Consider the following 102,038-nt stretch of genomic DNA (forward strand, 5'->3'; position numbering starts at 1 on the left):
GCAATATTCATTTTATTGTAATGGTCTGGAACCAAACCCACAGTGCCTCCAAGGTATGCCTGGGTGTGATCTTTGCACACAGTGAAGTGTTTATGGAAGAAATGGTATGAGTGGGGGTTCTGCTCTAATATAATATGGGAGGGGAGGAGGGTGCCTAAAAGGAGACTCATCCTGAGCTGGTGACTGTGGAGCTGGGAATGGGAATACCAACCTTCATCACAGGATTCTCTATATTAATAAAAACCCAATGTTTGTACACTCTAAATCTGTAGCTTATCTGAGAGTTCCCATTCTTGTACCTCCCAAGGTTAATTTCAAGTTTGGTGTCTGTGCCTTTAGACTTTCTCTGTGCAAATGCTGTGTGTGGATATATTTTCTATCTCTATCTATCTATCTATATACACTTAAGGCAGGAATCAGCACAACACACACCATTTTCCCATCAGCTTTTTTTTTAAAAGGTTTATTTGAGATGACATTGACTCCTTTATTAAATTTTTCTTTTCTTTTTAAATAATTAATTTATTTTTGACTGCATTGGGTCTTCGTTGCTATACGAGGGCTTTCTCTAGTTATGATGCGTGGGTTTCTCATAGCGGTGGCTTCTTTTGTTGTGCCGTACAAGCTCTATAGAGTTCGGGCTCTGCAGTTGTGGCCCACATGCTTAGTTACTCCATAGAACGTGGGATCTTCCCAAACCAGGGCTGGAACCTGCGTCTCCTGCATTGGGAATGGGGCATCTGGACCATCAAGGAAGTCCCTCCCACCAGCTCTTTTATTTTCAAGTAAAAACATAACATTTTTTAATAACTGACTGCATGACATACCCCTACGCTTTCTTCCTACATTTACTTTTTTTTTTTTAATTGGAGGATACTTGCTTTACAATGCTATGTTGGTTTCTGCTGTACAACAATGGGAATCAGTCATAACTATATATATCCTCTCCCTCTTGAGCCTCCCTCCCACCTCACCCCCCAACCAGTTTTTAGACTTCACCTTACATTGCAGAAGGCTGACCACTCTGACCCTCTCACTCCTTACTGGCTTCATGGCACTCCCCTATATCAAAAAACTATCATTTATTTATCAGATCTCCCAGAGGTGGCCAGCTGGAGCGTTTCCATGTTTCTATTCTCGAGAACAATGATGCCTTGAGCATCCTTGTCCATGACATACCTTTGTGCACCAGTGTGAGCAGTTCCACACCTGTCTTCCCAGAGGACTCACTAGGTCAGAGGGTGTGCATGCTGAAAATTTTAATAGAACAGCTAAATTTCCCTCCTGCTGGACTTTATCTGCCCAGGTCCTGTTGTATCTGAGGACTGTGGTCATTTGGTGCCTGTGGGAATCAGGTTAGAAGGAGCCTACACGCTCCTCTGACCTCCTCCGAGGGCAGCGCACCTGAGCCCCAGGGAAGGTCGGGGCCCACCTGCCCACAGCACCCTTGGCTGCATAGTGTAAAGCACTGGTTATAAATGGACTGCACACGTCTGAGTTCAGCCTCACTATTTACTGGTTCTACCACCTTGAATGAGGTCCTTGACCTCCCTGTGCCTCAGTTTCCTCATCTGTAAACTGGAAGTAATACTAACCCCACGCGGCAAGCAGGGAGGGGCCAGCAAGATGGGTTTGCAACATTTGAAGTATAGGTCATTTGGGGTGGCTTTGGAGGGGACTACTGGAAGATGAGGGGGTACCAAGAAGTCCCACCAGGCACCACTTGGTGCTGTGGGAACTGATTTGCGTTTAGTGAGATTATATGTGAGAGAACACAGAACCCAGCATGGAGCACCCTGACAGCGTTCCATGGCCACAGAACCATATGATTCGACATGATGGCTGACAGGGGCTAGTCCAGGACCAGGGAGACCCACCTTCCTGAGAGACTGGCCACGACAGGGAGGCTCGACCGATAGGAAAAGAGGGGACTCAAGGGAGAGGGCAAACTTGGCCCTCTACTTGTTAGTGTAAATAAAGTTTTATTGGAACCCCACCTCACTCATGCATTTATGTATTGCCTATGAAGCCTCCCTGGAACAACAGTTGAGTGGGTGCTTGTGTCAGAGACCATGTGGTCTGTAAAACCTAAAACATTTACTAGCTGGCTGTCTAGAGAAGAAGCTTGCCAATCCCAGCACAGGGGTTCTAGGCACAACAGTAAAAGCAGAAAGCTTCTAAGCAACTACTGTCACAAGTATCAAACTAGACACGTCCTGTGTATTAATATATTTCATCCTCACAGTAACCTATGAAGCAGACACTGTTTGTGGCAGCCAGTCTCAGGGGCCCAAGGAAGCACTCCCGGGGATGCAGGCCCTGGGGCGGTGCTGGGGCTGGGCAGTGACACTGACTCGGAAGATGGAGGGATGGTGGACCTGGAGCCAGGGTGGGAGATCCCTGCTGGTTCTGCCTCCTCCCTTCCGGACTTTGGGGATCCCTGAGCTGTGGGGAGAGGCCATGGGACAGAGGTGGAAAAGGAAGGCCTCAGCCTGAACACTGTCTCAACTGTGCTCTTGTGAGACCTAGCAGAGCCAGGCCCAGTCAGCTCACAGAACCGCAAGAGGCAGTAAAGCAGAGTCGGTCATGAGCTGGGTCAGATGGGTGTTTTCATGCAGCCATATGACCTCCTGGGCCCTCCTAGGCTGGCAACCTCTTGGCTTGTTACTCCCATTCTGCCTGAACCAGTGGGCCGCACCCCCCTGCCCTGACAGCAACCCCTCAAGGAGTTTTTCCAGAGGCTAATTAAATAAGAATATGTGGGTGTAGGGGCCCAGAGTAGGTGTTTTTTAAATCCCTTAAGATTGAAGAACCCCAGCTCCACCACTGTTTCAAAAATTTTCCCAAAGATCAGGCAGGCCCAGCACAGCACCTACAGCATAGCTTCCTGAGTGCTGCTGGGCCCAGGTCCAGCATCTCCGAGGGGGCCCATGAGCTGGAGGGGCAGCGTGGTCCTTGGTGAATCTCATTACCAAGTTTAAAGCAAAGGGGAGAGGATAACCAGCCCCCAGGTTGGAGAACTGTTTGTCAGTTTCCTGTTACCTGAGATACACTCTCACCAAACTAACTCTTCTTGGGTGGATCCTACAAAGCAAGTGCTTTCCTCGGCCAGAGTCAGGCCAAGGATGTTCCTATGAGAGTTACTCACCATGAACCAGACCGAGAGCATTTTCAGGGCAATCCAATCAGCGGACTCTGAGGCAGCGTTGAGAACACACGAGGCACTGACATGCATGACAACGCGGGATCCGCAGACCCACAGCTGAGTGAGGAAAGCCAGACACAGTGCAGATTCCACTCACATGCGGTTCAGGGCAAAAGAGACTCATCCACGGTGAGCCGAGATCAAAGGGTGGTTTCCCTCTAGGTGTGTCTCTACCCTGAGCTTCTGTCACTGAATCTGAGAGTGGGTACATGCACATGTGTGTGTGTGTGCGTGTGCGTGTATGCACGTGTGTGTACATACATGCATGTGTATATGTGTACATACATGCACGTGTGTATGTGTGCACATGTGTATATGTATTCGTGTGTGCATTTGTGTATGTGCTTGTGTATGTACGTGTGTTTGTGTGTATATGTGTGTACATGTATACGCATGTGTGTGTGATGTGTATGTATGTGTATGTATGTGTGTGTGTGCATGTCCATGAGTCCTGCTCCCTTATAGGATGGTGTTGGGGCGCAGAGCAGGGAGATGCCCCTGTCTGCATTTGGAGCCCACGTGAAGAGCACTGCCTCGTCATTGCCTGTCTGAGCTTTACATCATCCATAGAGATGTCTGCAGTGGACAGATTGTGAGTGGACAGCCCAAAGAGCATTCACGCGCAGTATTTGGTGTGGTCCCAGGTGCTGTTCTAGGATCCCAGAAACAAGCCAAGGTGATAAGATGCCCTGTGTGCATGGGTATTATACTCTGGTGTGGGAGACACAACAGTGAGATGGGACAGACACTTTTCGTCCATTCACTTCGTAAGTGCCTACTCTGTGCCAGGCAGGGAAGCTCCGGGGAAATGGAGCAGGACTCCTAACCCAGTGCTGCTCGCATGGTGCCATGGTCTGGTCCTGTCTGGAGGACAGCACTTAGAGGGTTAAGTATACCTGATTCCCTCTTGAATATTCCCGAATTCATTCTGATCATCTCCCCCTGACTCTGTCCTAGTTCAGGCCACTACCTGGGCTGTGGCAGTAGTTTCCGATCGGTTATGTTTCCAGTCTCCTCCTCTGCTTCATTCTCAGGCCAGCAGCCCTTCTTAAGTGTTCAGTCTAACAACATCACTTACTGGTTCCCAGCTGCCCAGGAAGCTCTGGGGTCGTTTGAAGCCTGTGTGCGTTTGAATCCTCTCTTAGAGGGTATGTGTTGTAACCACAGGCAAGTTCTTTAAATGCCCCGAGTCTCATGTGTGTTTTCTGTAAAATGGAGATAAAATGATGATAATAAACATCAACAACCATCTCCCTGAAGAGGCCAGGCTATAACCTATGGTAACAGGTGTCCATTCTGCAAGGGCTGAAGCTCTGTGAGCACGGTCTGCTCGCTCTTTCCAGATCACTCTTGACTCTGCCCTACTTCTGTCTGGAATGCTCGCCTTCTGCCTCATCCTGGTTGGTTCTTACTCAGCTCATGTCTCAGCCCTGGCACTGCCTCCTCCAAGCAGCCCTCCCAGAAGCCGCACGCACACAGCTGGGTCCCCTTGTCTGGACCCTCACAACAGCCCAGGTTGACTGTCTCTGTGCCCTCTGCTCTTATCTGTCTCTGCTTGCTCAGTGTGAGCTCCTCCCAGGTGGCTTGAATCACACGTCATCTTCTGCCCAGCTGCAGACCCTTTCCATTCAAGGCAGGTGCCACATGTGTGTGCCAACTAGAGCTGAACATGCCAGGCATTTTCTTTTTCACTTTTTTAAATTTTTTGGTCACCCCACGTAGCATGCAGGATCTTAGTTCCCAATCCAGAGATGGAACAGTGCCTACTGAAGTGGAAGTGTGGAGTCTTAACCCCTGGACCATCAGCAGAGTCCCCCAAGCATTTTCTTAAGGGCAGGAGCCTTTGAGTTGGCCTTCAGGCATGGGTAAGACTTTAAAAATTACTTTAAAACAAGTTGTGAAGCGAAAGTTAGTCGCTCAGTCGTGTTCGACTCTGTGACCCCACGGACTATAACCCGCCAGGCTCCTCTGTCCATGGAATTCTCCGGGCAAGAATACTGGGGTGGGTAGCCATTCCCTTCTCTGGGGGATCTTCCCAACCCAGGGATACCACATAATACCAAATCCAAAGAAACAAAAGGGCTCACAGTGAAAATTAAAAGTAGGTCACCTCTCACCACCCAGCTCTCTCCCCAGAGGCCAGCATTGGTGTCAGTTTCTGAGGATTCTGTGCACCTCTCTCTGTCCCCCGCCACACACACATTATTTTACTTTGCAAAAATGTAAACCAACAGAAATATTACAAGGATAGGACAATAAACACCCTTTGCCTAGATTCACCAATTAACATTTTGACACATTATGCTAAATATTTTATAAGGATTGTGTCATGTAATGCTCACAACAAGCACACCATCATGCCAGTTTTGTAGATGAGGTAATTGAGGCAGCCGGCAGGTGACGGCACTTGCCCAAGGTCAAGAGCTGGCCTTTCCCCTCAGGTGGCCACAGGATGTGGATCGTGGATCCACCTTTCTTCAGCTCCCTTTGGAGGGAAGTATTGTCTTACACTGACTTGAAATCCACCTCCCTGCGATGTTCATCGGATGCTCAGTGGAAAAGTACACAGCCCTGGAAGCATCTGCTGCTTCTGAAACCTTCCATTCCCTAAGCAACAGCTGCTGTCCCCGCCACTAACACATGCTTCGGTGTCACCTCCTCTGTGAGGCGAGTTGGCTCACCCCCCTGTTTGAAAACTCCGGTGGTGGACTCCTGACTGCCAGCAGAATGACCTTTACCCGTCGGAGCTTGAAACCCGAGGTCCAGGCTGCCAGCCCCATCCCGTCCGGCTCCTTCCTCCCTTACCCCATGCCCTCCCAACCTCTCACCTTCTGCTTGGATTTTCCCTCTTCCCTGAAGCCACCCCTGATCTCCCCGAGGAGCCCCCTCTCTGGGCTGCTGAGCCTTCGCCTGCGCCCCCTTTACAGTCTTCGCCAAGCGGTCTTTTGGTTAGGAGGCTGGAGAGTGGACGACTGGAGAGGGAGTTGGCCCGCCTAGCACAGCGACCCCTCCCTCCCCCAGTGACTTCGGGCCTTAATTTCCTCCAGCACGTCATGGGGGCAGGAATGCCTGGCTCAGTAGCTGGCATCGCGTCAGCCCTCACTAATCTCCCGCAATAGAACTGACAGCTCTTCCAGGCTGACGCCTCTTAGTCACCCCCTCGAAACCCTACCTCCCTCTCGTTAACTTCTCCGCTCCTTAGTATCCGCCCACGTAAAATGTGGATGGGGAGGCTGTGAGTCTCGCGCATATCAAGTACTTGGAACTGTATGGAGCCTTACTGACCGCCACGCGGGGCCCGCGCCCAGTGGGTGTCAAACTAATCCTCTCCGCGTGGGCGCGCGACCGCGAGGTTGCAGGAGCTGTTTGTGGAGCCGGCCGGTAGGCCCCTCTCTTCCCCGCCCCTCCCACAGGCCCCGCCCCGCCTTCAGGCTCCGCCCCCGCAGCTGTCAGGCCCGGCGGCCGCGCGCCCGTCCACCAAGCCTGAACGCCCCACCACTCCCCGCCTTCCTCCGCCTACACACAAGTTACCTTGCGCCAGGCCGCCTGCTGTCCCTCCCCCGACTCCCATTGGCTAGAGGGTTTCTTTGTTAGCCGGGAGGTGGAGCTGCCATTGGTCCGACGAGGCGCCGATCGCGCCGGGACGCGGGCCCGCCCCGCGCGCTGCCCCGCCCCGCGCGCTGGCCCGTCGCCTCCTCGCGCGCGCCCGCCGCCCTGGAGTGCGCCCGGCGCTCCGCTCCCCTTCGCTACGGCTGCGGGCGCCGAGGGCTGCGCGGGCACCAAGCGCGGGGACCGGCGGGGCAGTGGGAGCGGGAGCGGGCGCGCGAGGCCGCGTCCATGGGCCCGGGGTCGGCGGGCGGCGGCGGCGGCGGCGGCGCGGGCGGGCGGCTAGGGCCGCGCGCTCTCTGAGGCTCTGGCCTGCGTGCGCGGCTGGAGGCGGCGGCCGGGGATGCGGCGGCGCCCGGCCTGAGCCCGCGCCCGGCCATGTCGGCGGCCAAGGAGAACCCGTGCAGGAAATTCCAGGCCAACATCTTCAACAAGAGCAAGTGTCAGAACTGCTTCAAGCCCCGCGAGTCGCATCTGCTTAACGACGAAGACCTGACGCAGGTGAGCGGGCGGGGCGGACAAAGCGGCGCCCGCGGGACGAGCGGCGCCCTCCGCTCGCTGCCCGGTGACTCATGCGTTTCGGCGGCTCGGGGCGCCCGGCCGAGCGCGGGGAACAAAGCGCGGGGCCGCTTGCGGCCGTCCGGCTCCGCGCCCCCCCATCTCTCGCCGGTGGCTCCGGGCGGGGGCGGCCTGGGTCCGGGTCTCGCTCCGGACGCGACCCCGGGCCGCCGGCAGGAGGGGCTCGCGGCCTCCCCGCCCCCAGAGTCGCAGCTCCCGGCCGCGTCCCTCGTCCCCGGGGGGCTTCGCAGGCTTCGGCGGCGGAAACCCGCCCACAGCGCGGCGCCGGGCCGTCCCGCGTGCCCGGGCGGGGTTACTGGGACGGCCGGCCTCCGGAGCTGGGCTCTGCGGCCCGGCGCGAGCACTCCCGCTTCCTGGGCCGTCGTGCCCCCACGCGGCCTCTCCCCGGCCCCCATCTCCTCGAGGTCTCCCTGGTCTCTCTGCGCGGGGTTGGGAGCTGACCTCGTCGCGGCGGCTCCTTCCACCGGCTCACCGCTTTCCAGTGGCCGGGGTGGGCCGTTTCTCTCGCTGCGGAGTGGGTGGCCTGGCAGGGATGACGGCACGGGACCCGCCGCCGTCCCCAGCGGCCAGGAAAAGACTCCCGTTACCGAGACTCCACACCCGGGGCGGCAGAGTCAGAGCGTCAGGACCTCAGGGCCCACTCCCGGTGGTGAGTGGGCTTCTAAGGGACATGCCCTTCTCTCCACCGGACTCCTCGCCCGGGGAAGCAGTTCCTGTGACGATGAGGGTCCTGGACCAGGACTCAGGAGACCGAGCTTCTTAGGCTTGCTGTCACTGGCAAGTGTGTGACCTTGAACAAGTCCGTTTGCTCGGTATAGTTTCATTTCCTTCTCCATAAATTGGGAGCAGGAATCTTACCTCACCAGGCTGTTATGAAAAGCGGCGTGATACCTTAGTAAACTTTTTCCTTTTACAGCTTAAAAAACAAACAAGAATCACCTGCAGAACAGTAAACTTGAATTTAGAAAGTTTCTGGTCTTGGCAAGGGTTATTCTGAGAGTTTTCTAGTTATTCTAGACAGCTGCTTAAATTGAGTGTTTACACCTGAAAGGGCTTGTTTTCTGATTCTTAAGCTTAGTTGAACTGGAATGAAATCTGCATATTTGAAATGTATCTGTTTAAAAAATGCTGATTATTAATTGGATTCGTGGGTGGATGTTGCAAATTTAAAAGTACCTTAATCTTGCAGTGTATTCACAGTTGAACTGTAGGTTTTGAAATAGGCCTGGGCCCTCCCAGGCACAAGTGGAATGGTAGTTTCTGAAATGATTGGGTTATTTGTGCCTGGAGGGATTACGCCAGGCTTCTACCTCCTGGGATCTTTCAGGAAGAAACTGCTCTTGAAAAGAGGAGGGAGACTTAGGGCGGTTGCCAACAGCCTTAGCTGCTGCTCCCTGCATCCGGCCCCCCCCCCCCCCCCCCATCCTCATGGCTCCATTAGGAAACCTCAGCCAATCGGTTCCCATCAGTCTTCCCCAAGTCCTTGCTTCCTGTTGCCCCTCCCGCCCCGGGCTTATTTTAGACCGTCAAGGCTGGAAGATAGATTAGGGATCATCGAGGCTACCTCCTCTTTAAGGCGTTTATCCGTTAGTTGTTCTCCTGTGCATTTCTCTGCATACACACGGAGTCAAGTACAGTGAAAAAATCTTTTTTAACCTAAACTGTGTGCATTTTTGCTCTGCCACATAATTTTTTTTCTCTCTTCTTGATGATGTCTTGTAGCCATTTTCATGGTCATACATATCAGTATACCAAACTTGTTTTGCATTTTATATCGTCAGGGATGTACCATAGTTTAACCATTACCTTATTGCTGGGCAGCAAGGTTCCTTACTGGTTTTGTTGTTATAGATAGTGAATGCTTCAATGAACAATGCTTCAATGCTTTCTAACTGCTTTTGGGTATGTGTGTGCGCACCTGCACACGCACAAGTGCAGGTATTTCTCTGGGGGAAGATCTGTAAAAATAGAATGAGTGAATTGATATAAAATATATTAAATACATACATATATTTTTTCCAGGTAATCATCAAATTGTCTTCCGGAAAAGACTGTATATCTTATCATTGCCACGACTGGGTATTATCAAATGATTTAGTTCTATAATAATTTCCCAAGTTACCAGTGAGGTTAAGCCTCTTTTAATAATATTTGTTGGGTATATTTTGTTTCTTTTGTGGATTTTCATATTATTTCCCCATTTCTCTATCAGGTTAGTGCCCCCCAACCCCTCATCCCATTGAGTTGTGGGAGTTTTCTGTATATATTCTAGGTCAGGAGTCCACAAACTTTCTGTAAAAGGTCAGATAGTAAATATTTCAGCCTTGTGGGCCATAGACCTCTGTGGCTACTATGGAGCTCTGCCACTGTACAACAAAAGCCGCTGTGTGAAGCTGCTATAGACAAGATGTAACCTAAGGGGTATGGCTGTTTCCAGTAAAACTTCATTTACAAAAACAGGCAGTTGGGAGGATTGGCCTGGAGCCATGGTTTGCTGACTCCCACTCTAGGTACTAATTTGGTACCTGGGTCGTCTTGTGGCGTGCAGGCTTCTACAGCCCGCAGGCTCAGCGGTTGCAGTACCTGTTATATACTGTGTTTAAGTGAATGTAAGGTGTTTTCCTCTTTTTACATGTGTGTGTTAGTCGCTCAGTTGTGTCTGACTCTGTGACCTCATGGACTGTATGTAGCCTGCCAGGCTTCTCTGTCCATGGAACTCTCCAGGCAAGAATACTAGAATGGGTTGCCATATCTTTCTCCAGGGGATCTTCCGGGACAGGGATTGAACCGGGGTCTCCCACACTGTGGGCAGATTCTTTACCTTCTGAGCCACCTGGGAAGCCTTTATATGGTAGTTTTAAATATGAATGCAGTTAGGTTTCCATGTTTTCCTTTATAGTTTGTAGTTTTAATGTCATGCTTATAAAGGTTTTATTTCCAGCATTATAGAATAGCCTCTAATATTTTCTCTAATATAAGTAAGCAAATATTATTTTTATGCTTAACTTTGTTTGTGTTTTTTGGCCACACTGTGTGGCTTGTGGGAATCTTAGTTCTCTGACGGGGGGATCGAACCTGGGCCCTTGGCAGTGAAAGGAGCATGGTGTCCTAACCACTGGACCTCCAGAGAATTACCTGTGCTTAGCTTTTTAACCCATTGGGTTTGTGTTGTAGGAAGATAATAATTCTGGCTAAAGGCAGAAGCTGTAATAGATGCTCTTGAAGAAGTCCAGGTAAATGTCTGTAAAGGTCTTCTCCAGGTCAGTGCTGACACTGGGAACAAGACATTGGTAGTCGATCAGAGGTGGGAATTGAGGAAACCTGATTGGGTAAAAGTACCTTTAACGGCAGTTGAGAATAGCAGATTTGGAGTAGATTTGGGGGAGTAGGGAATTCCCGAGTAAAAAAAGCAGTACATTTGACTTCAAGGAGGTGGAGGTCCAATATGGTCCTTAGGTGGAATCACCTACTTAGGTAGTTGTTTAGAGCTGGAGGAGGGGTTGAGGCCCGGTGGGAATTCTGATGTCATAGAAGTGAATGGAGTTGCTCATGAGGCTGTGTAGAGTGAAACGAGAGGGGGGAGGCTTGTTGGTCAGTGGGAGCAGCAGGTCTGGAACTGAGGGGTCTTGGCTTCCGGGTCCTCGTGCCAGCCTGGGTTCCTGGGGCTGTTGGCTGGATGTCTCCCTCTCCAGCTGACTTGTGCACCATTAAGCACGGCTGTTTGTGAAAGAAATCACCAAACTTCAGTTCTGGTCCCTGGTCTAGCACTGTTTTGGGACCTTGGCTGGGTTGTCTCTCTCCAGGAGAAAGAGGAGGTTGGTCTTGGTCTTTCCTAGCTCTTCAGCCCTCCTGTGTCTTCCCTCAGCCCTCTAGTCTAATTCTGCCCCTTGCTGCGCTCGTACTCCAGTGCTGGGGCCGCTGGGGCCTCTGGGGCATTGGGGTAGCAATCCCAGACATGGAGGTGGGTAGACCAGGCCTTGCTGTCCTTGTGAATCATTTCACCAGTCAGTTCATCATTTCTCTTCTGTGACTTTCTTAGATGTTCCAGGGTATGGAACTTCTTTATTTGACTTAACATTTATCTCAGAAACAACGGAAAGATTTCATGCCCACCCATTTTAGAAGATTTGTGATTATTCAGCTTGGTAGATAGTTTGGTAAAGGGTGTGTCAGAAGTCCCAGACCTTACAAATGACCAAACAAGCACATGAAAAGTGGTTAATATCATTAGTCATTAGGGAAATGCAAATTGAAACCACAATGAGGTACCACTTCATACCCACCAGGATGGCTGTAGAAGAAAAAGGGAAAGTGTTAAGTGTGGTGAAGATGTGGCGAAGTTGGAGCCCTCGTGCGTTGTTTCTGGGAGTGTAAAATGGTACAGTTGCTGTGGGAATCAGCTTGGCACTTCCTCAAAAGAATCAGCACGTGACTCAGTGATTCCATTCCTAGCATATACCCAAAAGAATTGGAAACAGGTATTCAAACAAATAGTTTTATGCCTATGTTTCTAACAGCACTATTTACAATAGCTGAAAGTAGCACCAACCCAAGTATTCATCAGTGGACGAACAGAGAAATTATTGTCTGTCCATACACTACAGTATCATTCAGTTATAAAAAAGGGATGAAGTAATGAGACGTGCTACAACATGATTGACCCTCAAAAACTGATATTAAGTGAAAGAGTCAGACACAAAAGGTCAAATACTGTATGATTGCGTTGATATGAAATGTCCACAACAGGTAAATCTGTAGAGACAGAAAGCAGATTAGTGGTTGCAAGCGTTCTGGTTAGAGGGGAACAGGGCATACCTGCTGATGGGATCAAGGTTCTGTTTTGGAGTGATCTTAGACAGAGAAGCTGTTTGCCCAACACTATGTACTAAATGCCACTGAACTGTTCTGTTGAAAGTGGTTAATTTTATGTGATGTGAATTTTGTCTCAATAAAAAAAGTTCAAGAATCACACACACACACAAATCCTAAACCTGCCCTCTGCTTCTAGTGTCTCTGGAGTGAGTATCTGATTGTTTTGTTTCTAGAGTCTAGGGATTGGCAAATACTTTCTTAAAGGGCCAGATAATATTTTCAGCTTTGTAGGACCACAGGCAAAATTGAGGCATTTAGGTACGTACTTATATAACCATTTTAAAATGTAAAAACCATTCTTGGTCTCGGGACCTTAAGAAAAAGTAACCAGTGGGCTAGACTTGGCCTCTGGAGTGAGCATACATAGCTTTCCAACCCCCAACCCACTGCCCCTCACCCTCTGCCCCGCCCCCCCCCCCCCCCCCCCCCCCCCCGTTAGACCAGCCCTGTCCAGTAGAACTGTAATGCAAGCCAGATAGGTAATTTAAAATTTTCTGGTTGCCACAAAGTAAAAAGAAACAGGTGAGATTAATTTTAATTATATTTAACCTAATGTATCTAAAACATTAATTACTGTTTCAACATGTAAACATGCTGTTACCTGCACTTTACCTTACAGCACCTGGTCCAGACTAGCCTCATTCCAAGTGCTCAGTGTCCACGTGTGGCTGGCTGTTGTCTACAGTGATGAATGGGGCGGCTCTGGCTGCAGTGGCCTGGCCCACAGCTGGGTTCTTGAGACCCTCCGGGGAAGCCCAGGGTGGGAAGGCTGTGCCTGTGGATTTTTCCTCCTCAGCTCGCGTTCAGAGTCCTGGAGCTACAAAAAGAGTATCAGCTGGGACTGACGCTCTTACCTGCATCCCCTCATGGTGTGTTTTTGCCAACTTCAGGGGTTCTTTCTTTGAAAGTCACTTTTCTTTTGGTGACTCCTTTTACTGTACTTGAGAGCTCTGGGCTCTGGTTCCTACTGCCCAGCAGGGCAGAGGAGAGCAGGGTGCTGGCTGGCCCGGGCTTAGTAGACACCTGCTGTGGGGAGTGAGTGGGAGCCCAGGGTGGGTGGTGGGGGCACGTGGAGGTGGGGTGCCTGCGCCGGGCACCACCCTCTGTGTTTGCTCAGTGCTCTGCGGCTGCCTCCTCGTTGCTTCCCCAGCCTTCTAGCCTGCTGCTTGACCCTTCTTTCTGAGTTCTTGTTCCCTTGCCATGCAGAAGGGCTGCAGTGGAAGACCTGTGTTCTGTTCTTGGCACAGACCTTGCAGGGTGACCCAGAAAGGTCACCTGTGTTCTCCTGGCCTCAGCTTCCCACCTCTAAAGCCATTGCCCACATTTTGTTCTCAGGAGTGGTCTAGTTCTCTAACGGAATGGATGGAGAGTACTGACCAGGCCTGTGAAGGCCACCATCTCCCTTTGTGGTAATTAATATTCCAGAAAGGATGCCAAGGGCCTCTCCTGTGGGGAACAGCCTTTGTTTGGGCTCTCTCCAGATCACTGGCACCCTGATGCTGTTTAGCTGAAATAAATTTGACTTGGAATACTTATCTTTAAGTTGTTACCAAGTTGCCATCTAGACGTGAAAAAAGAGCCTTGAGCCAGGGAGGAGAGGCTGGAGGGAACTGCGCTTCTGCTGCCTTCACCCTCGTGCTGTGGGCGGCGGGCAGGACACGGGGAGGAGGGGGAGCGCTGGGGGCTGGTTTCGAAGCAATTAATCTGAGAAAACAGGCTTCCTTTATCCTTGAAAACTTACTCTCTGAGCATCACTTTCCCATCTGAGACAACATGGTTGAACCAGGTCAGCAGTTTTCAAACTTTAAATTGCAGCACCTTTTACTCAAAGGAGTCTCGTACAGAAGCATGTATGAAGCCGGAGAAGTGACATGGTTCTGGGCGACAGGCGGTTGGCACGTGGCCTCTCAGCCGTTTGTTTCTCACACATGGGCCCTCCAGTTGTTTCTGAGAGTACGAGGGGCAGGTTTGAAGCCTCTGCCTGAGATTTTGTGGTCCCTTTGATTTTAGCAGTGAGGGCTCTGTGAAGCGGTCTGGGCTCTTTCACAGCTGCCCTGTGGCTGGGACCCCCAAACGCCCAGCTCCACTGATCTTATGTTCTCACTTCCTTTGGGGGCAGGAGAGCCAGAGGCTTGGCATTTTGTCTCTGGAGACTGGACTAGACTCTTCCAAACCACTTGCTGGTTTCCTCAGGGTCATCCCAGTTCACATGAAACCATAGCCTGATTCTTGCCTGAAACCTGTAACCCTTCTGGCTCCTTCCTCCCCTCGCTCAGCTTGGTGTGTGTGCTGTGCTGAATGGTGTCCTGCCCCCAGGCTTGGGGTCAGCTTGCACTGAGGGTGAATGGACAGGCCTGTGCAGTCCTCCTGAGCCTGCATTGCCCTGGATCCGGTGTTGTGAGTACCATGACCTCCTTCCACTGTCTTCAGCTGGGGAGGCGAGCAGGGCTGGGGGCAGCATGGCCGCCTATGGAGTAGGGACATGGAGAACCGGTCAGGGTTAGGTTAGATCAGCCTGAGGTCACTGAGCTGCCTAGGGATGGGCTGTGTTCCACCTGGTTCCCATGCCAGCTTATATGCGGCCAGGAGCCCGGCCTCCCTTCTCCTGGGAAGGCCACTGTGACTTGTTAACCTGTTAAGGTTTCAGTAGGAGGCCGAGGTCTGCAAACTAAGTTGAAGCTGTTTAATGGACTTCTAATTCCTACCCCAAGGAGAAGGGGCCTGAGGGGCTGGTTGATCCCCCCACCCTTAAGCAGGTGAAGGATTGTCCCCGTTAGCAGATGGAGCCACTGAGACCCAGAGAGGTTCAGCCTAGGTCACAGGAAGGCCAGTGTGGAGTTTTCAGAGTTCTGTTTGCCCACTCTGTCAGAAAGCAAATGTTAACCTTTCTGTCAGAGACAGGGCCTTGCCCTGACTTGGATTCCTTAGTTGGTGGGGGGCATAGGAAGGGCAGAGCATTTCGCAGGTCCTAACATCTCAGCTTTGGGGTATTGCACATCTCCTGGACAGGCTGCTGGCCTGTTGGAGTGACCACACCTTTGGTGAGCCTTGAACGGGAAGCACTGTTTTCCCCTGAGGATTCCGAATCAGGAAGTAGTTGTGTCCTTGATCTCCAGATCCTAAAGCCCTAGTTGGAACAGGGAGACTCCATGTTCTCTCCCCTCCCAGTGTCCTGGTGTGCAGCTCAAGGGGCCAGGCAGGGGAGCAGCTGCTGAGAGTCCCAGGAGAACCAGAGAAAGAGTCCAGGTCCCCCGGGTGCTACTCTCAGAGCCTCTCTACCTTAGCTGGCGGGTCTTCTGCTTGGGGACCGCTCTGACCTACAAATCTGACACAGTCCCACTTTTAGTTCACACGTGCTCGGGTAAGGGAATGGGAGGGTTGAGGACGGGGGCTTTCAGCTCGGATTTGGGTCTTATGCTGCTTAAGCAACTTAGCAACTTACTCAGACTCTAAGTGTCTGCATCCTCCCTCTGAAAATGGGGGCTGCAACAAGACCCACGTCTGGGTGCCTGTGAGGATGGGGTTGCAGGAAAGAGCAAGCCTCAGCTCTGTAAACGCCTGAGTGTGTGGTGGGCACATGGTGACCCCGAGAGGGGACCTGCCTCTGTGATGAGATTCTGCGGCATGGCTGCCCTCAAACTCTGTCTGTCTACCTGGTGCCCACACAACAGAAGCCCAGGCTGCCCCTCTCTTGTGAGCTGCTTGGCACCACTTAGCAGCTGCCCTACATCAGCCCCTAGGGATTGGAAGGACCATAGTCCGTTTGCTTGTGTGGGTTTGATTTTCAGAACATGTTTAAGTGTGAAGAGTGAACCAGTTTTAAGAATTTTTAGAGTATAAGAAGCGAAGAGGCAGGGCTCCCCTGGTGGTTGGTGGCTAAGACTCTGTGCTTCCATTGCACGAGGCACAGGTTCTGTCCCTTTAGTCAAGGACCTAAGATCCCACATGCTGCTCTGTGTGGCAAAAACAACAATGACAAAACTGGAGAGGCCAGGTACGTTGGACTAAGACCTACCACTGGAGGGTGTGGGCTGCTCCAGAGGCCAGCAGCCGGGACAGTAGGCACCCCTGAGCACCTGCCGAGCCCAGAGAAATGCACACTGTCAGTCCCAGGAAGGGCAGTTGTTTAGTCGAATGGCAGTGGCACGCCCCAATTTCAGAAGTCACTTCGTGTGGAACTGTCTCAGTTGCCGTGAGCAAGGTGGCAGAGGGTTAAGAGAAGCTGCTTATCCTTCAGGTGCCCCTGGGAACAGTTGTCTGGGAATCCAAGCTTGTGCAGTGGGCCTGGGTGAAAGGGCCGGAGGAGCATAGAGAGCAGCAGCCGGGCCTGGTACTGAGTCGCTGGGCAGTGAGCAGGAGATTGGCCCAGGCCCTTGGGTCACCAGCTTCGATAACTCGCCTCAGCTGGCAGGTGGGTCCTCTGGCTTTCTCCCCCACTGCCCCACATCCTTTAGGGATCACACACTCTTTCGGGGCGTGGAGCCTTCTGCCAAGGGCACCCTTCTGTGGGGTCTAAATGAGCAGACGTGGCTCCCTGTGAGAGTTTGCAGTCTAGCTTGTCAACAGGCAGGTGCCATCTCGGCAGACAGCCCGTTGACTCTCATCCCTACATCTCCCTTCCCTCCTGGAAACCTGTGAGCTTAGGGTTTTCTTCCTGGGAATGGAGCCAGCGTACCGGCCACATAGGCGTCTCTGGTGTGGTTTTCTATACTTAGGTGGAGGAGTAGTTGATGTGCTCTGGGATTATTTTCTGTGGCAGTGGTGGGATTCAGAGCTGACAGTAATTGCTGTGTGCCCAGCCACTGCTAACTCATTTACATTCACGGCAGCCTTATGAATTAGACAGATAAGAAAACTAAGATGGAACGAGGTCCTGGAACTTGCGCAGACAGTCTGACCTGGACCCTCCTCCCAGGGTTCCCAAACGGACCTGAGTGGGTTCAGGCCAGCCTTCTGGACCTTAGGTCTCTGGCCCTGTGTGGCCTCTGGCCCCTCACGTCTGGGACCTGCCCTGCCGGAGTGTGTGTGTGCTGGGAAGGGCGGAGTGGAGGCGAGGCTTGGGCTGAACTTGTTACATTTCCTGTCTCTCTCTTACTTCCTTTCATCAGACTCTCCTGTCCTACCTGTCACTTTATAGGAAGCACTGCTTTTTGAGGGACAGGGTGTGACTTTTTCCTGCAAAACCATTGGCTCCAAAATTTGTCCCATGCATTCCTCCCTTTGCCACAAATGGCGTCATGTTCCAAAAATCCTGTGGCCACGGGCTCCTAGTCAAGCCCAAACAGGGAAGGGGTTTTTTAAAGTGTTCCTTTCCCCTCTTCCTCCAGCTGCTGCAGTCCAGGGAGGAGGCCTGGGCACGGACTGGACTTGTAGGGCATGTGTGTGGGCAGAGGGGTGAGCAGGAAGCTGAGCTGGGGAATGAGGGGTGGTGGCCAGCAGGCTGGTGGCTGCGTGCCCTCCCATCTTGGGGCCTGGGATCCAGTGAGCTCTGTATGTGAGTTTTTGGTTTTTTTTTGTGGTAAAATTCATGAAATGTAAAACTAATAATTTTAAAGGGTACAGTTCACTTGGATTTAGCACATTCACAATATGCTAAATTCACCAGTACTCTGTAATGTAAACATCTCATCACGATATGCTAAAGTCACCAGCACTCTGTAATGTAAACATCTCATCACACCAAAAGAACATCCATTACTACTGAGCAGCTTTATCCCACTTCCCACCCCCATCCTCAACAGCCACCAGTCTGCTTTCTGTCCCTACAGATTTACCTATTCTGGATATTTCATCAAAATGGAATTGTAGAAATTGTCACCTTTTGTTGGGCTTTTTGCACCGAGCATGTTTTCAGAGTTCACGCGGTAACACGAAATCAGTGTGTACTGCTTGTTTCTGGATGAATATTGCATTCTATGGCATAGAACATTTTGTTTATGTCTGTCTGTAGATGGACACTTGGGCTGTTCTGCCTCTGGCTGTTGTGAATCGTGCTGCTGTGAACACACATCTGTCTGACTCCTCAGCTTTTCAGGGTGGAGACTGGCTTGTGGGGGTATTGCTGGGTCCCGTGGAGATCTGCTGTGAGCTACACTGGGAAGCACCTCATCGGGCACGGGCCAGACCTCAGCACTGTGGACAGTGGGGTGCAGGGGCAGAGATGGCATGGGCGGGCGGAGGAGTCCAGGATGAGGACCTGGAGGGGCTGTGCCTGTGTGCAGGAGCAGCCAAGGCCACCCCCTGCCCCAACCTCCGTTCCCTCCTGAAGATCCTGTTGAGCAGGAGCTAAGCTGGGGCTTCAATGTCCTGGGGTCGGGGGCCATGGGAGCTGAAGGCCAGGCGATGCAGGGAGATGCTGGTGCACCCCTGAATGGCGAGGTGTTGGGAAGCTGCTGGGAGCTAGTCGCCAAGGGACTTGGGGTCAGTTAGACAGCTGTTGTTTACTTCTTTGATCTCTCTTAAAGGATTTTTAACAACGGTCACCAAAAAGGGGAAACAACCCCAGTGTCATCAGTAAACAAATGTGGTCCATCCACACAACGGAATGTTATTTGGGCATGAAAAGGAGTGAGACAAGCACCCATTATAGCACAGCTGAGCTTAGAAAGCATACACTCAGTGAGTGAAGTCAGGCACAGAAGACCATGTGTTACCCGATTCCGTTCGTGTGAAACGTCCCTATTAGGCAACTTTGTGAAGACGTAAAGCAGGTTAGTGGCTGCTGGGGACCCTGGGGGAGGGTGTGTGGGAATGACAGCTAAAGTGCACAGGGCTGCTTTTCCAGGGTGACGAGCTGTTCTAGACTTGGTGGTGATGGATGCAATACAAACCTGAATTTGTATTGAATTTTACACCTGTTGTACAACAGAGGAGTTGTATGGTACGTGAATTATGCCTCAAAAAAGTATGTTGTTACAAAAATAACCCAAAGCCATTATTATCCCCATCTCAGTTTTGGTTTCTGCTTGTTGTTTGGTCAATAAGTCGTGTCTGACTCTTTTGCCACCCCGTGGACTATATATAGCCTGCCAGGCTCCTCTGTCCATGGGATTTTTCCAGGCAAGAAGACTGGAGTGGGAAGCCATTCCCTTCTCCAGGGAATCTTCCCAACCCAGGGATCAAACCCACATCTCCTGCTTGGCAGGCGGGGTTTTTGCCAGGAAAGAGCCACCAGGGAAGCCCAGCCCACATTTTGCCAAGCCATTATTTGACATCTTTGTTTCCTGTATTTTTGTCATTTTTGGCTTGGCATTTGCTGCCCCATGTGTAGCTAACGCTGCAGATTCCACCTCCGTCCTCTGCTCCATCCTAGTTACCCCAGGTCCCCAGGAGCGTGTTGGACTGCCACGGCATTGGCCTTGCTGTGTCGCACCCACGTGTGCACATCTGCACACACAGCTTGGGGCTCGGCTGTGGTCAGGTGTGTGGCAGCAGTGTGGATGTGTTCTGTGCTGAGAGCAGTTGGCGTTCGGGTGATTGTTTCATCAGGTATTTATTGTCTCTGCCTCTGTCCTGTGCTACTTCTGATTTGGCCGCAGGGTAGGCCTGTCAGAGGATTCTCGGGCGTAGAGCTCTGAGGAGGGCCCCAAAGGCTCCAGCCGCCTGGCCGTTTAGGATGCGCCCCCCACCCCCCGGGAACCCCACTCTGTAACGTGCTCCCAGGGAGGGGGTGGCACTGTGTGAGAGGCTCTGCTGCTGCTGGGAGGAGCGTGGGGCTCCTCACATGCCAGCTGGCCTCCCTGACCTCCATCTCTGCCATTGGCCTGTGCTTGCTCCTCACGGAGGTCTCTTCCACATCCTTCCTCGCTGCTCCCTGCTGCCGAGGTCCTTACCCTTAGCTCCACGATTTGTGTCTTTGTCTCATTGTAGGTATTCTCTGTGGCTCTGTTGTCTTTGCAACCTGACTTTTAGCAGCAGAGATGTGTAAACTGCGTTTCTTGTAAGTTTCTTTCTTTAGGGCCATGTGTCCTGGTGTAATTAGTAGGCTCCCTGCTCATTTCCCAGAGTGTCCCAATTTGGATGCTAAATGGATGGAGTTGCTCTACTTATGAGGCTCTGCTTTTTCTGGGCGGAGGTGGGAGCCTGTGCTTGCACTTCTGTCTTTGTGTGCACAGATAGGAAAGACTCCTTCTGAGGAAGAGCCTCATGGCCTCTGTCCGCTCCCTAAACCCCTTCACAGCCCTTGGTGCCTGGCCATGCCAGGTGGACAGCTCCATGGAGGGTGGCTTGTGGTCCATCCTGTGGTGAGCTCCTTACAGGGACCACGAATCAGGACTCCACGCAGATCCCAGGCCTCAGGTGGAGGGATGTCTGGGGAGGCCCTAGTGACAGGGTCAGGACTAGACCCCCAAGGAGAATACCCACTGGGTTCGTGCATCCTGCTGGGGTGGCGCCAGCTTTACTCCTGGGAGTGGCTCACTGATGTGGCCTCGGCCTCGCCTTGTCCCGCCCTCGCCTCTGTGCGTCCAGAGGTTAGAGGCACGATACGGGAGGTGGCCTTGACTCACACTTGTTGAGACACTGCGGTTTCCTTGTATGTGAGATGAGGAAGAGTGGTACAGAGTGCGTGAGTGAAGTGGCTGGTGCAGTGACCTGCCTTGCAAGTCGTGGGTGTTGACTGTTGGCACTGGGGAGTAGGACGGCTGGGTAGCAGAGCAGACTGAAGGGCATCTCGGAAAGCCTGCCCACGCGCCCACTCGATGCAGCGTGCATCCTTAGGGCCACTCACCTCGTGGCTCCCTTTTCTCAGAAGCCACACTTTCTTTCACCCTAGGTCCTGATGGTGTTGAATCGGGTGCAGGGGCTGCCCCGCGATTGTGCTCGTCTTGGCAGTGGCCAATGATCCTCTGCTGGCTTTCAGAGGCAGATGACATGCCCGGGAAGCTCATGCCGGCAGGTGTGCCCACGTGGAGGAGTGTAGTTTGGGTCTGGAACTGAATGGCCGTAAAGCAGCAGGACAGTGTTCTCTGCTGAGGGCTTGAGACCCTTGGACGTGTCTTAGAGACGAGTCCCAGCACAGTGGCCCACGATGTGTTGGGAGGAGAAGCCTGAGGTGGGATCTGCAGGGATGGCTGACCCGGTTGCCCTGGTAGGTTTGCTCTAAGTGAGAAGCCCACGCGCCTGGGGTCTTGCTCTAGTGGCTTGTGGGGGGGTGTGCTGACCCAGGTGTGGGTCAGGCAGGTGGGACAGGCCTCCCGCTGCGGTCTGCCTAGATGGAGTGTTCTTTCTCAGGTGGCCGGGACAAGGTGAGGGCGAGGCTTCAGGCTGACCTGGACGTGTGCCCACATTTTGTGTTACTGATTTACCTCCACATGTCCCAGAAAAGACAGGCGACCTCAAAATCTCCTGTGATTTACATGCTCATAAAGATAGCCAGACAGCTGCTACCCAGGCATCATTTCTCCTTTTGGAATAGAAATGCAGAAGATATCGAAAAACCTGTTTGCTATGAGCGCATGGAAGCGTTTCCACAAAAACTTGGGGAAAAGAAGAGCAGGGAGCCAACCTCAGAAGCACTTGGCTTCAGTCTACAAACATCCCATCCTCGGAGCATTCGCTAGATCCTCACCTCAGGCCTCTGTGCAGCTCCTCATCCTCCAGCTTGGCCCAGGAATGCCCCTGAGCTGGGACGCTGGCCCCCACAGTATGGGTCTGTCTTCAAGGCTGTGTGGGACCGCTATCCTTGAAGAACTTTCATGAGGCTGGTGCTTGGAGCTGACATGTCCAGCCTTGTGTGAGGGTGCCTGTGTGGGGTTCGCATGCTTTGCCCCGCCTGACTCAGGCATCCTGGGGTCCCCTCTGGGCTGGCCTTGGATGCTCTACAGCCCTCCCTTCCACGCTGTTCTGGGGCCGTCTCGCGTGCCAGGTCCACTCGGGCTCATTCCCCTGAGCACTGCTGGCCCTAAGCCCCGCCCCGGTTTGGTTTGAGCTCCAAACCCATGCCGAGTTGCTGCTCTGTGCTGTCTCTTTAGGCGCCGTGTCTGGCTGTGGGATTGCCAGGGAGGAGCAGGGAGACGAGTTCTCTCCACGTGTGGCCGCCTGGCTGCTCCTAGAGTGCCGGCTTTCCTTTGTCGTCTCTGCTTTCTGTCAGGGCCACCATGGCGCACGTGGTGGTGGTGGGGATTGGATTCAGGAAAGGGAGGACATTTGGAGGCCAGCCTGTCCACGTGCTCCTCAGCTCTCAGCTTGTCCCTTGGTGTCGGGGATGGACAGGTTCCTCCTGGTGACTGGGCTCCGTGTGTGGAAGGTAGAGGTGTGGCCTGGGCTCACCCTGTCCTGGCTCGGAGGCCTTGCAGCAGCACCTGGAGGACAAGTGGGGAGCACCTGAGTGCTGCCTCAGTGTGTCCACTGACTCACGTGTCAGGTGGCCCTGCTTTGCACTGGGCACCTTGCTGAACAAAGGTGGGATGTGAAAGCAGAAGGGCTGGAGATGGCGGGGGGGCTTGGAGAAGGGCCTGGGGGTAAGCAGGGCTTTGCTGCAGGGTGGGGTTCCCTCTCTGCAGAGGCCTGTGTATGCAGAGCCCCGAGGCCAGAAGACAGTTTTCTGTTCATGGGAGGTGTGAGTATGGGCACAGCTTGGAGGAGGGGAGCCCCAGTAAGTTCTCGGTGAGCAGCTGGCTCTGGGTCGGTTACTCTACTTGAAGGGACCTGCGTAGAGACGAGGGGTTACTCCTGCCCATGGAGGAGAGGTACTTGTGTGGGGGGCCTTTAGGATGACAGGGGTGGGAAGGTGGTACCCGCATTTCTGCATGGATGGTTGTGGGTGCCACACTGTGGGATGTGTCTGCTTTTCTTAGGGCCCCTTGTGCTCTGGGACAGGTGAAGCTGAGGGGGACAGAAGAGCGAGCTTTGTAGCCTGTCAGAAGTCTCTAACAAACGTCTCCTTTCTTTGAGCCTCAGATGGGCCCTGTGAAGCTGAGAGCCCAGCACGTAATGCCTGGACGCCGTAGGGCTGGTTGTGATTGGACAGCTGTGTCCAGAGGCCTGGATGTGTCCCACTTGGCCTGATGGAACCCAGGCCTGCCCCGGGAGGGTGGTGCAGGGGGAGGGGGATGAAGAAGCTCGCATGGTCCGGTCGATAGCCTTCAGAAATTGCGTGTGCCTGTGGCCTCAGGAGACGCTGAGGCCATGGCAGGCTGCTTGGCCTGGGGCTGGCCCCTGTGGACTGCAGAAGCCTTCGTGGCTAAACCTCTTTGCTCTTGGGTTGCAGTGGGTCCTCTTCTGGGGGGCATATGCCTGTGTGTGTGGAGCAAGTATCCGAAAGTAATAGGTTTTTGGTTTTTATTTTTAATTAAAATTTTTATTTTGAGACCATTGTAGTTTTGCATGCAGATGTAAGATACAATCCAGAGAGATCCTCTGTATTCTTTACCCAGTTTCCCTCAGTGGCTGCATCTTATGTTAATAAAACTACAGGGCATTTCACAGTCCTCCTGTCCTCTTACCTCTGCTGCCTCCTTAACTCCTAGCAGCTGCAAGTCTGTCTCCATGTCTAGAAATTCCATATTTCAGACATGTTGTGTCAGTGGGATCGTACATCACGTAACCTCAGGGTTAACTTTTCCACTCACCCTAATTCTCTGGAGACTCATCCAAGTTGAGTATATCACCAATTGTTTCCTTTTAATTGCTGAGTAGTATTCCGCAGTGTGCATGGATTAACCACCCATTCGCTGAAGGACATCTACATTGCTTCCAGGTTTTTGTTGGCCTTTACAAATAAAAGAGACAGTAACCACTGACATACAGTTTTTGTGAAGTGTAAGCTTTTGTTTCTCTGGAATGTGTCCAGGAATGCAGTTCCTGGGTTATGTTGTAGTTGGGTGTTTGTTTGCTTATCTATGGCTGCTCTGGGTCTTGGTTGCTGTGCCCCAGCTTTCTCTAGCTGCTGTCAGCGGGGCTCCTCTTCCTTGCAGTGCTTGGGCTTCCCATTACTGTGGCTTCTCTTGTTGTAGAGCACCGGCTCTGGGTGTGCAGTTGTAGCACGTGGGCTCAGTAGTTGTGGAACGTGGTCTTCGTTGCCCTGTGGCATCCAGAATCTTCCCAGACTAGGTATCAAACCCATGTTTCCTGCATTGGCAGATGGATTCTTATCTATTGAACCAGCAGGGAGGTCCAGTATTTCATTTTTTTTTTATGATTATAAGTAGTACTTTTAGAAAATACTTGTTTTGCTGTGCTGAGTCTTCGTTGCACCACGTGGGATCTTCGATCTTCGTTGCAGCATGGTAGCTCTTGGTGCGGCAAGTGGGATCTAGTTCCCTGACCAGGGATCGAACCTGGGCCCCCTGCATTGGGAGCTCAGAATCTTAGCCACTGGACCACCGGGGAAGTCCTAGTATTTTAACCCTTTTCTCCTTCCAGGATTCTGGCGACACAGATGTTAGGTCTTTTGTTACAGTCCCACAGGTCTCTAAGACTCTGTTCTCTTATTTTTCAGTCTGTTTTCTCTGTGTTGTCTGTGCAATTTCTGTTCTTTTGTTTTCCAGCTCACTGATTCATTCCATTGTTCCCATCTTTCTGCTTTTTGATCCCATCCATTGAGCTTTTGATTTAGTTATTGTATTTTACAGTTTCAGAATTTTCACCTGGCTCTTACAGCTTCTATTTCTTTGCTCAGGCTCTCTGTGTTTTCATTTATTCCAAGCATGTTCATAATTTCTTGTTGAACCATGTAGCATGGTTGCTTTAAACCTCCATTAGATAATTCTGACATGCCTGACGCCCTGGTGTTGGCATCGACCTTCCTGGTTCTTGGTATCATGGTGATTTTTCAACCTGGACAGTTTTGTGTCACGCCAGGTGACTTTGGGCTGTGTTTGACCTTTCTCTTTCAGTCGGGTTTTTCTAGCACTGCCCAGCAGGGGAAGCAGGGCTGCTGCCTCCTGCCTCCTCACTGGGCTCCGTGGACACTTGAGGCAGGAGGTGCGTGGTTGCTGCCGCAGGGGGCGGGGTGCAGCCCCTCAGGTGTCCTCCTCGGATAGCAGGGAGAGGGAGGGGACCTTTACTGCTGGGGGAGCAGGGCAGTCCCAGGCCCCTGCCTGTTGTCCCAATACCTCACCCTACTGAGTAGGAAGTCTCTGGAAGTCTGGCCTCTGCTGGGGGAGGGTAGGAGTGTGGTGGTGTCTCTTCTGTCCGACTGGGGTAGGCTGGTTACTCTGGAAGAGTTCTCTGTTTTTCCAAGTTGTCCCTTCCCTGGTTCTTCGACTAGGGAGAGCCTTTCCTGAGGCTTTTTCTGTCTGTGCCTGTTGGGGCTTCCGTGTGGCCTCTCCTCCAGACCCTGATCTGGGACAGTGAGGCCGGAAGAAACCCAGGCTGCACACTCCCGGCGGTGCCTCGGCTCCTGAGCGCCCAGCCCCTCTGCAGCCTTCTCTCCCGCTTTTCAAGTCTCCTTAGGTTTGTCTAACATACAGTATCCAGGCTTTTATTTGTGCTTAGTGGGAGGCATAGGGACGTTACATTCACCCCATCTTGAAGCAGAAATGTCAAGTGAGCATTTTCGAAAGGGCTTTGGGCTGAGGAGGATGCCACAGCCACCAGCAAGCAGCCTCTTCCCAGAGGTCAGCGGAAGTGCAGCCTCTGGTTTATTGGTGTGTGAGGCGGGGCTGAGTTTAATGGAAGGGAGAGAGGCCCAGCGGGTGGTCCCAAATGGTGACTTTTGCACAGGGACTGGACCAGTGGGCTTCCTCCCTGTGGCCTGCTTGAAACAGAACTCCCAAAGTCCCATCCTTGGGGCCCTCAGTATCAAGAAGTTACCTGCTTCTCCTGTCCTCCTGCCCCTTAAAGTAAACCCCAGTCACCCAGGCAGAAAACAGCAACAAAACTACAGGCCACTAGGAGTTTCTAGAGCCCACTTCCTGTGCCAGCTGCCTTTGGGGTCACCAGAGTCTGTATGTCAGGTCACTGGGGGCTCCCAGGGGAGGTAGGCAAGAACAGGAGGGATACTGCCCTACAAAGCTCTGGCTTGTGGCTTGTAAACCTCTCCTGTGGGGACAGAGGCTGTGCGGGGCGCTTCTGGACTCGCCGGCACAGCCAGGCCAGCTGTTGCCATTTTTAGACCCTCTGAGAAACATTGAGGGCGGCAGCTGCAGGCTGGGGCACCCTTCTTGTGGACCGAGGGCAGGTGGGCATGTCTAGCTTGAGGTTCCCTGAGGAGCAGGAGGCTCAGAGCGCGTCCCCGGGTGCGGCTCTCCAGGCTTGTGGAAGGGGTTCCGGGTCTGGAGGCCTCCCTGAGAGGCGCTGACGAGTTGAGGGCGGGTGGCAGCTGAAGCAGCCCTGCTGGTGGACGGGCTCCTGCCTCTGCCTTCGCTCCAGCCGTGCCCGTGATCGCCAGTGCTCCCCTCCCCAACCGCTGCCTCCTCACAGGCCATTTGTTCCCGGTTCGCTTGCTGTGGACTGTGAACCCATGGAGGGGGAGCAGTTTCTTATTTATTTCTGCTTCCCCACTGCCTCACGTAGGCCTTGGTAAATGATTTTTTTTTTAATAGCTTTATTGAGATGAAACTCACATACCATATATAGTTGACTTATTTAAACTGTGCAGTTCAGTGATTTAATGTATTCCCAGAGATGTGCAGCTATTATCACAGTCAGTTTGAGAATGCTGTCATCCTCCCAAAAGGAACCCTGTTAGCTGTAGCCGTCACCCCCGACAGCCCGTCTGTCCCCTCTGTCCTGGGCAGCCCCGGCTGCCCTTTGTCAGTAGGGTTTGCCTTGGTAAACGCTCCTGCATAACACTGCCCACTTACTGGGCTGCTGGAGCCCTTGTCTCTTGCCTCATGCCCTCCTCTGGCCCAGCCTTCCCACCTTTCAGGACGCCCTACTCACCCAGGTGGGGTCTGCTTTGGGGTGATTCGTATAAGGAAGTCACACCAGATGAGGTGGTGCTGGTAGGCTCGCTGAGGAGATGTTCGTTGAGTGAATAATGATGCTGCTTGCAGGCCAGGTTCTGAGGGCCCTGGCCAAGCCCATGTCTCTCACTGCCCCTTTGAGGAGAGGACAGGTAGGTGTAGCTGACAATGTGGTCACCCCAAAGCCCTGGAGCCAGAAAAGGGGAGGGTAGTATGTGATGGAAGCCAGACAGAAACTGAGGAGACATGGCCTTGGGCTCTAACCTCCTGATGTCACAGGCCAGAGACCTGCACCCATGGCCATGGTGGGGAGTCACCTGGCTGGGGTACAAGGGGTCAGCCCCCAGCGCCAACCCGTCTGTCCTGTGTGTGCATCTCCCAGTGGGGCAGAGAGGCCGAGTGTGCTTGTCTGCCTAGGGGACGGCTGGGTGCCTCTGGTGCTTGCTGAGAAAACAGACCTCTGTTCTCTTTGCTTCTGCTTTCCCAGGCAGTATTTCATCCCACATACTCCACAGTCCTTCTGGGCCATGTCCCTCTAACTCCTGGTTCCCTGCCAGCACCCACTTCCATGTTTCATCAAAGCCCGTCTTGCTTCCTTCCTTCAGCCTACTCCATACCCCATGCCCGAAACCCCTCTTTCTGTTCACAGGGAGAAGCCAGTGCTTTCCCTGGGTTTCAGGGCCCTGCAGGAGCCTAGACATGCTCACCCCCACGCTCTGTGACCTCTGGCAATTGACCTCCCCTCTGCGAGTCACAGATTCTACAGCTTTTCAAAATGAGTTGATGTGACAAGGCCTCCCAATATGGAAATGTTGAGTAAAGCGCATGCTAAAGTAAAGCAGGCGGAAGGTTTGGGTTTTGATTTGTTTTGCTGTTTGTGCCTCAGCTGCCGGTTCTCAGGTCTGGTGTGGCCACACAGGGAGGTGGAGTCTGGTGTCTTCATCCTTTAACCCCTGTTGAACGCCTACTGCCGGGGTCTCGGGGGAGGGGGCACTCTTTGGATGTAAGAAATACAAAACTAGCCATCATTTATTAAGGCTTTTTAGGCCAGACTCTGTACTCGGGTTGTTTTTTCCCCTCTCTTATACAATTTTTCAGATAATTGACATACCATAAAATTAAATTCAGTCTTTTAAAGCATTTGTTGTTCAGTCCCTAAGTCGTATCCAACTCTTTCGTGACCCCCCGGACTGCAGCTGCCAGGCTCCTCTGTCCATGGGGTTCTCCAGGCAAGAATAGGGAGTGGGTTGCCGTTTCCTTCTCTAAAGGACCTTCCCAGACCAGGAATCAAACCTGGATCTCCTGCATTGACAGAGTTCTCCTGTCAAGAATTCTCGACAGGAGAATTCTCTGTCAATTCATTGATAGGGCCATCAGGGAAGCCCTTTTAAAGCATACAATTTAGTAATTTTTAGCATAATCACCAGTTCATGCAAATAACTCCACTGTCTAATTCCAGAGCATTTTCATCACCCCCAAAGAAACCCCACACCTGTTATCAGCCTCTCCCCATTTCCTGCTCCCTCGACATCCTGGTAGCCACTCACCTGCCTCCTCTTTCTGTGATTTCCTTATTCTGGTCCTTTCATGTAAGTGGAATCATGTAATTTGCGGTCATTTGTGTCTGTCTTCTTGACTTAGCATAAGGTCTTTAAGGTTCAGCTGTGTCGCAGCGAGCGTGTCAGCACTTCATGCCTTTGTATCGCTGGATGCCGTTTCAGTGAATGGATGGGCCGCATTTTCCATCTGCTGATGGACACTGGGGTTGTCTCTGCTCTTTGGCAATTGTGAATGGTGCTGCTGTGAACATTCACATCCAGGTTTTTATTTGAGCACTTGCTCCCAGTTTTCTTGGGTTTGTGTACACCTAGGAGTGGGATTCTGGGCCATAGGGATTTTAAGTGTAACCTTAAAGTGAGTGAGGAACTACCAGACTGTTCCCAGCGGCCTTGCCGTTTTCTTCCTGTGCTGGGCTGTGTTTCACCAGTCCTCACGTGAGATTCATGAGGTGCAGATGCACCTGTTGTCATACTTACTTTCGCATGTGAAGATGAAACTGGAAAGGTTTTCAGCAAGGTCATGCAGCTGGCGAGTTGGCAATTCTCTGGCCATGCTCGTGGCGATGGCTGAAGCAGTGTCTCTGCTCCCAGGCTTTGTGCCCTCAGGACGAGGGCCTTTGGCCGTGCTGGTCACAGGCTCTCCCTGGTGCCGGGAGCTCACGTGGTGATGAAGAATGTGACCCTGGTGGCTTGATCAGGAACTTGCGGGGCAGTGTCTACTCCTAGGAGCCTTGTGTTCTCCATTTGTCTGGACTCCTGCTGGGTTTCATGCTCCTGTCTCCATAGCGGGCGCTCCCGGCCTGCTGGAGCCTCTTGCTCCCCAGTGCGTGTCCTGCTGGGAGTGGGTGCATGTGTGGAGGGCCTGGAGCAGAGGTGGATTCTCTTCCAGGGGACACTTGTCAGCTTGGCATCAGCTTGCCCGTCGAACCTGTCCAAGGTCACTGATGACCGGCCCTCCTTCTCTCCTCTAGGCAAAGCCCATTTATGGCGGCTGGCTGCTCCTGGCTCCAGACGGGACGGACTTCGACAACCCAGTGCACCGGTCTCGGGTAAGGACTTCAGAGTGAATTCTTGGGGGAGGACTCACCAGAGAGGGTGTTCCGAGGCAGATGGACTATGGGAGGAGGGAAGTGAGCTGTGGGTCCTAGGATGGTAGGATCCACAGGAAACCCTTACTCAGTGAGCTTGCAGAGCCCACAGGAACAGCCTCAGTTACACATAGTTGTACCTCGCCTTTCATTCAAAAGAATGCTACCTGTTCTGTGAGTCAGCTCTAGAAACAGTTAAATGGAAAAGGTCAGAGGGCAGTTCAGCACATGTTTGCATTGTGCTCTTTAGGTTCCCTGTTGCTTCAGTGCTGGGGTCCTGCTTCTGCAGCCCATCTCTTCTCCTCCTTTCCTCCCCAGCTGGGGGCTCAGCAGATGAACACAAGTGAAGGGAGGTGGCCTCCAGGGCCCACTTGGCTTCTGTCCCATCTCTGCTGGGCACCCAGCCCCTGGGGGCCGGGTTCTGCTGAACACAGGCTGCTGCTCAAGCAGGTGAGAGAGGAGCAGGGAGATGTCAGACCAGCAGCAGCCCAGTCAGTGCTTATTCCTCTGTCAGAGGTCCCCTTGGATTTGGCTCCAGTTAGAGTTGGCTTTCCTCTTCCACGTATCCTCCTCCGGGAACTGCTGCCCACCCCTGCCATCCCCTGATTCCGGAGGGCTTCTTCCCCGCTCTGGGTCTCTGCTGCCCCAGCCTGAGTGTCACACTCTGGGATGGGGCCGTGGTACCCGTAGAACATGCCTTGTATCTGGGGTCTTCAGGCTTCCTCTGGAATGGGTTTTAATTTTAAAAACAACTCACAGGAGCCTTCGGAGAAGGCAGTGGCACCCCACTCCAGCACTCTTGCCTGGAAAATCCATGGATGGAGGAGCCTGGTAGGCTGCAGTCCATGGGGTCGCTAAGAGTCGGACACGACTGAGCAACTTCACTTTCACTTTTCACTTTCACGCATTGGAGAAGGAAATGGCAACCCACTCCAGTATTCTTGCCTGGAGAATCCCAGGGACGGGGGAGCCTGGTGGGCTGCCGTCTATCGGGTCGCACAGAGTCTGACACGACTGAAGCGACTTAGCAGCAGCAGCAGCACAGGAGCCTTGGGAATATTTCTCGGGAAGGGCCCAGGTGGCCCAGCCTTCTGCAGGCCCTCTTGCAAGGCCACATGAGTGCCCTGTGCCTGCCACCTGGGTGTGAAGACCACGGGGGCTACTGTGTTCAGTGGCTGCAGTAACTGGGGGGCAGCTCTTTCTCCTATTTTGTATTTAGGTCACTAAATGGCAATAGAATTGCCATTTCCAGCTTCTGATGGGAAAATCATTATTATAAATGATATAATTCTGGTGCAAACTAAAGAGCCATGATATTTTAGTTCATTCTTTTTTTTTTTTAGTTCATTCTTGTGGCCTTATTGCCAGTAGAAATATGAATTTTGCTGGACTTGTTGAAGATAGATTATGGGTCTTCGTGACGAGCTCTGAGATCTGGGGCCCAACAGTCTCATGTTCTAGACACGCCCCCTGCCCCCACACATTCAAAGGGAGGGCCTTTCTATCCCCATGTCAGTGCCATTGGGCTTCCATCAGCCCCGGTGGCCTGGCCTTTGGGTAGAGGGCAGGGAGAGGCCCCTTTTTCTGGTCAGTCCCTCCCTGGATATCAGAACCATTCCCACTGGTTGCCCCTCCTCAGTTTTGATTTTTGTTACTTCTCTCCTCCTCAGTGAATCTTGGAGCCTGGCTCACTTTCCCCTTTCTTACACTCCCTGTGGCTCACTGGAACAACCCTTTTATATCACTTTTCCAGATGTTCCCAGAAGTGGGGAATCAGTGCCTAGCAATTCACAGGTTATCCCATAATCAGGTCAGGTAATTCAACAAATTATGAACGCACACGTATTGTAATAAGCTCTGTGCTTGGTACATGAGGAATAGAGAAAGTTGATCCGGGCATGGCTCCTGCTCAGGAGAGCTCGCAGATTGAAACAGACCAGGCAGCTTTTTCAGCCTCAGTAACTGGAGACATGCTGGGTTTGGGCCTCTTGCTGGCCCAGTCCTGACTGACGAGGCCCTGCTCTTCCACCCCGGGGCCCCGGAAGTGGAAGCTGTGCTGCCCGCAGGCCTCAGCGGCAGGCCTGTCACTGAGGTGACAGCCTCAGGTGCAGGGGCTCCGCGTGAGGAGGCAGCCAGAACCCTCCCAACTCCTCTGTGTTCTGTTGCAGAAATGGCAGCGCCGGTTCTTCATCCTCTACGAGCACGGCCTCTTGCGCTACGCCCTGGACGAGATGGTAAGTGAGCTCTCCCATCCCACTCTGCCCCAGCCTTTGCCAGGCCTCTTCAGCTCTGTGCTCTCACTGCGGCTTCTGCTCCGAAGCCTGGAGTTTTGAAGCACGTGTGGCAGCTAGTTGCAGTGGCCCTTAACAGCCCTGACCTTTGCTTTGAGGTACCTTCTATGGCCATGGGTGAGAGTCAGTGGGAGGGAGGAGGTCCTTTCTGTTTAGGGAGAAGGAGCCCCTCAGTAAGAAGTGGAGGGGCTGCAGGGCAGGTGGGTGGGGTGGCCCTGCGTGGGCCTGTGCCCGCCGGGCTCTGCAGACCCCCTTACCCTGGCCCAGGGCTCCTCTCAGGTCTGTGGCTGTAATTGGTATCGCTTATCCGATTCATTGTTCAGAGGCCTCCTGGCTACGGGGTTGGTGTTCCTGTCGCTAAGTTGGGTGTACAGGCCCCGTCCTGTCCTGCCATCTGCCTAGTTTGCTTCCTGGGCTGGAGGGATATTTACCAACCTGGTGCAATATTCTGGCTTTTCTTTTCCACTCATTTTGTCTCCTGGCCTTTTCTCTAAAGGAGATGGTCTGTCCTGACTAATCTGAAGTATGACTGAATTCCAAAACTGAGTACCTTTTCCTGTCCATTGGAACGTGTGAGTGTGTGTGCGCTCAGCGTTTTTAATTGGGACGGTTCGGGAACGTCCATTCACACATGTAGCACGGTGGACCCCACCCTTTCAGAGTGCATCTGCTTGCTGCAGGGGTGTGAGCAGAGGACGCCGCAGTCCGGTGGACACGTGGATTTTTGGTGGTTGTCACCACGGGTGCATTAGCAGGTCATCAATGCTGTTTCCACTTGGGGGGTCCTCATCATTGTGATGCCACGTGGTCACCGTTTTGTTTACAGGACACGTTAACGGGTCTGATATCTAAGGATGCAGTTGATAGGTATGGCACTTTGTTCTGTGTCGACTAGTGCCTCGTTTCCTTCTAAAAGAGAATTTTCTTTTTCTTCTTTCTTTCTGATAAAGATGTTTGTCAACAAGGATGGGCTGCAGGGGCTTTGCTGTGGCCCCATCTGTGTCCAGAGCAGCAGGAGGTACTGGGGTGGTGGCACTGTGGGGGTTGGGGTAGAGTAGAATTTGCTGGTGGCAGGAGCAGGCGAGTAGATTCACCTGGACACACACGTCCTTTGGTGACCGCACTGCCTCGTGTGTTCTCCCAACCTGGCCATCACCCCCGCAGGCACCCTGAGATGGGAGCTGGGCCCGATGCATGGGGGTTTACTTTGTCCTCCTTGTGCCTGGCTAACTGCTCTGAAGTCCTGCGAAGACTGACCATGGGGAAGGGGCCTCGGAGTTCGCTGGATGACTTCCAGGCAGGACTGCACCATGAACCATCCTGAAAAACAGTTCCTGGACTTGGCTTGGAGACTGATGATTTTGATCAGGAAATCTTTCTTTAGGTCCAGCTGGGGTTTGGTACAGGCTGTGGTCTCTTCAGCTCAGCTGCACAGCATGAGGGCGGCCGCTGGGTAGACACGCAGCGCACACTGGTCTGAGAGCTGGTCCTGCATGGCCCCACGTGCCCTCTACACTCGCTGCCGCCTGCCCGTCCTGAGATGCTTGGGCAGAGGTGGGGCGTGCTGCACTCAAGAAGAAGGAAACCCTGGAAAAGCAGGGCTGTGGGGAAGGTGGTGGGTGCCAAGTGGAGGAGTTGGCCCTGCTCATGGGTGAAGGGATTGGCTGGTGCTGCTCTCAGTGCAGGCGTACGGCCCCTCCAGGGGTAAAGGAGCGTCATTTCTCCGTGTGCCAGGGAGCGGTAGCCGTTGTGTTGAAGCACCTGTAAAGTGACATGTTTCCTTGTTGCCTTAGGAAAGCCCCCATGGTGGATGTTCTGAGAAAGCCTCCGGAGGCTGGCATTGTGGGGCTTGCAGGGCTGGAACGGTCTCTCCAACCCTGTGGTCTGTGTCAGGCCCTTTCTTCACAGCTGACTCCTGCCTCCACCTGGAGTGGGTGGCCACGGCGCCGAAGTTGCTGTGCGAGGCCTCCAGGGCCGCACGGCAGAGCTGCTGTCCTGAGGCTCAGCGGCGCCAGGTCGCACAGGCGCTGCTAGACCTCATGGAGGCCATGTGCCGCCAGACAGTGTGCAGTGCCCAGGACGGCCCTACAACCAGTGCCAGCCCAGAGACCCTGTGTGGCCTGGTCAGTGGCTGGCTTATGTCTTTTTAAGAGATTTAAGCATGTTTGACTTGCTGTCATCTCTGTTCTTACAAGGTTCAGAAGGACTTCCCATGAGATTTCCTGGGAGTGGGGGAGGTGGTGGGGCGGGGTAGCCTGCTGGCTGGGATGCTGTGTGCCAGTGGAGTAGTCCTGGGCTTGTTCTTGCTGTGGGGGGGTGGGGGGCGGTTTCTGTGGGGTGTCCTGCACATCAGGCAGCTGCAGGGCCAGCAGAGCTGCTCGTGTGGCTCACAGCCAGGGAGCAAACGGGCACCTCTTCTCATGGCTGCTCAGGGCAGTCAGACCTCATCCCCACCCCGGCCCGTGTAACAGCCATCTGGTTGTTGGTCTCCAAGAGCAGCAGCTCCACATCCAAGCACTAGCTAGGCCTCCAAGATGAGAGGAGCAGGGCCCTGGCGAGAGCAGCAGCTCTGAGCCACCCCCAGCCACTACTAATGTGCCACCGTTTCAGAGTTTAGTTTTGCCCCATCCCTTTCCAACTAATCTACTGCATGTAATAAGTTGTAGCATTTTATGGCTAGGCCCTTAACACTTAGTCACAGTTTGTTTCAAATTGTTATTTGGGCTTCTACATTTACAGTATTACTGTTTGTTTTCATTTGCTTAAGTGTGGTCTAACAAACTGGCTTTTTTCCCTGTGTCCCTAGGCCCCCGATAGTTCTTGGTCCCCCTCTCTGCGCTGTCTGACCTGGGGTCTGGGAAGCACAGGTCCTGTCAAAATTGTTGAGTTGAAATCATCAACTTTTTAAGTGCTTTGCTACAGGACTTCTGTTAAGCACGGGGAGGAGGTGGGATCTGGGTACTCCTGGGGGAAGGATTAGGTGTGTACTGCCTTGAAGCTCTTAGTGGCTCCTCGGCAGAGAGAGAGAACACACTCCAGAGGGCTCAGAGCACAGGTGGGGACTCCGAGTGAGAGGGGACTTTGGTCCCTGGAGGGCTGCTTGGAGACACCTTTCTGTGTGGGGTCTCCTGCTGGGTCTGGGGCCTCAGGCTAGTTTGACTCCAGAGGTGACTGTTGCCTTTCTCTTCCAGGCAGCTCTGAGATGGGACTAACCTTCGGGATCACTTTTCCTTTTTTGGGAAATTTCTTTCTTGATACACCCACATACCCTGTAACTGGTGGGTGTGGAGGAGAGGCAAATTGCCCAAAAAAGGAAAAAAAATTTCCCAAACGCAAGCAGAGGTGAGGTGGGCTCAGGGCAGTCTCACGGACAAGTGGGAGCCTCAGCAGTTGGGCTGGGCCTCTGGTTCTTATGGAGAGGACAGAGGGAAGAGTCTGGAAGCCCAGCCGGCTCCCCCTCTCCTCTGCCTTTGTTTCTGCCCCTGTGCTCTGCTGTTTCTGCGTCTCTGCCCTTGAGCGGTGGTGCTGGGGTCACTAGAAGGCTTTCCTGGGGGAGCTCCCCATCCAGAGGGGAAGCAGCCCCCAGTCTCAGGTGAGGTTGCTGGGCAGTGAGACTCGGGGCGAGGGGAGCCTGTGGCCAATGGGCTCTGGGAGCCTGTCTCTTGATTTCATTTTCTCTTCCTTTTCCTCCTGGAAGCCAGGCAAAAACATTTGTTGTTGTTGTTTGCTTTTAAACTATGGTAAAATATATGCAACAAAACATACCAGTTTAACAACTACAGTTGGGCAGCATTAAGCACACTCACACTGGTGTGTACCCACCACCACCACCCCTCCACCCCTCTCTGGAGCTCTTCCCATCTTCCTGGGCCAAAGCTCTGTCCCCATTAAACCCTTACCACACACCCTTCTACTTCCTGTGCCTTTGGATTTGAGGACTCCAGGGACCTCCTGTAAGTGGGGTCATGGTACTTGTCCTTGTGTGTCTGGCTTGTTTCACTTAGCATATGTCCTCAAGGTTCATTCATGTCGGAGCACATGATAGAATCTTCTTATCTGGAAGGTCTGATGCAGTTAACTCTGCTCTGAAGCGAACTGGCCATGGGTCTCTCCTCTGTGATACCTGTGGAGAGGCTGTGCCCACGCTTCCCCGGCAGGTGTGTGGAGTCCTCCCACTGTGTGCCCTGAGATTCCTGGAAAGGCAGCCCAGACCACAGCTATGCTGAGCTGCCTTCACGGGGGCCGTGCTGCTGGCTCCTCAGTGTGTGTCACACCCCAGTCGTGTAGTGGGGAGAGCTCTGGCAGCCCTCATGTGTCTTGCTGGAGGGCAGCTGTGGGCTCATCAGTCCCCTGGGCAAGGCGCTCCAGCCAGAAGAGTCACCTCAGGGTCTGTGCTCACGGGCGAGGCGGTGGCTTGGTCTGAGCACTCCTCAGAGGAACTGAGAGCTGCTGGGCTGTGGTTCTGCCTCCTTTACAGTTTTCTTCCTTAGGACAGTCCTGGAGGATGCTTGATCCCGGGACCTTTGCCTACTGGGTTTTCCATGCGTTTGGGCCCCAGGGCAGAATGGGGAGGGACTCAGCTTGGCCCGCTGCCTGTGGGGACGCTCCCCTGCAGCCCAGTCTCCATCACACCCCTGCATCAGAGCCTCCAGATTGCAGGGCCCAGGGACCACAGTTTCAGTAGCCACCCCTGCGACATGAAGAGGCACAGGCACCAGAGCAGCCCTGCTCTAAGTGCTGGCCCTCCCTCCCACACCTCCCCCGCTCCTGGAGCTTTCCCAGGCAGACTGATTATTCTGATTCACTGGGAGCCATGGTGGCCATCATGTCCACAGCCATGGTAGGAGGCCATGTGGCCACAGGAAGGCCCCTTTCATGGTGAAGCACACAATTCGTTGGGACCCATGTGAATACAAAGCTGAACCACAGTGCACACCTTCTTCAGGGCAGTGGGTGGATTGTGGAGTCAGAGAAGCTTTCTGGAAGGAGTGGGGGCCCTGGCCACCACCCTCCTGGTCACAGGGGTTGCCGGGGTGCCATGTGCTCAGCCTGGTGCTCTGTCTGGCTGCTCTTCAGGCACCTCCTCTATTGTGATGTTCGCTCCAGTTACTGCTTGACAGGTACTGCCCTTCCTTTCAAAGAAGAAACCGAAGTCCCAAGAGATGGTGGCATCACTCAACTTGCGGGTGTCAGAACTGGGAGTTTGCGAGCTGGTGAGATGCCTTCTGGGAGAAGGACGGGTCCTTTCCCCGGTGGCCCCACCCCCCTGCCCGCCACTGCTGCTGCTGTGTCTAGTGGTGGGCCGCTCGGCCGCACCTGGCCACTGCGTGTGGTGTGGGGAGGGGAGCTGGGTGCAGGATGGCTGGGCTCTTGGCCTCTGGCCCACCCTTGGGTTTGTCTGTGGCCACAGATGGGAGCTCTGTTGGTTTTCCGTGAGCCTTCCAGCTCCTTGAACTAGACTCACTTCAGGCTTGCAGTCGGGTGTGTGAATGTACCTTCAGAGGTGTGTGGAAATTGCAGTAAAGAGTTCACCCTGTGCCTCCAAGAGGCAGAGAAGCTTTCTGTGACCCCCGTCTGATGCCTTATGAATCAGTCTCACGTCTTTAGATTTATTTGTAAACCTTTCATGCATTTGGCCTGGCTTTGACCTCTGTACTTTTCCACTTGGGTTCAGCTTCCACGGCACGGAGGCAGACGTACTGTGTCAGGGCCGGGGGCCCGAGGGGTGCAGGGAGAGGGCACTGGTGTGGAGTCTGTACCTGGAGGGTTTCCTCCAGTGTCCCCTCTCTGAGGAAGTGGCCGGTTTGCCCTCCACATGACCTCAGAGGCTGTTGGACCCACAGTGACCCCTAACTGTTTTCCTTCCCTCCTCTGCTCAGGTGTCCCTCCTCAGTCCTGTGGTTGCTGTGGTAAAAATGGCAGTTCGAAAAGTAACTTTAAACTTGGAAGTGTTTTCATCCTTATGTCAGCCTGTGAACAAGATGGGGGCTGTGAAAGAGCAGGGGCTGCCCTAGCCCTATGGGTGCTCCACGTCCCGCAGGGCTCTCTGGGTGCTGTCACAGGCAGGCTGGTGACCTCTGTCTTCTCCATGGAATTCTGCACAGAAACGTAACGGGAGCTTTAAACTGACGCAGTCTGGTGCTACTTCCGTTGAAGCTGTGCATGATCCCACCCTTCCTTCACCACCCACCACCCCAGCAGCCCTGGCTGGACTGGGCAGACCTCCCCAGACAAAATCACCCTGGTGCCTCAAGGCCAAGCCCGCAGGCTGCATGAGCAAGCCTGTACCACCTCTTCCGTGTCCGCCAGTTAATTATTTTTCCAAAATAATGAACTTAAAAAACATTTGCCAAAGTCTGAGTGCTTTACCAGTGTGAACAGCCACCTTCCCTCCCCCTCACTGCCCCCTGCCCCCCCCCCCCCCCCCCCCGCCCAATTCTGTGAGCTCTGAGGCCTCTGCAGGGGCTGGGTGAAGGGGAGAGCAGCCGGGCGGCGGGGAGGGTCTGCTGCAGGACAGCTCAGCAGGAGTGCTCGGGAGCCAGGCCCCAGCCAGATGTCAAGAAGGTGACTCCAGGCTTGAGGCATTGCACCCCTGCCTGCTTTCATTTTTAGACTTGAGGGCTGCAGCTGAATTCCTTGTCCTGTCTTTACTTAATCATGTACTACACGTCATTTTCACCTCTCTGGGAGGGATGTTGTCACAGTTAATTCCTTAATGACTCTTAAGTATAAGTGCATTGGGGTTGAAATATAATCTGTAAAGGGCTCTGCCTCTGGGCTTTCTGCGGGCTGCCTTGCCCTGGAGCATCCTTGGGTCAATTTCAGGTTACTTGGAAATATTACGGTGGGTGACAGGAAAGGGCATGATGAACCCAGCTGGGACTGGGAACTCCTCCCAACCGAGCTCTGTTGTCCAAAGATCAGGGGTCAGCGGTGGCACTCAGAAGTGTCACGCACCTTCCTTCCTTAAGTATGACTCCCTGGGACGCAGAAGGCTGCACCCATTAGAGTGAAGCATTCTTTGGTACAGGTGTTCCCTGGAGACTGGTGGCCAGACTGTAGGCCCTTCTCACGGAGTGGAGGAAGTAGCCTGGGACACAGGCTTGTTAAGATGTCTGAGCCTGGTGTCTACTGGAAAGTACAGCATTCTGCCTCTGGTAGCTTTTTGTTGTCATTTACCACTCTACCTGCTGGCCTGGGTGACATTTCTCAGTGTGGAACAGCTAGGGGGTGGAGGCCACCAGTGGTTACTTATGGGGCTGTTTGGAATGAAGAACAGAGCAGACTCCTGGGAGTTACAGCAGAGGGGTTTCAAGAGTGACCAGGTCCAGAAGTCCGTTTGTGGTTGGGGAAATCCACCAGTAGGTATGGGGTTACCTGGTCCTGAAGGGAAGGGCTTGCTGCTTCCATGGGGCCTGAATCTGGGGCAGGATGGATGCTCTGTGCTGCCAGTGCCTCAGAGAGCAAAGAAGTTAGAGGAGAACATGCAGGAGTGAGTGGGTGCAGAGGCTCAGATAGAAAGGAGCACGTGCATACCTGCCAGGTGGGGTGGGAAGGCTCTGCAGGTAACCCTGAATTATTCAAAGAACCAAGAGAGGACACAGGCACCACTCCCGGGGGGGCTCCTTCCTCTGTCCCTGGTCCCCGGGACGCAGATTTCCGTATGAGTCTTCCTGCACAGGGCAGTGAGTGCTTCAGGGAGAGCCTGCTATTTGCCTGCATAGACGGAACCTTAAACTGTGCATGTGGGTGTGGGAGAAGCCCGGCACCTGTCAGCTGACCCAAGGGTGGAGATCAGTCTGCCATCCCCTTTGATTCTGGCATGTCTGTCGTACGCGTTTAATAAGCCTCTCCCTGCCCCGGAATCCTCCCTCTCTGACTTTGAGGCTCTAGTGAGAGGACCTGGGGCCTGGGGGCCCAGCGAGTGCCTTTCCGTGTCCCTGTGCCATCCTGTGCGCCTTCATCCCGTCCCAGTTACCACGTGCTCAGTCATAGGCAGCAGGGGGAGACGCGCTCTCGACTGTGTCTGGTGCCCTCAAGCCCAGTGAGAACCACGGTCCTCTTTCGGACTCCCCTGCTGTCCCACAGCTGTTGTGGGACACCCGTGGCTTGTGAACAGAGGTGCTGCAGGTGGTTTTACGTCCTTCTGCCCGCTTGGGGCCCCTGCCAGCCCTCTGCACGTGCATGGCTCTTACTCACAGAGATAGAGGGGGTCATGGGATGGTTGGAGCAGCAGTTCTGTGAGCTGATGGAGGGATTTCTGGGGGTCTCACCCTCTGCAGGGGTAGCAGCTGAGACTGGGCTGTGGTGGGCATTCTTGGTGGAGGTCCTTAGAGCTGTGGGTAGACTTCTGTGGCGCTGCGACTCTGGTCTGGAGGGTGAGCATCTGCGTTAATGGGCTGGGTGGGTCTGGCCCTCCTGCAGGGACAGGTATGACTTTGGGTTTTAGGAAAGGGAGCAGCTTGGGATAATTGGTTAGGGAGCAAATTAAGTAGCAGTAGGGAGAGAACTGTCAAAAAAGAGTCATTTTATGAGCATCAGCAACAGGAAACATTTGGGGTCCAAGAAACAAAGCCAAGTGACTGGTATTGGTGTGTGCGTGTGTGCACCCATGGTACCCCCACACATGCCTGTGCAGGGCCGAGTGGCTCAAGGCCAGGCTGCAGAGTCCTCCAGGGCACAGCCCTGCACCCTGACTTCTTGGGACCCCGTCATGAGCCCAGCCCTCCCTGCCTGACCGTTTTTTTTTTTTTTTTAACTTTCCTGGGAAACAGGCAATACAAACAGTCTGATAAGCCAACCCATGTAAGGTATTAAATGGAGGACTAGATCAGTAATGTTTATGTTATTCTGACCCTGTGAAAACTGCCACTTAAGCCACGTAATGACCATGGCTGTGTTTCCTTCCACACTTGGTTTCTCTTGACGTTTATGGTTGCCCTCCCCCATTTGTTTTGATTTATATTTAACTAACCTTAATTGAACTTTACACTTCTGACAGAACTACAAAGTTCTCCTGAGTGTGGGCAAGTCCTTCGGTCAGAGAGTCGTCGTTTTTTCGTATTCACATCCCTCATGGAGACCTCTCTCTGCTTGTCCCATCTGGCCTGGCTCTTCTCCAGGCCTGCTGCTTAGCTCTTGACCTGGGCTTCCTTCAGCTTCCTCCTGAGGGTTTTAGATTGATCTCTTATTTTTGGTTTGCTTCTCTACTTGGTAAAGCCTCTTGAGAATGGCACAAGGGAAAGAGTTTTGAGACTTTGCATGTCTAAAAATGCCTTTTTTGCCTATACTCTCGATTGGCAGCTGGACTAGTTATGGAATGTCAGGCTGGGAACAGTTTCCCCTTGGAGTTTTGAAGGCACCATTGTCTCTCATTTCTACCATTACCGTGGAGAAGTTCACATACGGTTCCTGACCCCATGCTGAACGAAGGGAGTTTTCTCTCTGGAAACTCTGAGGAGCTGCTCGTGAGCCCCTGGGCTCTAGAAATGCATGGGCTGTGCTTTGCTGTGGGCCTGTTTTCTCTCGTTGAACCAGAAGCCTGTGTGCTTTTCAATGAGGAAAGTTCAGTTCTTCTGGTCCAGGAGTTTTCTTGTATTTTTTTTTTCTTCTGGTAATTTTTTGTTTCATCTTCCCTGGTCTTTACTCTCAGAGCTCCTGTTATTTGGCTCTTGGTTCCTTTGCACAGTCTCTAATTTTATTATCTTTTTGCATGGCTTTGTTGTTCCTGAGACCTCATTAACCTTGCTGTAAACCCTTCTATTTCTGATCCCAGTGATCCTGTTTTGTTCTATTCTGGTTCTTATGTCAGCTGTGATACTTATAGTTTCTTGGGGCTCATTTCTTGTTCTCTGTGTATCCCTTTTTATAGCATCTTATTCCAGTTTCATGGACGCAGTACTGTCTCTCATAATTCCAGTTATTTTGAAATTCCATTCTGTCTCTGGTCTGACTTAGTTCCCTCCCTGCCTGTTTTGTCTTGGGCTTTCTCAAATGACTGTGACCCATAGCTGTACATTTGTATTCAAGAACGAGGTTATGTGTGTGCAGGGCTTATGTGGTGATTGGCTGGCCTTGTCTTAGAAGGACAGTCAGGCTGGGAACTGGAGAGCCCCCAGATCCAGGTCCTCCCCTCTCCTGTCTGGGGCGGCCTCAGCTTTCAGGATGATGACTTTCATGGAATCTTCCACCTCCTGCTCCCCGCCCCTACCCCGCCATGCACACACACCCCCACCACGCCCCCCGACACACGCCCACCCTGCCATGGTGCTTCCTGCCCTGAGTCCAGAACCTCTTCAGAGAGGTCCTGTGGGTGCTGCCCATGGGAGCCTGCCCTGTGGGCTGGTGCTCCTTGAATGGGGACTGCCCAGCTTTCCTGCCCGTCTCGCCTCTGAGGTTGGCGGAGGTGCTGGGCCAGCCCTGAGTGTGAGGAATTCTGGGACCGCTTGAGTCTGCTCCCCCGGGTCCCTCTTCAGGTGTGCACAATTTATTTACTATCCCACATCTGCTGCTCTCTCCTGTTTTTTGTCTTTGAGAGTTATACCTTTTAAAAATCTGTGGTCATTTTTTATCGGAGTTTTATCAGCAACTTGAATGCGTCTCTGTGTGATTTTGGCCGTGCTTGACTGGAGGCCCCTCATGCGTTTCAGGAGTCAGTGTCCACCCTGGGCATCCCCCTCGTGAGCCCTGCTCCTCTGTCCTCTCCTAGATCGTCTGTGGGGCAGGTTGTTGCCCTGGGTCTGCACAACTCGTGTGCCTGGTGTGGTGTCTTTGAGAGTGAGCGTAAATGTGCCTGCTCTGGGTGTGTGTTCACCTCCTGAATTAAGGCTGCAGTGCCTTTTATGAGAAAGAGATACTTTTCATCTCTTAGGAAACAGTTCTTCTGGTCCAGGAGTTTTTGGATCAAGATGAAATTCTTGATTCTCTGGTTGGAAACCCCAGGGTTAACGATGACCACTGTTCCAGAAAAGTTAGATGGAGACTCCGTCTAATCTCCCTTTGGTGAATAAGGCCCTTGACTGACTGGGCCCAGGCCCCTACTTGCACCAACAATAAGACGCTTGTTGGCAGGGGCTGGGCAGCTCCTGTAACCGAAACTCTGGCCGCTGTGAGAATGGCCATGGGGGTGTGTGGCGCGGGCCTGTCCTCCCTCTGGGTTGCGCGTGCTTGTTCCCTCTCCCACACCGTTTGTTTTCCTCACGGTGCTCCCTGCGACCTGAAGGAGCCAGGAGAGGTTGATGCGTTCATCCACTTGCTGTGTGCCGTGGGCAGGCTGGGAGTTGGAAAAATGAAGATGAGGAAGAGTCCTGCCGTCCAGAACCTCACAGCCGATATCAGACAGGAGGGTTAATGAAGATGAGGAAGAGTCCTGCCGTCCAGAACCTCACAGCCGATATCAGACAGGAGGGTTAGCCAGCACGGGGGCACGGCGCTGAGAGACACATGCCCTGCCTGGCCCCAGAAGTGCTCCCTGCAAGCTCCGGATTGCCCTCGGGAGGGACAAACTCAGAGCATTCCAGAGGTGGGCGTTCAGAATTGGTCAAAGCACACAGATGGTGGTAGAAGATGGGACTAAAGAAAGAGGGATTTCTGCCCGCCAAAGCCAGAAATAAATATTTCATGGCAAAAAAAGATTGTTGTGTTTAATGAAACTATTCTAACGGTTCCCTATGTCACCCTTTGCAGCACAGTCTTGAACAGCTACCTGTTAGGTCACCAGGTAGCTGTGCTTACTCTGTTCCATACTGCAGGCATTCAAGTCGCTTTGAAGTGTTTTCTTTCTTTTTTTTCTTTCTTTCTTTCTTCCCTACTCTCTTCCTTTCCTTCTCTCTCAGTATAATGGTTCAGGCGACGATCCCAGAAGCAGAGTTGCTGGGTCCAGGCTGTGAACCGTCTTGAGGCAGTTGATAGTTACTGCCAGATTGTGCTCTGGAAACTCCGTGCTCCTCGGCTGGGAGGAGGGTGTCCTCTCCATTTTCCTCCCTCCATGTCCGGATCCCCTAGATTTGTGTGGTTGTCCTGGAGGTTGTAGAGGGGTACTTTCTGAGCGAGGCACCCCACAGACGGTTAGACCGTATTTGTAGTCTTAAAGAACTGATACGTCCTGAAGCATTGGAGCCCTGATGATAGCTGAAAAGCCTCATTTTAGCTTCCATTTCATTCCTCCACAGTCAGACCAGAACCAGCAGCAAAAGGAAGTTGGAGTGGTTGGCATCACACCTCGGCCTCTTGCACCTCCCCATGCTTCTGAGAGCTAGGGGACTGGAGCAGACAATTGAGGGGTGGCCCTGCCAGGAGCCGGGCACCACTGTTCCTTGCCACAAAGCTGCTGTGTGGCCATGACATCTGCCCGGCTTACAAAGCGTGGCAACAGCCTGGAGGGGTGGGGTGGGGTGGGGTGGGAGGGGGCTGCAGAGCCCTCTGCTCCTGCTTGCTTCCTTTTCCCTGGAGTCTGATGCACCCTCCCTGCCTGCCGCACGTTGCCCCAGGCCCTTCTCTCTGTCACCCACTGGCCTTTCAGAGTTGGACCGAGACAAAGGTTTCCGGCCCCAGAATGTCCCTGCTTGCTTAATTCCCATGCTCTAAAAATATCCGTACAGAGCTTCTTCCTGCCCAGTCTCCAGTCTCCTCCCTACAGAATCCGCCTGGCTCTCCCTACCCCTCCCCCAGGGAAGAAATAAGATCCCCGTTTCATTGCTCTTTCTAGGCTCAGAGTGGAATAAATAAGAAACGCTGGGTTTCCACAGTTAAAAGGGGAAAACTGCCTTTGTTCGGCCTGGAGGGCTGCCACCCGCCTGGGTCTGGGTCCACACTCTGAAGGTCCTGCCTCCTGCTCTGGGAAGGGCACCAGAGAGGAAGAAAGGTGGTGGGGACAGGAGCCCACGTGGGGTGGCGGAGGGAGGCCAGCCTTCTGCAGCCGACGGGCCTCCTGCAGTGAGTTGCTGTGGGAGTGAGGCCGGGCTCCCAGGCCCCTGCCTGCCTGGTCAGCGTGGACCAAAAAGGAGTCTGTGGGAAGCCTCCACCCTGGGAGGCTGCGGAGGCTCCTGCAGCTTTCTCAGGCATTCCTGGATTGGGCTGGAGCCTCAGCCCCTCCCCCCCACCCCCAAACCCTGGATGCATGCCTAATTGAGGCTTCATTTATTCCCCCATTTTCTCAGCTCCGTAGAAAGAGACAGGCAAGTGGGTGAGGCCTCCCGATCCTCCTCAGAGCATGGGGGTAGTAAGGGGTGGCTGGGGGAGAGAAGTACTCCAGGGTGGGCCTCCTCCATCCCAGAGGGGCTGTGGAGCGGGGAGGGGCAGGGAGGGGAGCCAGGGCAAAGGGGCTGCCAAGCTCGGCAGTGGTGGGAAGAATTTCTTTTTTTCTCCCCACTCAGAAACCCAAAAATAGCCATGTCAAAGGCACAAGCCTTGCAAGCTTGAAGCCAGCTGAAAGCCATTTGCTTCTGAGCCCTCGCTCTTTTCCCTCCTCTTCCTCCCAGGCCCTTTCTTTCCAAACTCCTGCCCAGTCACGGGAGGATGGGCCCCCAACACACACCACTAGCCGCAGGAAGAATGGACATCCTCTCTTCCATTGCTGCCCCAGACTGCGCCTTCCCCGGTTCCCACAGGGAAGTCTAAACCCACTGCCCTGTACCCTAGTGTAAAAGGTCGCCCCTGCATTTGCTTTTCTTGTAACTTTGAATTTGCTGATTAAGATTTCTTAAAATGAAGCAAATCTGTGGCTAAAATGTAGACAATTAAAAATATGTAAAGACTGGATTGGATCTTGAAACCAAGGGGAGTGGTCATATGCAGGGGCACAAATGCCACAAAAACTGTTTGCTGTTACATCTGTTTTCCCCAATCATAAAAGTAACATACTCATTGCACAGATTTTGTGAGAACAGGACAGCACAAAGATGAGGTGATAATCCGACAATTTAGAAAATTCTCTGATGTGAACTTCTGGGGTTTATATGATGCGATGCCTTTTCTGGTTTCCTTGCTCAGAGTTACTCCTGCTGGGTATCACATCTCTGCTGCCAGCCTGTTGCTCAGCCCTCTGCAGAGAGCAGAGTGGATGTCCTTCTGCAGGGGCACCCGTTTTCAGGGGTGCTGCAGTGGGGGCTGACCTCCATCTGGGCAGCTGTGGCTTGACAAACAACACGGTTTATTTCTCAAGTCCAAGATATGCGTGCAGCATGGCCGGGTTTTGGTGAGAGCTGTCTGGTGAGAGCTGTCTTCCAGGTCCCCGACTGCTCCTGTGTCCTCACGTGGCGGAGAGCAGAGTGGACCTCACAGAGGCCCCACCTCCTGGCACCGTCTCATTGAGGGGTAGGGCTTTAGCGAAGGAGTTTTGAGGAGACGCTAAAGTTCAGTTCATAAAGAGGCCCTTCAGTGACGCTGGCCAGGCTCTGCCAGTGCCCTGCAGTGTCCTGGGTGTAGGGTAATGGCCAGTTAGCCTGGAGACCTGGGTCCCTGCATTCTGGAGGGACTCTGCCTCGAGGTCCAGGTTGTCCGAAGCGTCATCAGTCTGGCCAGGGAGAGCACAGCACCAGCACAGGCCGCCCAGGCTCATGGCTTGTTTTAGGCTGCACTTTTCTCCTCTTGGACGGAGGAGGCGATGGCAGCCCACTGCAGTGGTCTTGCCTGGAGAATCCCAGGGATGGAGGAGCCTGGTGGGCTGCCGTCTATGGGGTCGCACAGAGTCGGACATGACTGAAGAGACTTAGCGGCAGCAACAGTTCCCCTCTCGGAACTCGTCAAAATGAAATGAAACTGAATTGGCCCGTCCTCGAGCAGCTTGTCAGAAAACACCTGGGTGGTTGTGTGTGGGCTGACTTCCAGCTCCGCCTGCTAGCTGACTGGTCACTTCTGTAGCCTCAACGACATCTCTGTGTTCTCAGTGGTGTGGGGAGAGGAGCAGTGCTTTTCAGGATGAGCGTGGATGCTGGATGCTCTGGACGAGACTGCAGCTTCGTGGCCTGTCTTCCCACCACCCTCCTGTCTCGCTGCAGGGGCGAGGTCGGGGAGGGTCTGGCTTTGTTGTCAAACAAAGGCCTGCTTCCCCAAAGGAGCCCCTTCTTCTCAGGTTTAGGGACATCTGTTGCCTAATTAAGAGATGAACGTTTTGAGATAGTACATCTAGATTTTTTTAAGTGTGTATTTTCTGTGTTTTGTTTTTTTTTAAAGAAACACACTTGAGAACCATTTTGACAGTAGCATGGACAACAGCAGGGACTCCAGTTGTGTATGTTTACTTGTTTTTGAAGTTATTTTCTGCAGTGGTGACAGCCACCGCAGGGCCCTGATGGGTCCAGGAGACCCGGGAGGGCAGGGCGGTGCAGAACACACGTCTCCAGGGTGCACACCTTTGTGGCTGGGCGGCGTCTGTAGGTAGCACCTCTCCCTCCCCATCCTCTGTGTCCCGAGGCCGCTGATGGGTCCAGAGAACTCGGGTGCTCCCAGGCCTCCATGAGAGGCTTCTTTGAGGTTTCGCTGGGGGCAGACATCTGCTGTCAAGAACCAGGTGTGGGTGCCAGGAGAGCCAGCAGCAGTGGCGGGGCTCCAGGGGTGGGGGTGGGGCAGGAGAACTGGACCTAGAGGAGGTGAGGCGGGAGCAGATTGTAAGGTGGACGTTAAAACATCACCGGGTCAGCGCAGGGCCCAGGAAATGCACACCTCCAAGCCCTTGGTTGGGAGTTTCCAGGAGGAGAGAGAAGTGAGAGCGTCCTTTCTTAGACAAGGCCCCATCAGCCTGCCAGGCCTCAGCTTCTCACAGCCCTTGTTGGGCAGGGAAGTCTTTGCACTTCCCTGAGGCAGAGAGCCTTGCTGTCAAGCCCTTCTCTCTGGAGGTTTTCCTCCTTCTCCCGCTGTTGGGAAGTTTAAGCAGGAGGACATCGGCACTCCAGGCTTCCTACCTTGGGAGGGAGAGGGTCTGTACCTGTGGGTTCTCTTGTGGACTGCAGAGAAGCATTTGAGTCTGGGAAGAACAGGGTGCTTGTTCCAGGGCCCTGGACTCACTCCAGGAGGCTCCAACCCCTCTGCTGATGAGCCCCATGGATCCCTGGGAAGGAGCCTAGGAGCCTGTACAGGACGGGATTTCAGTCCTGTGGCCGGGTTTTGTGGGTCAGAGACGGGAGGGCGGGATGCGTTGCTGAGCACCATGGCATTTGGGCACAGGCCTGTTCTGAGACAGGTTGGGGATGTCAGCCCTGGGCTCACAGCATGTGTGCCCTGGACCTGCACTCTTGCTGCAGGTAGATGCCTGTGGGCACCCGAGTGTCCCTGGAGCCTGCGGTCCCTGAGGGGCGTGGGGAGGGTTGGGGGGCCGTGGCCGTGCCTGGCCTGTGTCCAGGCTGGGAGTCCCCTTCTGGACACTCTCGTTACTGCTCTGCTCCCCTGTGTTCTAAAACTTGGACAGCAGAGGAGGCCCAGTGACTTCTGATGTGGTGTGGGCTCAGAGCAGACTTTCTCGATTGTGTGAATTCTCAGAATAAATCAGAGAATTTCTCCATAAAAAGGTTATTTGAAGTCCTTTGGGCACCCACCTTGGATGGGTTCTGCCTAGCCATATTCTGTAGTAGCACCAGCCCCACTTGGTTTCAAGGCTCAGCAGCGTGGTTGACAGGAGGGTGTGTGTGTCTGTGTGTGTGTGTGTGCGCGCGTGCGTGAGCAGCGTGGTTGACAGGAGGGGTGTGTGTGTCTGTGTGTGTCAGCAGTGTGGTTGATAGGAGGGGTGTGTGTGTGCGTGCCCATGTGACCCGCCTGCATGCTCTATGTGGCAACAAGCTCCCCCGATTCTGTGTTCCACCTGGACGCTTACACTGGGTAGGAGCCAGAGGAGCTGGACCTGGCGCTCAGGGCCGGGGGATGGAGGCGGGAGCCTGTGCCTGTGTGGGGTTACCTGGGGTCCACTGGGGACAGGGACTCTCCTCTCATCACAGGAAGTGTGGCAGCCCCACCATGGCCCTCACCTTCCCGTGGGTGGTAGGGTTGCCTGGCGTGGTCTTCACCTTCTCAGTTGGTCGAGGGCCTCCCAGGGTCACCCGAGGAGAGGACCCATGTCCCTCCTCCTCCCCTCAGGAGGTTGCCTGAGGTTTCGTTTTCTTTCTCACTGTGGCTGGCAGGGCCTTTGTGGGTGCTAACCCGAGCCTTGGGTGCTGGGGCCTGACGATACCACGTCTCCAGTCGTGCCCCCTCTCTGTGAACCCTGCTGGTGCTCACCCGCAGCGGGCTCGCAGCAGCTGTGTTTTCTCTCTGTCCCTTCTGTTCTGCTTTCATCAGGTCCTTCCTGGCCCACCACAAGCTGCCTAGTGACCTGGTGCAGCCGGCCAGGGCCTGGGCATCCAGCCCGCGGTGCTGGGCCTGCTGCGGCTGTGAGCAGACTGGCCTCCTCTCCAGGCAGTTGTTCCCAGCCTCGGCGCTAGAAGCATGAAGGGGCTTTTTGGTAATTCTGATTTTAAAAAGCCCCACCCCCAGAGAGTTTAAATCTGGGCATGGAACCTCCATTTAGTTATCTTTCCAGGTCATTCCATTATTCAGCAAAAGTTGAAAACCATCGCGTTAAGCACTCAGGCCTTACAGTTTAGGACCTTTTGCCTTCTCTCCAGCCTCTCTCATGGTTCCTGGTCCCCAAGAGTCTCTTCTGGCTGCTTCAGACCTCAGCATCGGGGGTCTTTCAGCACCAGGGTGAGCAGGGGCCCCTGCAGGAGGGCTTGCTGAGTGCCACGGCCCCAGCAGCTGCGTGGCTTCCAGCCCACCCATAGCAGACGATGGTGTGTTCTCTCCCAATCTGCCTGGAGCCGCTGGGCAGACCAGCACTGCCTTCCACCCGGGCACGGCACCCTGCAGACCAGAGCTGGGGCGTGCATCTCCACAGCAGGGCCTGCTGCCTGTGTGCCAGTGCCCCCCGCCCTCTGTGAGCAGCCCCGGTCTCCATCTCGGCTGGAAGAATGGCTTCTGCTAGGAGGTGCCTTGAGCCCCTAACCTTTCCCCTCTGTGCCCGCCCGCCCTCCCTCTTCACCCAGCATGCCCTGGAAGAGAGGGCTCCGAAACTTGTGCTGGAGGCAGAAGGTGTAGAACTAGTGTCTGCTCCCCGACAGGGCTCTCAGATATACAAGGAGCTGTGATGGGTTCTTCTCCAGGGCTTCCCTGAAGAGTCCAGGTACGGGTGTGTAAGGTGGTGTGTGCCCTTGGACATGAGTGGAGTCTGTACAACTGAAGGAGAAGGAATCGTGCTGGGTGCCTTGTGCACAGCGGTGGAGTTGCCTTTGGAGCACTGGTTCACAGTCTGGGCCACCTGGTGTGCTGGGGCCCAGGCGGGCGAGGGGAGAGGCTGGAATGATCCACATGGTCCTGGATTCAAGTGGAGGACACATGTGTGTTTAGCTTCAGAGACACACACTCAGGAGAGAGACCCCGCAATTGATAGATGGGAGTAGGTGGGGGTTGGGGAAGTCAGTGTAGATGTGACTCTGCACAGGTTATACGCACCTGTGTTTCCTGGCCCATCATCTGAGAAGGCCTGGAGGCAGCAACGCCCCCAAAGCAGTGAGCATACCTAGTTCCTCAGTATTGATTTCTAATTCTGTTCTCCAGTGAAAGGAACCAGGGATCCTTGGAGAAATGGCTGATTCTAGGATCAGGGTAGGTACATAGAAGCTGAGCCTGGGGCACCTTGCCCTGCAAACAGTGGGACGTGTGCATGCTGGTAGGCCACACGGGCGAGGCCAGGACAGTTTGAGCCACAGACCCATCGTGTAGTACTGGGTTATAGTCTGTACTATATGGGAGGCACATTGAAGTCGAAGGGGCCTGTGTGGCTGTTCCTGTGCTGCTGCTTCCCGGGCTTGGTGGGGCGGGCGCTGTTGAGACCAGAAGGGCTGGCCCCTGTGAGCCTGGACAGGTTTCCCAGGTTTCCTGTCTCTCGTTCCCTCGTCTCTGTGTGTGACAGGATGAGGTCACGCCTGCCTCATGGGAGGTCATATTTAAGGAAGGATGAGAGAGACTATAATTGGGTGATCCTGGCTTAGAGGTGGTGGAGAGAGGCTCGTGCCCTTCAGCCCTCACCTGTCACATCTCTGCCTTTCGTGGCCCTTCTGCAAACTTTGTGGAGGAGGTAGCACCTTCTTATCATGGAGAGGTTGCCAAAAGTCTCAGGGTACATTTGGTGCCTGAGTCCCGAGACCACACGGAGCTGCGGGGCGACAGGGAGCACTCGCTATGCAGAGGGACCAGGGAGCAGCTTGGCCCCCGAGCCCTGGAGCAGTGGCCTCTGAAGAGGAGCGTGTGTCGCCCAGGGCCCTCTAGGTGGTCCAGTGAGGAGAAAATGCTAGAACTTCTGATGATGTACTTTATGGCCCTTGCTGAACTTACCTGTGTGTGTTGCGTGTGTGTAACACAGGGTGACTCATCAGGGCCGTGTACCTGCCCCAGCGGCACGAGGGACAAGGGAGGAAGTGCGGGATGGGAGGAGAGCAGAGCAGGGTGCTGGGCCTGCCTGCTCTTACGCTCCTGCCTCACTCCACCTTCCTGAGGCCCCGCCTCCGAGAGGCCGTGTGTTTTGTCGGGGCCAGTGGGGATCAAATGTCCTGCCTGAGGGAGTCTGCCTTTGGAGAGGGCAGAGACCACCACCCAGGGAGGGTTCTGCTGGGCACTGGCACGATGTGGGGGAAGGAAGCAGGGCCTGGAGCTGAGGCAGGAAGGTGGGAAGACAGCGCTCATCCTGAGGGAGGTGGGGGCCCTGGGCCACTTCCCTCGTCAGCTGCTTGGTTGAGGACCACCCACCAGACCCCCTGCTCCAGCTTAAGGGCTGGTCAGGGGCCTCCAGGAGAGGCGCTGCGAGGTTGTACTTCACTTGGGACGCGCTCAGCTTGGCGTGGGTGTGGCCCCTCTCTCATGCCCACCTGGGAGCACTTCTGAGACAGGACACACTTTGAAGACACAGTGAAGGTGCATGCTGTTCTGTGGGCACATGGCTGCCCTCCTACCCTGCCGCCTCTGTCCTAAGCTGGGCCTCAGGAGGACGGGCAGATCCCAGAGGCTCCACGGAAAGGCTTCTTGGAGTGGGGAACTTACTCCCTGCCTTGCAGTAACCCCGCGAGCTGGCGGCTGTGTCAGGGCGAGGACTCCGGAAAGCCACCACCTCTGGGGTCTGGCTCCTGGGTGGGGCCCCAGTGGACAAAAAGGGAGCTGGCTGGTGGTGGGTCAGCAGAGCTCGGCATCTCATCTTCAGACCAGATCCCCTTCCTCTGTGTTGCAGCAGGGGACTGGCAGGTGGAAGGGAACCCAGGCACCACTGTGGGCCTTTTTTGCCCCTGCTGCTGCTCCAGGACCAGCCGGGAAGCGCTGGGCCCTTGGAATGGGCCCCTGGTGGAGGTGGAGGTGGGGTGGGAGTTGGAGCTTGGGCTCCCCTCCCTTCACGGAGTCTTCACGCCTGGTGTGGTGGCTGCCACAGCCCCCTGCTTCCTTCCCCAAAGCCTCCTTGCATTCCAGGAGGGTCCTCACTCATCCGCTCAGTATCTTGTTTTTGGATTTCTCTCCCTAATGTCAGTGTCTCATAGCTTTGACTGAGAAAAGGGGGGAAGTGCTATAATTTGTCCCAGCCCTGGCCAGGCAGCCCTGAAGGAGGCCTACCTCTGACGACCCCAGGTGCGAGGCTCCGGGCTGCCTGCCCCAGTCCGCCTTCAAGGTGTGCTTCTCTCTGGCCCCTCCTAGCCTTTAAAAATAGCCTTGCAATTTCAAAACCACCTCCTGTAGCTTTTCTCACTGTTTTCTGGATCAGCCAACCTCTGAGACCAGGCTCCTGGCTGCCTCTGTCACCCCCGCTGTCCTCGAGAGGGTCTGCTGCCTGTTCCCCCCACACACAGCCCCTGTCCTCCCCCAGCACTCCTGGGCTGTTCTTCAGTGGGAAGGAACATGCAGCTGGTTGTCCTCTGAGAAGAGCAGGCCTGTCACCTCTCTCCCCCGGGGTGGGTCAGTAGGACGCGGGGCTGTGAGGGCCAGACTAAGGCAGCCCGCCCCCATGCTCCGCGTGGCAGGGGGATCTGCACAGCTGTGAGGCCCCAGTGCTTGTGGAGAAGCCAGGAGGGTCTGGAAGGACCTGGGGAGACAGGGATGTTCCCTCTGCCCCTACAGTGACTCCTGCTCTGTCTTCCTCTTGCAGCCCACAACCCTCCCACAGGGCACCATCAACATGAACCAGTGCACGGACGTGGTGGATGGGGAGGGCCGGACGGGCCAGAAGTTCTCCCTGTGCATTCTGACCCCTGAGAAAGAGCACTTCATCCGGGCTGAGACCAAGGAGATCATCAGCGGGTGAGTTTGCTACACGTGTGTTGAGCCGAGCCGCCCCACCTGCCGGGGTCCTCGGACTGCCTGCGCCCCTGTCTGCTGAGTTCTTCTCTCCACCCACCTTTGCTTCATCCCCACCCTCAGTTGCCCAGCTGCCCCTGCACGCCTCGCTCCCCTGCCGCCTCCCTCTGCTGGCGTCAGCACATCTTCCAGGCCTCTCTCTGGTCTCCCAGTCCATTCTCACCTCACTCTGGCCTCTTCTCACTCAGACAGGAGGGTCTTGGTCTCCAGAGCTCATCCAGCCTCACCGGCCTCCTGCCTGAAAGGCCCTGGGGCCCTTCCCAGCCCCCACCCGCAGCCCATGCACTGCAGCTCTGAGCTGCTGGCCACGCACGCCCCCTGCTGCCTCTCCCCTGCCCTCCCTTCCGTCCTCCAGGCTGTGCGGCCCCCAGGAGGCCTTCCCCACGAGGTGTATGGCTCTGTCAGCTGGCGCCTGTGAAGGCTGGGGTTTGCCCAAGTGTGTTGTCCTCCTCAGCCAGCGGTCAGCCCTGGAGCAGAGGCCATGTCTCCCTCATGACCCCCGTGTCTGCACTCAGGAGTCACCACAGGGTGACCACATGCACTGCTTTTCTTGTCTGCATGACAGAACAGAGTTCTGGGCCACCCCACCCCCAGCATGCCCTGGGTGGAGGCTGGGAGAAGCCCTGGAAAGTAGAGGGACCCAGATTTCCAGGCAGCTGCCAGCGCAGGGGGCTGAGCTCCGTGCTCTGAGCCCTGTCACATCTGCCTCCTGGGGGCCCTGCTCTTCTGTGCACGCAGCTGCACAGGTATGTGACATGGTGCGTGACAGCGAGCAGGTGCCCCTTGGCCCAGCCAGGAGCTCGGGCGCTGGGTCGTGGAGAAGCTTGTCATTCCTAAGGTGCAAAGGAGAAAATAAACTCTCTGGGTTGAGGGGCTGGGCTGATTACTGCACAAGGAGAAGGAATTAGGACATCAGGCATCTTGTGTTCGGGAAACGGAGGTGGCTTTGAGGGATGGGCTGGGCTTTGGGGCCCCATCAGCTGCAGCTGGCCAAGACTGCCGTGGGAGGAAGTGAGATCTCGTTTTCACTGAGGTGGGTGTGGAGCGGGGGCCAGACCCATGCTCCTGAGGGGTGGGTGGCTTCTTCCTGGGGTGCCAGCTCCCTGCTAGTCATCCTCCTGTGGGGAGAGGCAGGATTTCGTTTCTAACACCAGGGGCAGACGGGAGGACCAGTTTCACTGTCTTGCCTTAATCCTCCTCTTAGAATGTCATGGATTTTAAGAGAGCAAAGCATTTTTGTTGTTGTTCAGTCTCTCAGTCATGTCCAACTCTTTAGACCCCACGGTCTGCAGCACGCCAGACTTCCCTGTCCATCACAAACTCCCTGAGCCTACTCAGACTCATGTCCATTGCGTCAGTGATGCCACCCAACCATCTCATCCTCTGTTGTCCCCTTCTCCTCCCGCCTTTAGTCTTCTCAGCATCAGGATCTTTTCCAGTGAGTCAGTTCTTTGCATCAGGTGACCAAAGTATTGGAGTTTCAGCTTCAGCATCAGTCCTTACAATGAATATTCAGGACTGATTTCCTTTAGGGTGGACTGGTTTGATCTCCTTGCAGTCCAAAGGACTCTCAAGAGTCTTCTCCAACACCAAAGTTTTAAAGTATTAATTCTTCAGCGCTCAGCCTTCTTTATGGTCCAACTCTCACATCCATACATGACTACTGGAAAAACCATAGCTCTGACTATATGGACCTTTGTCAGCAGAGTAATGTCTCTGATTTTTAATATGCTGTCTAGGTTGGTCATAGCTTTTCTTCTAAGGAGCAAGCATCTTTTAATTTCATGGCTGCAGTCATTGTCCGCAGGGATTTTGGAGCCAAAGAAAATAAAGTCTGTCACTGTTTCCATTGTTCCCCTGTCTATTTGCCATGAAGTGATGGGACAGGATGCCCTGATCTTCGTGTTTTGAATGTTATTTTAAGCCAGCTTTTTCACTCTTTCACCTTCGTCAAGAGGCTCTTTAGTTCCTCTTCACTTTCTGCCATAAGGGTGGTGTCATCTGCATATCTGAGGTTGTTGATGTTTCTCCCGGCAGTCTTGATTCCAGCTTATGCTTCATCTAGTATGGCATTTCACATGATGTACTCTGCATATAAGTTAAATAAGCAGGGTGACAGTATACAGCCTTGACGTACTCCTTTCCTGATTTGGAACAGGTCTGTTGTTCCATGTCCAGTTCGAGCTGTTGCTTCTTGTCCTGCATACAGGTTTCTCAGGAGGCAGGTCAGGTGGTCTGGTATTCTCATCTCATTAAGAATATTCCAGTTTGTTGTGATCCACACAGTCAAAGGCTTTAGTGAAGTCAGTAAAGCAGAAGTAGATGTTTTCCTGGTATTCTCTTGCTTTTTTGGTGATCCAACAGATGTTGGCAATTTGATCTCTGGTTCCTCTGCCTTTTCTAAATCCAGCTTGTACATCTGGAATTTTTCGGTTCACGTACTGTTGAAGCCTAGCTTGAAGGATTTTGAGCAAGACCTTGCTAGCATGTGAAATGAATGCAGTTGTGCAGTAGTTTGAACATTCTTTGGCATTGCCCTTCTTTGGGATTGGAATGAAAACTGACCTTTTCCAGTCCTGTGGCCACTGCTGAGTTTTCCAAATTTGTTGGCACATTGAGTACAGCACTTTCACTGCATCATCTTTTAGGATTTGAAATAGTTCAGCTAGAATTCTATCACCTCCACTAGCCTTGTTCATAGTGATGCTTCCTAAGGTCCACTTGACTTCGCACTCCAAGATGTCTGGCTCTAGGTGAGTGATCACACCACTGTGGTTGTCTGGGTCATTAAGGTCTTTTTTGTAATAGTTCTTCTGTGTATTCTCAGCTTCTCAGGTGGTGCCAGTGGTAAAGAACATGCTTGCCAATGCAGGAGACATAAGAGATGTGGGTTCAATCCCTGGGTCCGGAAGATCTCCTGGAGGAGGGAACGGCAACCCACTCCAGTATTCTTGCCTGGAGAATTCCATGGACAGTGGAGCCTGGTGGGCTACAATTCGTGGAGTCAAAAAGAGTTGGACGTGACCAAGCGACTAACACTTTCACTTTTCTGTGTATTCTTGCCACCTCTTCTTAATATCTTCTGTTTCTGTTAGGTTTGTTCCATTTTTGTCCTTTATTGTGCTTATCTTCGCATGAAATGTTCCCTTGGTATCTCTGATTTTTTTGAAGAGGTCTCTAGTCTTTCCTATTCTGTTGTTTTCCTGTATTTGTTTGCATTGTTCACTTAGGAAGGCTTTCTTCTCTCTCCTTGTTATTCTTTGGAACTCTGCATTCAGATAGGTATATTTTTCCTTTTCTTCTTTGCCTTTCACTTCTCTTCTTTTCTCAGCTATTTTTAAGCCCTCCTCAGAGAATCAGTTTGCCTTTTTGCATTTCTTTTTCTTGGAAATGATTTTGATCACTACAGTGTTACGAACCTCTGTCCTTAGTTCTTCAGACACTCTATCAAATCTAATCCCTGAATCTATTTGTCACTTACACTGTATAATCGTAAGGGATTTGATTTATACCTGAATGGTGTAGTGGTTTTCCCTACTTTGTTCAATTTAAGTCTAAATTTTGCAATAGGGAGTTCATGATCTGAGCCACAGTCAGCTCCCGGTCTTGTTTTTGCTGATTGTATAGAGCTTTTCCATCTTTGTCTGCAAAGAATATAATCAGTCTGATTTTGGTATTGACCATCTGGTCATGTCCATACATAGAGTCGTCTTGTGTGTTACTGGAAGAGGATGTTTGCTATGACCAGTGCGTTCTCTTGGCAAAACTCTGTTGGCCTTTTCCCTGCTTCATTTTGTACTCCAAGGTCAAACTTAGCTTTTATTCCAGGTGTCTCTTGATTTCATACTTTTGCATTCCAGTCCCCTATGATGAAAAGGACATCTTTTTTGGTGTTAGTTCTAGAAGATCTTCTGGGTCTTCATATAACCATTCAGCATCAGCTTCTTCAGCATTACTGGTTGGGGCATATACTTGGATTAGTATGATATTGAATGGTTTGCTTTGGAAATGAATTGAGATCATTCTGTCATTTTTGAGATTGCACCAGCATATTGCATTTCAGACTCTCTTGTTGCCTCTGAGTGCTAGTCCTTTTCTTCTAAGGGATTCTTGGCCACAGTAGTAGATCATCTGAGCTAAATCTGCCCATTGCTGTCTATTTTAGTTCCCTGATTCCTAAGGTGTCAGTGTTCACTCTTGCCATTTCCTGTTTGACCACTTCCAGTGTACCTTGATGGACCTAACATTCCAGGTTCCTATGCAGTATTGTTCTTTACAGCATCGGAGTTTACTTTCACCACCAGTCACAACCACAACTGAGGGCTGTTTCTGCTTTGGCGTAGCCTTTTCATTCCTTCTGGAACTTTCTCTCCTCTTCTCCAGTAGCATATTGGGCACCTACCGACCTGGGGAGTTCATCTTTCGTTGTCATGTCTCTTTGCCTTTTCATACAGTTCATGCGGTTCTCATGGCAAGAATGCTGACGTGGTTTGCCATTCCCTCCTCCAGTGTCAGTGGTTCTGCAGCTGGAGACGGACGGCCAGAGATGAAGGGAACCTGATCTCCCCAGGCACGAGTGGCAGCAGAGCCACTCGTGGGTCCTGGTTCCCACCTGCTGCCATGGCCTGTCTGGCAGGCACCCTTGGCTGAGGTTCCACTGCCCAACCAGACTCCTCAAGGAGATTTAGGCATCACACACAGAAGCACACACCTGAGTTGGGAGGGGTCTGGGTGACGTAGGACAGGAGGGGTGTCCGAGGTCCCAGGGCACTAGGAGTATGGGAGCTGGGGCCCAGGTCAGCCCTACACAGCCTGGCCTCTGACGGGACCTCCCTCTGGTGCTTGGCAGGGGCTTCAGGGGCTCTCTCCAGTCAACTGTGTGGCCATGGTGCAGGTCTTCTCTCCTTTCCCCTCAAGGCCCTGTCGTGTGAGGCGCACAGGTTTACCCAGCTCGGTAGCATTACTAGTCGAGAGCGACAGGGCCAGTGTTCATGGGTTCAGGGCTCCCTGACTGCTTTGCACATGCCTGCCGCAGCCCTGTTCCCAGGCCCTGGAGGATGACGTGACTTCACAAGCAGTCTCTTTTCCCCTCCCAGGTAGAGCCTGGAGAGGGGCCCTCTGCAGGCGGGGTCCTTGGTGTGAACTTTGCAAAGGAAATGTGTTCCCTTTGGCAAGCTAGAAAGCAAGTCTGTTAACCCACAAGCGCTCGAACTCCTCAGGGCAAATGGGTGAGCCCTTGGAGCCTGCTCGTCTGCTCTTGTGCAGAGTGAGCCGTCGTCTCCTCTTGGCTTCGGGGCTCTGGGAGCAGAGCCTGTGCTCAGATCTCTTCATGCAGTGCACTTGCTCGTGCGCTCTCAGGCCAAGAAACCCTGCTCTCATCTGACTGGGCCTCAGCTCCACTGCTGGAGGGGTGCACTCCACATGCAACCCCTCTCCCAGCTGCTGGCAGCATAGCCACCCCAGTGGCATCCCACACACAAACACATTAAAGGAGCACCTCTGAGAACTAAAGACAAGCCCTTCTTCCTGCCCTGTGCTTGGGTGCTGGTCTTCGCTGCGGCCTCAACCAGTATGCTGGCGCTGCAGACCCTGCCTCCCTCAGCAGTTCAGCCGTTGCTGCCAGGCTCTTGTCACAGGCTGGCCGCAAGCCCACGCAGACCCTTGTATCTGGGCAGAGTTGGCCCAGCATCCCCTGCAGTACTGTCCCCTGTGGAGAGAGCACCACCCTTCCACCCCACCACACCTCCTCCTCCCACCACACCTTCTCCTTCCCCTCGCTCCGACCTTCCCAGCTCCCACGGAGCTCCAGAAAGGCAAGCAGTACCCCCCTGGTTCCAGAGATGAGAGGCCAGAGCCCCGAGGGCTAGGAGCTGCCTGGGTCTTGGTTTGAGGGAAGCAGAGCCAGATCTAAGTCCATGCTCCTGCCTGCTTTCCCTGCTGCTGGTCCAGAGTGAACCTTCCAGTGTGTGGGCCTTGGTGTTGGTCCCTGGGAAGTTCCGCTAGGCCTTCCCCAAAGGTGTTTCCGAGGTGCCCCCAAGGGCGCCCTCATTGTGCAGTTGGGGCCCAGAGGTGAGCCTCTCCAGAGTGTGGGAGGTCAGCTGCACAGTGCCCAGAAGTGACCACTGTCGGAAAGTTTGGCAACGACTCCTAGGTTCTTGCCCCAGTGGTCCTCGGGGCTTCCCAGTCGCAGCGTGTCTGTGCTGGCCAGCCGCACTCCAGGAGGGCAATTTTAGAGTGGAGTGTCAGCCCCAGAGGAAGGCTGGTAGCAAAAACAGTGCCAAGTCCTTACCAGGCCAGTGGTCAGCCTGTCCGTGTTCCAGCTGTGCAGCTGGCACTTCCTGCCCTGGAGTGGCAGCTCTGGTCTGACTGGTGCCATACCCTCCTCTCTTCCAGGTGGCTGGAGATGCTCACAGTCTATCCCAGGACCAATAAGCAGAACCAGAAGAAGAAGCGGAAGGTGGAGCCCCCCACACCACAGGTGAGGCATCCCCTCAGTGGAGCTGGGGCAAAGAAAAAGCACCCTGGGAGACTGGGGGATTCAGGACCCAGCCTAGAATTGGGGGCAAGGGAAGGAAGGGGTGATGCTAGGGCTGAGGCAGCCCTCAGCTCAGGGGTCTTCACCTGCCTTCTCCGAGTCTGTGGGCTGCCTTCTGCATGCTCCTCTGTAGGCCCCAGGGCAAGACCCCCACTTGGAGAGGTTGGCCTGCTGTGGGGCTGCCCCAAGAAGCGTCATTGCACAGTGCCCATCCCTCCCCTGACCATCCCGCCAATTGCTGGGAGCCAAGAGCATGCTGGGAGGAGAGGCTCAGTTCAGCTCCACCTTCCGCACAGACAATTCTACAGACAGCAGGCTGGGCAGGGGGCCAGGAGGAGTGGTCCTGCAGTGCCTGGCCGTGAGGGGCTCTCAGGGTAACCATCAATGGAAAGCACTGGCACAGCCTTGATTCTGTGCTCCTACCAGCTCCCACGAGGCCAGAGTGGGAGGTGGCTGGGGCAGTCCCCCGGGTCCAGGGCTTCCCTCCCCTGGCTGGTCTGCAGGGGCTCAGGGTACCAGGAGGGCTCAGGGCCTCAGCGGGCTGATTTGTGAAACGGGCCTGTTGAAGTCGAGTTCTCAGCTTACTATGAGCAGTGGCAAAAGCGCCAGGCCCCTCCTGGGTGCTCAGTACAATGACCCTGGAGCTACACAGGTTTGCACTCTGGGAGTCCACTTTGTGTGGATTGTTTTCAATAGTAAATCCCGCAGGACTGCACGCTCCTCAGCTGGTGGAATTCATGGGTATGGAACAGTGGGCACAGTGGGCCAACTGACTGTGTGCCTTAGGGGCCCCTATAGAGAGAAGAACCCAAGACCCAAATCTAGCCTTTTTCTTATTGCCCCAGAGTTTTGGGTCAGACTAACAGGGCTGGGGGTGTCCCTTTGCTGTACCCTGCCCTCCAGGAACTCAGGCAGGCAGGGGGCCCAGGGTCCTGCTTCAAGGAGGGTGTTCAGGCATCTGGGAGTTGGGGCCATGGAGTGTGCAGGTACCCCTCAGGCCAGAGGGAGGTCAAGAATGGGGCTGTGGGGGAGAGCACACACCCCCTCGACCGGGGGCTGGGTTGCAGCAGAGCTCAGGGCAGTGGGGAGACAGGCTGGCCCAGACCTGTAGAGCTGGAGCCTAAGAGGCATGGGTTCCCAAGAGCCTCTTCCTGCTCTGGCTATTTGAGGAAGGGCGTCCTGGTACCCAGATGCCTAGAGAGGAGTGGTCATCCACTCAGGATGTGACCAGGGGTTCCCCACTCCATCTCCCTAGACCCCAGAGCTGGGACTTGGGTAAGGCCAGGGGCTGTGTGTTCACCCAGCCCAGTGTGCAGGCTAGGGGCACACATCCTTGGGTGGAGCTGTGGGAGGCTGGCTCCTCCGTCTGCTCACCCGCTTGGGCTCTTGGCCCCTGCTTCTTGGTCTTTTTCAGGGATGTATAAAACAGCAGGCCTCTTGCTGTGATTGAGGCTCCTGTCAGGCCCTGGTCCGACCCACTACAGGCCCACACGTTTGCTCTGAGCTGCCACCTCTTCTCAGGCATCTTGTTTACCCGTTGGGACCTGCTGCCATGCCCACTCTGGGTCAGAACCCTCCTTCTTACTGGCCCTCTGCTCAGCTCCCATGCCCCAGGGGTAGAAAAGGTGGCTTTCTGTGGGAAACTTGCTCACAAGGGGCCTGCTTAGCATGTGGAGGCTGCAGAAGCCCTTTGACTGGGCCTCCCTTCCTGCCCCATTTTCTCTTTGCTCTCAGCTGACTTCTTTATGGTACTGACAGCCCTGGGCCTGCAGCAGTCCTGGCCACACAGAGAGGAGCACCCTGGGGCCCTGGGCCTTTCCCCCGCCTTACACAGGCACCAGGACTCTGTTGGTGTGAGTGGCAACACCCCCCAGCACGGTGCTGACATTGTGGGGAATGGGCGTGTTGCCATGTGCCCTGGCCCCGCCCCTGCCAAGTCTGCTTTCCACCCATGTGCTCTGGAGGAGAGAAGTGACTACCCAGAAACCAGCCCCTGCCCTGCCCCTCTGCCCCTGCTGACGCAGTGAGGCTGGGCACACAGGCAGGAGACAGCATGGCTACCACGGGAGACTCACCATGGACCTTGGCGCCTCCAGGGCCCTTTTCCTCTGGGCTGAGTCTTAGGACAGTCAGGGGCCCAGGAGGCAGGCCTGGAACTGCCTGGTGCTAGGAAGCCCTGTCACTGACCCTCACATCTCAGGCCTGGAATTTCCTCTTGGAGAGCCTCACCAGCACCCTGCCCCATGCTGGGTTCACCCCAGCATCAGGAAAGTGTGCATGTGCCAGGACCCTACTCTCCCGGGCACAGCGCTGCCCTTCCTCCACAGCCCATGTTGGCAGCCTCTGTGTCCCTTGGTCCAGCCCCCCTCCACAGAGGGGACGGACTTGTCAAGCATGGTCTCCAGGTAACGCCCACACGGCTCCACTCTGAGCCCTGCAGAGCCATGCCTGGCCTCAGAGTGTGGGCCCCAGGTTATTGTGGGGGCACAGCAGGCCACCCAGAGAGACCTCTGCTCAGGGCAGCATGGCTGATGGGTGTGGAGCCAGGGCGCCGCTGACCACAGGCTCAGGGCCTCAGGGCTGGTGTCCTCGGGTCGTTGGAGCTGGTTCTGTTGGAGCCTTGGGGAACCGTCAGAAGCCACGTTCTTCCAGCCACCTCTTCTCGGTGGCTCAGGTCACTCAGGAGCCTCCAGCCAGGGAGGCAGGGCTACTGATGGCTGTGACAGAAGGGGTAGTGGGCGTTCCCAGGCCTGCGGGAGAGCCATCCCAGCTTCATCTGTCCCAGGAGGCCCAAGCCCCTTGTGGAACTGAGGAAGCTCTGGACTAGGCAAAGTGCTGGCTGTCTCACTGTGGACGCAGGTGCCCACCCAACAGGCAGCCCCCGTCCTGGGCCCGCCTCCTCTCCCAGGGGCCCCTGGGGGTGCCAAATGCTTAGAGCCCCACTCTGCCTCTTACTGGCCATGCGAACGTGGGTTGCCACCTCCTCTCAGCCGAGGTGAGCTCCCCTTGTAGGAGCTTTTGGGGTGGCTGGTGAGGACTGGAAGGTGTGGTGCTAGTCAGAGCCCAGCAGGCAGTCTGTTTTTGGGAAGGACCGCCAAGATGTGCCTCACTTTGAGGGGTGCCCAGAGCCATCCTGCTGGTGGCAGGTCAGGAGCAGGCACCCCAGTGCCTGGCTGGGCAGGAGCTTGGGCCCGGGGCATGAGCAGGTGCCATAGGCTTACAGTGTGGGGTTACAGTTCTCTGTATGCTCTGGCTAAGTACCTCGTACACAAATGCTGTCCCTTGGGGCAGCACCAGCTCCAGCTTGGGCTCCCACCTGGGCTCCAGGCTCCCATTCTGCATGCCTAGAGGCTTTGGGTGCTGGCTGGGGCTGCAGAAGAAAGAAGGCTTCCAGCCCAGCCGGGACATCTCTGTGCTGAACCTTGCTTTCTGGCATCTGGGCCTCTGACACTGCAGCTGACCTTGGTAGCCAGGTACTCGGGCAGCCCAGACCCGTGCGCTGGCTCGGGCAGGGTGTTCCCAGGCTTGCATGGACACCACTCTCCCCTGCAGGAGCCAGGGCCGGCCAAGATGGCTGTCACCAGCAGCAGCAGCAGCATCCCCAGTGCTGAGAAAGTCCCCACCACCAAGTCCACACTTTGGCAGGAAGAAATGAGGGCCAAGGACCAGCCAGATGGGAGCAGCCCGAGTCCAGCTCAGAGTCCCAGCCAGGGCCAGCCTCCTGCGGCCAGCACCCTGAGGGAGCCAGGGCTTGAGGGCAGAGATGGTAAGTGGTAGCCAGGGTGGCCACAGTGCCTGCCTGTCTTGGTGCCCCACCTCCCAGCACTAGTTCTGGCCTCCTGACAGAGCGAGCTGGTGCTGGGGCTCAGGTGCCCTTGTGTGTCTGCTGGCCTACCAGCCTTCAGTCGCTCCCGTGCCCCAGCCTGGTGTCAGGAGAATCTGGATGCTCTGTAGTGAGCTCTGTGTCCAGAGGAGCCTCTGCTCCCCGTGGCTGCTTTGTGTTCAAGGCCTGGTTATCTGAAGCCCACTGTGTCCTGTGAGTGGCATCAAGGGTTGTCGAGTCCTTCTCCCACTGATGCACCCTGCCCAGGTGCTGGCTGAAGCAGGGGAACATCTGGCAGGAACAGCTGGCATGACCGCATGTCTCCTTCCAGGACTTGTAGTTGTCTGAGCAGAGTGGGGCAGCACTTGGTCTCTGTTGTCCAGGCCTAGAGGGCTCTGCATGAAGGCCAGCTTCCCTGTTTCCACTAAAGACACATGGACAGCTGAGACTGTGCCCACTCAGGCAAGATGCAGCTTGTTCAGGCTCTGGGCAAAAGGCCGCTCGGTACTCCCCAGCTGTGGGTGCCCACCACATCCAGGACTTGCTCTTCCTCTGCTCCTCCCGGGTGTGCCTCCCTACCCCTTAACAATGCACTGAGAGGCTGCACGGCCTCTCATGATGTACTCTGTGTCATGATGTACTTGGTTTCCAGCTTGGCTGTGTGGTACTGGGGATCTCAGTTCCCCAACCAGGGAATTGAACCGCACCCCCTGCAGTGCAGCTTGGAGTGTTAACCACGTTCCCTGGGTTCTCCTTGGTGTTCAATGGGAAGTGGTTGTTGGTGGGATGTCCCTTCTTGGGGATCCTGTTGTCCCAGCTGAGCCTCCAGACTAGAGCTTAGGGACCCCTGGCCATCTGGCATAGAGGTACCCATTACGGAGAGGCAGGTAAGGATGCCCCATTCCTTTCCTGGGAAAGGGCTCTGCCCTAGGGTGGCCTTGGACCTGCGTGCCTTCTCCAAAGCTTGTAGAACCAGAGGTGGCAGCAGGCCGAGCACGTCTCTTGTCCCTCGTCTTCCAGAGGAGAGCACCACAAGTGGTGACCGCGTGGACTGTGGCCGCAAAGTCCGGGTGGAGAGCGGCTACTTCTCCCTGGAGAAAACCAAGCAGGACGTGAAGGCCGAGGAGCAACAGCTGCCCCCACCGCTCTCCCCGCCCAGCCCGGGCGCCCCCACCAACAGGTACAGCGACTCCGGCCCACCCTCCCACAAGCCTGGCCATCCCCTTCCTCCCCCAGGTCCTCAGCTCCCTGCCCGAACCGTCTGCAGCAGCTCCTTCAACTCCTTGGATGTGGCCAGCCATCCCCCTGCCCATGTGGACTCCGGCAGTGCTGGGGGGCGGGGAGCAGAGAGACCGGGGCGTGCCTATGCCTTTAAAGCCAGCAGGCAGTATGCCACCCTGGCCGACGTCCCTAAGGCCATCAGGATCAGCCACCGAGAAGCCTTCCAGGTGGAGAGAAGGCGACTGGAGCGCAGGACTCGGGCCCGGAGCCCTGGCAGGGAAGAGGTGGCCCGTCTGTTTGGCAACGAGCGGAGGTAAGGGCCGGGGGGACTGGAGCACCAGGGGCTTGCACACATTCTGCCCATTCCTGCAGCCCCTACTGTGCACACTCAACATGCTCTCTCATACAGGTACCCACATGTGCACTCACAAACTCGTACATTTTGTGACATTCTGTCACGGATTTGGAGATGGGCCAAGGCCAGGTGGAACTGTGGTCTGAGGCGGGGAGGGCCCTGCACTTGCGGAGAACGAGGGAAAGAGCATGGTTCCATCTCTGAAGCCTCCCAAGTCCAGGCCTGGACCAGAGTGCCCCAGTGCCCCTTCCAGTAGAAGCTTCCAGCCCCACATGTAAACAGAGCCTCTGTCCAGTAGCAGGGCTCGCACCCTCGCATGCAGTGGGTCATGCAGGGGTTCAAACCTCCCAAAATGATTCCAGAGCCTGTAACATGCTCTGGGAAGAGAAAATCGAGGTTTTCATTCATTTCCAAAGAAGCTGCTTTCTGAGGAGATTCAGACCCACTGTTAGTGCAGTGTCCTCGGCCCCACCCCCAGACCCAGCTCAGAATTGGAGCGAGTGGGCACATTGGATGACCCTTTGCAGAGCTCCGGTTACTTTGCTCCCCTGCTCCTTCCACCCACCTGCCCTCCAAGCATCTCCTCCAGCACTAGGAAAACACACTTAAAGAGAGAAGCAAACAGGAGGTGCCTCAGTCCTGGAGGGGTAGGGGACACACCCTCCAAACAGCCTCTCCACCTGGTTTACTAGTAACCCTTTGAGGCGTGTGAGCACTCCATACTCAGGGCAGAATCGGGATGCAGGAGCAGGGCTCCTCCTCACGGGAACAGCCTGGGACGGCAGAGCTGGGGCAGGGCCGAGGTTGTCCTTAGTGTACCAGGTGTAAGTGAAGGGACTTGCTAGATGTAGGAGGCAGTGGCCTGGGCAAGGGGGCTTCTCACCGCGTCCTGGAGGCCCCCAAGCAGGCAGCCACACCTTGGTTTGGCAGGGACCAAAGAATTAACATTCAGCACACCTGCTTGGCTTGGAGTTCCCTCCCGGCTATGGCTGGGACAGATGGCACCTCTGGGGCTTTGCTTCGCCTGCTCTGCAACCATGGGGAGGGGCTTTGCCTGGTGCGGCTCCCCTGGGGCCCTCTCCTCTGCATCCTAACCCTGCCACATTACTTCTCACTGCCCTCGTGTCCTCTGACTGGCTGCTGTCCTGTCCAAGGCCTGCTCTCTGATCCTGAGCCGCTCCTGGTGCTGGACTGGATCCCTGTCTTGTGGTGCAGAACAGAGCCCCAGATGGGCAGGACACCAGCCACCATACCCAGGGGGCGGCTGCCGGAAGCCTGGCTGAGAGGCCTTAGGGTGGGTGTCCTGACCAGTCCTGGCCCTGAAGTGGTCTTTGGACTGGCCACAGAGCCTCCCCAGTGTTTCTCAAATGGTGAGCTGTGCCGAGCAAGTGTGGAGGGGGTGGCTGGTTGAACCGCTGGTGACTGAAACCAGGCCCAGCTGCCAAGGTCCTACCTGCCGCTTGGCTGGGAGTCTGGACCAGGCTCACTGGGATGCCTTTGCTGTCCCAGCTGTAGGACTATAGGGACCTGAGCTGAAAAGGCCCCACTTTACAGACGCCTGAGGTGGACTCCCCCAGATCCCTGGCAGGTGGCACTTCCCTCCCTCTTCTGACCTCTCGTGGCTGGCCCGGCCCGCAGCATGCAACTGGCCTGACTCACTGGCCCCTACACCTCGAGGCCATCGTGGGGCTTTCTGGTCCTGAGGTCGGTTGGAAGAGCTCTCGTTCTACATGTGAGCGGGTCTGTCCTCTAAACCTAGCAGGACACTTGGGACAGGCCACCTCGGGTCTGCAGCCAGCCCGAGCACTGGCAAGAACTCCCCGTGGTTCCCAGGCGCTCCCACGCCGCCTGGCTTCCTGCGCTCGCTCGCTCGCTCCCCCGCTGCAGCTGCTGCTGGCCTGCAGGAGACTCCACGGGAGCAGAGATGGCTCCACAGGGAGCTGGTCCCTGGGAGTCTGCCTTCCTGAGGAAGGACCCTGAGAGCCCCTTCCGCTGGTCCCCTCCCAAGGACGAGCTGGCCTCCGGGTTCCCCTCCCCTTCCTCGTGAAGTTAGGCTTCAGGCTACTGGGCCCAGTGGCCCTTCACTTGCTGCCCTCGACTCTGCTGCTAGTCCGATGCAAGGACAGCCCTCCCTGTGAGATATCTCAAGGGGAACAGGGCTCTGGCCTGGGCACACGTGGGCAGCTCATGAGGGTGCATCCACCAGGCGGATGCTCATGACGCGGGGACAAGATAGTCTCCCTCCTCAGTAATCGCCTTGGGTTTTTGCTTTAATTCTTGGGATGATTTTGATTTACCATATTTGATTTTTATCAGCAGTTCTTTCTGTTTATTCATTCTCCAGCCTTGTTTTCTTCCAGGTCTTGCCCCTCTCCACTCCTCCTGCTGTGTCGCTGTGACGTTACTCGCCCCTCCTCCGCCTGCTTCGCTCCCATCTCAGCTCCGTCTCCAGCCGTAGATGGCCTGATGATGCCGCCCGCCCTTTCACACGAAATCAACTTGCTTTGTTTTTAATTTGGGTTTTGATTCTTTTTACTGTTGGCAGAAACAATGTTAATTCATGGGTCTTTTTCTTGCTAAATTTTGGACGCCCTGGGGTGGGGGCTGCATCCGGTCTGCTGAGGCACGTGGTGAGGCCAGGGCGCCTGAGGTGCTGGCTGCCTTCCACCAGTCTGTGGCTCAGGAGGGGGCCGCTGGCGTGTGAGAGCCGACTGTGTCAGCCCGACAGCCTGTGCGGCGTCTGCAGTGCGGGGCTGGGAGGCAGAGAGCAGGGCCATGTCCAAGAGCTGCCCCGTGTGGAGGTGGGAGAGGAAGTGGGGGCATCAGGCGAGCTGGCCGAACCAGGGGTGTATGCGGCTAGCACCCACGCGAGGGTGGCCCAGGAGCTGGGGTGAGCTGGCTTGGGGTGCTGGCTGCAGGAGCCCCTCAGACTCCGGACCACGTCCCCTTAGGCTCCAGGGAACCCTGTCTCCCCGCTCAGTGGCCTCGTGCCCTCTCTTGCAGGAGGTCCCAGGTAATAGAGAAGTTTGAGGCCCTGGACACAGAGAAGGCAGAGCACATGGAGACCAACTTGTCCACCGGGCCCTCAGCCTCAAGTGACACTCGACAAGGCCGCAGCGAGAAGAGGGCGTTCCCTAGGAAGCGGGTGAGCGTCTGGGCTCTGGGCAATACTGGGGCGGTGCAGGCGGTGGGGACGGGTGGCATATGGCCCCCCATACAGCCCATTCACATGTGGGTCCACTTCTGCCCAGCTTCCTGCTCTTGTTTCCTGGTCGTTTCTTGCGTCTCTCACCTTCTTCCCTGAGTGAACTTCTTGAGGGTGAGGCCCATCTTCCGCATTTTCCTCTTGGAAGTCCATCCATCTCTACTCAGAGCTGCTCTCATGCGCCTTGGGTCCCAGGTCCTAACTAGAGCCACTCTCTTCCTCTCTGAGGCCGTTTGGTCTCCTTCCTTCTTGTCTTTTCTGGCCATGGCCAGAGCCCTCGTTTCTCTCTGCTGAATCTCCAAGGTGGATTCTGCTTCTGAAACTCCTCTCCAGGGCCCCTACTTCTTGAGGCTCCGCTAAGTCCACCCTCTGTCTTCCTCCAGTTCTCTCTGGGCTCTCCTGCTCGCTGCACAGAGCCCAGCTTCTTCCCTCTGTGAACCCACGAGGCCCAGAGAGAATGGGGACCCGGAGAGCCGAGTGGCTGGTACGTCTGCAAGAAAAGGCTGCCCTGTCCACCAGAGTGGCTCAAGCCCCGGCAGGCAGTTGGAGGCTCAGGACCAGGAGTCTGGGCGTGGGTCCCATCTGCACGCAGGTCCTGTCCGCGGGGGCAGAGGTGCCGAGGCACCAGACAGCAAAGCCCCACTCCTTGCCCGCAACACGGCCCTGAAGCCCACCCTCCTGCGGCTCTAGCGGATGAGGGACTGGCTGGTGCTGACGGGACTGCTCTCTGCCACAGGACCTCCCCAGCGAAGCTCCTCTCCCAGACGCCTCGGCCTCCCCCCTGTCTCCACACCGAAGAGCCAAGTCACTGGACAGGAGGTCCACGGAGTCCTCCCTGACGGTGAGCCCGGGCGCCTGTGCTCTGAGGCCTGGAGACGTCGCCCCTGCTGCTTGTCATGGGGCTCTGTCTGCTGGTGTCCGTGCTGACTGCCCCCTGTGCATGGGCCGTCGTGTCTGTGTGAGAAGCAGATGCTGTGTTTCTGCCCCTTCTCTGGGCTACATGGGCATCCTGAGCTCTGAGATCTCCGGCAGAGGAGGCCGCCAGGACCGCAGAATTTTGGCTCTGGGGGCTGGGGCCACAGCACGAACCTCTATTCTTCTCGTTTTGAGTGTTTGTCTCTGTAACGTCTTGGAGGCAGGAGCCCCCTTCCCACTGGGCACGTCTCTTGTTCATGGGGTCACCACGGAGGGGGCCTGGCCTTCGTTCCAGGGCATGAGAGCTGTGGCCGTTGAGTGGAGGTAGGGAGTGATCAGGCAGGTCTGGCGGGACCACCGCCCCCTCAGGGAGCCCTGAAAGGCAGATTAGAGCCCCAGGAGTGAAGACAGCGGCTCACATGGGTCCTTCATGCCTTCGTCCTCGGCCTCCTGAGGAACCAGGGCTGGTCCCAACCCCCCCAGGCGTGGGGACCCCAGCGACTCCCAAGCTGGGCCAGGGCACATGCTCTCTCACCTGGAGTCTGGACTTTGCAGCAGAGGCTCCAGGGCACCCATGGCTGATGTGTGTCCCGCCCCGGGGCCTGTGTTCTCTTAGCTCTCCTTCGGTCCTTGGACGTTGCAGTGCTGCATCTCTGTGCACCTGGCCTTGCCACACCCACACAAGACACCAGCCAGGCCCAGGGCTGCGAGAGCCCTATGGGTGCTCTCAGGTGCTGTTAGCACCTGCTGTCCTGGCTCTGCTGCTTGTAGGGAAGCAGGGGCTCAGGATCATCCTGGCAGGCCAGTGGCTGGAGGGTCCTGGCAGCTCACTGCTGCGTCGTGCTCACACCAGATGCTGTCAGTCTTCCCGTGGCCTTTATGAGACTCTCAGTCTCAGCCATCACTGCTCATCTTCCCTCCAGTGAGATGCCGGATGGCTCTGTCTGGACTGTTCTTTGCTTCCCGGCAGCCCTGCTGTGTTACTTATGGGCCGAGGGGGCCGCACCTGTTCCCGGTGCGCAACCTTACCCTCCTTGGAGATGCACACCCTGGGAGTGGCTTGGGCAGCCCCTGCCAGGGCAAGGAGCCACATGTGCTCATCTGGCACGTGGAAAAGCCCCCTTTCCTAGGGCCCCTCACTGGGAGAGAAATGCCTGCCTCATCAGTCTGCTTCTGCACAGATCCAGACACCAGGCTGCTTTTCTCTGAGCTGTTCTTTATTCCTCTCTCTTAGCCCGACCTGCTGAATTTCAAAAAAGGCTGGCTGACCAAGCAGTATGAGGATGGCCAGGTGAGTGGCTGGAACTGCCGTGGCCCCAGGCACTGGGGAGCGGGTGCAAGGTCCAGCTGGCCTTGTCCCCATGGGTGTGGGAGCGCTGGCCCTTGTCTACCACCTCCAGGACTGTGACCACGACCCCGTCTCCTCAGAAGTGGGGGTGTGGTGGGCAGTGGGTGCACCAGCCTGCCTGCTGCCAGCATGTGGACTGCTTCCCCGCTCCTGGTGGGCATCAGCCTCAGGCCTAGGGATGCCCTTCAACCTGAGCTTCCCGCCTGGCCACATTCTGCAGAGGTTTCCTGAGAGCCCAGGTTCCCCAAGAACAGGCTCCCTGGTTGTGAGGTGGTAGGCAGCAGCTGAGATGCAGCCACAGGTCTGGGAGGAGCTGGCGGACTTGAGCAGAAAGAGCGAGCCACTAGTGGCTGCTGGGGTGGAGATCAGGCCTCCAGGAGGCAGGAGAAGCCTCCGGTCCCTCTGCGAGACCCCCGGATGCCCCTCCCCGCCCTCCTTCTCTCTCTCTCTCTCTCCCCCTGCTCCATATCCACCCCCTTGGCTCTGCCTGCAGACTCAGCACCCCTGTCGATCCTCACAGTGAAGACTGGGAAGTCTGGCTGGTTGTGATTGGGTCACCCCTGCTGGCAGCAGGTGGCCGCAACTCACAGGCTGCCTCCTTGGGCTTGGGGGGCCTGGCTCCCCTCTGCAGCCACACCCCTATGGGTGGAGTGCCCACACCGCCTTATCACAGGGGAGAAGGCGTGTGCATGTGGCTGCCTGTGGCCTGAGCAGAGTCCTGTGTGTGTGCCCCAGCCAGAGGGGCCACCTACTGTCTGCGTTCCCTGTGCTCAGGGAGGTCCCCCAGGACCCTGGCTGTGGAGCGCCGTGGAGCAGGAGTGTGGAGTTCAGGCTTGACTTTTCCCCTTCTTTTTTAGTGGAAGAAGCACTGGTTTGTCCTTGCTGATCAAAGCCTGAGGTTCTACAGGGACTCGGTGGCTGAAGAGGTGAGTGTCTCAGGTCCATGCTGTGTGCTGACGGGTGGCCCAGTCCAGCCCTGGGGCAGACTCTGATGTTCTGGGACTGGCTTCTGCTAGAAGTAGGCTCTCCAAGCCCTGCTTCAGCACCTGGGATGGGGGGGCTTCAGCAGCTTTTCTTGTCTGTGTTCTGTGAAAAACACTGAAAGATGTCTCATTTTAAAACTCAGGATGAGCAGTTTTCTTCTTTCTGCACGGAAATATTGTGGTGAATTGTCTTGCAAAGAACCAAACTAATTCATCTTGTCCCTTGTTTTCTGGACAAGGATGGGATGTGGCAGGTGAACTTGGCAGCCTGGTTGAGAGCCCTGGTTCTGTGGTTGAACACCAAACAGAAGGGCTTTTTCTTCACCTACAGAAAAACCTCTTCTGCGTTTGGCATTCTGTTCCTGTACCTTTTCCCTTGCTTCCCACTCCAGGAATCTCCTTTGGGAGATACACTCCCAAATGTGAATGACGTTAGTGGTTCTTGTGCCTCTGTACGCCCAGGCGACAGAGGCTGGTGGGCAAGCAGATGGGGAGTAGCGTGGGTGCCAGGGGCCGCAGGGGCACGCGCAGGTGCTGGGCTGTTCTCACAGTGTACTTTATGGACCCCTGGAGGCCCGTCCAGGGTTTTATAACAAAAATAGTGCTGGAAGGCTGCGATGCCGTTGACCTCTTCCCTTGTGCTGGCCTTTGTGCTGATGGTGGGTGCCTTAGCCAGCCAGGCTACGGGAGCAGATAGCCAGTGTGTCCTTCACTGCCACACGTTTACAGCCTTACAGAAAGCGCCTTCACAGGACAGGAAAGTGCTGATTCACTAGGCTCAGCCTTCAGCACCCACCGGAAGCTGGCGAAGTCCCTTGTGCTGCTTGTCCAGGCGTGACGCCACCTCGTGGGGAGCACCCACTGCGACCACGCTGCCCTCTGCCATCCCCCCTCCTCGCGGCCCACCATCTCTGCTTAAACGCCAACGCACAGATGCTCACTCGATTAAATAAACCGAGTCTCTTCCTCCAAGGAAAACGACCGAAAGAACTGTTATCAATGATTCAATTTGAGATTTTAAGAAAAACTGGAACTTTGGAAAACTTGTGTTCGTCGTCTCTCACCTGACAGCGTCCCTGAGCCTAGATTCCCTGATGAAATAGGCAGGGATGACAGTGGATGGCGTTCGCTCTGCAACAAGGAGCACGCCAGTGTCTGGGGACTCTCCCAGGAGCGGCACGTAGTGCCACCAGGTCACGCGTGGGTCAGAGGTCCATGCACGGAGCAGGGTAGAACCATGGATTTTAACATAACAGCAAGGACAGAAAGATTCCACTATGCAGTTCATCTTTAGGAAACTACCACTTTTCAAAGAAGAACAGCCGCAACTGTCTGAAAAGACTTTTCCAGCCTGAGTCTGTGTGAGGCCAGGCCCTCCTTATACACTTCAGCCAAAAGCTGCCAGCAGACTAAGTTCAGAGACCCATGTGAGAATCTAGCTGTCCTCAGAAGTTAGGCATTAAAGGCAGGTGCAAAAATCTCTCTGATTTTTTTCCAAAATTTTTTTGATGTGGATCATTTTTAAAGTCTTTACTGGATTTGTTACAATATTGCTTCTGTTTCATGTTTTGGTTTTGACCACAAGATCTTAGCTCTGCAACCAAGGATTGAACAAACACCCCCTGCATTGGAAGGCAAAGTTTTAACCACTGGACTGCCAGGGAAGTCCTGCAGGTTTTTTAAAATAATACTTTTTATTTATGAAATGGGTTTGTGCTCTTAAATGACTAAAAATTTTTATTTTTCATTTTTTTTCAGTTTCTAATATGGCAAATATCAATAGATAAAACCCCCATGAGCAAAAGCTCCTTGGGGCCCTCAGTTTTTAAGAGGGTAAGGGAGGTCTGAGAGCCCCAGCCTGGGTGTCCCGGCAGGATGGGGGTGGGGGCGGCACGGATGCTTCTAGATGGTGTGTGGTCGGCAGTGCCTGCGAAAACACCTGTCCAGTAGCCATAAAGCTCGCGGGACCCTGACCTTTACCTTCTAAATCTCTCATCTCCTCTGCAGGCAGCCGACTTGGATGGGGAAATTGACTTGTCTACGTGCTGCGATGTCACAGAGTACCCAGTGCAGAGAAACTATGGCTTCCAGATCCACGTGAGCGGGGTGGGGCTGGGCAGCAGGCTGGGCGTGAGGGGAGGACCGTGGGCCTGACGGGCGGGCATCTCATCCTCTCCTTTTCTCTGCCCTGTAGCTCCCCACCCCATCCCCACTCTGATCTCAGCAGAAAGCAGACGCCAGCATCGCTCCCTCGAGGCTGTCTAGAGCCTTTGTAGTAATAGGGTCTTTCAGTAGAACAGGGACAGTTGCAAAGAGGTGAGGTATGGGGAGTAAGAGCGAAGGTGTTGCTTCTTCAGCTCTCAGGGCACTAGCTTCCCATGCACCTACTCTTTGCTCGATGTAGCCACTCACCAGAGTCTTTTCTGCCCCACAATCTTGTGAAGGACTCCAATGTGCAAGGTGCTGTCCCATTCTCAAAAAAATTACTTGACTGGACAGATGGAGCAGTTCTCACTGGCCACTTTATCAGAGATGGAGGTTCAAGGACTATTCAGGGGTAGCCAGATGAGGTGAGGGCACAGACCCCTGGCTATGCCAGCTGGCTGATGCCCACTGCAAGTCTAAGGGTGCCCCAGACCCCCCACATGTCATATAACTAGCCGGGAGGACTCAGAGCACAGGGAACACTCTACTTAGAACTGTAGACACACTCTAGCAAAGGGTACAGACTGGGATCAGCCTGAGGAAGCACCTTGTGGAGAACTGTACTGAACACGAAGTTTTCACATCCTCGGGGACAGTCTCCCTGTTGGTGCTGACGTTTGGTAATACACAGAGCTTCCAGCCTGGGGAGCTTGCTCAGGCTTAGGCCTGGCACCAGGCCCAAGTGTGTCCAGAGTGTTCATAGCAGCTTCATAACCCATCAACTGGATCATTGTCCATGTGGTCAGGCAAGCTCCAGCAAGCTCCAGCCCTTCCCCCAGAGGCCAGCTGACATCACACAGCCAGGCGTCTCCCTCCCACACGCCTGGTCCTTCTGGCCTGGCTAGCCCCACTCTGAACCACAGTGGTGCAGGGCAAAGGCCAGGCCTGTCCCTGTGTGCTGTGCTGTGTTTAGTTGCTAGGTTTCCTGAATTGCACGTGGATTCTTTACTGACTAAACCACGAGGGAAGTCCAGACCTGTCTTTGGGAAAAGCTAATTCTTCCCTCCTGAGAGCGTGAGGTGTGTGACGGGCACCCAGCAGCCTACCAGCTGCCAGCCTGGGCTCCCGGGCTGGGACTCCTCTCCTGACCTTTGGGCCTAGATCCAGCATGTGGCAGTGACCAAGGTTAACCAAACTCAGAGAAGACCGAGTTCCGACCTGAAAGCCAGTGAATTCATTAGAAGGAGAAATCCATCCCCCAGTCCATTGGGCTGCAGGGCATCTGGCAGGGCACTCCAGCTGTGACTTGGGGGCTCCGATGATTCCCTGTGCCCATGTCCTGCAGGAGGGAGAGGCATACTCAGTGAGCTAGACCCCTAGCCGCCTCTGCGGACGGTGCTGGGGATGGTGCTAAGTTCCTGCTCTCTGGGCCTCGTGCTGAGACCCCCTTCCCTCAGCTCCTCCCATCAAGAGCAGCTCCTCTGGGAGGGGCATCCTGGGGGTGAGTCCTTCCTGCGAGCCCTTCGGGGTCAGTGAGGGGCACTCATGGCTAACGCCTTGTCTTCCATGCAGACGAAGGAAGGTGCCTTCACCCTCTCTGCCATGACGTCCGGAATCCGGAGGAACTGGATCCAGACCATCATGAAGCACGTCCACCCGACCTCTGCCCCGGATGTGACGAGGTGAGCCAGTCAGGTGCCCAGGAGGCTCAGCGCAGCCGCCCTGTCCCTCTGTCCGTTACTTGCACTGCCCCCACCCCCTGCCAGCCCTGCCCAATGCATGAACTCCCTGGGGCCTGGGTGTAAGGCATCTCTGGCCGCTGAGCCCTGGGTGGTCAAAGGCAGCACCAGATGCTGTGTCCACAGGGCACCTCAGCGTTGCCTTTTCTTGGTCTTCCTGCCTCACTCCTACATCTCCAGGATGTCTTTGCAACCAGGACAGATGTCCCTTTGGAGCTTTTGGTGCAAGGGGGCTAAGCTGGGGATGTTCCTGTGTTCATAGCCATGCTCTGGGAACCTCATCATTTGCCCCACACTTTCCTCCTGCCCTGATGGTTAGAAACCTGCTGTTTTCATTTCACAAAAAGCAGACAAGACAGGATCTCTGCATGCAGCTGGTTCTGTGACAGCCAGAAATCTGCTGCCTTCACCTCCTGCCCTCAGTGTTTTCACTGGTCCTGAGAGTTTCTCCCTTACACTTTTCTCTCCTGTAGTCCCAGTGCTTCTCAAGTGCCTCTCTTGGGTTGGAGGCCATGCCTGGTGGGTGGCCCTCGTGCCCACAGAGCACTCACGTCTCTTCCTGGGGGTGGCTTCACACCTTTGCCAAGTCCTGCCTCCCGGCTGGTGACGTACATTTTTGAACAGTCGGGAAGGGATCCTAAAGAGACTCTCCTTTCTACTCCTTCTGTCCTGTGCTGACTCTATTCCTTCTTTTGTTAGACGAACAGAATATTTGTTCCTGAGTCTGTATGACCGGGAGCAGAGGCCAAGGCCCTCTCTGGACTCTCTGAGGGACCCCACGTGGCCGGTCCAGCTCCAGGTGGGGGGACGTTGGCCTCGGGGTGTCACAGAGCAGGTGTGGGGCTCTGGCCTCAGAAGCAGTGTGGAGGACGTGCTCAGGCCCACGTGGCTCTGGACAGGTGCCTTCCCTCCACATCAGGGCCGCAGCGTCCTCCTGACAGGAAGAGACTCCAGTGTCACTGGTCTGAGCCGAGGTGCTTGCCTCAGTTTGCTCTGTGTGGGGGTTTTTACCCTTTGAGGAAAGAATGATTTTTTTAGTGTAGCTAAGCCATGCATGTCCCAGGAAGGTATAGACACCAGAAGTTGTAGCTCAATCCATGTGCTGCAGCCCCAATCTGGTGGGGTCGCAGGGGCTTCCTCTCCAGAGAGAGTGGCAGAGAGGTGATGTGATGTCCTGACCATCACACAGTTGGGGCCCTGGGCCAGCTTGCAGTTGGGTGTTATTGAAAGGTCCATCCTGGAGAAGTGTGTCCAGGCATGTGGTCCTGACCTGGAAGCCCCCAGGACAGAGGGTACCTCTTTTGGAGGCTCCTTGTCTGTGTTCCCTGGAGCCCCCCAGCCCTAGCCCTTGCCACTCAGGGGCTTCCCACCCTGTGCTGAGGACTTCAGTGGGACCAGAGGCTGAGGGGGAAGTCTCGGGGTCTTGTCCTCAGCCACAACTTACGGTTGTGGGGGAGGGGGTGCACCCGGCTGCTGGGCAGGCAGGGGTGTCCTCCACCGTCCAGCCCAGGTGGGCCACCCAGTCTTCTTGAGTCCTGACCAGTGAGCCCCTATGTGGTGCTGGCTGGTGGGAACCACCTAGGTCAGCCAGCTCACTGGCCCACAGGTGGTCCCAGGACTGTCACACCAGCCACCAGAGTGGTTTTTTAAAACACAGACGTGACTGTGTTCCTTACCTGCTTATTGAAACCCCACAAGCCTTGAGGAAAGTAGCTGCTCCTGTTCACTCTGTCACCGCCGGCCCAGCACACGCTTCCCTCCCATATGGCCTGGTTTGATGGTGGCTGTGCCCAGCAAACCTGACAAGGCTCTCAGACCCTAGCATCACCCAGCAGGAAACCTCTGGGCCATTGTCTGCGGCTCCTCTGTCGGCAGGGCTGAGCCCCTTGGGATTCCCTCCAGGGACCGCGGCTGAGCAGGAAAAGAACATAATGACAGCAGGGGCTGGGCCTGGTGGTGGGGGCCCCACCTGACCACTGTCTCCGGCCCCTGCAGCTCGCTGCCGCAGGTGAAGGCCCGGAGCAGCTCCCCCTCAGAGACGAGGCCGCTGGAGAAGCAGGACGGGGAGCTTGGGGAGCCCGACCCTGAGCAGAGGAGGAGCCGTGCACGTGAGCGCAGGCGCGAGGGCCGCTCCAAGACCTTCGACTGGGCCGAGTTCCGCCCTATCCAGCAGGCCTTGGCCCAGGAGAGGGCCGGTGGCCCTCGGGCCGAGGTGGAGCCCGGGGAGCTGGAGCGGGAGCGCGCACGTCGGCGGGAGGAGCGGCGCAAGCGCTTTGGGACGCCTGACGTGGAGGGGCCCAGTGCAGACGATGTGTCCCTGCGCATGGAGGTTGACCGGGGCATGGGGCCGCCCACAGCTGCGGAGCTCAGGACCCAAAATGTGCATGTGGAGATCGAGCAGCGCTGGCATCAGGTGGAGACCACCCCCCTCCGGGAGGAGAAGCAGGTGCCCATTGCCCCCCTGCACCTGTCCTCTGAAGACGGCAGCGACCGACTCTCCACGCCCGAGCTGACCTCGCTGCTGGAGAAGGAGGTAGCAGCCAGGACGGGTGGGCAGGCTGGCTGACTCCATGCAGCCCCCTTCCTTGGCCCCCTCTGTGCCCAACAGTGTAGGAGCCATGGGCCTAGGCCCAAGGGCTTGTAGATCCCTCAGCAAACCAGGCACACAGACAGGTCCCAGATAAGTACTGGGGGGAGGGCTGGGTCAGGGGGAGGTGCACACCAGGCTTTTTCATAGACAAGAGGGGTGGGTACTGCCATTGAGAGCCAGCGGTGCCAGAGGTGGGGTGTGTGTTTCACCTGCCCTGTTTCTGGGGCACACTGGCGGAGAGGACAGTGAACAGGCAGGCTCCTGTGTGGGCACAGCAGCCTTGCACCCTGGGTAAGCCCGGAGGGGTGTGCATGGCCGGCCTGCCTGCTGATTCCGATGTGCTCTTTACTTTGGGGTCTGATGAAACCATAGGCTGGGCCCTTGGCCTGCCTTCACTTCTCGTCTTATTTTGTTAGATTCATGAGGCTGGTATTTACCACTAGCATCAACATTTTTCTATGACTGTTAATACAATAATAGAGGCAAAACACAGTAAATTAACAGTCCCAAATCAGATTGCTCTAAACAGCTGGACTGCAGGTCAGCAGGCCACACACACTAGACTCTGAGACTGTTTCAGACAGCAGGGTTTGATACGAAGGTCCTTGTGCCAGTCAGCACAGCCTGCAGCTGGAAGGGGCAGGAGGTGATGGCTGGACTCACAGCTGCTAGGAACCACAGTGAGGGGCCGCTTGCTTCTTGAGGACCCATCCTCACCAACGTGATTTTATACAAAATCCATCATGTCCAGCTGGTCGAAGGGGGTTCTGTAGGAGCTGAGGTAGAGCCTTGACAAGGCCTGCCTGGAGCAGCACAGGCCTTTTTGGTCATGCTGAGGACACCCAAAGGACCCACTGGGCAGTCTTCCCTCAGACACAGGCATGGAGTCCTTGTTCCTGTAGGGCCTGGCCTGGTGCAGCCCCCAGCAGCTGGAAGCTAGTGGCGCCCGTGCTGACTCACAGCCTGAGCTGAACCGTTGGTGCAGTGTAGACCTGACAAGCGCACCTGCCGGCGAGCTCCGCCACGCTGGACCAGGAGGACCACAAGGGCCATGCCGCGCTGCTCCTGACCGCTGCTGCCGTCCCGGTTCACACGTGTGTCTTTTTGCCTGCAGTTGGAGCAGAGCCAGAAGGAAGCCTCAGACCTTCTGGAACAGAACCGACTGCTGCAGGACCAGCTGAGGGTGGCTCTGGGCCGGGAGCAGAGCGCCCGGGAGGGCTATGTGCTGCAGGTAGGGCTGAGGGGCTGCCACCCTCTGGGCACCCACGGGCTTCATGTGCAGGACCCAGGCAGGCTAGGAATGTGCAAAAACCAGTGCCAGGCTCCAGGGTCCTCTGTAGCAGGAGCAGGTGCTCTGGACAGTGTGCTGCTGCTGCTCATGTAACATTGGGAGAATCTGATGAACCCTCTACAGCTAAGGCTTTTTTGTTTTTTAATAAGATAACTCTGGTTGTCTTTCTCTTCAGCTCTCAAAGAGCCCAACATACATTTATTAATGAGTGTCACATGTTTGCAAGTCATTTCTAACTTCACAAGAACAGTGTTAGTCTCATTTTACAGAAGAAACTGAGGAACAGGCAAGTGCCTCCTTAGGATCAGCCTGTGGCAGAGCTAGGACTGGTCCCCTCCCCCGACCGTGTCTGTGCCCCACCCACAGGGCAGCCTGGGACTGTCTACTCGCCTGGCAGCCCCACTTCTTACTCTCTGCCGAGCCTGAGGTTTGAGGGGGAAACATGGCTGCCCAGTCCCGAGCCAAGAGTCCAGACCCATCGTCTCCCGCAGGTGTCTCTGTGTCAGAGTGCCAGTCACCAGGTGGTCTCAGGGAGCCGCAGGTGTCTCACCAGGCAGGAGGGCATCTGGGCAGGGCAGGCTGGTGTGAGCTGCGAGTCCTGCAGTGCTCCAGGCCCTACTCCAGTTCTGGGGTACAGCACTCCGCTGCCCCCCTTAGCAAATACGTGGTGGTGAGAGGTAACAGACAGATGAGCTCCAGGAAGAGCAAAGCAGGATGGTGGGACTGAGAACGTGAGTCTCGTCATCCAAGGCTGAGGGCGCCAGGTCCTGCACCCCGTCCCCCAGCACCAGGTTCCTTGTCTGTGTAGACCAAGACACGGTCCCAGAGGGCCCCCCGACTCTCCAGGCCCGAGTCGCTGTGGTACGTCTCTGCATTTGCAGACTGCAGCACAATGGTTTCCTTGGTCCGGTGGACCTTCGGGGCAGTCTGTCCTCCTGCCCCCTCTGCAACACCCTCTGGTGGACATTTTTTCTGCTTTGCTTTTTCCCGGCTTTGGCCTCCTCCCGAGGTGCCCCATGTGCCCTGGGCCCTCCTCCCAGCCTTCAGCCATGGTTGTTGCCATGCCCAGTTCAGACCCTGAGGCCCTGGGACCTGGTATGGGGGCACCCCTCTTTCCTGCACATGTCACTCCAGGACTTTCTGGGACATCTGTGCAGAGACCCTGCAGGTTTGGGGAGCACCTTTTAAAACCCCGGTTGGGCTGCTTGCCGACATCAGGCCGAGAAGATACTGGCAGCAGATTTTGCACATTGCTAACCTCAGAACCCACCTGTGTCTGACCCCAGGCCAGACATGTTAATACTTCCCTGCCAGGTCAGAGGGCGGTTATTCTTAACCTCCTCTGCTTTCACTGTGCTTATGATCTCAAGTCTGGGTGAGCGAGGAGGGCCTCTAGGGTTACGGGTGAGGACGGTAATGGTGGCGGGTGGGCACCGTGCTGCCAGCCGGGAGGAGGAGCTGGCACGTGTGGCCGTGGACTGTCTCTTAACTTACATAACTGAGTGTCACACCTGTGGCTTCCCCGCCAGCATACCTCGAGGGAGCCATGGGCAGGCCAGTTCTCAGGCTGAGCTGTTCTCACTCCCTTCGTGTTCTTGTTTTTTCCTCCGTTAATTAGTTCTGTGTATTTTGCATGCCTTTCAGTTTGAGGAGTTTCGTTTCAATTGTTTTATTTTCTGCACGCTTCACTTTGTTATTTTGAACTCCACAAAGGTTTGTTTGTTTTGTTAACTCTCACGTTTTTCTCCATGGTTTCCGTTCCCCCTCGTTTTGTCTTCTTGCAGGTAGAGGTTAGTTCTTCCTGTCACTGTGGAGGACGGGCGCCACCTCCCACACGAGTGTCTCGGATGTCACCTCACTGACGTCCACCAGTGGTGCCGCCCTTCCTTCTCCTGTCCCAGAAGGAAGGGGCAGCGTGTCGGGTGCTGCGCTCTTGTGGGGTTTGTGGTCTAGAGCCATGTGCCTTTTGTTTTGCAAAACAAATGATGCTCTGCTCTGCTCCTGCCCCCGCCTCCTGCCAGAGTCTCTCGTCCCGCAGTCTTCGTTTGCTTACCACTCTGCTCCATTATTCAGTTTTGTTTGGTTTATTTCTCCTAGAAGCTGTGCAGTTAGAGCTGTTTTGATGTTACTGTTCATGTTTTCTGTTTATCTGGAAACAGCTGCTTACCAAAAAATTGAGATGATTTGTTAGTTTTTTTTAAATGGGGAAAAAAAAATTGTGCAAAGGATAAAAGACAGACCCACAAAGGAGCCTTTCTGTGGTTGACCCTGGCCAGAGGTGTGACACTCAGAACTGGGAGGCCGAGTGTTACTAACACGTGTTTCATCGGTTTTTTTAAGACCGAAGTGGCCACCTCCCCGTCCGGCACCTGGCAGAGGCTCCACAGAGTCAACCAGGATCTGCACGGCGAGCTGGAGGCCCAGTGCCAGCGCCAGGAGCTCATCACACGGCAGATTCAGGCCCTGAAGCGCAGCTACGGGGAGGCCAAGGATGCGATCCGGCATCACGAGGCCGAGATCCGGAGCCTCCAGGTGCGGCTGGGCAACGCTGCCGCCGAGCTTGCCATCAAGGAGCAGGCGCTGGCCAAGCTCCAGGGCGAGCTGAAGCTGGAGAAGGACAAGGTGCGAGAGCAGCTGGAGGAGTGGCAGCAGAGCGAGGCCGCGCTCAGCGCCCAGCTGCGCACCAGCGAGCGAAAGCTCCAGAGCGCAGAGGCCCTGCTGCTGGGGAGGACTCAGGAGCTGCGGGACCTGGAACGGCAGCAGGCGCTGCAGCGGGACCGGCACAAGGAGGTACAGCAGTTGCAGGAGCGCATCACCGACCTCAGCCAGCAGCTGGGTGCCAGCGAGCGGGCCCAGAGGCTGATGGAGGAGAAACTGCAGAGGAACTATGAGCTGCTGCTGGGGAGCTGCGAGCGGGAGAAGCAGGAGCTATTGCGGAGCCTGGCGGAAGCAGAGGACAGGGCCCGCGCCTTCGAGGGGCGGCTGCAGGAGCACGAGCACCGGGTGGAGGCGCTGCAGGAGGAGAAGCTGAGCCCCGGGTCCGAGGGCAGCGAGGCAGTGCAGCGGCTGGAGGAGCAGCTGGAGATGAAGGAGGCCAGCATCCAGAAGCTGGCTGAGCATGTGCAGAGCCTGCGCGATGAGCGCGACCTGACGCAACAGCGCTTCCAAGAGCTGCTGGGCCGTGTCACCCTGTCCGATGGGGATGTAGCTGCACTGCAGGAGAAGCTGAGGGGAAGGGAGGCTGACTACCAGAGCCTGGAGCACTCCTTCAGGAGAGTGGCCGGCCAGCTCCAGGGCGCACACACGAGGCTCCAAGAGAAGGAGGAGGAGCTGCGGCGCCTGCAGGACGCACACGAGAAGGCGCTGGAGAGGGAGGGGCGGGGCCTGCAGCAGGCTGTGCTGGGGCCGTCCACCCTGGGGAGCAGCCTAGATGAGGCAGACGGGAAGCTCCAGGCAGAGGGAGAGATCGAACAGCGAGTGGCCACAGAGTCTTTGGAGGATGTTGAAGACAGCCTTGCTCGTGTGGGCCTGCAGTGCCAGACTGCTGTCATGCCTCCGGGCCTGCCCTGCTCGGGGCTGGAGGACGTGGCCCCAGGGGAGGAGGAGCTGGGGGACAGCAGCCCCAGCAGAGACGAGAGCACAGTGCCCCTGAGGTCGGAAGTGTCCTCAAAACCTGACCAGGGAGCACCTGGCATTAAAAGGCAAAGAATCCGATTCTCCACGATCCAGTGTCAGAAGTACACCCACCCTGACGGGTGCGAGAAGACCGGAGCCAGCAGTGTGTCCTCAGACACCAGTCAGGAGCGCTCACCCTCGGAGGAAAGTATGTCATCGGAGGCTACCCCCAGCTCACTCCCCATGCCCAGTGACCCAGACGCTTACCTGTCCATCATCCACTCCCTGGAGACCAAGCTCTACGTCACTGAGGAGAAGCTCAAAGGCGTGACAGCAAGGCTGGAGAGCCAGCAGGGCCAGAGCCAGGAAGCGCTGCTTGTGCTACACCAGCAGTGGGCTAGCACCGAGGCGCGGCTCTGTGAGCAGCTCCGAGCCAGCCTGCTCCAGGTCACCGCGCTGGCCGCCCAGCTGGAGCAGGAGAGACAGGCCAGGGCGGAGGCGGTCGAGAGCCATGTCGGGGAGCTCAGCGACTTCCAGGTGAAGAACAGCCAGGCCCTGGCTTGCCTGGAGAGCTGTCGAGAACAGCTGCGGTCCCTGCCAGGGGACGCAGGAGCGGGGTCCTTGGCTGGTCTGGAGAGCCTGCTCGTGGGTGCTGTCCAGGCCCTGCGTCCCCAGCCAGCTTCCACGGGGGAAACAGGCTTCTCGGAGGAGGAGAAGGCTCCATCCCAGCAGTTGCCACACATGCTGACACTGAGCGAGCAGGAGCAGCTGCAGCTTCTCTCTGAGCAGATAGCTCTGGAAGCCGCCCTCATAGACCAGATTGCAGACTCGCTACGGAACACAACGTCGGACGTGTCGCAAGTCTTCCTGGAGATCTCTCAGTCAGATCGGTGGCGGCTAGAGTCTGAAAGTGCTGTGGTCTGTCCGGGGGCCCCAGCAGATGCCTGGGCCAAGAAGGTGCTGGTGGATGGAGAGTTCTGGAGCCAGGTCGAGTCCCTGAGCCGGCACCTGGGCGGAGAGGCAGCCAGCGCCTTGGGAGGCAGGCAGCCGTGTGCCCGGCCAGCCCCAGCCCCTGCCCTGGCGGATGCCACATGGGTCAGGGCTGAGCTCAGTCTCGCCGCGTGCTCGATGAGGGAGTCCTTACACTGCAGGCTCCGGAGCGTCCAGGAGACCCTCCAGGGGACACAGGCGGCCCTGCAGCAGCACAAGTGCATGCTGCAGGAGGTCCTCGGGGCCTACCGGACCCCTGCCTTTGAGAGGGTGATGCAGCAGGTCTCGGAAGCCCTGCAGCTTCCACTGGGCACCAGAGACGGTGACCAGGTGTCCTGGGCCGGGCACCCGCCAGTAGAAGCACCAAGTCATCAGGGCCCAGCCGACTCCCTGGCTTGTCCCTTGTCCAGCCAGAGTTCTGGAGTCTTAGCTGCTATTCAGGAGGAGCTTGCCCTGCAGCTTAAAGATAAGGCCAGTCTCCTGGGGGAGATTTCTGCCTCCCTAACCTCGCTTCCCTCTGTGGAGGCACTTGGAGACTGTCGGAAGCTCCTGCAGGCATCCCAGCATCTCTCGCGCCGTGCTTGTCTGGGAGGCCTTGGCCAGTATTCTTCTTTATTAGTTCAGGATGCAATTCTTCAGGCTCAGGTGTGTTATGCAGCCTGCAGGATCCGGCTTGAGTATGAGAATGAGCTCCGGGGCTACAAAGAGTCCTGGCTGGGCCAGGGGGCCCCCTACCAGGGGCATGAGCAGGCCTTGGGGGCCCTGCAGGGGGAGTCCGAGCTTCTCCGCAAGCAGAAGGGCGAGTACTTGGACGAGATCGCCTTCACCCAAAGGGAGAATGTGGAGCTCCAGACCAAGGTCACCCAGCTGGACCAGCAGCAGAGGCATCTGGAGTTGGTGCATGGCGAGCACTGCGCGAGCCTGGCTGCCCCACCAGAGCAGTCCAAGGAGGAGGTGGTCCAAGTGGAGGGCCTGCTGCGGGCCGCATGTGGCGGGGTCTGGGGCCAGCCTGAAGCTGGGGCCAGGGCCGAGCAGGACCTGGGGGGGCGGCCTGTGGAGCAGGTGCAGGCCCTGGAGGCCAGGTTCCAGCTCAAGGTCCGGGAGCTCCAGACCATCCATGAGGAGGAGCTGCGGGCCCTGCAGGAGCACTACTCGCAGACCTTGCGGTGCCTGCAGGAGACTCTTTGCCACTACCAGAGCCACCCCCCTTGCGGCTCACTGGCCGAGGGCGAGGGCGAGGCCGAGTCCGTGGCGCGGCTGAGGGAGCGCGTCCGGGAGCTGGAGGCACAAGTGGACGTCCTGCGGGAGGAGCTGGAGCATCAGGACCCGGCGGGCGGCGTAGCCTCCCTGCAGGAGGAGCGCCAGAGGGACTTGGAGAGCCTCAAGGTCTCAGCGCGGAGCGGTCAGGGTGCAGCTGGGACAGGGTTCTCAGCTCCAAAGGCGCTGTTCCCCCTCGACCGCCTGTGGGCGTAGGGGGTCCCAGCAGAGCCCGGTGGGGGCCCCCCTCACCTCCAGGCCGTGCAGACCTAGACTTGGCAAGGTTCCTCTCCTTCTAACTGTCCTGGGAGCGGAAAGCCGGGCTTGTCAAAGGACAGGGGTGTTTGCCACACAGTGTCAAGGGCCACTTCCCACCTCCACCCTCCCCAGGGGCCGCATCCAGTGGGGAGCCTTGTCTAGAATGGTGGTTCTCTCAAGGAGATGCAGCCTTCTTTTCTCCACAAGGTTAACACATCCATCCTGTTTCACACCCCCATTGGTGGGCAGGACGCCATGGCCCTGGCCTGTCCAGGTGACGTTCCCGGCCCTGGAGCATTCAGCTGTGTGGAGCTGCCTGGGCTTTGGGCTGCCTGCTCTTGGGCTTCTTACCACACGAATGCAGTAAACGCCAGGTTCCTCACATGTTCCCCTTCCTCTAGCCGGCACCACGTCCAGTGCTGAGGTGGCTCTGTGCTGCTGTGATAAGCACTTGGGCATTAGCAGGCACTTTGGCACCTGCCAGGCTGTTTGCACTGCCTTTTCCCAACTCAGTCCAAACCTTTTGAAAGCCATTCTGAATCCCAGGAGGTTTCAAGGTTTGATGGAAAGTGCTGCACGGTCCCGTGCGGTCAGGGCACACCAGCCTGGGTTTGAAAGTAACATCCCAGCTGCTTCCCCTGACACTCAGGGTCTGCGCAGTCAGCCTGAAGTCAGGAGGGAAGAAGCCCCTGTGCTGATGTGGGTGCATGCTGGGCCCCTGAGGGGATGTAGGCCAGGCTGAGGATTTGGGTAGCATTCTCTGTCCTGAGTTTGTTCTCGTTGGGTCCTCTGAGACATAGAAATTACAACCAAACTGCTTTCCTGGGTGCCGGGCTGACAGCAGTCACTTGAGGGAGACTGGAGTCTCTCCTGATAGCTGCAAGCTGGTGCCTTTTCTGGCACCTCTGCACAGTAGTCATTGAGGAACCGATTGACCCCAGGGTTCACTGTCTTAAAAGTTAGAATTGTGTTTACAGATTAACATATGCTCTCCAAGGAAGTACCTGAGTGTTTCTGTAAGAAGAGTTCTGACCCTTATCTTGAAATACTCTAAAACATTCCCATCAAACTATGACTTAGACCCTCCCCCGTGTGTTGACCGAGAGGCCATGCTGAACCAAAGCATGTGGGAGGGCAGCTCTGGGAGTCTCCAGGTGTCCAGGGGTGTGAGAGCTGCAAAGAGGAGACGGGCTCCATCTGGAAGCCACTGTGAGGAGGAATGCCCAGTGAGTGGTGGACAGCAGGTCTGTCTGCTCCTGTGGGAGTCAGACAGGTGCCCAGACACAGACTGAGTTCCTGGTATCCTTCCTGAATCCGGGCACAAGAAGATCCCCCAGATTTACATCAGAGGTGACGTGGCCACATTCTCGAAGCTCTGAAAGAGAACCGAGCAGCATGGTTCCTGCGCCTTACTTAGCGAAGCCCTCTCTTTTAGAGAGGTCCCAATGTGCCTCCATCCACAAAAGAGCTGCACAGACCAGCCCTGACGGCCACAGGCACACTCACCCATCCCGTGCAGGAGACTAACCTGATACGCCAGGCCTGGGGGATACAGAGTGGGTGTGTGGGGTAGTCGGACCACTTCTTAGCTCCCCAAGCCCACATCCAGGTCATAAACCAAGCCAGGCTGGAGCAAGGCTCAGACCAGGCCGGTGAGCGGTTCCGCCGTGACCTCGATGCGATGAGCAGAGGCGCCTGGTGATTAGCACCCCTCTTTGTACTCCTTCACAAGGAAAAGGAAATGTCCCACACCCTAATCTGATTCTTTCAGCGCATGCCTGAGAAGTTCAGTGACCATCTCAGAGTGGCCAGCTGGGCAGTGGCAGGGCTGGGCCCCCAGCTCCATGTTCTGGGTCACTGTCATTCACAGGGTCTCTCAGCTCCTGAGAGCTGACCAAGACTCATCTCTGTTCACAACTGTGCCCAACGCCCGGGGTATGGCGGTTCTGAGCACATCAGTGGTTAACTCAGACCAGGCATGCCAGCCTCTGCCCATGCTCTCTGTCGTCATCCTGTCAGGCCTACCTGCCAGACACTCCATAAAGGGCCTGGCTGGGCCGTTTTTAATTCCACGGCAGCCTCCTCCTGCCCACAGTACCAGCTCTTTGCAGAGAAATGGAACTCAACCACAGGAATCAGGCAGGACTCACCGGGTGAACACCCTTTTCTAACTGGGAGTGAGTTGGTGCCGGGCTCTGCTCCAGAGAGCAGCTTCCCGCCCGGGGGCCAGGCAGGGTGGGGCTGTGGTCCTCTCGGTCACAGTTTGCTCAGGGAGCTGAAGGGAAGTGGGTAAAGCCCCTTGTGCACCTTTCAGGCCACGTGCGAGCGGGGGTTTGCAGCCATGGAAGAGACGCACCAGAAGAAGATCGAGGACCTGCAGAGGCAGCACCAGCGGGAGCTGGAGAAACTGCGGGAGGAGAAGGACCGCCTCCTGGCTGAGGAGACCGCAGCCACCATCTCAGGTGGGAGTCGCTCTCCCCAAGCTGGGCACCAGCTCTAACACTTCTCCAGGGGGACGGCTGGCTTAAGGAGCCCTTCGGGAGCTCATCAGCCCCGAGCCAGTCACATCTGTGCACCGGAGGGGCTGTCTTCGTCTTGTCAGCCTCTGCTGGTGCTTCTCTGATAGCAGACACTTCTGCAGGGCCTTGGTCCGTCAGAGCCTGGAGAGTCAGCACCAAGCACTGGGTCTCGGCGGGCGTTCCCTCCTTTGTGTTCCACAACAGCTTTGGGTCTTGGCACCGAGAGAGAAGACAGGCCAACCCGAAAGTCTGCTTGTTCTATATTATATTGGACGTTTACGGAATCAGTTTTTTTTTTTTATTTAATATTAAAACCAAACCCCACCTGATCCTTTTGTCTGGGAGTTCCCAGGGAATCTTCCTGGCCCAACTGCCAACAGGCCAAGCCTCAGCAGTGCGGGATATCCCCTTCCTGTTGGTCTCGCCCCAAGCTGCTCAGTACTAAGGGCCACATCCTGTCCACAGCTATCGAAGCCATGAAGAACGCCCACCGCGAGGAGATGGAGCGGGAGCTGGAGAAGAGCCAGCGGTCCCAGATCAGCAGCGTCAACGCAGACGTTGAGGCCCTGCGGCGACAGTACCTGTGAGTTGGGCCGGCTGGCTGGGCGGGCTGTGCCTTCCGCCTGTCTCTGTACAAGCCTCTGAGACGTGGGTCCCGGCAGCGCGGGTGGAGGCCCAAGGCACTGAGCCCACTCGGAGCCTCCTGTTCAAGGCGCCCCACGCCACCCTGGCTGGCCCAGCACTGCTCTCACGGCCCAAGTGGTCCCATTACTGAGCTGAACAGAAGCCAATCAGTAAAACAGAGAGAGTAAGATGCAGCAGAAGAGGTCTTACACAGTCATATCTTAAGGACCCACCTGGGAGAGCCCTGGATCCCTTCTCTCTGTCAGCTGCCGCTGCTTCAAAAGCTGGGGGGTGGGAGTGCAGATGCGGCCACAACCCCCACGTCTTCAAACAGCACTCACTGCAGTGCTGTCTGCCGAGGCAGCAGGGGGAGGCGTGTCCACCCCACAGCTGCTGTTGAGCTCTGCCGTCAGGGGAACCAGCACCCCTGGGAGCTTTCCCCTCGGCCACCGCAGGCCATGCAGAGCCGCCTTCAGGGGGGCCGCATTCACGGCAGAGGTGGGTGGGCGGCGGCAGCAGCTCACCTCAGCTGGAGGGGGTCTGTAGCCTCTTGGCCTTGGTTTTCCACATCTGCGTAGAGCTGGTGTAGGCTGTCAGCCAGGGCCAGAAATGGCCCAGTTCTGACCTCTGCACCTCTGAAACAGCGCGTTTTGGGTGTGAGGGTGAGGCTCTCCCAACCCCGAACCCCAGGAGAGTTCAGACTACTGCGGGATGGACGGAGCCACTAGGCTGGGCACACACCTGCAGCTGTGACGGGGCACGGGGCTCTTGTGGCTGCCTGGCCTGGTGGTGTCCCATTGTCCCTTGAGTTCGTGAAGGGGATGCTGGGCCCAGGGCGTGGCCAGAGGAGTGAGCGGTGCCCTCTCCCCAGGGAGGAGCTGCAGTCCGTGCAGCGTGAGCTGGAGGTCCTCTCAGAGCAGTACTCGCAGAAGTGCCTGGAGAACGCCCACCTGGCCCAGGCTCTGGAGGCCGAGCGACAGGCCCTACGGCAGTGCCAGCGTGAGAACCAGGAGCTCAATGCCCACAACCAGGTGAGCCTCACGGGGCCCTGCTCTGCAGGCACCACCCGATGTCCGGCTTCACCAGGGTGTGGGCAGAAGTCACCGCCGCTGCTGGCTGCTAGCCTAGGGCTCTGTTTCTCGTCACTGTGTGGTTGGGGCCCAGGGCTTCATCCCCAAGGCTGGGACTGTGTTTAAACACCTCCCAGTCAAGACCATACAGTGCTCACATGGGATTTTGTCAGATTATTCTCTTAAAATATGCCTGCTGCTTAGAAAACTGGGGCACACTTAAAATATTTGCTGATGGAACAGCTCAAGGTAGGTCTAGTCTGAAGACAGCTGCTCTGTGTGCACTGGACCACTCATCCTCCCAAGGCACCGAGCAGACAGGCCTGTCAGCCTGGCCCCGGCTCGAGACCCTGGGGCCCGCAGCTGTTCACCTGGTCACTGCAGTCGCCCAAGGTGACCACCTGTCAGCTGGAGAGAAGGAACACGAAGTGAGGGCTGAGGGCAGCGAAAGGCCCCAGTCCTGTAGAGACGGGGACACGGAGCTGCTCAGCGCCGGCTGCGGTGACAGGGGGCTGGGAGCGCAGCTCCTGCCCGGGCAGCTCCGTGGAAACCTCTGGCCCGTGCACACGGCTTCTGCACAGGTGTCACAGCTCACATGCTCACTCAGACGCCCGGCTGCGCCGTGACCACAGCCCTAGGCAGCTCTGAGAGCAGCTTGTGGTTGTGTCGCTGTCTCCAGGAGCTGAACAACCGCCTGGCTGCAGAAATCTCACGGCTACGGACACTGCTGACTGGGGACGCCGGTGGCGAGGCCGCTGGTTCGCCCCTCACACAGGGCAAGGACGCCTACGAGTTAGAGGTATGGCTCAGAGCCAGGCCCTTCACCAGCTTGCGGCACACGAGTCGCACGTGGGACCAGGGGTGGCCCCAGCTTACGGGAAAACCCAAGTCACGCCAGGACACAGAGAACAGTTAGCCGCCAGACAGCATGGGACCTCTCGAGGCCCCAGGGACCTTTACATTTAACCCACCCTCACTCCCTTGCCCCTCTCCCTGGTTTCCACCACATCACAAGTGCTGACCTCCAAAACGGAACACTGAGCAGCTGCGTGACACTGCAGCTCCCTCATTTCTCTCTCTAGGTCTTGTTAAGGGTCAAGGAATCAGAAATTCAGTACCTGAAACAGGAGATCAGCTCCCTCAAGGACGAGTTACAGACAGCTTTGCGGGTAATGCACGTCCCATGAGGGCCTGGAGGGTGGGGCCACGTGGGTCGAGATCACACACACAGGCTCAAGTGCGTTCACTGTCAGGAGTGTTCTGGATGCTGGCCCTCGGGCGGGGCAGCGGACATGAGGGAGGGCAGTCCTGCCCCCGCCTGGCGGGGCCCAGGGCCCCAGCACACGGCCATTTCCTGCGGGTGCTCCTGGAGGCGGACTCACTTGGGGTGGCCAAGACCGGGGTTTCCAGCCTGAAGCACAGAGGTGCTCTCAGGGTCAAGGCAGCACCAGCCTGCTCAGAGCCGGGGCCCTGCCATGCCTGTTGTACTTTGTGTCTGGTTTCTGCCTCCGCAAGGTGTGGTCAACCTGCTTCCTCTGCTTCTGGAGGCATCCCTAGTCCAGCCTGTCTGTAACCACTCTCTGCTGTCCTTTTGTCCCCAAGGATAAGAAGTACGCCAGTGACAAGTACAAAGACATCTACACAGAGCTCAGCATCGTGAGGGCGAAGGCCGACTGCGACGTCAGCAGGTTGAAGGAGCAGCTGAAAGCCGCCACGGAAGCACTGGGTGAGAAGTCCCCGGAGAACCCACCTGTGTCCGGATATGGTGAGTCCTGCAGCTCTGGATTCTCTCTCTCGAAATTGGGTGGTCGGGCTGCTGGCCCTTGATCCAGCAGAGGAGCCCTCTCTGTGTCAGACTCTCTCCCTGGCTGCATGGGCAGGGCGTGGCGGGTGCCAGCTCACAAGGGACAGTCACTCTTCAGTACACATGTTCACGACAGCAGGCCATGTTTCTCGTTTTCCTGACGGACTCCCAAAGCAGGCAGGCCACAGGCAGCAAAGTTCAGCTCAGGTGTAACACCAGCTGCTTCAGAGGAGTCTGGGGGCCAGAGGACTTGGGTTACCCAGAAGCGCACGCATCCTGTGATCTGGCACTTCACACAGGAGCACAGAGCTGGCTCAGCTTCCACAGTCGCGGGGCTGGCCCACCAGTCACCACGCAGCTCTTCACAAGAGACGGGGAGCGAGCCTTCAGTACAGAAAGCTAGAGCCCGGGATCTTGGGAGGGCAGGCAGCAGGGGCCCAGCAGCAGCGGGGCCGCAGCCAGCCTGGGGCCGCAGTCATCCTCCACGCCTCCCTGTGCCTTGTTCTGAGGATCTTATGACTTACGGTTATGGGCTTGGCGTTCCCCTGGTTTGTGATGGAGATGTCACGTGGGTGACGATGCTAAGCTGGGAAGCCCTCAGACTTGTGTGTTCTGGGGGTTTTACAAAACTAGCACCGTGTGCCCTCTTCATCTTCTCAGACATCATGAAGTCCAAGAGCAACCCCGATTTCCTGAAGACAGACAGGTCATGTGTCGGCCGGCAGCTCAGAGGCCTCAGGTCCAAGGTGAGTCTGGGGGTCTTCCCTGGGTGTGCAGAGCCCACCAGGGGCTGCACGGAGGGTCCCCAGGGTGCCTCAAGTCATGCACATCCCACTGGGTCGGTGCTGGGGCTTCAGGCCAAGTGCCCCTTGCACAGCAGCAGGACTGTTTCCTCGGTGATGGCAGGGTTCCCGGGGACCGTCCTGTCATCTGGACCGCGCCTCGCACGTCTGCAGTTCACACTGACGCCGTCCGCTCAATTTCCTCCACATGGGCCCCTGCCCCCTGCGCACCCCTCGGGAAGGTGGGCGGAGGGTGGGGTGCCCAGCTTGTTGCACTTAGGATTTACTGTGTGTGTGTCTTGTTTTTGCTCTTCCCCTGACAGTCCGTAATTGAGCAGGTCTCATGGGATAACTGAAACGACCCGCTTCCCGGCCCCCCTGTCGTGTAGGTAAACCTCCTCTCACGCCACTCGCCTGCTGCCCGCGAGGAGCGCTGCCTGCATGCACTGCTCACTCCTCCACAGGAGCTCGTTTTCCCGTCATTCTTGTTCCTCCTGCTCAGCAGCACAGACAGGATCCATGTGAAGTTTCTTAACTTCTTCCGGGAAGTTAACTGTAACGTCTTAACAGAGGGGTGCTCCCCCAGCCTGGTGGGCTGCCCAGAGCCACATCCTGGGGGGCACAGGCATTGTCAGCCCTTCATCCCGCGTGTTGAATGGTGTGTGCTTACATTCTCTTGGGACACCTCTTCCCTCTGTCAGGAGGCAAACTTGACAAGAACCTCCCATCGCTGAAGTAGTTCCCACTCCCCACCCCCAGGATTGACAGGCCAAGGGGGCTGATGCCTCATGCCTGTAGCTTGGCAGATGCTCAGCAGAGCACGGGGACCACAGGCGCTAAGGGCTGAGCGTTTTCCAGCCCGGAGGACCCAGGCACCTCAGAGGACAGGAGGCACGGGCTGAGCACTGGCTGCCTGACTCCAACACTGTGCCTGGACACTCCTGGCTCCCACAGGGCTGGGTGTCCAGGGCCCGGGTCACTCCTGAGCGGGTTCACCAGCTCGGCTGAGCTGAGCTTGTTGATGCCCTGGTGAGGAAGCTGAGGGCAGCGGGGATGCTGATGGGGCCTCGGGGCCAGACAGCAGGTGCCAGCTTGCCAGGCTGCAGGGGCCGCCTCGGGAGGAGCTGAGCCCAACGGTCTGTCCTCAGCCCACTCTGTTCCTTATAGTCCTGAGCCGCTTCCCACCAGATGTGGTTCATGGTCAGAATCTTAGTTGGGGCTTTTTTTTTAAAAATGTGGAAGCAGTTCTGTTCAGCAAACCCAGGCTGCTGCTTTGGTTTCTGGTTTTCTTATTGACGAGTCTTACTTCCTTGTCTGAGGCTGGCCTGTCTTTGCTACAGGTTCACCGTGGGTGCTGTGGGCCTTCTGCCGGTGCCTGTAAACAACAGGCCCCTCAGGGAAGCCTTGATCCAGCGAGCCCGCCTCCTCAGGTGGACTACATGCCAGGGGAAATAAAGTACTTTGCAGGACTTGCCCAGCAATCCAGTGGTTAGGACTTGGCACTCTCAGTGCCAGGACTCAGGTTCAGTCCCTGGTCGGGAACTAAGATCCTAAAAGTAGTACAGCAAGAAAAGGAGTTTGGGCTCTGGACAAAGGGCCAGATCTCTGTTCACAAGGCCTCTGCAGAGGTGTGCTGGGAAGGCCTTGCTCGCTGGTGAAGGCAACGGCAGGAAGCGAGGGCAGGTCTGTCTGGGGCTCTCGGCAAGGCTGGACCAAGTGAGTTGGGGGAAGCTCAGGGACAGGGTTCCCTAGAGTCACGTTGGAGTAGGTTTGGCTTGGCAAGTTTTCGACATAAGAACAGGGTTCTTGCTGGCCCAGGGACAAGCTGGGCCCTTGCTGTCTTCCTCAGGGACACCACTGGCCATGGCACTGGGCCTATGACGTGCTGTCAACAGCCAGCCAGCCAGCCACACAGGTCCCGTGTGGCCCTCTGTCCTGATGTGTTTGTAACACCCCCACCCCCGGCGGGGAGACAGGAATTAAGTCACCCAGAAGCTAACCGTGTCCCCAGGGCTTTCTGAACCAGGGTCTGCTCTGTGGATGTCTGCCTTTCCTGTGGGCGCTCTCTGTACCTGCCTCCCTCAGGGACGGGAGGGCTTGGCCCCGCTGGGTCAGCAGCTCCTCGTCTTAAGAACAGCCGGGCTTCTCTGGGACTGAAAGCAGACGGGACATGTCCAGGCTCCTTGGGGGGAGCCCCGTCTGGGCGGCTGCATGTGGAGTCACAGAGGTGCTGGGTGGGCAGCAACTGGCCCCTCCCAGCCTGTGACAGGGCTCGGAGGCCTCTGTCCTCGGGTCTGGGTAGTTGGCGGTCTGCTGCCACTTAGGGAAAAGGAAGGTCCCAGCTAAAACTGTGTGGGTGGCAGGTGCCAGGGCCAGCCCCTGGGTGAAACTGGGTGCTGTGTAGACAGTGGCACTGACCTGAAGCAGGCATGCTTGGGAGCAGAGTCTCGAGAGCACGTGAGGCCCTCGTGCACATTAAAGCACGTGTCAGTGAGACGTGGGCTTATCCCCTTCCTGACTCGGTGGCGGCAGAATTAAAAAACAGGCAAGCAGCACTGTCCTGGGTGTAGCTGGGGCCCCAGGGAAAGCGGACCCAGACCTGCCTCATGCTCAGGGAAGCCTGCACGTGCCACGAGGGTCTGCACGTCCTTCACCTTTACCAAGGTGCACACGCACACGGGCAGGCTTCCGTCCTGAAAGGCTCAGGAATGGCCTCCATGTCCCCAAGCCCCAAGAGAAACCAGCAGGGCCCGTGAGGCCCGGGAGCGGGGAGGCTGTCCACCCTGGAGCATGCTCAGGGCCTCCCGGGGCAGACATGGGCACAGAAGGTGCCTCCTTGTTCTCCGCAGGGTCTTCTCTGCAGCGCCACTGGTCTCATCCTTGCTTGTTGACAGAGCCCTAAGCTCAGCATCGGTCTTGTTTCTGACTTTTTCTTTCTCGTCCAGTAACACCACTTCCTCGGGGGCCGTGACCCTCCTCGCACACCCACTAACCCCCTGGGGCCCCGCGCCGTGCCTCACCATCGGCCGCCTGCGCCATGCAGGGCTGAGGCCAACAGCCTGTCTGTTTCTCCACCAGAGTCTGAAGGAAGGCCTGACGGTGCAAGATCGCCTGAAGCTCTTTGAGTCCCGGGACCTGGAGCGCGACTAGTTGCCCCCGTGCACCTTGGACACACCTCCTGGCCACAGCCCCCGTGCCACTCCCGTCCACCCCTTTTTTTATTGTCGTCCTTGTTCTTGGTGTCGTCTGCGTTGACTGTGGTTGGATGCATGAGAGACTGGCCTGTGGGTGGCTCGCTCCACTCCCTGTGGTCTTCATCCAAGCTTTCCCTGGTTTCTGCAACCTGCCCCGCCTTGCCCTGGCTCTCTGTCAGTATTACGGCCCAGCAGCCTGGGATAAGCTAGCTTTGTCTCACCCCACGTGCAGGTGGGGCAGGAGGGGCCACAAGGCTGTGCTGTGGGTCCCGTGCTGACAGCTCGTAGCCCAGGGAGGCCCTGGAAGTCCAGGGTGGGGCTGAGCCTGCACCTGCCCCGTGGGCTTGGGGCGAGGGCAGCAGCTCTTACACATCCACTGACACCGCTTAGAGCCGCACCCCAGACCGCCGTGGTAAACCCTTCACAGCCTGGGAAATGCTGAAAGCAGCCACTCCTATTTTTGTCTGTTTTTTATTAAATCTTGCACAAAACCCGGCCCCTCTCATTCCTTCCTATGCTCATTCTCTCTTGGTCACCAGGAACCCTACTTTTTTCACATGAGGTGGACACTGCCCTGCAGCCTGGGTTCCAGACTGGACTCACAGTGACAGCACGTTTCCTCAGTGTCACTGCAGGAGGAAGCTCGCTCACCCCTCAACCTTTCTGGAAAGAAGCCCCCTCTTGCTTTGGGGAAGGTTGACCGGAGACCCTGTTATGTCAAGAAGGCAGAGAGGATGTTGGAGCTAGATGGAAACCAGCCGTTGGCACGTGTGCTCACTTGAGCTGAGGCCCAGGGCACCGGGGCACCCATGCTGGGCTGCACCCGCGCTTCTGTGTTCTCAGTGGCTGCCACCAGGCATCGTCCAGCACTCCATAGGAACTAATCCTGTGTGGACGGGAGCAGGGACACAGCCCCAGGGGGAGCCTGTGCGGCATCTGGTCGGCACTTGGGTGAGGGCCACAGTCTTGGGGTACGCAGGTACTTTGGGGGTGAAAACGTACACATCGTTGTGCAGTTTCTAGATGAACCATGAGGCCACGTGGGGTGTCCCTGAAGGCAGGGCAGAGGCCCGGGGGTGTAGAGCACGCAGCCCTGCCCACCTTCTTGCTGCGACAGCTCAGAGCACCCGGCTGCAGGGCCTTCCCTGTTCCTGATCCTGTGCTGGCCACTGTATCGCTGCTGTTGGTCCATGCTTGCAAAAGTTCCTTAACCCTGCTCATCAGACACCCCCTACACCAGCACGTCTCAGAGCCGCCTGTGTGGGTGACAGCGCCGAGGGTCTGGCGGGGGCGGGGGCGGGGCCCGGGCCCTCTGGGCGCTGAGACTGTGCCACCGCTGCCTCCTTCCAGGGTGCAGGGTCTGCACGGAGCTGCTCTGTCTGCCTGTGGGCCACATGCTGCCACTCATCCGGGCAAAGGAGCTTCTAGCCCCGTGTCTCCATCAGTCAACCTGGGGTCTGACCTAGCACTCCACAGGGGCCCCCGCACCCAAGGTGGCAGGGCTTGCCTCTCTGGAGGCGGCCAGGAGCCACACTGCAGAAGCTTGGGCCACAGGGGCTCCCCAAACACCCACCCTCTGCCCCGGGCAGTGCTGGCCATCGACTTAAGGTGAGGGCTGTGCATGGCTGGAGGAAGCAGGCTGGACACGGGTCCCTGCTCTGCAGTGTCCTTGGCACACCCCCTACAGGCACCCCAGCTCTTTGACGGGGGTCAGCAGACCCCAGCTCGACAGGGGCCCGCCACGACTGCAGAGGAGGAAAGAGCACAAGTGCGGGGCAGCCTTGGAGGTGGTCTCTGTGCTGGCAGAGAAAGGGTGCCTGGGGGGCTGTGGACAGGGAGGCACAGGTGACCCCAAGCCCAGGGAGCTCCAGCCCTGACCCCACAGGGAGAGCGTCCCCATGTCCCCAAGGATAGGAGGGGACCACTGCGTCTACTCTTCCTATAAACATTCACTCCTTCCCTGGGGATCTGCAGGCACCTGCATCTGAGCCGCCACACCTGCCTAGGGGACAGCCGGACAGTGTGGTGTCACCTGACCGCTGTGTGCCTGCACACCTTCAGCACAAGTGCCAGGTTCGTGCCTCCTCCGGTCGTGCATTCCGCCAGCCACCGGCAGGGCTGAAAGCCAGCGTTCTGGTGACCATGCTGGCTGCAGTGCGACACTCGGGCTTGTGCCATTGGGCGTCAGAACCAGTGTGGCTTTGTGGGGGGAAGCGATGGCCATGCTGGGGAGACCGGTGGAGGCCGAGCTGAGGCTCAGCAGGTGGGAGGAAGAGAACGCAGGAAGGCCCAGCCCCCGGCCAGAGACGTGGAGCCTGTCACTCGCAGCATCCAGACCCACGAAGAGCGGGAGCAGCAGTTTGTATGAACGCGCACTTGTGATCCTCAGGGTCTGCCTGAGCGAGCCGAGGCCGACACCCACAGGGCCACTGTCCTGCGAAGGGACCGCCGCCACCTCGCTGCGCCCGCCCAGCAGCCCCGAGCGCAGGGCGCCTGGGACACTCCTGCAGCGGGCCTGCCGTCCTCTGGCGGCGCGGAGCTGCCCTTCTGTCTTCACACGTCCACACTGTCGCCAGGCTCTACCCTCCACAGCCCGAGGGGAGGCCTTGAAACCACGCGTTTCGGTACCCTGATAGAAGACGGGACGGAAACCCAGGAGAGAAGCGAACTCTCAGTCTCTCGAGAGCAGCAAGTTCCTCTGTAAAGGGAAGGCCTGCCCTTCCCTGAGCACACGGTGGCCCGGACACACAGTGCCCGCCCCTCCAGGCCCCTCAGGCGGCTCCCTGCTCCTCTGTGTGCAGAAGTGGGACGTGCAGAGCAAGCGGTGTCCACAGGGCTCGGGGTCACTGCAATGGATTTCTGTGTGGGTGGGTTTTTTCCTTATACAAGCACCGCTTTTTAAGACAAGAAGAAACAGCTTGGGTACGACACAGTTCCAACCAACATGACAAGGAAACATTTTTACTGACTGAGCTACCTTTTATAAAGCCTGAGTCATTTAATAGGTGGTTCTGTTTCTTCCTGAAAGGTCTCAGTAATACCTGTTCCTCGTTCTTGGGAAAGTCACTCAAAGTCTTGAGGGAAAACCAAGAGGGTGCAGGAGCGCCTCTCTGCCCAGGCTGTGCACGGCAGGCCGCGCCGGCAGCCGCTGCCTCAGGGTCTGTCGGCACTGCGGCTGCGCGGAGGCCACGCGCTCTGGGCCACGCGTGGCGGCTTCACACTGCCGCCCCTCCACCACACGGACCCGCGGGCCCGGGGCTGAGCCTCCTGCCATGCTGCCTGTCCGCCAGATGTCCCTGCCGCCCACCCTTACCTCTCCACAGCGAGCCGCAACACACGTCTGCGTTTTATTTCATAGGAAGTTGGGAACAGAGTACAAAGAACACAAAACTCATTCTTGTTTATGTTTGTATCACAGCCAATTGATTTTAGGATTTAACCTTAGTAACAACGTTATCTACTGACTGTTAGGATTCAAAACCAGTTAAGTGATAAGAGTTTTCCTAAGTAGTATTTATAAAATATAAGGTTCCTCAAAGATTTTCCTCACAGACACAGTTCCATCAGGGTGACTGTCTCAACCCAGACTCGAGACAACACATGCTGTGCCTGACTGCTGGGCCCAGGCAGTCCCCAGACAGAATGGGGACACGGAGACAGTGGCTGCCGCTGCGACACATCTGTGGATGATCCCTGGCGGCAACCATGCCTACCCCCACCGGCTGTTCATTCAGGGGGCACGTGCTCAGAGAACGAGCCTGCATCGCTCTGTGCTGATGCTAAAAGAGAATGCTCATCAGACAGGGCTGCACTCAGACCCCGAGAGCCCGCCCTTGGAAGGCCCAACCCTCGTGGGGGCAGCAGGGGCCCCAGGAAAAGAAGAGCCCGGTCAGCTTGCTGCTCTCTGACAATTCAAAACTTTTACCATTTAGTTTGAGGCTCCTTTTTAAAAACAAAATTTCTGATCAGGTGTTCGCTAAAACTGAAGTGTTACTTTGTCAAAATATTTATTCCTTTGTGTGACATGCTAGATTCCCATGGATGTAGCTGATCATTTCTACTGTAAATATTACCTAACTTTACATAAACGATGTCATAATAAACTATTTTTGCATCACCCTTTGTATGCTGTGAACAGAGGTTTTGTTTAACGGAAGGACACAAAGCAAAACAAGCATTTAGGCCAAAAGTCAGAATCTGGGTCAGGAACCTAGAGGTTTATAATGGAGTTTTGGTTTAACTTTTACAAAACCCATTTTTTTAAGTTTTGGGTGAGTTGTCAACATTTTAAAATCAGATTTCACATGTTCACACACAGTGAATAGTTAAAAATATTTTACACCCATAATCTAATTAAGACACACTGGCTCAGTTACAGGAACTTTCAAGAGGCCAAAAGGATGGAAAGAAATACCAACCAGAAGAAGGAACTAACTGCCCCACCCCTGCCCCCTTCTAGCAGCTTTATTTGCAGCAGCTTTCCTTTCCGTTTAAAAAAACACGCACCCTACATTATGAGCTAGGAGGCACGCACACCCAGCCACAACCTGCGTCACAAAAGAATGTGCCCTTCCTGGGACATACTCTCAAGTCTCCATCCCACTGCTTTTTTAAAGTTCTGGCTGTGACCTGCTATATAAATTTAAAATAAGAAACTGCCTCCCAGCAATACTAGCGCTGTTGGAATAAAATGTGTGAAAATGTGGGGATCCAAACTTTCACTCAGCTAAACACTAACTAAAGTTTGAATATTAGAAATCAACTGTGGTATCTGTAAAAGGTAACCAAAGTAAACTTAAGATGCAAACATTTCCAGCACTGGTTCAACTGTTGACAAGATGTTTCAATAGTCTTTTTACCCATTTAAAAAATTATTGTGGTCAAACAAATGTACACATGGCTTTGGGACACTGATGTAATACAGCGATGTTCAGCTTTAACACACATTGTATTTTAAAGCAATATAAGTACAATTTTAAAAATCAGTTGGCAGTTGGGAAAGTGATAAAGACACTCAACAAATGAGGCACAGAAGAGCGCACCCTCAACATTTCAGGACAGCTAGGAAAAACCCAGTTGCCATCACACTCGACGGGAAGACTGAAAGCTCCCCTGTGCCCAGGAGCAAGACAAGGATGTGTGTTCTTGCCATCTCTGCCCACTGCGCTGGAGACCAGCCAGAGCTCAGGAGGAGGAGAGGTGGCCGTGCCGAAGGAGAGGAGTCTACCTCCACCTGCAGAGGGCAGGACCCACGTACAGGAAATCGAAGGAATCCACCAAAAAATCATTAAAAATGAGCTCAGCAAGCGTGCAGGATCCAAAGCTCATATACAAAAACCAACTGACTGCTCTACACTACTAAAAATCTGAAATGGATACATTTTTTCAAGTGTAAGACTTGAAAACTGTTTCATACTGAAAACTATGAAACATTATTGAAAAAAATTTTAAAGACTTAAATAAATGGAAAGGTGTCCCTTGTTCATGAGTTGGAAGATGCAATATTGTTAGAAGAGCAGTACTCTCCAGTTTCACCTACAATTCAAGGCAACTCCTACAAATCGCAGCTGCCTTCATCAAGTTGATCAGCTGGCCCAAGGTTCCTGAGGAAATGCACAATGGCCCAGAGCGATGCTGGGGAAGACGAATGAAGCGGAGGATTCTCTCTACTGGGTCCCAGGACAACTGCAAGGCTTCCGGGATCAAGACGGTTGGTACTGGCATGAGGACTGACATACAGATAATGGGACAGAACCAAGGGTCCAGAAATAGGCCCCTACATTAACAGCAGATGGATTTCAACAAAGATGACAAGACCATTCAGTGGGGGGGAAACAGCCTCTTCAGCAAACAGTGCTGGGACATGCAGCTACCCACAGGCAAAAGAATGAAGTCAAACCACCTAATTCAGGGTTCCCCAGTCCCTGGCTGCACAGCAGGAGGTGAGTGGCAGGAGAGCAAGCGAAGCTCCCCCTACTGCACCCCATGGCTCGAACCACCGCCTGGACCACACCTCACCGTGCCACGGAGAAACTGTCCTCCACGAAACCAGTCCTGGGTTCAAAAATGGTTGGGGACCACTGCCCTATATTCCAGCACATACAAAAATTAACCCCAGTGCTTCACAGACCTGAATATAAGGCTTTCAGAGAAAAGAGCAAACCATTCGTGATCCCTGGCTGGGCAGTGATTTCTTAGTCAAGACACCAAAGCACAAACAGGAAAAGTAAAAATAGATAAACTGAACCATACCAAAATAAATAACACACACTGTGAACAATACCACCAAGAATGTGAACAGACTGCCCACAGGTGGGAGGGGACACCTGCAAGTCACACTTCTGGTAAGGGGCCAGCATACAGAATATGCAA

General features: G+C 55.7%; 1 protein-coding gene and 3 long non-coding RNA genes across 32 annotated transcripts; 3 read left to right on the forward strand and 1 right to left on the reverse strand.

Annotated features, from left to right (window-relative positions):
• Positions 1-495: 495 nt before the first annotated feature.
• On the reverse strand, positions 496-4,412 carry LOC147351898 (uncharacterized). The gene is made up of 3 exons (XR_015147752.1): positions 4,284-4,412; positions 3,149-3,262; positions 496-720 (listed from the first exon to the last, which is right to left on the reverse strand). It is a non-coding gene; the product is annotated as an uncharacterized LOC147351898 (long non-coding RNA).
• A 2,495-nt stretch (positions 4,413-6,907) lies between these two features.
• MPRIP (myosin phosphatase Rho interacting protein) lies at positions 6,908-99,788 on the forward strand. 29 transcript variants are annotated; one of them, XR_015147744.1, is made up of 27 exons: positions 7,051-7,312; positions 29,642-29,719; positions 31,927-31,992; positions 53,195-53,346; positions 59,797-59,881; positions 63,491-63,704; positions 64,725-64,941; positions 65,029-65,295; positions 68,341-68,482; positions 69,279-69,383; positions 70,692-70,748; positions 71,663-71,731; positions 73,796-73,885; positions 75,506-75,615; positions 77,668-78,205; positions 79,377-79,493; positions 81,894-85,544; positions 87,988-88,135; positions 88,658-88,775; positions 89,688-89,847; positions 90,566-90,685; positions 90,969-91,055; positions 91,489-91,651; positions 92,351-92,436; positions 92,796-92,861; positions 95,551-96,617; positions 97,641-99,788. XR_015147744.1 is itself a non-coding variant. In XM_086358337.1 (26 exons), the coding sequence occupies exons 1-25, from the start codon at positions 7,190-7,192 to the stop codon at positions 92,826-92,828; spliced, it is 6,996 nt and encodes a 2,331-aa protein (XP_086214463.1). In that variant the 5' UTR covers positions 7,051-7,189; the 3' UTR covers positions 92,829-92,861; positions 95,551-99,788. The 29 variants fall into 29 exon arrangements, 25 of the variants coding, with proteins under 25 accessions (XP_086214483.1, XP_086214484.1, XP_086214471.1 ...); XR_015147745.1 differs by having other exon boundaries at positions 92,796-92,857; XR_015147749.1 differs by lacking the exon at positions 81,894-85,544 and having other exon boundaries at positions 97,641-97,739; positions 98,056-99,788.
• LOC147351900 (uncharacterized) lies at positions 32,529-43,404 on the forward strand. Its single transcript, XR_015147751.1, has 3 exons — positions 32,529-32,621; positions 33,000-33,067; positions 43,271-43,404. It is a non-coding gene; the product is annotated as an uncharacterized LOC147351900 (long non-coding RNA).
• LOC147351901 (uncharacterized) lies at positions 66,909-67,903 on the forward strand. Its single transcript, XR_015147750.1, has 2 exons — positions 66,909-67,041; positions 67,698-67,903. It is a non-coding gene; the product is annotated as an uncharacterized LOC147351901 (long non-coding RNA).
• Positions 99,789-102,038: the final 2,250 nt, after the last annotated feature.

This window comes from Bos grunniens, chromosome 19, assembly GCF_055505025.1.
Source record: "Bos grunniens cultivar Pamir isolate PY7600 chromosome 19, Bosgru_T2T1.0, whole genome shotgun sequence".
Taxonomy (NCBI): Eukaryota; Metazoa; Chordata; class Mammalia; order Artiodactyla; family Bovidae; genus Bos; species Bos grunniens.

What these genes read in the sequence shown, in the direction of transcription:
- MPRIP (XM_086358333.1), top strand. Translation starts at nt 7,190, where the DNA reads ATGTCGGCGGCCAAGGAGAACCCGTGCAGGAAATTCCAGGCCAACATC. An exon ending in ACCAAGGAGATCATCAGCGG is followed by an intron (nt 53,347 to 59,796) that starts GTGAGTTTGCTA and finishes CCTCTCTTCCAG; the next exon opens with GTGGCTGGAGATGCTCACAG. An exon ending in AGCTCAATGCCCACAACCAG is followed by an intron (nt 89,848 to 90,565) that starts GTGAGCCTCACG and finishes CGCTGTCTCCAG; the next exon opens with GAGCTGAACAACCGCCTGGC.